Raw genomic sequence first — 102,337 nt, 5'->3', positions numbered from 1 at the left:
TCTCTGTCTGCTGACAAACAGCTCTACTGTAACTGACTGAGCAAAAAGCTCCACAAACAATGACGTGTAGCTCCTGATCTTAACAGAAGATGGCGCCAAACCCACTTAAAACCAAGCACTCCAAATACTTGACAGACGTCTTAAAGAACCAATCACCGTGCACTGCCGTAATCCCGACGAATCAGTTACTCGCTAAGGCGGGCTTCGCCATCCTAGTTACTTCCTGGTCGCTAACGTGTGGGTTGCTCTGTGTGAAACAAACAGCTCCGATCGCAGATTCATATACTAGCTTCATGTAATTTATAATAACAACGAAACGTAGCTGGAGTCAGTTGATTGGTAGTGCTGCTTGTCGCCATGGGTCTGCTGACGATTCTTAAGAAAATGAAGCATAAGGAGCGAGAGATGAGACTGTTGATGCTGTATCCTTTCTGCTGTGTGTCGTGTCCATTCATAAAGCTAGCAATGTTTACATGTATGATATCATGCTCAGATCATGAGATGGTATATTATTGTATTATTGATTCAACTGTGTTGCTGTGGCCTATAGTTTGGTGCCACGATGCCATTTGTACCTCGATGGGTATTATTATTATGTAATGACAAAAAGAAGGCAATTGTCTGGACACACCCAAAACTACACAGCTATCGTGTAAGCTCATGATGCTCACACGATAGCTCGTGTATCGTGTGTTGTATCGTGTATGCTCACTTCAATGCTGAGCACTTTAACTATAAACTATAAAATATATAGTTTTAAAAATAGTTCTAAGTCATGTGGATGGCAGAGTTTACTTTAGCCTTGGATCAAGACTATCGTGTATTTTATCTATTATAGATATGCAAATGTCAAAATCGATAAAATACATCTATGATATTCTTGATCCTAGGCTAAGTTCACACAAACTATAAAAACAGTTACAATGGTGAAAGTAAAAATCCTCCTACTGTAGATTATCCTACACTACTGTAAAGTAATGATTGATTGACTTAATTAACAGTGTTGGTGAGGGTTTGTTAAAGGACTGTATAAGGGGTACTGGTTCTATGGGGTTATGCTTCATTCGCCCCCGGGGCGTCGTTCAGGACACAATTGGACAAGAGATTGAAGAGGGTATAATATGGCAGCTTTACTGAGGTTCAAGGCACAGGCATATACAGGCATGGCATGGGTTGCAGAATGATGTGGATGGGTACAGGCACTGAGTGCGCGTGACAATGGGTCACTGTAGTATGTGTGGTTAGTAATCAAAGACGCACACTGGCACTGTAGTGCTGTACAAATGAAAAAGGCAGTTTGTAGCAGGTGAACTGGACTGGATTCACCACTCCCTCTGCTGCTGCTACTAGAATGAATGGAACGCCCCACAATGCATTGCGCACTTAAAGTGGCAGGTACATGTTACTCTGAACACAGTTCTTAAAGTGGTACACACTAGTCAAATAATAGTCAGCTTAATATTATGCTTGGGAGCCTTTCTAACAGCCGCCCCCGAATGTACCGGGTACATTCGCTCCAAAGAAAGGCGATAGTCTCTAGTGTCTTACGAGGGGATGGCGGTGACGGTAGCGCTGTCCTCCTGCTCGCCGGTCAGGACAGCTGGCAGGGGGACCAGCCTGGCTACTGGTCGGGTGTAGTCGCGATCTCTGAGCCTCACCTCTGCTGAGCGGACTTGGCCATCAGCGCTGGGGTGGACCTTGGTGACATGGCCACTGGGCCACAGAGCCTGTGGAAGCTGAGGGTCCATCAGCATCACAACAGAGCCCTCTGTGAGGTCGACTGGTGTAGAGTGCCACTTCTGGTGAGTCTGCTGGCTCGGCAGATAGTTCAACAGGAAACTGGACCAGAAACGATCTGGCAGAACTTGGGCGTGCCTCCAGTGACGTCGGCTCAGTAGTTTAGTCTCTGGATACACGATCTGCGGTACGGATCCATCCGGCCGCCCCGTCAACAAGACATTGGGTGTCACGGGATCGAGGTCGGTGAGGCTGGACGAGACGTACTCCAATGGCTTGGAGCTGAGTATCCCTTCCACTTCAAGCAGCACGGTCCATAGTACTGCCTCTGGGACTGGCTGGGTTCCAAATGTGGTGTACAAGGCCGTCTTGACGGAAAAGATTTCCCTTTCCCTCACTCCTCCTAAGTGGGGTGCTGCAGGGGGGTTGAAGTAGAAGCTGATCTTCTGCTTGGGAAGCTGCTCTTGCAGATCCGGTGGTCTGGGAAGTCTGGCCTTCCAGAGCCAGCATTCTGTGCAGGTGTGTTGGTAGCGGTGTGTTGCTTCACAGACCTGCCGGATCCAGAACGAGCACCGCATCTCCGCAAACACCCTGTCTGGACCGGGGTGGTGCAGACGACTGTCAAAGTCTTGAATGAGGAGTCGGCCAGGATCCCACACGATAAGATGCACTGCTGTCTGCTCGAGGTCTTCGGCACGACGGAGTCTGCCGCCGACCCGAATGAGTCCCTCCTCTTCATCCATCTCGGGTGACATGGTGAGCAGTCTGCTGCTGGATGAGACAGGCTTGCCTGCCTTTAGGAGCCGCAGCTTGTCTGGGAAGCTCTCACGCTGGGCTTGCTTGAGTATGAGGACCTCTGCATTGCGGTAATCTTCAGCAGTACAGCTGCTGCTCTGATCTGCCGCCCCATGCAGCATCTGCGCTGTAGCTTCTAGCAGCTCGTTACAGGTGTCACACTGCTTTGCCTCTGTGTCTAGTGAGCTGGGTGTGGTCGAGGTGACACCACAGAAGGTTGACTTCTGCAGCTCAGAGGCGTCGTTGTCGTGTTCGACATTGGGCTCGACAGTCCACCCATCTGGGGATTGAAGGAGGAACGGAGGCCCTTGACTCCACCTGTTGGGCTTCACAAGGTCTTGCAGGGTCTTGTCCCTTGTGACATCGTCAGCGGGGTTCCTCGCTGACTCCACGGATTGCCAGGCATGTGGGCTGATTAGTTGCTGTATTTCTGCCACTCTGGTGGCGACGAAGAACTTGAAGCGGCAGGACTCTGACTGCAGCCACGTCAGCACCATTGTGGAATCTGTCCACAGGATGGTCTGATTGATCTTCGGCGTGAGCTCATTCTCTATGAACTTAGCCAGTTGGGCTCCAGTGACAGCTCTACACAGCTCGAATCTGGGTATGGAGAGGAGTCGCTTGGGTGCAACTCTGGACTGGGGCAGGGGGAAGGGCAGAAGGACTTGGCCTTGACTGTCCTCAGGGTTTAGCTTGGTGACGGAGCCTGCATCCACCAGCTCCTGGATCTCGGTGATGTAGGCTTTGGCCCGCTCCGAATCTTCAGCCAGTTGTCGTTCTGTGCTCGACAGACTCGGCATGACGGCTTCTTTGGGGGCATGAAGGAGAGGCATGTCTCCCTTGTGCGGAAGGGACGTGGCATAACGCAGGACCCCTGCTACCTCCACGTGGAGGGTCTTCTCTTCCAGCAGGGCTACCGCTGCGTGGTCTTGACTTTGTGCAAACTCACGTGGGTCCCGGTGGCTGAAGTTGGATACGGTCGGGCGTGGGCCCCTGTAGTTCTGTTCCGCTGTGGCTGCTGTGTCACGGCGCAGTGGAAAAGGAATCTGCTGGCCCTGTCCCTGCATCCATGAGGCTGGTGTCATGGAGACTGGAAGGTGCTCAGGCTGTTGAGGTGTATAGGTTGCTGCATAGGACAGGGCTCTAGGGGGTAGAGATTGGGCGTACACTGGCTGGCGGTAGTTCAGAGGCTGCTGAGGTGCATAAGTGGCTGCGTAGGACGTAGCCCTGATGGGTAGAGGCTGGGCCGCAGGCTGGTACGGGAGCTGCTGCGGTGTTGACACTGCGATGTAGTACGTAGGCCTCAGAGGTGGAGGCTGCACAGCTGGCTGAAAGTGGTGTAGAGGCTGCTGAGGTGGATAGCCTGCTGTGTAGGTTGAAGCCCTGTGTAGTGGAGGCTGTGAGGTAGGATCCTCTTGATGGCGCTGAGGCGAGGTGATGGTGGAAGCCATGTGGTGAGGATAAGGCTCTCTGCTTAGCTGCCGGGGTTGGCGGTGCGGTGGTTGACTGCCGCCCTTCATCGGTGACTGTTTGCAGCAGCTAGCTGACATGGCTTGGCTCTTCATCAGCTGTAGCTCCACCATCAGCTGATCTACTCGGTCCTCGATCGGTTGAGCTGACGGCTCTTCGAGGTCCGCTGTCTCTGGCCATGGCGGGGGGTCTGGCCAGTCCTCTTCGTCCTCCATGCGGACAGGATGGGGGTCACAGTGGCTGACGGAGTGTGGCGTAGCTTGTTGAGGGCTGACTACTGTGTTGGTTAGCCTCCTCATCTCAGCTTGAACTTCATGACTGAGTCTAGCCACATCACCGTGCATGACCTGCTGTGTCTGTTGTAACATGACGTGCTCTTGCTGTACGTCCCTGAGGTCATCTCTCAAGGTGCGTTGCTGGGGTGCATGATGGAGTGAAGGTGGTTCTCGAATCTCCTCCCTGGGCTCACTCTCTGGATACCGTAGGTGGGCTAGCTGGGTTTCCGGACTGTACCTCTGCCGCTCTGGGTAGTACAGGTCCGCCTCTTGTAGGACAGCATCCCACCTGTGGTGATCGGTGTAGGGAGTGGGAGGGGAGTAGAAGGGGGTCATCTTGGCTGCTTCCTCCTCGTGAGATGGCCACTCTTCCTCGTACCCATGCCTGTTTTGCTGCCTGTGCCAAATTAAGTAGTTGACTTGGTAGTTATTGAAGCAGCTTGGTGGGCGTGTCTGACGCCATGCTCTGTGGTCTTCAAACTCCATATTGTCCAGGGGTAAATGAAACATCCGGCTCGAGGGACCAAATGTTGGTGAGGGTTTGTTAAAGGACTGTATAAGGGGTACTGGTTCTATGGGGTTATGCTTCATTCGCCCCCGGGGCGTAGTTCAGGACACAATTGGACAAGAGATTGAAGAGGGTATAATATGGCAGCTTTACTGAGGTTCAAGGCACAGGCATATACAGGCATGGCATGGGTTGCAGAATGATGTGGATGGGTACAGGCACTGAGTGCGCGTGACAATGGGTCACTGTAGTATGTGTGGTTAGTAATCAAAGACGCACACTGGCACTGTAGTGCTGTACAAATGAAAAAGGCAGTTTGTAGCAGGTGAACTGGACTGGATTCACCACTCCCTCTGCTGCTGCTACTAGAATGAATGGAACGCCCCACAATGCATTGCGCACTTAAAGTGGCAGGTACATGTTACTCTGAACACAGTTCTTAAAGTGGTACACACTAGTCAAATAATAGTCAGCTTAATATTATGCTTGGGAGCCTTTCTAACAAACAGTTTGCAAATAGTACAGAGTATAAGAGTAAGTATAACACAAAAAGCCCCATGGGGCTTGTTTCCATTGTGGTCCTGTAAACTATCCTGCTACTGTAGAGTAACTGATGTTACATCCTCATACTGTACAAGCCTATGCTGTGAGCTTGTGTGTAGATCAAGTGAAAGTGGTCACGTGTGTCTGTGGGTTTTATAAATATTGAACCAATGAAAAGTATTAAAGGACGACTTCACCCATTTTATCTTCATATAATTGGTCCTCACTAATGCTCATGATAAAATGGTACTATTTTTTTCTACTCACTCTGTGTCTCAGAGGAGGGCTGGGGACAGTTCAGAAACCCGTCTACCAGTGACATCATCGATGGGGAATCCAAGCTAATAGAAACAGCAGGCTTTCTATTCCTGGAAAGTTGCAATGCAATAATAGAAGCCATTGTTCTCGCATTAACAAAATCTAAATACAAAAATTGAAATCTTGTTGGGAAAAAATATCCTGCCTAACGATGATGTCACTGGTAGACAGGTTTCTGGACTGTCCACAGTCCTCCTATGAGACACAGACCGAGTAGAAGAAAATGATACCTATAATAATAACTATCCTACATCCTCCAAGACCTCCATAAATAACTATAAAACACACACGCATGCACACGCTCAAACAAACAAACTATAACATTTCCCCAGATGTATACATCTCCTGCACCAGTACCCCATTCCTTAACCACGTATAATATTGTAGGGGTCTTGACAATGCCGGAAAGACGACCATTTTGAAGAAGTTCAACGGGGAAGACATCAGCACCATCTCTCCAACGCTTGGTTTTAACATCAAAACACTGGAGCATAGAGGGTTAGACTACTACACAGTAACACACACAGTCTACACTCCAGTTTTTGTCTTTTGTATGCATCAGTTCTGCAGTCTTTGAAATAAAGACTCATTAAGTCTTCTGTGTTGTACAACACAGAAGATTATGATGCCCAAAATAGGAATGTGAGGTTGAAAGTGTTTAAATCAGGGGTTTTCAACTGATTGTGAACCAGGGACCACCACCCTGACTAATAATCAACCTGGGGACCACTGTTGTGTTGGGTGGGGATATGTGGGCTAAGATTAGTTAAAGGTGGGTTGGGGGTGGCCCTGAAGATTGCTTGAAATATGCTAGTGGTCCAGAGCTCAAAACAGGTTGAGAACCACCCACTGATCTATTCCTTACTTTATACAACCTTCCATATTAAACTCATGTTATACTGATGATACTATGTAACATTTATGAGTGAGCAGACACATGCCATTAAATGGTATTAATAAGTATGACACTTTCCCTTCTTGAGATTCTAACTCCCCTTTCTGTGGAATTTCTTGACCTCAGACTTCCAAGTAACTGACCTCATTGACTCATCATCTTGGGTCACCAGGTCATTTAGTGCATTGCTTCTCAAGTAGTGTTCCATGGACCATTAGGTATGATTTGATTACAGGTGGTCCATGTCTGTCTCTTCTTGGCTATAGTGGTGTTCAGGGACAACTTTGCCCTGTACATAATACTGTTAATAATACTAATATTCTTCAGGTATGCCAGTGTGGCAATACCACTCTCACAGAGATACATTGTTACGAAAGGTAAAATTACATTTAGCTTTTACTGTCTGAAAACTCATCCAGAACTCCACAAGGGACTGTTTCATTTTTGTTCTGTGGACAATGAGCTGATCCTGTTCTGTAGTAAAGCTTGAAGTACTTTTGGTATTGAAACACTAGCCTCCTCCAATGACCACTGCTAATGTTTTTAATTTCACTGTCCTCATATCACACAAATACCAAATTACTAAGTTTCTCCTAAATAAAACAAAACACAATGATGAACAAAAATAACAATCTTCACTTTATACATTACTGAATGGATGACCAGAGGACCACATGAAATACCTTCACGGACCACCAGTTGAAAACCTCTGATTTAAATGATTGTGTCCAGATGTCCCATGTCGTTTAAATATTACTGTGATGTCTTTTCATTTACCACGGTGTGTTTATGTCTTTGCCCAGGTTCAAGCTGAACATATGGGACGTGGGAGGCCAGAAGTCACTGCGCTCCTACTGGAGGAACTACTTTGAGAGTACAGATGGCCTGGTGTGGGTGGTGGACAGCGCTGACAAACTCCGACTGGATGACTGCAAGAAGGAGCTCTCCGCACTGCTTATAGAGGAGGTACATACATAATACAGTGCAGATCAGCTCTGCACACTTTTTCTAGAGGAGGTACATACATGACATTGTACAGACTGTAAGATTGTAAGACTTCAATTTAAGTGCCAAATCAGTTTTAGAGGTGTAATGGGTGAAATTCTTTGTCATACGAGCTCCCAACATTTGTGGTGGAAAGAATTGAGAAAGAAATAAGCAAGGGGAAACAGGTCAGATTATGTCAAATATTCCTAATATGATGAGCGTTGTCAAGTACATACATAGACATTGTACAGACATCTAGAACGGTGGTTCTCAACCTTCGGGTCGGGACCCCCACATGATTTTTGGGGGGTCCCCAGATGACAGTGAAGTGACAATTGAAGGACTTTTATGACCTTTTTAATACCTCAAAAAAGAAAGAAAAGAAAAAAGACCATTACTGCATCAAAAGTAATCAACAAACTATATTATAAACTGGTCAAACATTGGCCAAATTGTCAAACATCATAAGAAAGACGCCAAAATTGTGAAAATAGCCAATCTACAAGCTCACAACGCCTCACAGCGCGAATCCTTGTGAGCTTGTAGATCTGCTATTTTCACAAGATGTATCTGTGGAACCGAGTCAAACAAAATGTAATGCCTCGCCCTCAACTCCTACATTCCAAGTGCTTGTCAGGGTGGGCGGTCCGCAGTTCAAATATGATTCTTTTGGGGGGGGGTCACGGCCTGAAAAGGTTGAGAACCACTGATCTAGAATACAATGCAGATCTGCAGAGCACGTCGCACTACTTCACAGGTGTGCATCCAAATTAGAATGTTACTACGATTCAGCAGAATCTAGCATGTCTACGGAAGGGTATCATTAGGATTTTATCGATTCCGATTCTGCCTATCGATTCCAGGTCTTATACATTCCCCTTTTCGGATCCATGATGTAAAAAAAAAGGAAAAGTCAAATGTTTAAATAAAAATTATCTTCATTCTTTTAAGCATTAACTGAAGTAAATAGTGTTTACTAGTACAAGCTGTTGTATAATAGTAGTGCCTAAGATAGAGCCAATGCTGAAACCTTTTGTCCTGGAAATACTGGTCCCTGCAAACTAAGTGTTACAAACTAATTGTCAACTTTAAGAAATGTAATGAGTAGTAACCTCTCATATGTTTATTTATGACAACACATTGAAAAGCAGTAGCAGTTAAAGCTTGTTGTACGCTTACTACTACTGGACCCATAATGATTAGGATTTTATTGATTCCGATTCGAATCCCTTAATTTTTATGGTTACCCAGCAATTTAGATTCGGTTCCTACTTGCAACCGATTTTCAATACCCAACCTGTCCTTCTATTATGAATCTAATTCCTAGTAAAGTGTGAACACATTGGCAGTAACCTAGACTTGAATTCTCTTTTGTGGTCATTCATATTGGAGAAACCCAACAGCATTACATTACAGTGGAGGAAATAAGAACGATATGGCCATATACTGTATATTAGTATCAAGTCAGTGATTATTTACATGATGAATGGTATTACATCTCGCTCTCTCCGTCCCTCCAGAGGTTAGCAGGTGCTACGCTACTGGTTTTTGCCAACAAACAGGACATACCGGGGGCCCTGTCTAAAGAGGACATACGAGAGGTGAGACTCAATCTTCTCTCTCACACACACACACACACACACACACAGTAGTGTGTATGCAAGTTCCCCTTCACTCAAACCTGAATACACTCACAAGATGAAAGCCAAATAAATGGTAACACAAAAAAAAGTCGTTTGTGCTGAACTAACGCATTTGTTACTATATGGATCAAGCTCTTAAGAAGTTTTCCCACAGATTTGTTTGATAACTATAATTGTTTGGTTATTAGTAATTGGCTAATTCTTGCAATTAAATTCAGTGTGGGAAATGCCTTTCCTCCATTTCTTTTGTTTACTGATTATTAATGCTGCTATGTTTTAGGAACCAAAACAATTTTTAGGCTTATGTACTTGTAAGACGTAATGATAAAAATCTTGAAAAGCAAGGGATTCCGACAGCCTTGAATCTAGAATATCCCCTTTTGCCACAGTCGTTTGAGGCTGCATTTTACTTAACAAATGTGTATCAGATGAGGTTATGTTTGTGTGTGTTCCTCCAGGCGCTGGCCTTGGATGAGATAAAGAGCCATCACTGGTGTATCATGGGTTGCAGTGCAGTAACAGGAGAGAACCTTTTAGCTGGAGTGGACTGGCTACTGGATGACATCGGCGCAAGAGTCTTTACCGCTGACTAAGGTGGAAGATGAGGCAGGCGTGGGTGCATCCCCAACTTGAAGGAACCTTTTTTTGTGTGTGTTTTTTTTTTCTCCAAAGCTATTCAATTAAATAGCTTAAATAGGAAACACCGACAATACAGGCACTTGAGTATATGTGCCAGGCTTTTGATGTTCTGACTGAACAGCCAAAACTGTGTACAGGCTGTGGGAATGGTAGCTTCTTAGGCCTTACAAACAGCAAGGCTATCAGAAGAGAGATGTCATCAGTTGGCTTCTTAAGTTTAGTGACCACAGCAATATACTGATGAGACAAGTCCCAGATCATTATTTTTTGCATCTGTATCGTTGTCTCCACTAGCCCTGTGGCTAGCTTATGCATGCTACTGGGCAGTATTATAGGCTCTGCTCTGTGCATAACTAGTTCTTGTGGTACACAAAAGGTCTCCTAAGTGGGTGCGGCCACGCCACTTCTACATTGGAATTCAGACTCCCACAGGTCTCACCCACGTGACACAAAAACAATAAATCAAGTTGACTAGTCTTCGTTTACCATTTTCTTTACTACATTTATGCACAGAGCCCATTACTGGCTCTTCACTTCTGTATAAGCACAGGTGTGTGAAAATAACGTTTAATTGGTTAAAGGGCAATTCTATGATGTGTACAGTAAAGTTGGATGCTATTGAAACATGGACAAGGCTTTTTAGTGTGCATGCGAGCACTAGCACAAACCGTAGCAATGCCCTGTACAAATTCAAATTGATCAGTTGACAAGCCACGTCACTTTTGTATAATAAACCTTTTCAACCAAAGTAAGTTTCCCTGTGTTCATTGCCTATATGTTATCGACGGTAATGTTTATCAGTGTACACCGAATGCTATTTATGGTGCATGTAAAAGGTCTTGGATGAGCTCTTTTCTGGTTGTCATTTGCATGCAGGAGTTGGCACAACTATAATGATGTTAAAATAACTTGGCGCAGTTTATATAATTTTTCCCTGTCACATTTATATTTTTAATGTCATGTCTGAGTCCATTTGCTCACATAGGTAAAGTATTGAAATGTACAAAGAGCCTGATATGGTGCATCTAGGAATCCCTAAAGGTCAAGGTATCAGTACCAAGCTTCAGAATATTGTACTTTGAAACATTGCATATGCTCTAACACACCTTTACACGTTTCCAGTTCTAATTTGCTGCTGAGCATAACAAATTAAGCCATGTGAAAATATGTTACAGTAAAGTGGCATGCCACCTTCTGAAAACAGGGAACAAATGAAGCCCCTGGACAAATGCTCATGACATGATACATTAAGTAGAACCATTTGAGTTCTGCTATATTTGATTAATAAGCCACAAATGACCTATACATACCCAAATAAAGAATGAAGACACTGCAGAGAGCATGTTTAACAATTTAATTAAACGGTAAAATGTCCAAACAACATTTCAGAGCAAAACATCCCAATTCCTGTTGTGGACCAATAAATGAACAAAGCAGCTCTGTGCAGAACCTTGAAACAAAATAAAAATAACTTTAGTGAGGAACATACAGGTATGTCACAAGTCTTCATACTGGGGCAATAACCATCTCATCTCTACACCGTGAAACCCATTTTTAAACTAGCCCATAAACAGTTTTGTGATCAGAGAAGAAACTATACCAGTCAGTCATGAGTTATCAGACCGGGGCGATACAAAGATCTCATCACTTCCATTAGGAGCCAAGTTTTCCATGATGTGGAGTGGATACTTGCTACTGCTGTACATAAAGTGAACAATATCATTGATGAAATCCAACCTACAATGCAGGTCTCATTGCGCATGTACACAGGAGGCCCAGATCACGTCCCTAGTACTTTCCGTTTCAGGTGTAAATATTAATTTTGAGGACATGGAATATGTGACATGTGGAAATGCTTTGTGTTCTCAACACTATGACCTTCAGACACCACACCACATCAGTCTTTCAACCACACTGCAAACAATAGCACCAAATATAAATTACATTTAATCTCCACACTAAATACCAACCTTAAGTTGGTATTTAAGGTAAGACCTTAAGCAGTCTGTTCATGAGATTAAAGTACAGTAAAGATTACACATTGCGACCACTTCTGTAGTAAACACCTGATTCCCATATTCAACGTGTCACTATATCACATGTGACTTGAATTAATAAACCGCAGAGATTTGCGTTTGGACATTGACGTCATGTGCACAAGATCACACATCGGCAGACCAATTTAACCGTTACCATGCTGGATGATGGAGGACAGGAGGCAGATAGTTTAGAATTGGGATCTGGCTTACGTGTAGTTCCTGGGATGTGATCAGATCAGGGTCCCAATAGATCACCTTGCACCTGACACAAAGTCAGGGTTATCAGTGCCATACTGGGTCAACAGGAGTGCAGTGCCTAACCAGAACAGGCAGGATGACTGCTGTGCCTCATCATCTACAGCATCCCAGATAGTTGTTGGAAGACTTTTAGAGTTGTACCGACCTTGCATAGCTGGCCGGAAGGATTCTTTGCAGGACTTGGAACCACTCGGAACAAGACAACTAGAGTTTAAAATAAACACAAACATATGAGCCATATATAAAAACGTGTAGGAATTACATTAGAAGTAAAACATCTAGGAATTACATTAGAAGTAAAACATTTAGGAATTACATTAGAAGAGCAATCAAGCAGTTTCTTAAAATCAGACCCCTTTTACATGTGGAATGCACTTACGTTTGTGTCCAAACATAAGTGCATGATTTCAGACTGACAAAAACTAATTTGGGATCAGAAGAAAATATACCAGTCAGTTTTCAGACTGGGGCGGTACAAAGATCTCATCACTTCCATTAGGAGGCTTCAGTGTGTTAAGTAGTAGGTCAAATAAAATACAAATACAGATATTTCAAATGTCAAATAATGTCCATACACCAGCCATATAGTTTTCGTAACCACATCTACTTCATTGACCCCCACGTACCAAAATCTCCTTATTTGCCCATTACAACATGGCCAGAATAGGGATACTATGGTTAAAATGACCAGCGGTATGTCACTTCTAGGCTCTACAGACAACATGTAAATACTCTGGGTTCTTGGGATGTGATCAGATAAAATCCTCAAACAGTCAATTTCACAACCACCTGACAGGATTCAGGGTTGTCAGTGTCATACTGGGCCAACAGGAGCGCAGTGGAGGGGGGAGGGGGGCTGGCAGAGTTAAATGATCTATCAATATCAGCACATACCAACTTTAAAGACAGCAGGGGTCAAACACGTCACCATCTTCAGCCAGCAGCTCTATGAGAATGTGGTGTTGGGAACTGTTGAGGAGATGAAAGCAAGGTCTGCAATAAACTGTGGCATTACCATGGCCAACATCATGTGGTTTTGGGGATATGATCAGAAATAGTTTTCAGTCAATTTCACAACCAGTTGCCACTCTCCATCAGGGTCCCAATAGATCACCTTACACCTGAAAGGATTCAGGGTTGTCAGTGTCATACTGGGTCAACAGGAGAGCAACAGGGGGGGTGAACTGGCAGGGTGACTGTTTAACTTTTGATTCATCATTCAATATCCTTGAGATAGTTGCAGCAAGACATTCAGAGTTGTACTGACCTTGCATGGTTGGCTGGAATGGTCCTTTACAACACAGCACTGACGACAACTAGAGATGGGATGGAAACAAAAACTATGTTGGGCCATATATAAACATTAAATTCCATTTTTGAAAGCCGGAAGACGTCAAGCCGTGTATGCACCACTGTGTATGGTCACAAACGAGAACCAACCATGTGTGAATATGGCACAACAAGTCTGATCAGAGGGGATACCAACATTTTCAGACTGGGGCGGTATAAATTTACCTCACCACATCGAGACTCAATTACTATTTTGAGGTTTACTTTCATTGAGTATTTCCATGTCTCTACATCTCCGGGCAAACACTGTACTTTTTACTCTACTACAATGATTTTACAGCTTTAGTTACCAGTCATGTTGTAGATTTAGATTATGAATTCAAAACCTACATTAACTGATAAATAATGCAGTATAGGTGTTAAGCCTTAATTAAAATCAGTATATATTGCCAAGGCAACACCAGGGACCTTTTCAGGTTCTGGCGTTGCTAAGGCATAAGACATGTGCGGGTGCCATCACAAAAGGAACCTGATGGAAAGTTCAGCTACTAAAGAATCCAAATTCAATCACTGTATGATCAGCAAACATTGAGATGTACCTTAATTTGTTGCATCTTGAGCAGTATTGGATGGCCTCAGCGTCACTGCTGGGTCATCTAGAACAGAAGAAAGCCAAATTCAGTACAGTGTAAATGATGCAAGTTTAGTCAGCAATGGCATCACCTACAGCCTCCGCTGACATCAGCAATTGTTTCTCAACAGCAGTTCAGACGAACGAGATTCCAAATTCTATCATCATTGTCTGGAAGGCAAGATTATTTACACCGTCAAAAAAATATATTCCTACCTGAACATTCTTGGTGGTCCTCTGGCCAGAGTCCATTCACAGCAATCATCTGCAACAGAACATATCAAGTTGGTGTGTGTGGTCTGAGAATGGTTTTGACATTGAAATTGCATTAAGTGATGCAGTTTCTCAGTTGTTTGTGTCGTTTCACATCGGTTCAAAGTGAGCTAAGTTCATCATCACAGAAACTGCACTTGCGTACAAGCACAAGACGGCAGTAGTTAATATGACTTACCTTTGGACACGATTGGCTACATTGACACTCCACTGATAAGAGTTCCCAGGCAGCAAATGTTCTGGAAAGACATCAAGTAATTAGAAATAAAATTGCAGCACCATTTGGCTTAAATAAATTGACAAGTGTTATGATCAGGGCTTTGGTGACAGACTGCCATGTGACATCAGTCGTCCAGAAGGTTTATGGGGTTTACCCCATTTCATCCTCTCAAAACACTGGTCAGAGAAGCCTTGCCCTTTTAACCGACATTATGTTTGTGCCCAATAGCACATACAAAGTCTAGTCAAATCTATGCCAGTAGATCCATAAGGGGTCAAGGGCAAGCAAAATGTCATAGCAACTTGCTTAAAGGGGTAGTTCACCCCCAAAATAACTTTTTTTCTATTGATTACTCACCCCATGGAGCCTTGAATTCATGGATATTTTTGTTTTTGTCGCATTCCTTCCTTTATTATTTGATTATAATAAATTTTGCCCCATTGATTCCGGTAGGAGACACAAATGCATTTGTGTCTCCTACCGGAATCAATGGAGACAAATTTATTATAATCAAATTATTGGCTTAGGAATGTGACAAAAACAAAAAAATATCTATGAATTCAAGGCTCCATGGGGTGAGTAATCAATAGAAAAAAAGTTATTTTGGGGGTGAACTACCCCTTTAATCTATTGAATGGTCTGCTTGATTAAAATAAAAATAAATTGCAGCTTTCCATGCCTACACTCCCCCACTAGCTTGCCCTAGGTGAGATAAGTATTAATATTACTTTGGTTGAATTAAGTAGAGACTCTGGCACTACACATTGCGCTGGAATCCGTTTGAGTTATGCTGAACAGGGAAGGCAGGTCTGAGCACTTACAGCCAAGTCATGAGCATTTAGTAGGCTTACCAGATAGCAATCACCATCCTTGCTTTCCTTGTACAAGAACCAGCCACCTATTCAAAACAAGAAGTCATTCAATACAGTCTAGCATCAGCTTAGCTACACAATTGCTTTTAATGCAAAGTGTAATCAGATTCAAGAGTGACATCAATGAATTCAGGCATATGCTTGTCTATCAAATCATCATTTTAAACCCCAAGGCCCATTTATTTATTAAACTAAAGCAGCCTGAAACTCACCTAGGCCAGCATTCCAGTGCATCCAAGGCATTCAGGGAACAGCCAGAAGATATGACAGTAAGCTCATCTACAGGATAAGTTAAATGTTAGCCACAAACCATGTTGTAGGGAAAAGAGTACCATCTTCAATAGGGTTACAGTTAAATGCTGTCATCACCAATATCAGGCATATGCTTGTATTAGAAAATTGTTTAATCATTTAGAAGAACCCATGTGAAACTCTACAATTTCAACATGTGGTTACTTACCAATCAGGGACAGGTGGCTCCTTAATAGCATCTCATATATCTATAGAGTACATGAGGTTAAATATATATGCAATATTTGTACAATTGCTAAATTGAAATCTGCTTCAGTTTCTTTGTGCTGAACTAAGCATTTGTTGTTGGCTAACTATAAGGATCAAGCTCTTAAGTTTTTCCCACAGATTTGACGAAGTGTATAATTGTTTGGTTAATAGTAATTGGTTAATTCGTGCAAATACATTCAGTGTGTGAAATTCCTTTCTCCAATTTTGTTTACAGTTTATTATTGTTGCAAAAAATGTTTCAGGAACCAAAACTAATGATTTTTTTAGGCTTATGTACTTGTATGTAAGCCGTAATGATAAATCTTGAAAGGCAAGGGATTCCGACAGCCTTGAATATTCCCCTTCTCCAGTGTTTCAGGCTGCATTTCACTTAACAAATGTGAATATCAGATGAGGTTGTGTGTGTGTGTGTGTGTGTGTGTGTGTGTGTGTGTGTGTGTGTGTGTGTGTGTGTGTGTGTGTGTGTGTGTGTGTGTGTGTGTGTGTGTCTCTGTCTGTTTTTGTTTGTTTGTGTCCTGCTCTCATTGCGTGTCTGAACTCTGAACACAAACAGCCGGTAGCGAATAAGACTCAAAGAAGTTGACCGTTTATACTATTGTCTGTTTTCTCACCAAAGTACAATTTCGGAAAACTGAAATACAAACATCAGCAAAAGGAAATATCTAAATAGATGTACAGTAAAACACTAACTCAAAATAAAGTGCAGTCAGCATGTACTGAATCAAGTAGCCTATGTAGTATGTAAGAGTCTATGCAAATAGACTCAGACATTCCTTGAATTAGCATTACCCAACAAAACAGGTATAAACTAGGATAGCAAATGGCTAGCATTTTAACATTCTTAATACAAACATGTATTGGCCAAATGAACTTACAAGTGATGAAACTCTTTCAGGCAGGAAAAGTCAAGGCTGGGTTGTGCTGAACAAGCATTTGACTGACCACATGTCCTCGGGCTAGGCTTTCTTAAAGGGTAAGACCACTTTGGTAGAGGTTTGGGTTGTGTAGTTACCTTGCCATGATGTAACTCCAAAGGTGGGCAGGAAATCAAAAATAATTGCTCCATCGATTAGAAATTGATAATTCAAAATATGCTCCTCATTGACTTTCATTGTACGGTAAAACAGCTCTCAAAGTCACTCTTTTAGCACATAAATGAACCCAAACATAGCTGATTCAGGCAATATAGAGCATCACCAAACCCAGTACTGTTTGTTTTTTTAATACAAATGTCAACTTCCTGTTGATTTTACTATTTGAAGATCCGGATCCGGATCCGCGGATCCAGTCCAGGTTTTCTACTTATTAAAAATGGCAAAATCAACAGGAAGTTGACATTTTTATTTAAAAAAAAAACAGTACTGGGTTCGGTGATGTTCCATATTGTCTGAATCAACTTTGTTTGCGTTCGTTTATGTGCTAAAAGAGTGACTTTGAGAGCTGTTTTACCGTACAATGTAAGTCAATGAGGAGCATATTTTGAATTATCAATTTCTAATCAATGGAGCAATAATTTTTTATTTCTTGCCCACCTTTGGAGTTATATCATGGCAAGGTAAATACACAACACAAACCTCTACCAAAGTGGTCTTGCCCTTTAAAGACTACACATAATTGTTATGGCAAACAGCTGTGTAATTGACAAAAGGCCATGTGCTTGGCAATTAGTAGAACATAACTGTAATATCTCAATATATCTCAAACAACCACTATGTGCGTAGGTGGGTACAGACTAAGCTGAGACAGAACCAGATAGTGTGTGTGTGGCGCGCGCGCAGACGTGGGTGCAACCCTAACTACTATATGTCTATGCTGTGGGATGATGCCTTCTTAGGTCTTACATGCAGGATACTGATGAGACAAGTCTCAGATCATAATTTTTTGCACCTGTATCGTTTGTCTCTAATAGCCCTGTGCCTGTGGTTAGATTATGCATGCTGCTGGGCAGTATTAAAACTCTGTGCATAACTAGTTTCCAGAAGGCAGTTTTGAACCTATCATGACACCTTCAACTCACGTGTCCAGTTCAAATCTGCTGCTGAACAAAGCAAGCTAAAGGAAAATTAAGTGGAAGAGATGCATCATGCTACATTGTGGTACGCAAATGGTCTCTATATGGTCATACCACTTCCATGGGAACAGACTCCCACAGGTCTCACCCACATGACAAGTTGACTTGTCTTAGGTTTCCCCATTTTCTTTGCTACATTTATACACAGAGGCAGAGCCCATTATTGGCTCTTCACTTTGTATCCACAAGTTTCCTAGGGCGTTGTGGGCATCACTTCCTGTCGATTTGATCAGGTATTAGTCTCGCGTGGCCATACTGTTGCCTCCCACAATTTTCAAAATGTGGAATAGTTGTCTGGCTACACAGACTAATCAGGTATCAAATCGTCAAGTGATGCCCACAACCTCTAAGATGTATATAAAATGTAATTGGTTAAAGGGCAATTTAAGTGTACAATAAAGTTGGATGCACTATTGAAACATGCACAAGGCTTTTAATGTACATGCGAGCACTAGCACAATTGACAGTTTATAGAACTGACTGCTTTCAAAAAATGCTGTACAAATTGATCTGTCCCTTCACTATTTTATAAACCTTTTCAACCAAAGTAAGTTTCCCTGTGTCCATTGCCAATATGATAACAGTAATGGTTTATCAGGATACACCTAATGCTACCGGTGTATCTGGTTGTAGTCATTTGCAATCAGGCATCAGTACCAAGCTTCAGGATATTTTATTTAAAAACGTTGCATATGCTCCACACTTTCCAGTTCTTATGTGCTGCAGAAAGTGTCACATTGTACAGTAATTTGTTATACACAGGACCAATGTAAAGAGCAGTATACAAATTTGACCCCAATACAAACACCCATGACAATCATTTGAGTTCTGCTATATTTGGTAAATGAGGCAAACAATGGAACAGGAGCGCACACCTGTAATAAGGAGGTGATGACCACGGGAAATAACTGTTCCAAAGAAAAGAGGCTGCACAGCTCGTAGTCACGAGGCAATTATTTGTTTATTAGTTAAGTTGTTATATTTTGGTTAAGCCAAATGACCTAGACATACCCAATAAAGAAAGACACTGCAGAGAACATGTTTAACAATTGTAATAAACAGCAAAATGTTCAAAAAGAAAAAACATTTCAGAGCAGAACAGCCCAATGCTGTTGTGGACCAATAAATGAACAAGGTCTTCCAAGTTCAAGGCAGCTCTGTGCAGAACCTTTAAAAAGAAAGAGATAACTTTAGTGAGGAACACTTACACAGGTATATCACAAGTCTTCACAATGCAATAACCATCTCATGTCTACACCGTGAAACCCATTTTTAAAATGGTCCATAAAACAGTTTTGGGATCAGAAAAGAAAATATACCAGTCAGTCATGAATTTTCAGACTGGGGCGGTACAAACATCTCATCACTTCTATTAGGAGGCTTCCGCAAGTTTTCCATGATGTGGACACTTGCCACTGCTGTACATCAAGTGAACAATATAATTGATGAACGACTTAGTTGTACTGACCTTGCATGGCTGGAAGGATTCTTTTCAGGACATGGAACCACTCGGAACTAGAGTTTGAGATAAAAACAAAAAACGCGAGCCATATAAAAAACATTTAGGAATTACATTAGTAGAAGTGCAATCAAGCAGTTTCTTAAAGTCAGACTCCTTTTACATGTGGAATTGAGGGCCAAACATGAGTGCATGATGTCAAACTGACCCAAAGATTTACAATTTTGGGATCAGAAAAGAAAATACCAGTCAGTCATGAATTTTCAGACTGGGGCGGTACAAACATCTCATCACTTCCATTAGCCCCCTAACATCATTTGTTAAATTTATTATCAGTGCATACCAACCTTGCTGAAGGTTTAAAAGCATCATCTTGGCAGGTTCATTTCAGCCAGTCACACAACCTCTGGTGTTGGAAACTCTGGTTTGAGTGTCGCACCAGGGAGCTCCCCATCTGTGTATAGACAAAAGCAAGGTAAAAAACACCATATAGACATTTAGGAATTACATTAGAAGAGCAATCAATCTTTTTCTTTAAGTCCGACCCATTTCACATGTGGAAACAAGGGCCAAACTTAAGTGCATGATGTCAGACAATTTTGGGATCAGAAGAAATTATACCAGTCAGTCATGAATTTTCAGACTGGGGCGGTAAAAACCTCATCACTTCCATCAGGCTTCTAGTCTGGTTCCTTATGCTTAGATTTACAATGTTGTCGGATTTTTTTGAAGATTTGCAAAACTATACATTTTTGGAAAGGTTATTGTCTAAGGAATCAGAAAATCAATGTTTGCATTTGCCCAGATGTGTATATGGCGGCCATATTGGCAATTACAAAATGGCCACCCTAAAATGTACGTTTTTTAATATCTCGGCCTCTAAATAAGCTGGAACATTGATTTTAACTCCTAAACCTACATTTTCAGTGTCGAGGAATCCAATGGTGGTAATTATAAAGCTACAAAACTTTACAATATTAACCCTTAGATGCATGACTGAGTCCAAAATGACCAGATGTGGTTGTTTTCTTGCAATATCTTTGTAATTAAAAAACATTTATCAATTCATATTGAAGATTTGCAAAACTATAAATTTTTGGAAAGGTTATTGTCTAAGGAATCATAAAATCAATGTTTGCATTTGCCCAGACGTCTGTGGCCATATTGGAATTGACAAAATGGCCGCCGTAAAATGTATGTCTTGTAATATCTTGGCTTCTAAATAAGATGGAACATTGTTTTTAATGGCTAAACCTACATTTTCAGGGTCAAGGAATCCAATGGTGCAAGTTATCATTTCATTTTTTGTATCATCCCATTGACATAATCCATCATATGGGTAAAAACAGCACAGCCCAGGCAGTCAGTCAGATACTAACCCAGTGTTCTTTTTATTTCTTTTAACTGTGAACTTTGGATGTTTGTGTAACCATCTTAAACATCATGACATGTGTAATCTTAGACAGTCTCTATGCATCATCATAATCATCATCATCACTTTCGTGCGTCACAGCTTGGGAATCGACATCGTTCTGACACTGGCTGCTGCAATGACACATTTCAGTACAGGCTAAGTCCTTAGCTTTGCAGGAACATCTGCCAGAAGAACAGTCAGATTTACACTTGCATTGAACCATCTCAAGGATGGCCTTTTGGGCTGGGAGGACCTCTGTGGTCGTTGGTTTCATCATGCCATCCAAGTGTTTGAAGTACCCATTTTGCAGGGGATGCAGCTGTGGATCCTGCATATTAATGGCTGCTTGTGCCCATGCCCTTGTTTGGACATGGATTCTCAAGATGTGCTGCTTCAGAGCTCCAGGTGTTGGAGGGAGCTTGTCACTTTCTGCCCTGTGTTTGCAGAACAGATGCCATCGCAGTTCAGGGATTGTCTTGATGTTGATACCCTTGGGTGAGTAAGCTGTAAGGACTCCAGCGTTGACAGCATTCCTTCCATCACTTCTGCTTCATCCAAAAGCATCTGTAGAGCATTGATAACATCTTCATCCGTTTTGAGGTAGACCTGCAGCCAGGTTGCCTTGCCTACCATCAAACACATCCCGATGAGCAGGTTCCTCTCCCATGACAAGACGAAGGCTGATCTGACTGACTATCTTGATACCAAAACACTAGAGTACAACAGGGGATCCTCCAAGCTGATCATCACGTCTGCTTCTAGATACACTAGGAGCAACAAAGACCTGGTCTTTGAAGAAAATAACCACGAAGAAGCAGACACACTGCTGATCCACCAGGCTGTGCTGGCTTCACAGCGAAACCCACCTGATGCACAGTTGGTATTTTTCTCCCCAGATACGGACGTTTTAGTGCTAGTCACAGCAAACTACGACCTCCTGCTGATGAACACGTCTATTTCTATGGCCTCTGGTGTTGTGCAGATTGAAGATTGTGGCGAGCTCTAGGTAAAGAAAGAGCAAAGGCTTTGCCAGCCTTCCATGCATTCACTGGGGCCGACAACACAGGGAGGTTCTCCCGTATAAGCAAGGCAACCTGGCTGCAGGTCTACCTCAAAACGGATGGAGATATTATCAAAGCTCTGCAGATGCTTTTGGATGAAGCAGAAGTGATGGAAGGAATGCTGTCAACGCTGGAGTCCTTACAGCTTACTCACCCAAGGGTATCAACATCAAGACAATCCCTGAACTGCGATGGCATCTGTTCTGCAAGCACAGGGCAGAAAGTGACAAGCTCCCTCCAACACCTGGAGCTCTGAAACAGCACATTTTGAGAGTCCATGTCCAAACAAGGGCATGGGCACAAGCAGCCATTGCTCTGCAGGATCCACAGCTGGATCCCCTGCAAAATGGGTACTTCAAACACTCGGGTGGCATGCTGAAACCAACGACCACAGAGGTCCTCCCAGCTCCAAAGGCCATCCTTGAGATGGTTCAATGCAAGTGCAAATCAGACTGTTCTTCTGGCAGATGTTCCTGCAAAGCTAAGGACTTAGTCTTACTGAAATGTGTCAGTGCAGCAGCCAGTGCCAGAACGATGATGATTCCCAAGCTGTGATGCACGAAAGTGATGATGATGATGATGATGATGGATAGAGACTGTCTAAGATTACACATGTCATGATGTTTAAGATGGTTACACAAACATCCAAAGTTCAGTTAAAAGAAATAAAAAGAACACTGAGTTAGTATCTGACTGACTGCCTGGGCTGTGCTGTTTTTACCCATATGATGGATTATGTCTGTCAATGGGATGATACAAAAAAATGAAATGATAACTTGCACCATTGGATTCCTTGACCCTGAAAATGTAGGTTTAGCCATTAAAAACAATGTTCCATCTTATTTAGAAGCCAAGATATTACAAAACATACATTTTACGGTGGCCATTTTGTCAATTCCAATATGGCCACAGACATCTGGGCAAATGCAAACATTGATTTTATGATTCCTTAGACAATAACCTTTCCAAAAATGTATAGTTTTGCAAATCTTCAATATGAATTGATAAATGTTTTTTTAATTACAAAGCTATTGCAAGAAAACAACCACATCTGGTCATTTTGGACTCAGTCATGCATCTAAGGGTTAATATTGTAAGGTTTTGTAGGTTTATAATTACCACCATTGGATTCCTCGACACTGAAAATGTAGGTTTAAGAGTTAAAATCAATGTTCCAGCTTATTTAGAGGCAGAGATATTAAAAAACGTACATTTTAGGGTGGCCATTTTGTAATTGCCAATATGGCCGCCATATACACATCTGGGCAAATGCAAACATTGATTTTCTGATTCCTTAGACAATAACCTTTCCAAAAATGTATAGTTTTGCAAATCTTCAAAAAAATCCGACAAAATTACATAGTGAACCAGACTATTCAGTAGTAGGTAAAATGTCACTGTCCATAAACCAGCCACACATTTTTCTTCACCACATCTACTTCAATGACCGGGGTCCGCACGTACCAAAATCTCATTATAACTGGCCAGAATAGGGATACTACAGTTAAAAGGACCAGCGGTATGTCACTTCTAGGCTCTACAGACATGTAAAAACTCGGTTCTTGGGACTATTCAGTCAATTTCCCAACCAGTTGCCACTCTCCATAAGGGTCCCAATAGGTCACCTAACAGGATTCAGTATCAGCACATACCAACCTTAAAGACAGCATGGGCCAAACACGTTGCCATTGTCTGCCAGCTGCAATATGTGGATGAGTGTTCAGAACTGTTGATGAGATTAAAGCAAGGTTTGCAATTAACAGTGGCATTACCATGGCCAACATAATTTTGTTTTGGGGATATGATCAGAAATAGTTTCAGTCAATTTCACAACCAGTTTCCACTCCCCATCAGGGTCCCAATAGATCACCTTACACCTGAAAGGATTCAGGGTTGTCAGTGTCATACTGGGTCAACAGGAGAGCAGCATTAAGGTAGAACTGGCAGGGTGACTGTGTATAATGTATATTTCATCATGCTACATCCTCGAGTTTAAGTTGTAGAAAGGCAGTCCGAGTAGGGCTGGGCAATACAGTGAAAATGCAGCAAAACTGACAATTTAAAAAGAAGTCTGTTTTTTCCGCTAAATGATATATATAAATAGCCAACTACAGGCTCACAACACATTGTGAACTTGTATATCGACCTTTTCACAAAAATCAAGGAACGAGTTTGAAATTATAGTTCCTGATTTAAGCCGTATTGCCCAGCCACAATTCAGAGTTATACTGACCTAGCAGTGCTGGCTTGGCAGGATTCTCTGGAACGCTCAGGACACCTAAAAATTGGAAACAAACGGCGCAGTACATAAAATTACAGCCCAACACTAGTTGTAAAACATAAAGCTTCTCAGGGCAAATAGCAGCACTGAGTTGAAAAATAAAAAGCACAATGTCAAACTGAAGGCCAGCTTAGTCAGAGCACACATTTGACAAAATACAATTTCAGGATCAGTGAACATACCAGTCAGTCATGAATTTTCAGACTGGGGCGGTAACAAGATCTCATCACTTCCAGGAGTAATGCATAACAATATTACCCAAGCCTACTTGTTAGGATCATTTAAATATTTACTCAACTAAACTAAACCATGGGCAATAGATGTTAGGTTATTTATATAATATCACTTAAATGTATACAAACCCAACATGAATTATAAATATTATCTGAATTGTCCCTCAAGAGATTGAAAGATAAATATCAGCTCATACCAACCTTAAACACAGCAGGGGTCAAACGCATAGCGATCTTCAGCCAGCAGCTCTATGAGGATGAGGTGTTGAGACCTGTTGATGAAATGAAAGCAAGGTCTGCAATAAACTGTGGCATTACCATGGCCAACATTAAGTGGTTTTGGGGATATGATCAGACGTGGTTTCAGTCAATTTCACAACTAGTTGCCACTCTCCATCAGGGTCCCAATAGATCACCTTACACCTGTAGTTTGCAGGGTTGTCAGTCATATACCGGGTCAACAGGAGAGCAACGGGGGGGGGGGTGAACTGGCAGGGTGACTGTGTCTTCATGAAATTCATCATTCAATATCCTAGAGATTAAGTTGTGGCAAGACATTCAGAGTTGTACTGACCTTGCATGGTTTGCTGGAATGGTCCTTTAGAACACAGCACTGACGAACACTAGAGATGGGATTGAAATAAAACTATGTTGGGTCACATAAACATTTAAATTCAATTTTGTTGTGTTGTTGTGAAAGAGAAGACGTCAAGCCGTTGTATCTTAAAGCACCACTGTGTATGGTCACAAACGAGAACCCATCATGGGTGTGAATATGACACAAGTCCAATCAGAGGGGATATTAATCAGTCATGCATTTTCAGACTGGGGCGGCAACTTCACGTCACCAGACTTTCCACCTTGGAAGAAAGCCTGGTATTCATTCTAAAACTAGCCGTGTGAGACGGTTTACAAAAAAAAAAGGGGGGGGGTGTTCCGGTGTCGCATACTTGTTCCCCACATGTTAATCAATTAGTTTAGTCTCGCTATGAGTTAGACATCCCAAACTAAACAAATTTTAAACTAGGGGAATCATTTTGGAGATTCACGATGCCTGTGGTTCCAGCCACCTGGTGATTTCCGCTCCTACCATCGAGCCCAGGATACTGGGGTGGTATAAATTTACATCACATCTAAGACTCAATTACAATTTTGAGGTTTACATGAGTCTTACATCTCAGGGGCATTTTTTTACTCAACTACAATTATTTTACAGCTTTAGTTAACAGTCATGTTGGAGATTTAGAATTCAAAACATACTAACTGATAAATCATGCATTATAGGTGTTAAAAGCTTTAATTAAAATCAGTACCAACCTGAAAGTGATGGTTCACCCGAGCTTCAGACTCCTGCAAGACAAAAAAACATTTCAGTTCCACAAGATGTCAGCCATTTTGCACCTCAATTGTCAGCCATTTTGCATCACAGCCACAAGTTGCCTTTCAGACTGTTGGTAACCCCAACAGGCTATCCCCTTATTGCCAAGGCAACACCAGTGGGTCCACCTTTTCAGGTTCTGCCGTTGCCAAGGCGTAAGACATGTGCGGGTGTCATCACAAAAGGAACCTGGTGGACAGTTCAGCAATCTCTTCGAAAGAATCCTAATTCAATCACTGTATGCTCAGCAAACATTGAGATTTACCTTAATTTCACATATTTGAGGTCATCCAACACTGTTCAAGATGCACTCAGGTCATCTAGAACAGAAGAAAGCCAAAATCAGTACAGTGTAAATGATCCAAGTTTAGTCAGAATCACCTACAGCCTCCGCTGACATCAGCAATTGTTTCTCAACAGCAGTTCAGACGAACGAGATTCCAAATTCTATCATCATTGTCTGGAAGGCAAGAATATTTACACTGCCAAAACAAGTCATGCGTACCTTTTTGAAAAGCCTTGGTGGTTCCCTGGCCATATTACAGTTGTAGCAATATGCAACAGGAGAGTCCATCCTACACTGCTCAAGATGCACAGATTCACTGCTAGGTCATCTAAAACAGAAGAAAGACAAATTCAGTATGGTGTAAATGATCCAAGTTTAGTCAGCATCACCTACACAGCCTCCACTGACATCAGCAATTGTTACTCAACAGCAGTTCAGACGAACGAGATTCCAAATTCTATCATCATTGTCTGGAAGGCAAAAATATTTACATGCCAAAAAGACATTCCCACCTGAAACTCTATGGTGGTCCTCTAGCCAGAGTCCACAGCAATCATCTGCAACAGGAGAACATATCAAGTTGGTGTGTGGTCTGAGAATAGTTTTGACATTGAAATTGCATTGAATGCAGTTTCTCAGTTGTTCGTGTCGTTTCACATCGGTTCAAAGTGAGCTAAGTTCATCATCACAGAAACTGCACTAGCATACAAGCACAAGACGGCAGTAGTTAATGTGGCTTACCTTTGGACACGGGAGAGACAGGTACAGACTGCAAGACCTTAAAGTGGTCGGGGGGTCATCTGATCGTTAAGCATAACACACTGCAGGAGTTTATTTCTTGAAATCGGCTGTCATAATATCGTTGTGGTCTTCACAACAGGATTGATCCCCGACAAGGGCTGACACACTGTAGGATAGTTCACTAGGATCTGGATCTCCAGAGTCAGACCCAATACATACATTTGTGTTTATTCCAATTCATTTTAATCGACGTATCCCGTGATATGCCTCTCTCCCTCTCCCCCTCTCCCTCTCTCTCTCTGGCACGTCAAGTGCGCTGAAGTCAGTGACAGCGTTGCCATGTCCGCTTATTATAAGCGACTTTGGGATTGTTTTTCTGTAAAGTTGCTTTTTTGGCCTTGTTTCCTAATATTGTTTGAACCAGTTGTTCTCAAACATGTTCATGGCAAGGCCCCCCAAATTAATAATAATAATTAATTGTCCGCAGAGGCGCATACCTCCCCCTTCTGAAAATATATTGTGCCATAGACCCCCATACAAGATCTGTGTGGATTTGGAAAATATTCCACAAATCCCCCCCCCCCCCCCCCAATTTCTTCTTTAAAAATAGCCTATCTACAACGTGAGCTTGTAGATCGTCTATTTTCAAGTATCCAATGTATTTGTATATAGGCTTAAAGTGCTCATAGTTGTTGGGCTTGTTTTCACAAACCTGGTTGCTTATTTCTCTCGCAAAATCTGGCAACAATGACACACACACACACACACACACACACACACACCGCTCGCTCTCTGTGTCTTTCTCTCTCTCTCTATCTCTGTGCAATAGTCTCAAATAAACAGCCCCCTTCGAGCATGCTCACTCACTCTCATTCTGTTTTATAATAATGTTTAACTTAATACAGGACTGTCTGGACGGTAACTATGAGGGGGATCTGTTTGTTGTGGTCAGGTTCCATAGCCACGGTGGCTGTAATGTGCTCTCATTGGCTGTAGCATTCATCTCTTTACAAGGTGGTCGCAGCTCCTTTCATACTGTACGATATTGTCTGCTGTCCTGTCTGGGACAGAGCTGAATATCTAACATGGTAGTTATCTGAAAACGGTCGGAAAGCCGTCGCAGAGCGGATAATCGCGGCCGCATCGTCTCGCGGAACCTTTCACACAGAGCGAGCATTATCTCGCAGATCAAATGCCGATCTGCGTCAGATCGGGAGGTTTTGTCGGCGAGCGCCAAAAAATGTCGGCGACAGCAATATCGGACCAAATCTCCTGCAATGTGTACGAGCCCTTAGCTGCACTGATTAGAGTTCCCGGGCAGCAAATGTACTGGAAAGACAATAATAATTAGAAGGGGAAAAGTGCAGCACAATATGGCTTTTAAAACGACAAGTGTTATGATCAGGGCTTTGGTGACAAACTGCCATGTGACATCAGTCGTCCAGAAGGTTTATGGGTTTTACCCCATTTCATCCTCTCAAAACACTAGTCAGAGAAGCCTTGCCCTTTTAACTAACATTTTGTGTGTAGTCGTAAATCCACAAGGGGTCAATGGTAAGAAAAGTTCATAGCAACTTAAGTCAGTGGTGACCAGGCCTCAAGAAAGTTAAGTCTTCTGAAGCCAGACCACGATTGAGTGAAAAATGTGTCGGCTTGATGAAAAGGCTAAATTTGCAGCCTTCCATGCCTACACTCCTTCACTAGCTTGCCCTTGGTGAGATAAGTAATGCTACTTGGTTGAATTAAGTGGAGACTCTGGCACTACACATTGCACTGGAATCAGTTTGAGTTATGTTGAACAGGGAAGGCAGGTCTGAGCACTTACTTACAGCCAAGTCATGAGCATTTATTAGGCTTACCAGTTTAGCAACCACCATCCTTGCTCTCCTTTCTCAAGAGCCAGCTACCTATTCAAAACAAAAAGTCATTCAATACAGGCTAGCACCAGCTACTAAATGGCTTTAAATGCAGTGTGTAATCAGATTCAAGAGTGACATCAACGAATTCAGGCATATGCTTGTCTATCAAATTATCATCATTTTAAACACCAATGTATTAATTATACTAAAGCAGCCATGAAACTCACCTAGGCCAGCATTCCAGAGGCATTCAGGAAACAGCCAGAAGATACCAAGTCATCGCGACAGTAAGCTCATCTACAGGGTAAGTTAATAGTTAGCCACAAACCATGTTGTAGGGAAATACTCAAAAAGTACCATCTTCAATAGGGTTCAAGTCAGGTAAAGGTTGTCATCACCAATATCAGGCATATGCTTGTCTTAAAAAAATGTTTCATCATTTAGAACCCATGTGAAACTATACATTTTAGCTTTAACATGTGGTTACTTACCAATCAGGGTGGCTCCTTAGTCCTTAGCATCTCATAGATGTCATCTATTGAGAGAGTACATGAGGTTAAACATATGCAATATTTGTACAATTGCAACATTGAAATCTGCTTCACTAGCGAGCATCTAAGCTACTCAGAATCTGGTAAAGAAGGGGTTTCTTCAAAGGCTCATTCAGTAAGAGAGAGTTCAGTTATCATCAATGTAGCATTGAGCTCTAAGCACCAGTAAAGCCACATTGGGTCAAATTAAGCATTTATCATCTGAAAAACAATCTTCCAGGACAAGTCACCTTTAGAGATGGTTCTCTCCCCATTTTCCAAACCTAAAAAAGAAAAAAAAAAGAGCAGCCATTCGCATTATCCAAAGTCAAATTTTATATTTTATCAACACTACCTGGATTCTGGCAGTTCAGGCTACTCAGCATTTGATTTAACATTTTCCTCAAATGATTTCAGTGAGAGAGTTCAAAAGACATCATCGTAGCCAGTGGTGGAAAAAGTCCTTACTTAAGTAAAAGTATCAACACAACAGTCCAGAATTCAAAATGTACTTGAGTAAAACTACTCATAATGCAGAATGTCCCATCTCAAGTCTTCAAATGTATAAAATCATTTTGAAAACAAATGAGTGGCTATTTTACATTGGCCGAAATGTATATAGGGCTTTAAGTGGTTATTGTATGTTGTGTAGTAGAGATAAGTAAAAAGTATGGAAAATGCTCCAGTTAAGGAAAAAAGTATCTTAGCTACTTTTACACCACTGAATCTGATCGTAGCAGTGCACCATTGCCCCCACGTGCCATAATAGTGTATCATGTTAGCCATAGAACACACATTAAAAACCATCACTCCTGTAGACTCAAAAATCTAATTACCATCAAGAGCAGTTTCGCCACATATCAGTGCCATCCAGCCTAACGGAAACAGGAGTAGAAACATTTTAGCCGCGGTGCAGCCGCTTTTTCTGTAAAGCTTACGTTAAACCAGTTAAACATTTCCATGTCAAGGACGCCCAAATTAATGAATTTCTCTGCAGACCCCCAACAACCCCCACATCTGTTTAATATATTCCCTCCAAATCTTTTAGAAAAAAGCAGAGCTACAAGTTGTGAGCTTGTAGCTCGGCATTTTCAAATAGTCAATAAAGCGCTCGTGTGGCTCTTGTGGCTTATTTTCATAGACCTGGCTGCTTAATTCCTCTCAAAATATGGCAACACTAGACGTCTCACATCAGAGATATATTTAGTGCAATCACAGTCATTCAGTACAGGTCTGTGTTTCTCATCATTGAGAGACGCTGCTGCACTGCTGCTGAGTAGAGCCAGTGCCATCTAAATGTTAAGGTACATTAACTAACCAGGTGGTCACAAATGTTAACAATACCAGCAGAAGAGTGTGAAATACACGTGTTGGTAACATATACACCACCTAGTTGGCTATGAAAAGACTTAAATTCCATTAGATGGTTGTGGATTGGAAACCGACCGAGGCCTGTTCCAATCCACAACCATCCAATGGAAAACCAGTGAAGAGGAGAACATCAAAACTGTATTTTATACCAAGTGTGCTGCAATACGATAGTTCCTGGAGTTAGCATTTGTCAAAGGTAAAACTAAACAATTTCACAACCAGTTGCCACTCTCCATCAGGGTCCCAATAGATCACCTTACACCTGAAAGGATTCAGGGTTGTCAGTGTCATACTGGGTCAACAGGAGAGCAACAGGGGGGGTGAACTGGCAGGGTGACTGTTTAACTTTTGATTCATCATTCAATATCCTTGAGATAGTTGCAGCAAGACATTCAGAGTTGTACTGACCTTGCATGGTTGGCTGAAATAGTCCTTTACAACACAGCACTGACGACAACTAGAGATGGGATGGAAACAAAAACTATGTTGGGCCATATATAAACATTAAATTCCATTTTTGAAAGCCAGAAAACGTCAAGCCGTGTATGCACCACTGTGTATGGTCACAAACGAGAACCAACCATGTGTGAATATGGCACAACAAGTCTGATCAGAGGGGATACCAGTCCTTCATGCATTTTCAGACTGGGGCGGTATAAATTTACCTCACCACATCCGAGACTACTATTACTATTTTGAGGTTTACTTTCATTGAGTATTTCCATGTCTCTACATCTCCGGGCAAACACTGTACTTTTTACTCTACTACAATCATTTTACAGCTTTAGTTACCAGTCATGTTGTAGATTTAGATTATGAATTCAAAACCTACATTAACTGATAAATAATGTTGTATAGGTGTTAAAAGCCTTAATTAAAATCAGTATATATTGCCAAGGCAACACCAGGGGTCCACCTTTTCAGGTTCTGGCGTTGCTAAGGCATAAGACATGTGCGGGTGCCATCACAAAAGGAACCTGATGGAAAGTTCAGCTACTAAAGAATCCCAATTCAATCACTGTATGATCAGCAAACATTGAGATATACCTTAATTTGCTATATTTGTTGCATCTTGAGCAGTATTGGATGACCTCAGCGTCACTGCTGGGTCATCTAGAACAGAAGAAAGCCAAATTCAGTACAGTGTAAATGACACAAGTTTAGTCAGCAATGGCATCACCTACAGCCTCCGCTGACATCAGCAATTGTTTCTCAACAGCAGTTCAGACGAACGAGATTCCAAATTCTATCATCATTGTCTGGAAGGCAAGATTATTTACACCGTCAAAAAAATATATTCCTACCTGAAAATTCTTGGTGGTCCTCTGGCCAGAGTCCATTCACAGCAATCATCTGCAACAGAACATATCAAGTTGGTGTGTGGTCTGAGAATGGTTTTGACATTGAAATTGCATTAAGTGATGCAGTTTCTCAGTTGTTTGTGTTGTTTCACATCGGTTCAAAGTGAGCTAAGTTCATCATCACAGAAACTGCACTTGCGTACAAGCGCAAGACGGCAGTAGTTAATATGACTTACCTTTGGACACGATTGGCTACATTGACACTCCACTGATAAGAGTTCCCAGGCAGCAAATGTTCTGGAAAAACATCAAGTAATTAGAAATAAAATTGCAGCACCATTTGGCTTAAATAAATTGACAAGTGTTATGATCAGGGCTTTGGTGACAGACTGCCATGTGACATCAGTCGTCCAGAAGGTTTATGGGGTTTACCCCATTTCATCCTCTCAAAACACTGGTCAGAGAAGCCTTGCCCTTTTAACCGACATTATGTTTGCCCAATAGCACATACAAAGTTTAGTCAAATCTATGCCAGTAGATCCATAAGGGGTCAAGGGCAAGCAAAATGTCATAGCAACTTGCTTAATCTATTGAATGGTCTGCTTGATTAAAATAAAAATAAATGGCAGCTTTCCATGCCTACACTCCCCTACTAGCTTGCCCTAGGTGAGATAAGTATCAATATTACTTTGGTTGAATTAAGTAGAGACTCTGGCACTACACATTGCGCTGGAATCAGTTTGAGTTATGCTGAACAGGGAAGGCAGGTCTGAGCACTTACAGCCAAGTCATGAGCATTTAGTAGGCTTACACATAGCAATCAACATCCTTGCTTTCCTTGTACAAGAACCAGCCACCTATTCAAAACAAGAAGTCATTCAATACAGTCTAGCATCAGCTTAGCTACACAATTGCTTTTAATGCAAAGTGTAATCAGATTCAAGAGTGACATCAATGAATTCAGGCATATGCTTGTCTATCAAAATCATTTTAAACCCCAAGGCCCATTTATTTATTAAACTAAAGCAGCCTGAAACTCACCTAGGCCAGCATTCCAGTGCATCCAAGGCATTCAGGGAACAGCCAGAAGATATGACAGTAAGCTCATCTACAGGATAAGTTAATTGTTAGCCACAAACCATGTTGTAGGGAAAAGAGTACCATCTTCAATAGGGTTTAAGTCAGTTAAAGGCTGTCATCACCAATATCAGGCATATGCTTGTCTTAGAAAATGTTTTCATCATTTAGAAGAACCCATGTGAAACTCTACAATTTCAACTTTAACATGTGGTTACTTACCAATCAGGGACAGGTGGCTCCTTAATAGCATCTCATAGATCTATAGAGTACATGAGGTTAAATATGTGCATGCAATATTTGTACAATTGCTAAATTGAAATCTGCTTCACAGTTTCTTTGTGCTGAACTAAGCATTTGTTGTTGGCTAACTATATGGATCAAGCTCTTAAGTTTTTCCCACAGAAGTCTATGTCTAATGATTTTTTTAGGCTTATGTACTTGTATGTAAGCCGTAATGATAAATCTTGAAAGGCAAGGGATTCCGACAGCCTTGAATATTCCCATTTCCAGTGTTTCAGGCTGCATTTCACTTAACAAAATGTGTTAATGTTAATTTAATGTGTATATCAGATGAGGTTGTGTGTGTGTATCTGTGTGTGTGTGTGTGTATCTGTGTGTGTGTGTGTGTGTGTGTCTGTTTTTGTTTGTTTGTGTCCTGCTCTCATTGCGTGTCTGAACACAAACAGGTAGCGAACAAGACTCGAAGAAGTTGACCGTTTATATACTATAGTCTGTTTTCTCACCAAAGTACAATTTCAGAAAACTGAAATACAAACATCAGCTAAAGGAAATATCTAAATAGATGTACAGTAAAACACTAACTCAAAATAAAGTGCAGTCAGCATACTGAATCAAGTAGCCTATGTAAATATGTAAGAGTCTATGCAAATAGACTCAGACATTCCTTGAATTAGCATTACCCAACAAAACAGGTATAAACTAAGATAGCAAATGGCTAGCATTTTAACATTCTTAATACAAACATGTATTGGCCAAATGAACTTACAAGTGATGAAACTCTTTCAGGCAGGAAAGTCAAGGCTGGGTTGTGCTGAACAAGCATTTGACTGACCACATGTCCTTGGGCTAGGCTTTCTTAAAGACTACACATAATTGTTATGGCAAACAGCTGTGTAATTGACAAAAGGCCATGTGCTTGGCAATTAGCCTGGGCACCATTCCTTTTCGGGTATATGATCCGGTCGGGAGCTCTACGTCATCCGCGTCATCAGCGACCGGATCGCGACAAACCGGAAACACGTCTCACCCCAAAATAGGTCCGTCCTATAAAATCCTTGATGCGGCGTAGTTTAGCTTATTTTTTAAATATAAATGTGAGTGTACTTTCCGGAGACTATTTAGCGTCTGTATTATCCGTATTATCCCACGGGGAAATTCTATTCCATTTAAATAGGGATTGGGGAACCAAAACAAAGCGGCACCGCAAAACCGGATCGCGACAATCCGGAAACAGGATTCTTTTTTCTTTTTTCTTTTTCAGTAGGCGTGGCCTAGACCGGATCATATGGGTCTTTAGTAACAGACACCAGGCTTTCCTCCGAGGTGGAAAGACTGGTGATGCGAGGTTACTTGGCAATTAGTAGAACATAACTGTAATATCTCAAACAACCACTAGGTGGGTACAGACTAAGCTGAGACAGAACAAGATTGTGTGTGTGTGTGTGTGTGTGTGTGTGTGTGTCGCACGCAGACGTGGGTGCAACCCTAACTATGTCTAGGCTGTGGGATGATGCCTTCTTAGGTCTTACATGCAGGCTACTGATGAGACAAGTCTCAGATCATAATTTTTTGCACCTGTATCGTTTCTCTCTAATAGCCCTGTGCCTGTGGTTAGATTATGCATGCTGCTGGGCAGTATTAAAACTCTGTGCATAACTAGTTTCCAGAAGGCAGTTTTGAACCTATCATGACACCTTCAACTCACATCCAGTTCAAATCTGCTGCTGAACAAAGCAAGCTAAGGGAAAATTAAGTGGAAGAGATGCCTTAGGTACACAAAATGGTCTCTATACGGTCATACCACTTCCATGGGAACAGACTCCCACAGGTCTCACCCACATGACAAGTTGACTTGTCTTAGTTTCCCATTTTCATTGCTACATTTATGCACAGAGCCCATTACTGGCTCTTCACTTTGTATCCACAAGTTTCCTAGGGCGTTGTGGGCATCACTTCCTGTCAATTTGATCAGGTATTAGTCTCGCATGGCCAGACTGTTGCCTCCCACAATTTTCAAAATGTGGAATAGTTGTCTGGCTACACGAGACTAATCAGGTATCAAATCGACAAGTGATGCCCACAATCTGGTGTGAATATAAAATGTAATTGGTTAAAGGGCAATTTAAGTGTACAATAAAGTTGGATGCACTATTGAAACATGCACAAGGCTTTTAATGTGCATACGAGCACTAGACAGTTTATAGAACTGACTTATACTTTAAAAAAATTCTGTACAAATTGATCTTAGATGGCAAGAAAGCCACATCTGTCCCTTCACTATTTTATAAAACTTCAACCAAATTCAGATTCCCTGTGTCCATTGCCAATATGATAACAGTAATGGTTTATCAGGATACACCTAATGCTACCAGTGTATCTGGTTGCAGTCATTTGCATTCAGGCATCAGTACCAAGATTCAGGATATTTTATTTAAAAATGTTGCATATGCTCCACACTTTCCAGTTCTTATGTGCTGCAGAAAGTGTCACATTATAGTAACTTTGTTATACACAGGACCAATGTAAAGAGCAGTATACAAATTTGACCCCAATACAAACACCCATGACAATCATTTGAGTTCTTCTATATTTGGTAAATGAGGCAAACAATGGAACTGGAGCGCACACCAGTAATAAGGGGGTGATGACCACGGGAAATAACTGTTCCAAAGAAAAGAGGCTGCACAGCTCGTAGTCACGAGGCAATTATTTGTTTATTAGTCAAGATGTTATATTTTGGTTATGCCAAATGACCTAGACATACCCAATAAAGAAAGACACTGCAGAGAACATGTTTAACAATTGTAATAAACAGCAAAATGTTCAAAAAGAAAAAACATTTCAGAGCAGAACATCCCAATGCTGTTGTGGACCAATAAATGAACACGGTCTTCCAAGTTCAAGGCAGCTCTGTGCAGAACCTTTAAAAAGAAAGAGAACTTTAGTGAGGAACACTTACACAGGTATATCACAAGCCTTCACAATGCAATAACCATCTCATGTCTACACCGTGAAACCCATTTTTAAAATGGTCCATAAAACAGTTTTGGGATCAGAAAAGAAAATATACCAGTCAGTCATGAATTTTCAGACTGGGGCGGTACAAACATCTCATCACTTCCATTAGGAGGCTTCCGCAAGTTTTCCATGATGTGGACACTTGCCACTGCTGTACATCAAGTGAACAATATAATTGATGAACGACTTAGTTGTACTGACCTTGCATGGCTGGAAGGATTCTTTGCAGGACATGGAACCACTCGGAACATCTAGAGTTTGAGAAAAAAAACACGAGCCATATAAAAAACATTTAGGAATTCCATTGGTAGAAGTGCAATCAAGCAGTTTCTTAAAGTCAAGACTCCTTTCTCATGTGGAATTGAGGGCCAAACATGAGTGCATGATGTCAAATTGAATCAGAAAATAAAATACCAGTCAGTCATGAATTTTCAGACTGGGGCGGTACAAACATCTCATCACTTCCATTAGGAGGAGTCTGTAGTTTCTCCCCCCCAAAAAAAATTGCCCCCTAACATCATTTGTTAAATTTATTATCAGTGCATACCAACCTTGCTGCAGGTTTAAAAGCATCATCTTGGCAGGTTCATTTCAGCCAGTCACATGACCTCTGGTGTTGGAAACTCTGGTTTGAGTGTCGCACCAGGGGGCTCCCCATCTGTGTATAGACAAAAGCAAGGTAAAAACACCATATAGACATTTAGGAATTACATTAGAAGAGCAATCAATCTTTTTCTTTAAGTCCGACCCATTTCACATGTGGAATCAAGGGCCAAACATAAGTGCATGATGTCAGACAATTTTGGGATCAGAAGAAATTATACCAGTCAGTCATGAATTTTCAGACTGGGGCGGTAAAAACCTCATCACTTCCATCAGGCTTCAGTAGTAGGTAAAATTGCATGTCCATAAACCAGCCATACATTTTTCTTCACCACATCTACTTCAATGACCGGGGTCCGCACGTACCAAAATCTCATTATAACTGGCCAGAATAGGGATACTACAGTTAAAAGGACCAGCGGTATGTCACTTCTAGGCTCTACAGACATGTAAAAACTCGGTTCTTGGGACGTGCAAATATTCAGTCAATTTCCCAACCAGTTGCCACTCTCCATAAGGGTCCCAATAAGTCACCTAACAGGATTCAGTATCAGCACATACCAACCTTAAAGACAGCATGGGCCAAACACGTTGCCATTGTCTGCCAGCTGCAATATGTGGATGAGTGTTCAGAACTGTTGATGAGATTAAAGCAAGGTTTGCAATTAACAGTGGCATTACCATGGCCAACATCATTTTGTTTTGGGGATATGATCAGAAATAGTTTCAGTCAATTTCACAACCAGTTGCCACTCCCCATCAGGGTCCCAATAGATCACCTTACACCTGAAAGGATTCAGGGTTGTCAGTGTCATACTGGGTCAACAGGAGAGCAGCATTAAGGTAGAACTGGCAGGGTGACTGTGTATAACTTGCTTCATCATGCAACATCCTAGAGTTAAGTTGTAAAAAGGCAGTCCGAGTAGGGCTGGGCAATAGTGAAAACGCAGGAAAACTGACAATTTAAAAATAAATCTGTTTTTTCCGCTAAATGATATAAATAAATAAATAGTCCAACTACAGGCTCACAACACGTTGTGAACTTGTATATCGACTTTTCCGCAAAAATCAAGGCACGAGTTTGAAACAATAGTTCCTGATTTAAGCCGTATTGCCCAGCCACAATTCAGAGTTATACTGACCTAGCAGTGCTGGCTTGACAGGATTCTCTGCAATGCTCAGGACACCTAAAAATTGGAAACAAGCGGCGCAGTACATAAAATTACAGCCCAACACTAGTTGTAAAACATAAAGCTTCTCAGGGCAAATAGCAGCACTGAGTTGAAAAATAAAAAGCACAATGTCAAACAATGGCCAGCTTAGTCAGAGCACACATTTAAAAAAATACAATTTCAGGATCAGTGAACATACCAGTCAGTCATGAATTTTCAGACTGGGGCGGTAACAAGATCTCATCACTTCCAGGAGTAATGCATAAAAATATTACCCAAGCCTACTTGTTAGGATCATTTAAATATTTACTAAACTAAACCGTGGGCAATAAATGTTTATATAATATCACTTAAATGTATACAAACCCAACATGAATTATAAATATTATCCCTCAAGAGATTGAAATATAAATATCAGCTCATACCAACCTTAAACACAGCAGGGGTCAAACGCATAGCCATCTTCAGCCAGCAGCTCTATGAGGACGAGGTGTTGAGACCTGTTGATGAAATGAAAGCAAGGTCTGCAATAAACTGTGGCATTACCATGGCCAACTATGTGGTTTTGGGGATATGATCAGACGTTGTTTCAGTCAATTTCACAACCAGTTGCCACTCTCCATCAGGGTCCCAATAGATCACCTTACACCTGTAGTTTGCAGGGTTGTCAGTGTCATACTGGGTCAACAGGAGAGCAACGGGGGGGGTGAACTGGCAGGATGACTGTGTTATCATGAAGTTCATCATTCAATATCCTAGAGATTAAGTTGTTGCAAGACATTCAGAGTTGTACTGACCTTGCATGGTTGGCTGGAATGGTCCTTCAGAACACAGCACTGACGAACACTAGAGATGGGATTGAAATAAAACTATGTTGGGCCATATATAAAAATTTAAATTGCATTTTTTAAAGCCAGTTGTGAAAGAGAAAACGTCAAGCCGTTGTATCTTAAAGCACCACTGTGTATGGTCACAAACGAGAACCCACCATAGGTGTGAATATGACACAAGTCCAATCAGAGGGGATATTAATCCGTCATGCATTTTCAGACTGGGGCGGCAACTTCACGTCATCAGACTTTCCACTTTGGAAGAAAGCCTGGTATTCATTCTAAAACTAGCCGTGTGAGACTGTTTACAAAAAAAGGGGGGGGGGGTCCGGTGTCGCATACTTGTTCCCCACATGTTAATCAATTAGTTTAGTCTCGCTATGTGTTAGACATCCCAAACTAAACAAGTTTTAAACTAGGGGAATCATTTTGGAGATGCACGACGCCTGTGGTTCCAGCCACCTGGTGATTTCCGCTCCTACCATCGAGCCCAGGATACTGGGGTGGTATAAATTTACCTCACATCTAAGACTCTACAATTTTGAGGTTTACATGAGTATTTCCATGTCTTACATCTCAGGGGCATTATTTTACTCTACAATTATTTTACAGCTTTAGTTAACAGTCATGTTGTAGATTTAGAATTCCAAACATACATTAACTGATAAATCATGCATTATAGGTGTTAAAAGCTTTAATTAAAATCAGTACCAACCTGAAAGTGATGGTTCACCCGAGCTTCAGACTCCTGCAAGACAAAAAAAAAACATTTCAGTTCCACAAGAATAAGTCTTCACATGTCAGCCATTTTGCACCTCAATTGTCAGCCATTTTGCATCACAGCCACAAGTTGCCTTTCAGACTGTTGGTAACCCCAACAGGCTATCCCCTTATTGCCAAGGCAACACCAGTGGGTCCACCTTTTCAGGTTCTGCCGTTGCCAAGGCGTAAGACATGTGCGGGTGTCATCACAAAAGGAACCTGGTGGACAGTTCAGCAATCTCTTCTAAAGAATCCTAACTTCAATCACTATGCTCAGCAAACATTGAGATTTACCTTAATTTCACATATTTGAGGTCATCCAACACTGTTGTAACAGTCAGGTCATCTAGAACAGAAGAAAGCCAAAATCAGTACGGTGTAAATGATCCAAGTTTAGTCAGAATCACCTACAGCCTCCGCTGACATCAGCAATTGTTTCTCAACAGTAGTTCAGACGAACGAGATTCCAAATTCTATCATCATTGTCTGGAAGGCAAGATTATTTACACCATCAAAAGAATATATTCCTACCTGAAAATTATTGGTGGTCCTCTGGCCAGAGTCCATTCACAGCAATCATCTGCAACAGAACATCAAGTTGGTGTGGGGTCTGAGAATGGTTTTGACATTGAAATTGCATTAAGTGATGCAGTTTCTCAGTTGTTTGTGTCGTTTCACATCGGTTCAAAGTGAGCTAAGTTCATCATCACAGAAACTGCACTTGCGTACAAGCACAAGACATGCCTACCTTTTTGAAAAGCCTTGGTGGTTCCCTGGCCATATTACAGTCACAGCAATATGCAACAGGAGAGTCCATCCTACACTGCTCAAGATGCACAGATTCATTGCTAGGTCATCTAAAACAGAAGAAAGCCAAATTCAGTATGGTGAAAATGATCCAAGTTTAGTCAACAGCACCTACAGCCTCCACTGACATCAGCAATTGTTACTCAACAGGAGTTCAGACGAACGAGATTCCAAATTCTATCATCATTGTCTGGAAGGCAAAAATATTTACACGCCAAGAAGACATTCCTACCTGAAAACTATGGTGGTCCTCTAGCCAGAGTCCATTCACAGCAATCATCTGCAACAGGAGAACATATCAAGTTGGTGTGTGGTCTGAGAATAGTTTTGACAGTGAAATTGCATTGAATGATGCAGTTTCTCAGTTGTTCGTTGTCGTTTCACATCGGTTCAAAGTGAGCTAAGTTCATCATCACAGAAACTGCACTAGCATACAAGCACAAGACGGCAGTAGTTAATGTGGCTTACCTTTGGACACGGTTAGCTGCACTGACTAGAGTTCCCGGGCAGCAAATGTTCTGGAAAGACAAAGTAATTAGAAGGGGAAAAGTGCAGCACAATATGGCTTTTAAAACTACAAGTGTTATGATCAGGGCTTTGGTGACAAACTGCCATGTGACATCAGTCGTCCAGAAGGTTTATGGGTTTTACCCCATTTCATCCACTCAAAACACTAGTCAGAGAAGCCTTGCCCTTTTAACCAACATTTTGTGTGAGCACAATAACATAAAAGCCTAGTCAAAGCTATGCCAGTAAATCCACAAGGGGTCAAGGGCAAGAAAAGTTCATAGCAACTTAAGTCAGTGGTGACCAGGCCTCAAGAAAAGTTAGTCTTCTGAAGCCAGACCACGATTGAGTGAAAAATCTATTTGTCGGCTTGATGAAAATGCTAAATTTGCAGCCTTCCATACCTACACACCCCCACTAGCTTGCCCTTGGTGAGATAAGTATCAATATTACTTGGTTGAATTAAGTAGAGACTCTGGCACTACACATTGCACTGGAATCAGTTTGAGTTATGTTGAACAGGAAAAGGCAGGTCTGAGCACTTACTTACAGACAAGTCATGAGCATTTAGTAGGCTTACCAGTGTAGCAACCACCATCCTTGCTCTCCCTTCTCAAGAGCCAGCTACCTATTCAAAACAAAAAGAATCATTCAATACAGGCTAGCATCAGCTACTAAATGGCTTTAAATGCAGTGTGTAATCAGATTCAAGAGTGACATCAACGAATTCAGGCATATGCTTGTCTATAAAATTATCATCATTTTAAACACCAATGTATTCATTAGACTAAAGCAGCCATGAAACTCACCTAGGCCAGCATTCCAGTGGCTCAAAGGCATTCCGGAAACAGCCGGAAGATACCAAGTCATCACGACAGTAAGCTCATCTACAGGGTAAGTTAATAGTTAGCCACAAACCATGTTGTAGGGAAATACTCAAATAGTACCATGTTCAAAAGGGTTCAAGTCAGGTAAAGGTTGTCATCACCAATATCAGGCATATGCTTGTCTTAAAAAAATGTTTCATCATTAAGAACCCATGTGAAACTATACATTTTAGCTTTAACATGTGGTTACTTACCAATCAGGGTGGCTCCTTAGCATCTCATAGATGTCATCTATTGAGAGAGTACATGAGGTTAAACATATGCAATATTTGTACAATCGCAACATTGAAATCTGCTTCACTAGCGAGCATCTAAGCTACTCAGAATCTGGTAAAGAAGGGGTTTCTTCAAAGGCTCATTCAGTAAGAGAGAGTTCCGTTATCATCAATGTAGCATTGAGCTCTAAGCACCAGTAAAGCCACATTGGGTCAAATTAAGCATTTATCATCTGAAAAACAATCTTCCAGGACAAGTCACCTTTAGAGATGGTTCTCTCCCCATTTTCCAAACCTAAAAAAGAAAAAAAATAGCAGTCATTAGCATTATCCAAAGTCAAATTTTATATTTTATCAACACTACCTGGATTCTGGCAGTTCAGGCTACTCAGCATTTGATATAACATTTTCCTCAAATGATTTCAGTGAGAGAGTTCAAAAGACATCATCGTAGCCAGTGGTGGAAAGTCCTTACTAAAGTAAAAGTATCAACAGTCCAGAAGTCAAAATGTACTTGAATAAAAGTACTCATTATGCAGACTGTCCCATCTCACAAGTTTTCAAATGTATAAAATCATTTTGAAAACAAATGTGTGGCTATTTTACATTGGCCGAAATGTATAGGGCTTGAAGTAGTTATTGTATGTTTTGTAATAATCAAAATCTACAAACGTATAAGTTCTCATATAGAGTAAAGTGTAGTATAGATAAGTAAAAAAGTATTGAAAATGCTCCAGTTAAGTAAAAAATATCTTAGTTACTTTTACACCACTGCATCTGATCGTAGCAGTGCACCATTGCCCCACGTGCCATAATGGTTTATCATCTTAGCCATAGAACACACATTAAAAACTATCACTCCTGTAGATTCAAAAATCTAATTACCTGCAAGAGCAGTTTCGCCGCATTTCGGTGCCATCCAGCCTAACGGAAACAGGAGTAGAAACATTTTAGCCGCGGTGCAGAAAAAGAGCATGGAATGCAACACGTGACCACTGGGGAATCAGGGGTGGGGTGGCATAAACCAGTGTTGCCATGTCGGCTTATTATAAGCAACGTTGGGCTTCTTTTCTGTAAAGCTTACGTTAAACCAGTTAAACATTTCCACGTCAAGGACGCCCAAATTAATGAATTTCTCTTCAGACCCCCAACAACCCCCACATCCGTTTAATATATTCCCTCCAAATCTTAAAAAAAAAGCAGAGCTACAAGTTGTGAGCTTGTAGCTCGGCCATTTTCAAATAGCCAATAAAGCGCTCGTGTGGCTTGTTTTCATAGACCTGGCTGCTTAATTCCTCTCAAAACCTGGCAACACTGGAATAAGCGTGTCTATGATAAGACTAAGTTCGCAGCAATAGTGCTTATATTAAACAGACGTCTCACATCAGAGATATATTTAGTGCAATCACAGTCATTCAGTACAGGTCTGTGTATTCTCATCATTGAGAGACGCTGCTGCAGAGTAGAGCCAGTGCCATCTAAATGTTAAGCTACATTAACTAACCAGGTGGTCACAAATGTTAACAATACCAGCAGAAGAGTGTGAAATACACGTGTTGGTAACATATACACCACCTAGTTGGCTATGAAAAGACTTCAATTCCATTAGATGGTTGTGGATTGGAAACCGACCGAGGCCTGTTCCAATCCACAGCCATCCAATGGAAAACCAGTGAAGAGGAGAACATCAACACTGTATTTTATACCAAGTGTGCTGCAATACGATAGTTCCCTGGAGTTAGCATTTGTCAAAGGTAAAACTAAACAATATATCCAAATGGTACAACAAATAAGACACATGTTTCTCCGACAACGAGCAGCTGCACAGCGCTTACCTCCAGACATGCCTGCGACACCACCAACAGACGAAGACGGAAGAGATCGAGGAGGTGGGTCCCACCGCCTTTTATGTCCCCGGATCTCTGGAGCACCGCCTCCTTCCGGCTCCTCACTGGTCTGGTTCCTGTGGTGTAAAGTAACTAAGTACATGTACTCAAATACAATTTTTGAGGTACTTTTACTACTGGAGTATTTCCAATTTCAGTACTTTTACTTCTACTCCAGAGGCAAATATTATACTTTTACTCTACTACAATTACTTGAAAACTTTAGTTACTAGTTACTTTGTAGATTTGGATTATTATTACAAAACATACAGTACCCACTTCAGCCATATGACACAATGTGAGCTTGTAGATCGGCTATTTTCAAAAGATTTTTTATACATTTTATAAATTTGAAAACTTGTGAAATGGGACATTCTACATAATGAGTACTTTCTACTTTGGTTCTTTAAGTACACTTTGATACCAATACTTGTGTACTTTTACTCAAAAAGTTTTTAATTCCGGACTTTTACTTGTAACAGAGTATTTCTACATTGCAGTGTTGATACTTTTACTTGAGTAAAATGTTTTAGTACTTTTCCCACCACTGCTTTGCAGGTTGCTGATCCGTGCTGAATGTAGAGCGGATACGGAAACGGTGAGTGCGTGAAAAAAAAAGAAACGGTGAGTGTGCGCGTGCGCGTTTATATGTGCGCGTGCGTGCGTGTAAGTGTGTGTGTGTGTGTGTGTGTGTGTGTGTGTGTGTGTGTGTGTGTGTGTGTGTGTGTGTGTGTGTGTGTGTGTGTGTGTGTGTGTGTGTGTGTGTGTGTGAGGCACGTCTGTAAAAAAAAAAAAAAAAAAAAAAAAAAACGTTACAAGTGTTCAACAGTTTGAGTAGAAGTACAAATAGTCTAGGACCTGGCTAAGATATGTTAGCCTGGTAAACCCTCCCTCCGGAAATCTCATTTCTATTTGATTCCTGGAGGAAATGAGATTTCCGGAGGGAGGGTTTACCAGGCTAAAGATATGTATGCATGCACTTCATTTAGGAGAGAATATCTCAACTGTTCTTGACTAATATGACCCCAAGGAACAACTTAGGAACGTTGACTAATTCTCTATCCGGGACGAAATACCCGAAAATGACCACGCCCTTTTAAAAGTGACCACACTCTGTGTGCGACCTCCAACATAGCTGTATTTTCTAAACCGTTTGAGCTACAGATTACCTGAGGTGCTCAAAATGTTCAGAAAACCCATGTCTAGAGGGGCATAGAAAACGGCCAAAAATTGCTAAAAATGTCCACTAATTACATAAAACTATCAACTGTCATAAGTGAGCATTTGATTAATATACATTTTATCAATTATCAATTGAGCATTTGATTAATATACATGTTATCATAAACAATTGAATGTTTGTTAACTTGAAATGCAAAATATAAAGCAAAAGTTGTTACTTTAGTTGACAGAAGTATCAAGGCAGCCTACATAATTGATTTCCAATTTCCAACAGCCAAAAATACACCACCACATTAATAGTATTTATGTCACATCTCTTTATTTATAGGGTTTTTACAATAATCACCTCCTTTGCATTTGCAGTACATGCTACAGCTACCCGACATGGACACCCATTCTTACGTGCACACTTGCCACATGTGCAGGGATCTGGCAGGTCTTCGGGTTTTGAGGTCTCTATATCAGGGACTAATACACTCGCCCTTCTCACAAACCCGTAAGACTCTGCATTAAGAATACTAGTGGCATCTCTAAATGGGGCTTGGACCCACAGCTGTTGCTGGTAAAATGCCCGCTTGATGTGTTTCTTTGCATTATTTGAGGTGCAAGGGGTTCTCTCAAAGTCAATCTTGAGGGCACTGCTAGAAAATGTGTCAAAGCGCAAGTCATCAAATGTCTCCAAGTCAGTTCTTTTGAGACACTTAACCAAAAAACGTTCTGCCATCCCTATAGAACTTTCTGCTAATTGTGGGCAGTCAAAGTTTTCGATCAAAGTTGAATAGTCTGCTTTGCGGACAGTGTTGAGGGCTGCGAGTTTGGTCGAAATCTTGCTCGTGGTATCACACCCGGTCAGCGCATGGAGTGCTGGGAGACATTTTGTGAGCTTATCTCCCAGGGCTTTGCATACATCATGCAGTGGCAATACTGACCTTTTCACCCCTGAGTTGCGGATCAGCCAGAGCTCTTGGAGGCCAAGATTTCTCCAGTTCACTGTGAAGTGGTACAACAGGCAAACAAAGACATCTGTGTCACCTGATGACAGCGTCAGTGATGTAGGTCCTGTCCGGTGACTAACAATGTCCTGCACATGGAACATCATCCTGTCATCAGCTTCCTCATGTGTGCAGTTGAGCCGAGGGAAGGGAGAAGCACACCCCTCTGACACAATCCATGCCTGTGGTGATATACCAAGGTATAGAGGTTTGGTGTTTTGATATTTGGTGGTCAGCCACTCAACATAGAATGCCTGGAAAGCAATTTTGCTGATGGAAGACGACCAAAAGTTCTCCAATACCACTGGCACATTTTGGTTTGGTGAAATCACATCAAGGTGTTTTTAGCTATTTTTGGCCATTTCTCATACAATATCAAATTATACATTTTACGCCTTTCTATGTCCCTCTAGACATGGATATTCTGAACATTTTGAGCACCTCAGGTAATCTGTAGCTCAAACGGTTTAGAAAATACAGCTATGTTGGAGGTAGCAAACAGAGTGTGGTCATTTTTAAAAGGGCGTGGTCATTTTCGGGTATTTCGTCCCGGATAGAGAATTAGTCAACGTTCCTAAGTTGTTCCTTGGGGTCATATTAGCCAAGAACAGTTGAGATATTCTCTCCTAAATGAAGTGCATACATATCTTAGCCAGGTCCTCTACTAAAAAGTACTGGCATCAAACTGTAATGTGATTGTTGTCAAATTTGATACAATTTCATTAATAGTTCTACCCAACCTCAGGAATTGATTTTTATTTATTTTTTAAATAGATTAATAGAAATCTACTGCATTCCAATGAATGATTATTAATGACATCATGTTAGGAAATACTGCATTACCAACATTTTGGTCCAGTGTTCTCTGCCATAAAATGTTAATGCAATTTTTCTTTGGGTTAATCAAAATCAAAATCAAAAATTAATTAAAGTTAAACTGCATTGCCATTATATGAAAAAACATGCATAGGCTACACAGTAAAATCCTCAGTGTTCATTTATCCATTTGTAAATCTGAAGGGCTGTTTGGTAATAATTCAGATGTATATGAACATTACTGTACCATAACAAAATTGTAATATTGATCTCTCCTTAACCACTTGCCCACTCCTTTTTCTGTCTACTCCAAATCTATTCGCCACAAATAGCCAATCTACAAACTCACAACTTTCTCATAAAAGTTCATCTGGAACAGCCTTTACATTGAACATAGCAAATCTGCTTTAGAACAATGGGAAACCAGCCTCCTATGGGTCTGTTTCCTACCTGTATATTAACATGAATCGTAACATCCCCATTCTGGGGTGAACATTCAGCGAAAATAGTCGATCTACAAAACCACAACGTGTAGCACCGTGACTGTGAGCTTGTAGATTGGCTATTTTCCCGCAAAGAGATTTGTTGAGGGGAAAAGGAGGGGGCCCATCGAAGTATTAGCTTTTAGAGGTTAATAACCTATTTTCCCATGATAATTACCTGCCGTCATCAGAGATATCAAATGTGTGCAAAAACGATACCAGATGATGTAATAGGCCTATGGTTAAAAAGAGTACAATCAATGAAAACAAAATCCATCAGCTGTAACAATGGTCAATAACCCATAATTCATAACGGTTTTATCACAGCACCATTCACGTCACTAGCAGGCACATTTTTGAAGCATTATGAGCAGAATGTCCCAGCTACTCATCTTCGTATCCTGAGACCGACCGCCCGCCAGCCAGCCAGCCAGCCAGCCAGCCAGCCAGCCAGCCAGCCAGCCAGCCAGCCAGCCAGCCAGCCAGCCAGCCAGCCAGCCAGACACACACACACACACACACACACACACACACACACACACACACACACACACACACACACACACACACACACACACACACACACACACACACACAGAGCACATGTCTACGGTGTAGCCTACATGTAATTTACAACTAATGTGCTTTTCTTATAAGCCACAAGATCTGTCCCTTCCTCAGTCCCCTGGTCTCTTTGACATACTCTTGTTTCTTAGGATGGGGTCTGCAGGCCGGGCATTGCAGTCTTGCACCTTGCATCCACAGGGTTGGGTTAAGTTAGTGGATGCAGTTACACCGTATAAAAAAAACTACAGAAAGATATGCCTGTCAATTGTTTTGACAATGAGCTGATAGTGAGATCATCCATAGTCATTTTGCCATGCTGGTTTTGGGTAAATAATATCGCCCCCTCTACACGTCTTCAGGATAGCGTGTGTCCCTGTTGCAAGCATAACAGCACTTATCAACCTTTTCCCCTTGATTTCACAATCTTAATTTTCGTGACTTTTTCAGGCAGGCAGGCTGCTGTGTCACATTGCGTGTCGCAGGAATTAGTAGCAACGGTTGTTAAGCACCGATTGGTGGATCACTATATGACGTCACCATGGCTAGAGAAAATTCTATTTTAGGTGGTATAAAGACTATATAATCATTTTATACATGAGTAGACCATGAGTGCATTAGAATCGTGAAGATTCAAGATTGCCTGATTAAGTTTAGAATAGTTTTTTCCCTTGGACATTACATTTCTCCCTGATACTAACAGAAGGCCATGCCACATTTGAGAAAGTTTAATTATGCTCAACCAATGTGGAAGACATTGGACATAAAGGCAAATAAATCTGGTCTACGAAGCACAGTGTACTCCTCCAATGGAAAACATGAATACAAAGGTGAATGGTTAGATAACAGGAAGCATGGAAAAGGACTTCAACTGTATAAGAAGGATGGGGCCATATGGGCCATATACGAGGGCCAATGGAAATATGGCAAACGTGATGGTTTTGGCACTTACAGCAAACTACTCCCAGAGCCGTCGATCACCGAAGAGTATGCAATAAAATACTCAGGTGACTGGAAAAATGACAAGAAACATGGTTTTGGGAAATTCTACTACAATGACTCAGCTTTCTATGAAGGAGATTGGTCTGAAGACAAAAGGAGTGGATGGGGGAAAATACAACATGACAATGGAGACATATATGAGGGAGAGTGGATGGATGACAAGTACCATGGACAGGGTACGTTACTACTTGCAGATGACACTAGTTATGAAGGAACCTGGGAAGATGGAAGGAAACATGGGTATGGGATATTCTTCTACAATGACTCGGCTTTCTATGAAGGAGATTGGTCTGAAGACAAAAGGAATGGATGGGGGAAAATGAAATATGACAATGGAGACATATATGACGGAGATTGGATGGATAACAAGTGCCATGGACAGGGCACGTTACTACTTGCAAATGGAAACCGTTATGAAGGTACCTGGAAAGATGGGAAGAAGAATGAGAATGGAAAGTTCTACTTTGTGAAGAAAGGTCAGCTTTATGAGGGCTTTTGGGTGGATGGATTTTCTAAAAGTGGAACTTTGACTGATTTTGGAAGAGATGAAGCATCAATGCCAACAATGTATCCAATTCCAAAGCTTCAGCCACAGCTTCATTCCACAGCATTATCTGTTAGCAAGCCTGTCAGCGAGCCTGCGAGTGAGCCTGTCAGCGAGCCTGTCAGCGAGCCCTTGGGCGAGCCTCTGGGCGAGCCTCTCAGCGAGCCCTCGGGCGAGCCTGTCAGCGAGCCCTCAGTCGAATGAGATGTTTTGAGTTGAGCAGTCAGGTTTTTATTTACTTATTGACCTATTTATTTATTGTAGAAGAGCGTGCAGAAGGCTGATGTTCTCAAGGAACCAAGGAACCGGGAAAGCAGACAGCAGTAAACCCTATACATGGAAGCTCTTCTGGAGCATTTTTTTTACAGCGTTTTTACTGCTGTCTAGACCAGCATTTGTCTATCTATCTTTCTCAATATGGGTTTTTTCCCAAATATGGAGATGACAGACATTATCAATACCACAGGCTCCACACTGGCCTGACTGCACTAGGGAAATTACATCGTTATTAGAACCTGTTGCGTTTTTACAGTGCAGCTCTAGGGGCGGCAGTATAGGGTAGAGGGGCTGCCTGGAAATCGGAAGGTCATCACCAGTTTTCTACTATGTTCCGCCCAGTCTCATGTGTTGTTGTGTGTGTGTACCCGGTCTCCTCAGCATGCGACCATCTGAGCCATCAGCTGGGTGAAACTGAAACTGAAATCATCCCAAGTGATCAGTAACGGTCTATCCTTACGGTCTATCCTCACCCCCTGTAGGAGGTGGAGAGTCATCTAGATCCTAGAACATGATCGGTCAGTGTGTCTGTGTTTGTTTGTTTGGCTTATCTCGGAAACCGCTGAACCGATCTGCGGCTAATTTCTTGTCCAGTGTGCACAAGAAACTTGGTGCTGCCAATGGGCCAAGCCAAGGAAGTACCGCCACACATTTCTTTTCACATTTTGAATTTTCTGAAATTTAACTTTAAATTAAATGTTTTGAAATAACTTTAATCTGATTATTTCATGTGTTATTAGACCCCTCTTGTTTTTAATAATAACTAATGGGTGTTTTAACATTGATTCTCTGGAAACCTTATACTACCTTTTTGTCACTTGAAATTACATTAAAAGGGGTTGTGACTCCTTTGGCTATTTGTGTTTTGTGTTAACCTACACGTGCCCACCAAGTGTTGTTGGAGCATTGGTTATTGTGACACCTAGGCCCATGTTTCCTGGGATATAAAGTTTTTCCATGAAGACAGAGACAGAGAGTGTGGGAACTGCTTCTTTGCGCCATGCTCCCCATCTTTGTTTGTTGTTTTGTTTTTCTACCATACAACACTGTTTACAATTTTATCATGCATGCATCTATGTACTGTACGTTAACACTACTAACTGCCACACCTCATATCTCTGTCTTCCCATGCATGAAAATAAACATAACTTTGCACAGGTCCAGTCCTATGCCAAACTTCCTCAACTGGCATGGTGGGCTAATAGTCCTAATGGTGGCAACTACAGCAACAAAACAGCGATTACCAACCTGTATATATAACTAATAATTAAGATAATATAATACTAATTTGAAAAAAAAGTATTCAGACCTTGAAAATAAGTATTCATTTTGATACACAAACAGCAACTTATGTTAGTTCCATTGATCCAAGTTGGAACACAATCGATTGATTGATCATTAATATAAACATGCTCTGAAAATGCACACGGCCGGCTGCGAAAAGGTTCAAGGTTTTCAAGTGGACCCTGATCCAGAAAAGGTTGGGGACCACTGACCTAAAGTTTAATACTGAACATGTTTAACACATCAGAGCTACAGTATGTGCTACCACTTTGTAACTTTCGAGAAAATGTAGGCCCACGTGAGCAGAAATGTTCAAATGCTTTGTCAGAAATTATGAAGTCAATCAATCAGTTATTCTGATTGACTGACGAAATAAATCTCTTCCGGAGCACCCACTGGCCTAGCGGTCCAGGCGCATACCACATATGCTGGTAATCCAGCACGACAGCATGTCGAGGATTTGGCTCTCGATCCCGACGACCTTTGCTGTGTGTCTCCCCCCATCTCTCTCCCCATTTCCCGTCAGCCTACTGTCCTATCAATAAAGGCATAAAAAAAGCCCAAAAATATATTTAAAAATAAATAAATCTCTTCCAACAGTTATTGTTCAATTGACACCAAACTGGCTACACAAATGATCCAGCAAGAATTTTGAATTATCAAAAGATTGAGCCCACAGGGCATCAAATGTTTTATTGTAAACAGTACTGAAAACATTTACTGCAAATGAACAACTCCAATGTTCATGAAATTAAATTAAAACATTTGGTCATGGATGTAGCCTGGTCAATTTCAGAATTGTATTTCAAAAACAGAATTTTCGCCAATATTTAGAATGTTATATCCTCATGCCAGTCAAAGCAAATAGAGCATCTTTAAGCTTGACTGCCAAGATGACTTGGGCTGGTTAATTTAGATGTTCTATTTATTTATTATGGAGAACAATTCAAAATAGTGAATGTGAAAATATCACTCTTGGTGTGTATTGTAGCCTAATATTTTATTTTCTGGTTTGTGTTTTATTTCTTACACAGACAAGGATCAATCTTAATGTGTTTTACTATTATGTGCTAACAAGAAAGAGGTCTTCACAGGAACCCCAACAAAAAGTTGAAGTAGTTCACCGCTCCGGGTCTGTTTATGTGTAATACTCTAGTGGATCCGAAAAGACCTGTGCTGTGTAACTTGCGTGATGATTAGGCTGAAAACAATAACAATACATAACATTGATGAATTTAATACACTTGACCCCAATCGAAACAAGCCATAGTGCTTTCTTGGGTTTATGCTTTTAGCATCCTTTTGTATGAAACTATACCTCTGTGCTTTTTTGCAAACTGTTAATAAAGTATTCAATCAATCAAAAAACAAGATACTGGGTATAGGGTTTAAGACAAAACAAGTACAACTTTTCATCCATACTTCAAATATTTAAATTGATGACAGTAACAATTCAAAGAACCACAGCCGCAACAGCAGCAGAAGCGTCCTGGTCCGTAGTTAGTTAGTGACGTAAGCGCAACGTAACAATATGTCATAGGTTTTGGGGCGATAACATATAAAGGCTATAGTTTATCATTCGGTATGTATCCCAGAGTGTCTTGGGCAACACAAGAATGGCTGAGAGTGTAGAGCTAGACACATTGTCTGAGAACAAGAAGGGGGTGAAGACAAAAAAAGACAAAGACCCCAAGCATGTATCCGTGGAGAGTATATACCAAAAGAAGACTCAGATTGAGCACATTCTGCTCAGACCCGACTCCTACATTGGTTCTGTGGAGCCTGTCACACAGCGAATGTGGGTGTATGATGAAGAGGTGGGACTGAACTGCCGTGATGTAACATTTGTACCAGGGCTCTACAAGATCTTCGATGAGATCCTTGTGAATGCTGCCGACAATAAGCAAAGGGATGTGAAAATGTCCTGCATCAAGATCAACATTGACACTGAGAACAACATTATCAGCGTGTGGAACAATGGGAATGGTATCCCTGTGGTGGAGCACAAGGAGGAGAAGGTCTATGTGCCAGCTCTCATTTTTGGACAGCTGCTCACCTCAAGTAACTTTAATGATGATGAGAAGAAAGTCACAGGTGGACGTAATGGATATGGTGCTAAGTTATGCAACATCTTTAGTACCAAATTTACCGTAGAGACTTCCTGCAAGCAATCCAAGAGGACTTTCAAGCAGACCTGGTACGACAACATGGGTCGTGCTGGGGAGTCTAAGATAAAACCTTTTGATGGGGAGGAGTACACCTGCATCACCTTCCAGCCTGATCTGCCCAAGTTCAAAATGTGTGTCCTGGAAAGTGACACAGTGGCCCTCATGACCAGGAGAGCCTATGACATTGCTGGCACCTGCAAAGGGGTGAGTATGTTCTTTAATGGCAAGCAACTGCCTGTGACAGGTTTCCGTAACTACGTAGACTTGTACGTAAAGGAGAAGGTGGATGAGCTCGGCGGGCCTCTCACCGTGATCCATGAGGTGGTCAATGCACGCTGGGAGGTGTGCCTCACCATGAGTGAGAAGGGCTTCCAGCAAGTCAGCTTTGTCAACAGTATCGCCACCACAAAGGGAGGGAGGCATATAGACTACTTGGCTGACCAGTTGGTGTCCATGCTCATGGAGGAGGTGACGAAGAAGAACAAAGCCGGTGTAGCCATCAAGCCTTTCCAAGTGAAGAACCACATGTGGCTGTTTGTCAACTGCCTGATTGATAACCCCACCTTTGACTCACAGACTAAGGAAAACATGACCCTTCAGCAGAAGAACTTTGGATCGACCTGTATATTGAGTGACAAGTTCGGAAAACAGGTTACATCCTCCGGGATTGTGGAGAGAATCATGAACTGGGTGAATTTCAAGGCTCGGTCACAACTCAATAAGAAATGCTCAACTGTCAAACACAACAAAATCAAGGGCGTGCCCAAGTTGGATGACGCCAACGATGCAGGGGGGAGAAACTCCATTGGCTGCACTCTGATCCTCACAGAGGGAGACTCGGCCAAGACACTGGCTGTGGCCGGGCTGGGCGTGGTGGGCAGGGACCACTACGGAGTCTTCCCTCTCAGGGGCAAAATGTTAAATGTTCGGGAGGCTACTCAAAAACAGATTTTGGAGAATGCAGAGGTCAACAACATCATCAAGATCCTGGGCCTCCAACACGAGAAGAATTACAGTGACCCGGAGTCTTTGAAGACCCTGCGCTATGGCAAGCTTATGATCATGACAGACCAGGATCAGGATGGATCCCACATCAAGGGTCTGGTCATCAACTTCTTCCATCATTACTGGCCTTCCCTGCTACGCCACAACTTCTTGGAAGAGTTCATCACCCCCATCATCAAGGCCTCTACCAAGAAATCACAACTACCTTTCTACAGTATCCCTGAATTCAATGAGTGGAAAGAGAAGCAGCCCAACATTAAATCTTGGAAAATCAAGTACTACAAAGGTTTGGGTACCAGCACAGCCAAAGAAGCGAAAGAGTATTTCTGTGACATGCAGAGGCATCGTATTCCATTCAAATATTCTGGGCTTGCAGACGACAAGGCAATCGCCCTGGCTTTTAGTAAGAAGATGGTGGAAGAGCGTAAAGAGTGGCTGACCCGCTTCATGAACAACAGGCGCAAGCTTAGGGAACAGAATCTGCCTGAGAACTACCTGTACGGTCATGTCACCAAGTCCCTCTCCTATAATGACTTTGTCAACAAGGAGCTTGTGCTCTTTTCTAACTCTGACAATGAGAGGTCAATCCCCTGCCTGGTTGATGGTTTGAAGCCAGGCCAGAGGAAGGTGCTATATTGCTGTTTCAAGAGGAATGACAAGCATGAGGTGAAGGTGGCGCAGTTGGCTGGTTCTATAGCTGAGAAATCAGCCTACCACCATGGCGAGGCCTCTCTGATGATGACCATTGTTGGCTTGGCTCAGAACTTTGTGGGAAGCAACAACCTGAACCTGTTGCAGCCCCTGGGTCAGTTTGGAACAAGGCTACATGGTGGTAAGGACTGTGCCAGCCCACGATACATATTTACCAAGCTCAGCACACTGGCCCGTCTCGCCTTCCCCGCTGTGGACGACAACTTGCTCAAGTACAACTATGACGACAATCAGCGCGTGGAGCCAGAATGGTATATTCCCATTATCCCCACCGTGCTGGTGAACGGAAGTGATGGCATTGGCACTGGCTGGGCCAGCCATATCCCCAATTATGACATCAGGGAGATCATCAACAACCTTCACCGCATGCTCAATGGAGATGAGCCACTGCCAATGCTTCCCAACTACAAGGGTTTCAAGGGGTCCATTCAACATTTGGATGCCAACCAGTACATGAACAGTGGAGAAGTGGCCATCATTGACTCCACCACCATTGAAATCTCTGAATTGCCAGTCAAAACATGGACACAGACCTATAAGGAGAACGTGTTGGAGGCCATGTTGAATGGCACAGAGAAGGTCCCGGCCCAGATCACAAACTACAAGGAGTACCACACCGACACCACGGTGCGCTTCGTGGTCAAGATGACGGAGGAGGAACTGAAGGAGGCGGTGCATGCTGGCCTCCACAAGGTCTTCAAGCTGCAAAGCACGTTCACCTGCAACTCCATGGTGCTGTTCGATCATGCTGGCAGCCTGAAAAAGTATGAGTCAGTGCAGGACATCATGAAGTCCTTCTTTGAATTGAGGATGAAGTATTATGTGCTGAGGAAGGAATGGCTGGTCGGCCTGTTGGGGGCAGAAAGTGCTCATCTCACCAACCAGGCACGCTTCATCCTGGAGAAGATCAAAGGCACCCTGGTCATCGAGAACAAGCCAAAGAAGGAGCTCATTTGCATGCTGCAGGAGATGGGCTATGACTCAGACCCGGTCAAGGCATGGAAAGTGAGCGAAGAAAAGAATCAGGAGGAAATGGAGGATGGTGAAGAAGACGAGAAGCCGGAAGACAAGAATGCCCCAGACTACAACTACCTGCTGAGCATGCCCATGTGGTGCCTGACCAAAGAAAAGAAACAGGAGCTGTGCAAACAGAGGGATGCCAAGATGACTGAGCTCAACGTCATAAAGAATAAGACTCCTCCTGCCTTGTGGAAGGAGGACCTTGATGCTTTCACTAAGGAACTGGAGCGTGTTGAGGAGCAGGAGAAGGAGAACGCTGCTATGCCCGCTGCAAAGAGTAAGGGTGGCAAGGGCAAAGCGGCAGAAGTGAAGAAGGAGTACCTGCCCGCACAACAGGGTCAACGCATAATCCCTCGCATTACCAGCGCCATGAAGGCAGACGCCAATCGAAAGGCCACCCTCCAGAAATCAGAAGGCAGCAGAAAGTCTTTAGTGCCAAAGACAGAGAGTAAGCTTTGGTCTGATGAGTCTGGATCAGACGGCGAGATGGAGGTAGCCATGGAGACTGATGACATGGTGGTGCCCAAGGCTAAGCTCAAACACAAAACCAAAAGCGCGGCCAATAAGTACAATATCTCAAGCAGCGAGGATGACGTTGACAACTTCAAGGCTAAAGCTCCAAAAAGGAAAGCCGCCATCAGTAATGAAGGCAGCAGCTTCACAGACAACAGCGACATGTCTGATAGCGAAGTTGACTCATATAAAGCCCCCAAAGCCACGAACAAAGTGATGACCAACAAAACTGGAAAATCCAGGAAAAACGGGAACAGGTCAAAACCTGTTGCCAAGAACTCTACCAAGAGCATCACTCCTTCAATGGATCATTCGATGCAGTCAAACGACTGCATCGAATGGAGCAGAAAATGGCAGAAGATTTTTGACGATAGTGACAGCAGCTCAGAGAACCTTATGGCCTCCATGGAGAACCAAGAGGTGGGATGAGAATGACAACTTTGAGGTTTACGAGCATAAAGCTGAGGGTCCTGTAGCATTGCACCGAGGCAAAAGGTGTCCTGTGCCAAGAAACCTGTCACATATACGGTATATACCCTGCACTCTGACTCCAGTAATTTCTAACTACTGACCAATCAGGTCAGTTTCGTTTTTTCTTACCACTCAAATTCCATTTAGTTATGACCTATAACACATAAAGCATGTAGCTCTTAGACTTAAATTGTCTTGATTGAGTAACTTGACATTGCTGTTTTATTACTGTTGGATTTTCTTCTGACGAATCAATTGTCAGAAAATAAATACTGAAAGAAAAAGACAAGTAAGGTCAAACCTTTTAGCAGTAATGGGGAGTATACAGAATATGAAGGGAGAATAATTTATATATAGAATATGCAGTGAAAAGTACATACTGTATATACATTGCACATTATGTGCAATGCACAATATGTGTAGGAGGTTTTGTTCCACAAAAGGCGAATAAAGACAGTATATGATCTGCTGTACAGATACAGCTTTTAATTTATTTATTTATTTTTTGTCTGTCTAGGAGGTTCAGGATAGCCTCAGGGAAAAACTATTGTTGAGTCTCTGGAGCCCTTGTGACATCTCAGGTGCTTGTTGTCCGCATCGGCACAGAGTCCATTGCTGGGACGATACTTGCAAAGTCCTATGGCTCTGTTCAAATACCTGATATTTTAAGAGCCCTGCAGGGGCGTGAGCTCTGTGTCTGTATATTGTTTATTGAGAATTACATACAATGTAGAAAATAGTGCATTATTCAACAAAGCTTTAAAGTCATTAAGAAACGTGTTAAAAGTTTTACCTTTAAGAATGATTATGGTCAATTTTTCTCCCTTTTCTCTCTGTGACCTTTCCGCTATTCCGGGTGAGGAAGGCTCCACCTGCTTCCTGGGACATGTGATGTTGTCACATTCTGGTCATCCATAAAGGCCGTAATGGGTGGTTGTCGGATACCGTACTTGGTGAGGGGCCCTGGCACTGAACTTCAGCAGACTTCACCAGCATGTTCATGTCGAGTGTGAAAAGGCTCACCGAAATGGTATCTCTAGTGATGATTCCCATCTCAAGCCTGTGCCACTTTCAGGTTGTAGAACCTGTCGTTTTTAAATGTTTAAATGTAATCGTCACAACCCAAAATGAATAGTAACAAACAATAGGTTGTTACTAGTTAACATATGGTGGCCAGTTACATGTACTTAGGATGGCTTCTTCCCCAGAACTGTCCAACTTCCAGCTATCTAACATGGCTATACCACCACTATTGCAAACAGCATTCCTTTCTAGCAAGATTTTTGTCATCAATAATCAATTCAACAATTTGTATAACACATTTAAATATAATACATTTTATATTAATTTGTCAACTAAATCTCTCTCCAGGTCGTAGTCTGACGAGCCCTCCAGCAGTGTCACCAGACATCTCGATCGTCCATACACATGTACATGTGGCTAGCTCGCCAGCCCTTTCTGTAGTATGTCCACGTAGGTAGGTGTGGACGCCCTCGTGATCGGTGCCCGTGTGTTGGTTCACAGCACAAGTTTGCTGGCTGGGAGCTCCTGGTGTCTATGGCAGTGACCAGCCAGTCTCATCCTCCTGGCTGCTTTCTTCTCACTCAACCGTGGTAGACCCCATACGGATGCTTGTTGGTAACATGCTCATCCTGGTTGATGTTTAGTACTGCACAGGACTTCTGTAGGGCAGGCTTCGTGGTCCAGCATTGACAGCCATAGAGGAAAACAAATTCTATAATCGCAGAGAAGCTGAAATTAATGTCAGGGGAGGTCGGACTTCCACACATTGGCCCTACCATTCAGAGCCCTCCATGTGAGTGCTTTCCTTACTTAGTTAAAGGTCTTGCTCTGTCAGGTCTTAAGTCTTTAATTATGTGAAAAAGAAAATATTAAAGAAAACATTTACATCCTGCCTCCATTAGAGGAAGTCTCAAACATTAGATTTTACTGCAGTTTGCTGCTGCAAGCTGAGCACCTTCCAGACAGGTTTGAATTTAAAGTATACATTATGTGCATGTATTGCCTTTATTACACTGCATTTATTATGTGAATTTAATTCTTAATATTAGATTAGCAAACTTGAAACCCATAAAAACATTGATTGCAGATGATCAATGTGCAATGAACCCCAAACCAACAGTGACGCTTGTGCAGCTGTTGAAAGCCGGGATGACACTCATCCGAAGGAAACCGAAGAACAAATACAATTAAATTCAGGCACAGACATGATTAAAACACCTCTTTATCGAAAAGAAAAAGTACAATATTTCTAAAAACAAAAAACAGCCCAGAGCGGGCAACACCAGTGCCTTTAATCCATCTTCAACCGCTTATCCGGAGTCGGGTCGCGGGGGCAACAGTTCCAGCAGAGAGCTCCAGACCTTCCTCTCCTGAGCAACATTAGCAACTTCCTCCTGGGGGATCCCGAGGCGTTCCCAGGCCAGTGTGGAGATGTAATCCGCCCATCTGGTCCTTGGTCTGCCCCGGGGTCTCCTCCCAGTGGGACGTGCAGCGAGGACCTCCCTAGGGAGACGCTCGGGAGGCATCCGTACTAGATGCCCGAACCACCTAAGCTGGCTCCTTTCCAAGCGAAGGAGCAGCGACTCTACTCCGAGTCTCTCCCGGGTGACCGAACTTCTCACCCTATCTCTAAGGGAGATGCCAGCCACCCGTCTGAGAAAACTCATTTCGGCCGCTTGTACCCGCGACCTTATTCTTTCGGTCATGACCCACACTTCATGACCATAGGTGAGAGTAGGAACGAAGATTGCTCGGAAGACCGAGAGCTTTGCCTTCTGGCTCAGCTCTCTTTTCGTCGCCACAGTGCGGTACAGCGACTGCAATACCGCTCCTGCTGCTCCGATTCTCCGGCTGATCTCCTGCTCCGTCCTCCCCTCACTCGTGAACAAGACCCCGAGATACTTAAACTCCTTCACCTGGGGCAAAGCCTCATTCCCTACCCGGACTGCACAATCCACCGGTGTCCTGTGTGTGTTTCCAGTGCCTTTAAGGTAAGGATATTTGAAATATGTATGGGAAGTAGGGTTGTTATAAATGGAGCTCTCAGTGGTTACGCGAATGAGATGAAAGATTGATATACAAATGTCAGAATCAGAAGAGATGAACAATCAATATGGATTTCCGTGACTTTCCAGCTAGGACCTCTCTCCAGCTCGATGATGTCACCGTGTCGCAGGAAGTAGAAGCAACCATTGCTTAGCACAGATTGGTGGATCGAGTCAAGTGAGTGACGTCAGCATGACATAAGAGAATACTAATGCTGGCGCTATACAAGTAGCGGACAGACATTCATTTTCAGTCATAGGCTACAGATAGATTGTACTCACTTTTGAGTTGACTTCTTAATACTCAAAGAAGCAATGCCACATTTGAAAAAGTTTGTGGTCTCACCACCGTGGAAAGTATGGGACATAAAGGCACAGAAATCTGGACTGCGAAGCAAAGTGTATTCCGTCAATGGAGATGAATACAAAGGAGAATGGTTGGATAACAAGAAGCACGGAAAAGGAATTCAAATTTATAGCAAGGATTCAGCCATTTATGAGGGAGAATGGAAATATGGCAAACGGGATGGATATGGTATTTACAGCAAACTACTCCCAGAAACCAAAGAGTATGTAAAGAAATACGTAGGTGACTGGAAAAATGGCAAGAAACACGGGTATGGGAAATTAACCTACAGTGACACAGCTTTCTATGAAGGGAATTTGATTGGAGACAAAAGGAGTGGATGGGGGAAAATGCAATATGACAGTGGAGACATATTTGAGGGAGATTGGCTGGATGACAAGTGCCATGGACAGGGTACGTTACTACTTGCAAATGAAAACTGTTACGACGGAACCTGGAAAGAGGGGAAGAAGCACGGATATGGAAAGTTCTACTATGTGAACAAAGGTGTTCTTTATGAGGGCTGTTGGTTGGATGGAGTTGCTAAAAGTGGCACTCTGTCTGATTTTGGAAGAGATGAAGCACCAATGCCTCCAGCATATCCAATTCCAAAGCTGCACCTGCTGGATAAAACTTCGGTTTCAATAGAAGTAGCCTAGGGCTGCCCTCTGAAAGGCGACAATTCGACTCATCTGTCATAAAGAGACCCCACAGTCGACTGAGTCTTTGTCGTGTTTTTATTTGAATTTTCTAAAGTTTGTGGAGAAGAGTCTTCTGGAGGAAACAGGAGAGGAGACGGCAGTAGACCCTTCCTACCTGGAAGAATTGCTGTCACATTCTTATCTCCGCCGGGCCAAAGGCCGGGCCCAGAGATTATGTTTTGTGTGTGTCTGTGTGTCCAGAGCTAATCTCGCAAAACAACACCGGTCAGCATCAAACCTTTTCCACCCTGCCAAGTAGGTCAAGGAACTACAGCCCTGAATAATTTTTGTATTCATAATTTCAGACTCACCATCCCTCCAGGCTATGGGATACGTATAGAGTACAGAGTGGAACTAGCCTGGGTGCAAGCTGTCCATCCGGTGTACGGAATCTTCTACGAGCAAAAGACAAAGAGTACAAAGAGTGTGTACCGTGCACCGTTTTACAATTCACAGAGACAGACAAGACAAGCAGGCAAAGACAGACAAACAGCGCACAGAACAGGCACCACACGGACGAAGACAAGACACACACAGAGAGGGACTGCAGGCACCTATGGCGCGGACACGTGCACGTGGCAACGCATAGAGACACAGAGAGACCGCCATACCTATGACTAACACATGCACGTGCACCCCACACAGACAGCAACGGACTGACAGAGACTGCCACACCTACTTCTATGCCATGTGCACATTGCACACGTCCCGCAACACAAGACAGACACAGAACCTAGTTTCACGTTACAGCATCAGATAATGAGTATTATTATTGTTTGTTTTTTAAGAAGAAAAAGAAAAGAAGAATGCGAGAAGACTGGTCTTCTGCAGCATTTTTTGTTTGTTTTTGTTCTTGTTTTTTGAAGAAAACGTGTTTTGTGGAGAAGACCGTTCTGGAGGAAATGGGAAAGCACACAGCAGTAGACCTCTGGAGCGTTTTTTTTACAGCGCGGCACTCTGGGAGCTGTCTAGAAGAGGGTCATCTCTGTCCAGAGCTAATCTACCATACCGCTGGTCTGATCAGCACAACAGAAATAACGACCCAAATCTTTTTCACGTTTTTAGATTTTTTTAAATATATACTTTTAAAAAGTATATATAAAATATGCTGGTAGGATCAGACTGAAAACTTGGAGTCATACATTATAGATAATGTATGTCATAGATGACTGATGTCATCATAGACTGGCCACATGAAGTCTGACATCTGCATGGCAGCCATGGCATGGCAGAAAACCCCTCGTTGAATTTTTACACTGTGACTTCTAGGGTGCAAGCTGTCTAGAAGAGGGGTCCTACAGAGAGGTCTGTCTGTCAGACGCACAGACGTCTGTCTGTGTAATCTCACAAACCGATCAGCGCCGATGTGCATGCTGCCAGTATTATCATTAATATTTTTCACAATTTGCGAATATATTTTTTGTGTGAATATTTTTCTCCTTTTGTGAATTCATAACCTCAGATCTACTGCCCTGCCATACATCATTATTTGGGCAATAGTAATGTCATTAACATGACCTCATCAATATGTCAGAGATCCACAGGGAAGCCACCCCGTTATTAATAGACGTGTAGTTTTATACAGAGCGGCCAAGCCATGTAGAAAAGGGTCTATGAGTCTGTGTGCATGTGTCAGGGTTTTTTCAGTCAAAACCGTTTGACTGACTCACTTTGCACACAAGGAATGAACTTCTGCGCATTTCATGAATATTTTACATTTTAGAAGTTGGATTTTATAGGCTACTGGAAATCAAATTTTTCCCAATGGTATAGATGAGTATATATATTAGACCCTGTCTTGTTATGATCTAACCATGTATTAGAGTGTCTATTTGTGTGTCTGTAGCCAAATTCCAATTCTAAAATGTGTCCTCTGTCCTCCAGCGTGGAAATTTGCTTTTGGAGGAGCCGAGAATGAGGAAAGAGGAGAGTCCCCCAACTGCACTTCGAGCAAAGATCAACGAAGATACATCAAGTGCATCGTCTGTTTCGTCCGAATGCGTGACGTACGTTTTCCTTTTTTTCTCCCATGAGAAAACTATGCGAAACCATGGCCAGGGAATCCCATTCATATACACAAGTGTTTGCAATTCCACCGAGGAGCTTTATTCACTGTGGTCTATACTTTTTGAAATATTGAACTTTAATTAATGGAAGTCAAATGGGCTTGGATTGTCCAAATTTGTGACACATCATGGATCACATACTGTTTCACTTATGATGTCATTGATACCTTAACTTATTTGACTGTCTACCATAACTTCAGTATCTAGTAAGTGTTAAGTGGAGTAATGCCTAATGTCTTCTGCTGGTCTCTTTCAGAACCAATTAAGCCATCTATAAGAGGGCCACCCCCATTATTAGCTAATCAATAATGGCTCAATCTCTACCCAGTCATACTGTATATGGAACCCTTTTGACCTAGACCTAGTATCTTTCCAGTGCTCTTGACAGACCCAGCATGTGCTGTTAACATCGATACATTTTGTAACAGTTGTAACTACATCAAAAGTGTACATTAATTGCTTTGCCTTATCGTTTCATTTATATAATAAAACAGACCCATGTCAACTACCCAAGCACATTATTTTGATGATGTTAATCTGACATCTGCGTTTACTCTTACCCAGTAATCTCAAGACAGTAACTAATTTATACCTTGAGAGTGATTGTTTTGACTACAACTTTGTGACTTTAATATGTATGTAATATAATGTCCTTAGAAGACACTTATCCTATATAATCTGTTTTCTTGGCCCCCTCCTTTTTCCCTCTACACCAAATCTCTGCTTATGGGCAATCCACAAGCCCACAGCGTGTTGCGACACATTGTGAGCTTGTAGATTGGTTATATTCGCCAAGTGTTCATGACCAGAATAGAGACGCTAGGATTCATGTGATTATGGCATATTTCAACTCAAAATTATTATTCCCAAGAATGATAATTTACGCATGTACGTAGTCGTTTCTGGAGACTATCGTCATGCTACCAGTGATGTTAGGGTGCCAGTCTTATGTTTTTGTGCTGTGTTGAATCTTATCTCTTTGTCCGTTTTTGAGTGGGCTTCGGTCAGGGCTGCTTTCTGCCACTTCAGTCGAGGTCTGTTTCCTCTTGGTGGGAGGAGCTGTGACCCTCTGTGTCCGGCAGACCCTCATCCTCTCAAAACACGCTGAAAAGCAATGAATCAATGAATTAATTTGTGACTTAATTAATCAACCACATAATCTATTTCACATCCAGTAGTCACTTCAGTACAGGCCAAAAAAACACAACTATTAACATACACTTACAGGGTGCTGTGGTGCCAGCTGTCCACCATGTGGCTCATGCTCACAAAAGGATGAAATACAACCTGGCTGGGTTTGATACTAGCATCCATTTGCAGCATTTGCAACAGCGATCCCTGAATTCGGCTGTCGTATCTTCATCCTTCAGACACTTGGACAGGTGGAAGTAGAACAATGAACAACATCTTAAATCGCTGTCCTGCTCCATATACTGTAGCGCTACAACCCTGTGAACAGATGTAACCAAAGTGTACACTTTCAGCTAAAAAATGAGACTTCATGGCAATTGCTTTGACTCCAAGACAACCTTGAGAAATATCCTCACATTCAAGTTCTAAGCCAGTATTTTAAGGCTATAGCACCATGAGAGCAGAAGTGTGTGTTTGTAGGCGCTGACTGTTTCTGCTGAAATATAAGCGTGTCTTAGCTTCAGCACCGAGTAAATAGTCTAGTGCTTGTCCCTGGGTCTCCACAATAAATCTCATCTTGAAATAACACAATATCAAATCATTCATAATGTTTATTCCATTCACTTTCACGTTACATTTTGACAGAGAGGCTCACAAATGACTAATAACGGCATGGCTCCCATATGGATCATATGTCTAGTGGACATCTGTCATCTATGATGTATCTGACGTATGATTCCATATTTGAGCAAGGTTTTGAGCAAGATAATTGTCAATCTTCGTCATTTTGTGTCTTCACGCCCACTCATCAATCATCATCTCATTCAATTCCAACCAATCAAGAGTGGACTGTCTATAACAGTGGTTCTCAATTTCAAGGACCCCCAATTTGATATGTACTAGGCCACAGACCCCCATTTGATACAATTTTCTATCTCTGGGACTGCAATCTATCCTATAAAATCCTAACTCTGCGTTACAGTCCCGTAACTCCTATTTAAGCTCTATTTATATATATATACCCGATATATATATATATATATATATATATATATATATATATATATATATATATATATATATATATATATATATATATATATATCGGGGGATCGATCATAGGGGGGATCAGGGGATCGATCATACTGGAGATAAATATTCTGTGACTACTTCAAAAGGTAAGAAAATCGCTGGCAGTGGGTGCACACAGCCAGAAATAAGTCTGGCAGTGAAAGAGTTAAGTGAACCAATAATTCTTGTGTAGCCTAAATTGATAGTGCACCAAACCTTTTCACACCAAGCATATTTGTTTATTATGGTAATAATGTGGCACATGCAGTTATACTATTTCATGTTTTCATATTTGGTGAATACATGAGTGGGACACTTTCTGATTTACCTTTTGCATTGGCCAAGTGGCCTTGCCCTAAAATGAGGAATTTGTATGATACATTATTGTAGCATATGTTTCATGTGTGACACACACAGTGATACATTTTCAGTAGTTGAATAAAGTGTTGTCCATGTATTGATTGATTTACTGAATACTTTATTAGTCAGAAATGTAAACAGCATGTGGTACAGTCAGACATTAAGGCTAAAAGGATAACACAAAAAAAGTCCTGGGGACTTGTTTCCATTGTGGTCCTATGTATTCAATTAATCAACAAAGCATAAAAAAATAACACAATAATACATGTCCTGAACAAATTAGATCACACGAATATATACAATATATACAACAAGCAATAATAAAATACAAAAATCACTGGGTGTCTCCGTGTTCTCTGAAGTTGAACTTTGGCTACTGTCTCACTTTTCAGACTGGTCTGCACCAACATGCACCAGCTCCAGTTTATAGGGCAGAGCCAACACCTTGATATCGGTGGCTACTAGGGTAGTCCCTTGTATTCTTGGACAATTCAGTCACTAAATCCTCAAAGTATTGAGGATAAGGCTGTTTGAAGTGAAGTTGGCTAAGCATGCCGGTCCGTCCTGTTGTTGTCACGGCTCTGACAGTGATGTCAGGGTGGCAGTCAGTCTTGTGCTCCTGTCCTGTGTTCACTTCCTCCTCTTTCGGTCCGGGCTGCTTTCTGCTGCTTCAGATGAGGTCCGTTTCCTCTCTGTGGGAGCTGTGACCCTCTGTGTCTGGCAGACGCTCATCTTGTCATAACAAGACCTCACACTGAAAAGAAACAATGAATTAATTAGTTAATGACTTGATTAATCACATGGAATAATGCGAAAATAAAATCTCGCGACTGAAAATGTAATGATTATGTTTAGGTATCATCATTCTAAACCGTATGTTGCTGCTGTTCTACATACTGCCAATTAGTTGAAAAAAATACAGATTGAGGCTTTAAACTTTGCTTTTATGACATTTCTGAGACCATTCATGTTTATGGAAGATGCTTCTAAACTTTAATTCTATTGCTAGTTTGACCACTTCAAAAACTCATTCATCTTAGTACAACTAATGACTGAAAATAGCCGATCTACAAGCTCACAACACGTCACGCTGTGACGTGTTGTGAGCTTGAAGATCTGCTATTTTCGGTGCGCGACATGCTTTCATAGAAGACATGCTGGCTGGAATCCAAATAACAGAAATCAGTGGTGTGGCGACTGAGCACTTTGATCCATGTAATCAACCACGAAACCAATTTCATATCCAGACACTTCAGCACATAGGCCAAAAACAACAACTAATCACACACTTACAAGGAGCTGTGGTGCAGGCTGTCCACCAGGTGGCTCATGGTCACAAATGGATGCTGCAGTACCTGGTCGGGTTCAAACCGTTTGCCTGCATCCATTTGGAGCATTTGCTTCAACAGGTCCACAAAGTGACGGCGATCTTTCGCTCTCAGGTATTTACCCTTCAGCTCCGTGGACAGATGGATCTGTAAATGAAAAAAAAGAAAACATTTCATGGACTACTTGGACCCATAAAGGTAGATACATTTATTTTTACTTTTAATTAAGTCCGTTTCAAGAAAACCTTGAGAAAGGTCCTCACATTCAAGTGCTAAATGATTAATATGAATGTAAAATGAAAGACTGCTTACATCTTTGATTGCATCTAGGGAGCATACATTGTACATCCTGGTCCCTACAGACCGGACCCTTGCCTCCACCGGTGTCTAAAAAGCAAAAAAAAAATTACAATTATGTTTTACATCACATATACAGTAGCCTGTATTGTAAGAATATACTGTAGTACCATGAGGGCAGAAGTGTGTTTGTACCTTGAGCCTCCTGATACCCGTCTGGTCTCTTGTAAAATACAAGTCAGTCTTGGATGAAGCATGGAGTAGACGTGCTGGTAGCGGTCCCTGAGTCTCTGTGATGAATCGCATCTAGAAACAACACAACATCAAGTCATTCATAATGTTTAATCCATGAAATTTCACATTGCATTTGCATACGAAAGCTTACTGAAATGAGTTCTACGCAGTAGAATATATTAACCACTTACACCCTATATAATTTAGTTTGTTGTACATCGAATAATAAAAATAGCCGATCTACAAGCTTGACTATTTTCGCCGAATGTTAAACCATTTCTGTTGAATGTTCACCTAATTGCAGCGCAATTAGGCAAAAATGTTCGCCTATTATGACATTCACAGAATAGGGACGCTAGGGTTCATGAGGTTAACTCCAGTAACATGTGAGCAGTGAGCTTATGTATGTTTTCTATACTTACCATATCGTATTCACTCCCTCCAGGATACAGTGCAGCGCCAAGGAAAAGTTCTGCTGCCACACATCCCAGAGACCACATGTCAATGGCCTCTGTGAAGGAGAGTCCCAACAGGATCTCTGGAGACCTGAGAGAAGAGAAACATCACGCATGAAAAGTCTAATCTCAAGCCTGTCAATGATCCTAATGTTACTAACCACTTACATCCTATATACTTCATTGACTATAGTCCCCCAGGGGTCTATGCATATTACATGCCCCCCTTTTTTCCCTTCTACACCAAATCCCTTTTCCTAAAAATAGCACATCTACAATCTCACAATGTGTTGCGACACGTTGTGAGATTGAAGATCTGCTACTTTCGCTGAATGTTTGGCAATTATTACATGCCCAGAATAGGGATGCAAGATGCATGTGGGAAGTAATAATAATAACAACAATAACAATAATAATACAAAATTATAAACATGTATGTATGCTGTATTTTTCCTAAACAAGAGTTTACAAAGTGCTGAATGGGAAAATATTATACAATGGAGCGATAAAATGAAACATTCACTCACCTGTACCAGCGTGTCTGAACATAGGTGCCACACTTGACTTCAGACGTGCTACACGCACATCCAAAGTCAATGACCTTTACCCTGAGGGGCTGATGATGGTGGTCCACCAACATAATGTTGTCAGGCTTCAGGTCAGTGTGGACGATTCCAGCTCTCTTCAGCATCTTTAACGCTGTGGCCACCTGCAACATAGGGGACAGCAACACAAATGTGTTGGGGACAGAGAGGTTCCAAAACCTTTCCATGCAAACAACCCCAAAATAGCCTCTGGCTGCACCCCCATTGAAAAACGGCTTTAGAAAAAGAAAACAAAATAGCAGATCTGCAAGCTCACAATGCGTCGCAATGTGTCACTTATTTTTGATGAAGTCAGTATTAAGTTCCATCAACATTACGATTCAAACTTTCAACAGATTACAAATAGTAGAACATACCTGCTGTACTATTGGCCGTATCACTCCCAGAGACAGCGGCTGGAAGCGGGACACAAATTCACTGAGACTCATGTGTAGCCTTTCAAATACCAGACAGTAAAATCCACTGAAGTTGAAGAAGTGGAAGCAACGTACAAAGTTGTGTTCGTCTGGATCGAAACACAGCTTCTGCAGCCTCTTGAAGATCTCAAACTGCGGAGAGAGAAAGAGAGTTTAGATGATTTGAGAAAAGATTATATCACATTGGTTTACATAGCACACAAATAATTCAAATATTATATAATTAAAGACATAATTATGCCATTGTCTATAATAATAATCATCATCACGTTGACAAAATTATAAATGTAAACATTCCACAGCAACTATTTGTACACATAGGTAGATGAAACTGATTAACTTGATGGCACTCTTTAAAAATGTAAACATTACATTGTAACCACCTTGTTTATGCAACTTTTTCTTAGTTGTTTATAGTTGGGGGGAGGGGGGTCTTTGTTTTGAATTTTATTCATTTCATTGTTTTAAATGTTGTATATCTTTGCTCGATTATTATTATTATTATTATTATTATTATTATTATTATTATTATTATTATTATTATTATTATTGTGTAATAGAGGTCTTGCACAGAATGTTTGGACCTGTTTTCCAGAAGGCTGCCTGTAACCGTTGGTAACCACTTTTAAAAAAAAAAGCCTGATGTCTGTGCAGGTAAAAGTTTGGAAATTAAATTACTGTTCAAAAATGTGAAAAAATAAAGAATACATGTAAGCCTTGGAAAATGGTAAGAAATAATGTAAAGCATACATTATTTTAACATGCACGGTACACCATTATCAGATCAAATTTACACTTCAACTTCTTGTTTAACCCCAAAATGACTGGCTATCACAGGTTTTGTAGCAATTTGTAGCATTTGTAATATTGGGCCTTAAATTTAATACAAAACATATATTATAAGTATTTGTCTCCTTAAATAAATGTAGATATAAAATGAAATATAAATAATAAAATATATATTTAAAAAAATTGTGCCAGGTGTTCTCACTGTTCCGGTTACACTTGAAAAGGCCTGGTGAACTTGAAGATAAACTATAAACGTAAATTGCCATAGCAACCGCCTTGTTTAGCCTACTGTCTGGTAGATTCTCGTTTCCATATTTGGTATTGGTAAACAGTTTATAAAAACAACAGGCCATGGTATATATGACATAATCATATTGCAGCTATAAACATTTTTTTAATTTAAGCTACTACTCCATCATGAAGAGTCCCATTAATAATGATACCAAACACTATAATATAAAACTGAAAATTGAAATATGTCCTCCTGAACATGAGCCAATACCAAAATATGCACCTGCGTCTAAAATGCCAATTTCAATGGGGGAGGGTAACTTTAGCAGCTGATAACACTAATTTAGCTGTGACTCAGGAAGGGTTATCATACCATACCACAATGGTCGCGATGCCACCATTGTGAGCTTGTAGATCTGCTATTTTCCCAAAAAAAATTATACATTTTATACATTTGAAAACGTGTGAAACGGGACTTTTTGCATAACGAATGCTTTTACGTTTGGAACTTTAAGTGGGTAGGCCTACATTTATACCAATACTTTTGTACTTTTTCCGGACTTTTACTTGTAACACAGTATTTCTAGATTGCAGTATAAAAATTTAGTACTTTTTCCACCACTGGGTGTCAGACTGTGTCAGATGTTGATGTATGTGTAGGGTACCTTACCTCACGTTTGGCTCCTGGGATGCTGCTCTTCACCATCTTAATGGCCACGGTCCGTTTGGTGTCCGTGTTCTTACAACTGACCACCTTGCCAAACGATCCTTGACCCAGGACGGACATCACCTCGTAGGAGCCTTTGGTGGAAGTCAGAACCAACGGCGGACGGCGTCCCAGTCCTGTGGAGTCCATCACTGACCTCTTACCTTGACGTTGACGTTGAAAAGCCATGCTGAAATGTAGACAGAAAAACATCCATGTTTCATTGAACTGGTTGCTGGAAAACTAACGTTAAAAGTTTCAACGTTTTTAAATCAAACCTTGGCTTAACTTTAACTAGACATACGGTGAGAACGTCATTTTGCTGTAAATAATGTAGACAGAAACATCAACATTAAAACTGGTTGATGGAAATCCAATAACGTTTAAAGTTTTAACGTTTTAAATTAAAACCTTATAAGCTTAACTAGACGATAACGTCATTGCTGTAATGTAGACAGAAACAGGATGTTAAAACTGGTTGATGGAAATCCAACTAAACTTTAAAAGTCAAGTCAAGTCAATTTTATTTATAAAGCACGTTTAAAAACAACCAGGTTGACCAACGTGCTGTAGTACAACATCATAAAACCTCAAGTGTAAACAAACAAATAAACAGTTTAAAAGGTTTTTACGTTTTAAATTAAACATTTTAAAAGTTTAACTAAACATGGCCTACTGTGAGGTCTTCATTGCTGTCATCAATGCTACAATTTTAAGTTTAAGAAGATAACGTCTGTTCTAACATGAGCTTCTTACCTGTTCGCTGTTCAAAGATGAAATGATGGTGAATTCAAATCAAATCACTGCTTACATACGTCGGTATTTTATTTAAAATACGCACGTTCCATAGAGACACACGGGGACTACAAATTTCACGCCCACTTTTGAGACAGCGCCGCTACTCGAGGTCCGTTAGAACGATGAACTGCAGCTGCCAATGCAATCCCTATGAGAGGATATGAGAATTAGCCTACTTTTGAAATATTCGTACATTAACTGGAGACGATATTGATTTAAATAAAAATATGTTTCCAAATGTATGGAGTGTCTTTGTCAACATATCTTCTTGTTTTCTTAATAGTTGATGTGTTTCACATTTAATTTGCCACTTTAACGAGTTACCCATAATGCTAACACAGCAGAGGGTAGACAGCAGACGGGCATTTCAGTGACATCACTGTCTTTACGAGCGCCGAGCGCCGACCGACAGCGTACCCACTGTAGAGGCAGGAGAGGCGGTCGCCTGCCCAACTAAGATCTCGCCTCCCCTAAAAAAAAAAATAACCCGAAAATGTGTCATTGTGTGCTTAATGTCCTCAAAGTCACGCATCCAACAAGCTTTGAACTGAGCAGATTGGACCTTCTGTTCCAGAGATAATGACCAAAACCTATTGAAAACGTCCACTTTCGCCAGTTTTCTGGGTATTGAAAACCTCAAGGGATGCGTCCGTGATGCGACCACTTAAAGTCTGGATCTCCGATGCTAGCGGTTTTGACATACTGATGGAGTATATTATAGTATATTGTGGGTAGTATATCGAGATGAAAGATATGGGACATTAAAAAGGACAAATTAAACAAATGGGACAGATTATTAGAACACAAAAAAAATCGCTACAGCCTCAGTAGTTAACCAGTGAAATGACGGTATTTTACAATGCCTCTCATAGAGATTGCATTGAGAGCTGCAGTTCATCGTTCTAACGGACCCCGAGTGTCAAAAGTGGGCGTGGATTTGTAGGCCTTCCGCTTCCGGCCGTGTGTCTCTATTGATTGGTTAAGAGGAAATGGCGTCAAGGTCAATGCTCACATTCCATTGGTTCTCACAGGACGTGACGTAGCAAGCTAGGAGTTCTGCGTTAACGGCTCTTTAAACAGGTGCCTGGTGGCCGCACGCGTGACAATAAACACTAGGCTAGGCTGTACGTGTGTGTTATATTGTAGGCTACGTACTTTACTCAAGTACGTACAATTTTTAGGTAGGCCTACTTTTATTTTCTGGAGTATTTCCAGTTTTTACTTCTTACTCCACTACATCTCAGAGACAAATATTGTATTTTTTACTCCTCTACTACAATTATTTGAAAACTTTAGTTACTATACCTACTTAATTCCTTTCCTTGCCAAAAAGAACAGATATAGCCTACAAGCTGACACAGACCTGGCCTTCTTTCTGCATTCTCGAGAATCATGAAAAATATCGTTATAATGTTCTAGTGTTCAACGCTAGAACATTATAACACTAAGTGTTGTCAAGACAAATTGCCATATGCAAATATTTCCAAACATGATACTGATTATAATGTTCGTGTTCCATTGGTTATTATAGAAAATGACGTGTGCACCTGCCTCGTGCTCAAGTCAACAGAACAAAATCATAGAGTTAAAAATAATAGAGAGGGCACCGGATATCGCCTCCCATCCACTTGCATTGGGTTGCTCACCCAGCGCATGTGCCTATTTGAAGTTTTGAACCCTTCTTCCGGGTTGGAAACGTATTGGAAAATGTGATGGGCGAGGCCTATTTGGGGCCTCGAACGCGTCACTGAAGATTCTCGAAGCCCCATGGCCTCGTTCACATACATTGGCCACACCTGCAATACCTCAAATGGCCAGCATGTTCAATTGGCTTCAATGAAACCACTGGGTTCTGGGGGCTTTGAACAAAATACATTTCGTTTGCCGTCCATCGGTTGTCAAGGTACTGTACACTGCGACGTTGTGACGTAACGTAGCTTCCAATATTGTAGGTAAGCTCACGTGATTAGCTGAGCCGTAGCCTACGTCACGCCTTGGCGGACAGGCGACGGGTATTTAAACCGTAACATTCTCAACATAACACTATCACTTCTGAACAAACTACTGAATTGAAAGCATCAGCAGTTTTTTTTTGCCAGCTTATCTTACATTATGGCCAAACAAAGACGATGCCATCCATCTGGTAGGCGTGTGTCCTACATCAAGAATATTCCTTGTAATTATGAGACGCAGACAGCCTGTCCGCGGCGATCTTGCCCATTCCGTCATCGGAAAGAGTTGGACGGTGTCCAACTGCGTTGCCGCAGCAATCGTGGTAAAAAGGATCAAGACTGCCAGCAGCAGCAGCCTAAGCAGCATGTTCTTCTCCCCATAGCTGTGGTGAGGCTGAAGAGGCTGAACCTGGACCAGATCTCCCTGGGCTCTGGGAGGACCTCACTGGTCTCCTTGGGCTCTGGGAGGACCTCACCGGTTTCCCTTGACTCTGGGAGGACCTCAGCATCATCAACTCCAGAGGAGTCAGCCTGCCCTGCAGGTCCAGATCTTAGGAACCCCATAGCTCAATAAAGAACCTCTCACTCCGCTATACAGCTCCGAGATGAGGTTCTATGTGGTTACCTTCCAGAATCGGGTGAACGTCCGCCAAGGCTCCGCTGTTTACCCTTTTGTATATGTTGTATCCCAAAACTAAATGGTAGTTTCCAAGCCGCACGGATGTTTAAAGTTTGGAACGGAGCATAATATTTTAGGTCCGAAGCGAAACTACCCGTTTAAATCGCTTATTTAGTCAGCCTGTGGCCATGTTTCCCATTGTAGCCAAACCGGGAGCAGTACTGGCAGCGGACGTAGGGGGGTTTTCCGGGTTGAATGGGAAACATGGCCACAGGCTGACTAAATAAGCGATTTAAACGGGTAGTTTCGCTTCGGACCTAAAATATTATGCTCCGTTCCAAACTTTAAACATCCGTGCGGCTTGGAATCTACCATTAGTTTTGGGATACAACATATACAAAAGGGTAAACAGCGGAGCCTTGGCGGACGTTCACCCGATTCTGGAAGGTAACCACATAGAACCTCATCTCGGAGCTGTATAGCGGAGTGAGAGGTTCTTTATTGAGCTAGGAACCCCACTGTTTTTGAAGCGCTCTTGAGTGACTTCCTTAAAGCAGAATTTGGAGTGTTCCTTAGCAACTGCCAGGATGAGGAAGAGGATGGTGATGGATTGGACATCATGGAAGTGATCTCGAAGCTGTTGGAAGATCTGACCGAACATTAAGGACAAAAAACGTCATCATCTAACACCATCTTACCATGAAATGGACCGAGGTCAAGAAGCAGCTTGTTGAAGCTTTCTGAACATTTAAAAGACAAAACAATCATATCATCTTGATATGACAGATGCTAGGCTCTTGGTTTTCCTGTGATCCTAGTTTCCTGACATTCTCTGTATATGTGATTGACTTGCTTGCAAGTCGCTCTGGATGATTGTCTGCTTAAATGCCAAAATTTTGAAATTGTAATAAAATGTAATAATTGTAATAAATAAACAGCACTTTAATATAAACCTAACAGCAAAGTTATGTCTTTCTTTTTTAGTGGTGTCTAGTTGAACTTAAGACGATGTACTGTATAATGAATCGCATCACATTGATGGCACAACACATGGAAGCTGTAGTCCACACAAATCATAAACAAAATGTACAACTTCTATCATAAAATTGATTCGGATCATATCAGTTTGTAAAGTATTACATAGATGGACAGGTAGTATCGACTACACATACAATCTGTCATAAAATATATCCATATGCATCTTACGTTTGTAGATATTACATAAATCGACTACAAACACTTAACTACATTGACCATAAGGTGTATATGGCAGCAATCCTGTCATAGAAAATGATTGTAAACTTGAAGCACATCACAATTGTTGGAATTATTCAGCAGTTATGGCCACAGAGTCATAGATTACTGGTACTTATTACAGGTACACAACAAAACACCTTATGACAGCTTCATCTGTTTAACCACTTTCAACCTCTGGCCTCCCTATTGTGGGTTTGTTTAAGTATAAAATAAGGCTTAAGAGAGTTGAAACAATAACTGAAGACGTACTCAACTCCACTCAACTCCAGCCATACATTGACAACATGAAATCAAATCACCAATACAGTACCATATATGTGACAGATGACCATCATCTCATTATAAAATGCCTCTCATTACACAATCACTTAGCAAAATCAGTAATTGGACATGACACACTGACATGAAAAATATTTTATTAGATTACAAGCTTTTGCTTACATAACATTAACAGAGGCAGACACCAATGTGCCTCATACGAACTCACCCATCACTGTACATAGCTCAGTACTTGGTCACATAGTTTTGCAATCCACCACTTGAGGGGTGTGCTGGGGCAAATAGAGGCATTTTTTTGCGTAAGACTTAGATCATAGCTTAGATCAAAGTATAGTTGGCAAGGTTGGACTTGTCAACAATACAATTTGACATTTTTATCTGTAAACATACAAAAGAAACATTTGGTTGAATGTTTAAGAGTTGAAAATAAACTATACCTCGGTACACTTTAATACAGAGAAAGTAGCCTGACATCATGGTGAAGAAAAGTCATTCAATCAGGATGCCTTGGTTCAATATTTTGAACAAACTGGTAGTATGAATCTGTCCTTCATACAGAAAAACTAAATGCAAAAACAGGCAAACAAAATATTAAATATATGCACTTTGTCAGAACACTGCATATTCACTGCTATATTTTAACTGATTGAAAAGCATCAATTTGAAGAGCAACATAAACTAATGTCATCTCGTCATTGCATGTTTCTAGAAGGGATAACAATAGATAGTCAGCTGCAAAATAAAAATACATTGTTTAAAAAATAAAATAAATACATCAGATCTATAAGAAATTAATTGTGCCTTTCACATGAACCAAACACTCCAGGCACCACTTCAGTCAATGTCAGCCAGGCGTCTGTCCACCAGAGGTAAGTGGACCAGCTCTCCATTCTCATCATACAGCAGAACTGTCAGTTCTGGCTCTCTGGCCTGGAAAGTTGTACGGGAGGAAAGAAAGGACAAAAACAGCCATTAACTAGCTAAGTATTTAACATACTCAGAACATATTTACAGATGTTCTGAGTAGGGATACATACAAGACCGACTGTGATTGAACATGGTGTGACAATGAGCGACAGAAACCAATGGAAGCAGCATGTCTCAGATCTTGATCGCACTCGAAGGATGATGATTATCATCATACAGTATCATCAAGAATCAAGGGGTTTAATTTATCACATACACAGGTACAAGCGACAAATTGTTGGTGTGGCAGTAAACTGGTAAATGTATTTGGTAAAGCGTTGAGTTTCTAAATTTAGTCTCGGCTCAGCAAAGATTTAGTGTAGAGAGAATACGGGAGGGGGCCTAGTATAGATCCCTGGGAAACCACGGTCAATGAAGTATATAGGCTTTATGTGGTTGAAATGCCTAATCACCACAGACCTTTCAACAAGAAGCAGACAAAAGTCAGCTTGAGCCCTTTAGTGATGTTTGCACATGTTGCACCTAGTGTGTGCATCAATGAAACATTGAGTGTGTGCCCACCACGACTGAAGCAGTGATCTTTCCGTGCAGCAGCTCGATCATGACCTGTGCGGCCTTGACGCTCCACTCAGGTCTGTAGGGCAGCATCTCCATCTCCCGGTTGACCCTTGGAGGCTTGAACCCACACAAACGCACCTTCAGAGCACTGGCAGGAAACTTCAGCAGCTCAGCAGGCATCTGACGCAGCCTTGGGAAGAAGGTACAGACGGACACGCACAAGACAACAGTCATAGTAAATGAGTAGTAAACTGTACAAACAAAAAAATATACCTTAAAGAGGAACTAAACAAAGCCATGCTAGTGGTTTATGGACATCCATCTGCTTGCTGTCAGTGTTTGTTCACAGGAGGTTCTTACTGGCTGGTGAGCATGATGTCGTCCGATCCAAAGTCTACATGTTGCACCAACAATGCTGGTGGATTCATGCCGACAAACTCCATCATCGTAGCCCGGTAATACCTCCCATCACGGTACTCTGCCAGACACACACCTCCTGGATGCACACACACACATTAAACAACTTGTCAATTACCTGAATGGTATGCGCGCGTGCACACACACACACATGAATTGAACCTGAATTAGATTTTTTTTAAACTTCAAGAATTAGAAATAACAATTTATGTAGTGGGCCAACAGGACATAGCAGAGGGGGCATCCAGACAATAGTCAACACAACAGAGGTGAATTGTAAACAAGGTGTTTTACCCAAGGGGTAGTTGGAGAGGCGTGGCAGACTGTCTATATCTGCATTAACTCTGTTTATTGCTTCCTCCAGAGTCTCTTCATTCACCAACACAGGACCAGCGTCTTCCACAGGCACCAGGAACACCTGCATCATGATACAGTACATTTGTTGTTTTACTGCCCTTTTCTCCTTTTGTCGTGACAGACTATGCTGAATTCACATCAGTAGTAGTCTCACGAGCATATGGAAGCTCGGAAAATGATCAAGCGATAAAGCGGATGTGACGCCTCCTCCCCACTTCCGTTTCATCTTTACAGTCGCACAAATGTATCAGAATATGAATCAAAATCATCTAAGCATACATAGCTTGCTGCTTAGCAGAAATGGAAATTAAAGATACAATGTAAAGATATTTTAAGATATATTTTTGTGAACGGAAATGACGAACAGCTTCCTGTCTCGGATTTCAGGAGGTGTAGTTCCACACTCTATATAGCATTCGGAGATGGTGGAATAGTTGTCTGGCTACTCGAGACGACATCAGTAGAGGTATTTTTGCTGCAGCGTTCAGAGAAAGCAGTAAGGTTCAATGGATTGTCTATGGTGAAGAGTGACTGCCACTTTCCCCACCGAGGTAGGAGGTGAGGCCAGCAAAAGGTGAAGCGTCAAAGAAAAAGAAAAGTTCAACTTTGACGGCGCTGCTCTGTGGCAAGACAGAGTGGCAGAACAACAAGAAGCGTGCTGTGCTCTGAAGTAGCTCTGAAGTCTAGGTGTACACACTCAACACCACAGAAACTGACTACTGTATGGAAGTAGTGAATATTGATAACATTTTAAACAGCTGTAGGTGTGCAATTATTAAGCAACTATGGACATTCACTCACAGCTGTTAAGTGTGAATTCAGCGTATGGTTCTCCTTGAAGTAAATGTATAATGTCACGTCATAATAACAGTGTTGTCTGGTACGGTACCTCATTGGGGGTGTAGAGGTGTTTGACTCTGACCCTGAAGTGCTCTCCCTCCTCTGGCAGGCTGGGGTAGGAGAAGGGACCCAGCACTGGTTCATTTGCCACCTCCAGACCCTGTATGTTCAACAGCATCACTATCCCTTCTCTTTTCACCACAAGCAGTGTGTTCAATATCTTGTTCTCTTTTCAAATGAAAGGTTTCTCTGATGACTGCAGTGCAGCAGACTTTAAAGGGTTAGTTCAGATTTTTTGAGTATTTTCAGTAGGAAATACTTACCATTAATGTAGTGGTTGCAAAGGTATTAATTGATTGCCCGAGTCCCGTGGTCAGAGTTTTTTTTTTTTTTTGTGATCAAGTTTTTATTTTATTTTTTGTTCACACAGCTGGAGGATTGAACAAGCATGTCCTGCACAGTACAACTGTGCAGCTGATTCCAATATACATTTGAACTGCCCAACAAGGGGTTCTTATTTGTCCCTCCAGTTAAGAATTTCCCCTAGTCCCCACCCCCACCCTACCTGGCCCACAGGTTGAACAGACATAGACAGGGCAGATGTATTAATATATAAAATAAATACAGCAAAAGAAACAAAAAAAACGAGAAAAATAACATAAGCAAAGCAAATACAGATGCACGACTGCATAAAAAGGGGAAAATAAAGGAAAAAGATAATAATCAATAGTTATGTATGGTGTTAATAGCATGATTTAAGTTTCTCCAGTGCTATGGCTAAGGTAACAAGCATGTTTTCTTTTGCCCCATTGGTTCGAGCTATAGAGAGTTCCAGGGAGATCATGTCCATTAGTGCGAGTATCCATTGTGAAGCTTCTATTTTATGGGGAGGTTTCCATCTTAGGACCAGCAGCTTTTTCGCAGCTGTCAGCCCCAAGAGTAGAAGTCTTCTTTGTGGCATTGTCAACCCGATCGTTGAATCATCATTCAACATTAAAATATTAGGTAAGAGGGGGATAGGAATTCCCATTACCTCAGATAATACTTGTGAAACTCTGAACCAAAAATAATTCACATCTGGGCACTCCCACATCATGTGCATATATGTTCCTAATTTGTTGTTGTTACATAGTATGCAAATGTGTGTTGTACAGAGCTGGAGTTGAAAACGTTTCCTTGGAGTCAAATAGAATCTATGGATAAATTTGAAATTCAACATTTGATAGTTATAATTTCGTGATGAGAGAGAGACATTTTCCCAAACTCTTTTCCAATTGACCGACTGCTGCCAATTTTTTAAGTCAACATTCCAGACGGTAGACACACCCATTGGTGGGCATGTGGATTCTCTCAATTTCTTATACAAATAGGACACAATACCCTCACATTTAGGAACATTAGTTAAGTGGTTAAGGAGTGTATGTACAGGTAGAGCATTTTTCCACGGGATCCCCTGTGCTTGAATGACTGCCCTTAATTGTAAATAAAAAAAGAAGGAAAATGATGGTAAGCCATAGCTGTTCTTGAGATCTTCAAATGATCTTAAACCCTCATTATTAAATATATCAGAAATTTTTTCGGCTTGCTGCCATATGTGAATAGAGTGAGATATGATAGGACCAAATTTTAACTGGCAGTATTTGTTGGACAAACCACTGAACAGAACTTCATTTAATTTATAAGGGGTAATTATACTTCGTTCCATCATAAGCCATGGGATATTCTCTTCTTGGGAAAACCATCTCTCAAGTGAGCGAATGGCAAAGGATATGTGATATAACTCAAAGTTTGGTAATTCGAATCCACCTTTTTGTTTACTCTGGTAAAGAATTGTGTTTTTTAACCTTGGTCGTTCCCCCTTCCAAATAAATTTTGTAACAAGGCCCTGTATCTGACTCCAATAACGGGGAGGGGTAGGTAATGGGAGCATACTGGAAATAAAATTAACTCTTGGTAATATGTTCATATTTATGATGGATATTCGACTGCTTAATGACAATTTTTGATTGAACCATCTGTCCAGGTCGTTGCAAACAGAGTGACGTAATGTTTTGTAATTGGCAGTGGCAATTCTGTCAATAGATGAAAAAATATTTATTCCTAGGTATTTAAATGTAGAGACCTGAGGTATTTCTGTTTGCAGTCCTGGACAGATAGATGCCTTACCTAGGGGTAAAAGAGCGCATTTCTTCAAATTAATTTTATAACCTGAAAAGTTACTGTATGAAGAAAAGATTTCCATAATCTGTGGTAAGTCGCATGGTGCATTCCCTAGGTATAGTAAAATATCATCTGCATACATAGATATATGATTGCAAATATTCGCCACCATTATCGGGGTTATTGTTTGTAACTGACGTATTTTCTGTGCTAATGGTTCGAGTGAAATCGCGAATAGGAGCGATGAGACCGGACAACCTTGGGGAGAACCTCTGCTAACTGAAAATAGGGATGATAAGTGGTTACCAGTCAGTACCTGAGCAAGTGGGTTTTTGTATAACGTTTTTAACATACTTAAAAATTGATTGCCAAAACCCATGCGCTTTAATGTAAACCACAGAAAGTTCCATTCCAAGCGGTCAAAAGCCTTGTCTCCATCAATCGATGCAACTGCCGGGGATAGAGGGGAATTAGCTGCGGAGGATATTATATGTAACAATCTTCTGACATTGTCAGTCGCTAGTCTGCTTTTTACAAAACCTGTTTGGTCAGGGTGCACTAATTTAGGAATGATGTCATCTAATCTGAGAGCTAAAGTTTTTGCGAATAATTTCTTGTCTGAGTTTAATAAGGATATTGGTCTATAACTTGCACAAAGTGTGGGGTCTTTACCAGATTTACATAGAAGTGATATGATGGCTGTCTTAACATCTCTGTTAAAAGAACCTTCCTGAAGAGCTTTATGGAACATATCAAGTATTAGAGGACCAAGTTCATCCCAAAATGTGAGATAGAATTCTGGCGGGATGCCGTCCAGTCCAGGTGATTTGCCCTTTTTCATTCGTTTTAATGAAAGGAGTATTTCCTCTGTTGTAATTTGAGTGTCGAGATTGTTTTTCTCCTCAGCTGACAGGGTTGGTAGCTCTAAATCCCTAAAAAATGAATTCATTCTTTCTGAAGAGTCATTAATTTCACTTTCATATAAAGTTTGATAATATTTTTCAAATTGTTTGTTAATTAATAAGGGGTCATGTAAAAGGGAGCCATCTTCTGCCTGTATTGAAGGTATATCTGCCAAACGGTCGTTATTGCGCAATTTACTAGCTAATAAAAAACTTGGTTTACTTCCATCGAGATAATGAGATTGTCTTGATCTGTGAATTAAAAACTCTGTCCTCTTTGCAATGATTCCATTTAACTGGACTTTAACCATTAATATTTCCCTATTTCTTTCGGCTGAGAATCTAGCATGTTGCTGGTGAATTAATAAAGCATAGGTTTGTTCCAGATTAGTGATTTCTTTTAGTCGTGCTCAATTTTGTGCTGATGCGAACGATATTGAATTATTCCTTATAAATCCCTTCGTGGCATCCCACAAAATCCGGACATCAGAAACAGAGTCTTTGTTAAAACGTAGGAATTCTTTCAGGGAGTTTCTAAACTGATCGCAAAATAAGGAATTCTGCAGAAGAGTGGTGTTAAACCTCCATCGGGTTGCACGATTGGGGTTTTTATCGAGCATTATAGTGCATAAATTAGCATGGTGGTCAGATAATGACATATATACTATTTCTGCCTTGGAGGTCATGTGTGTTATTTTAGAAGAAACAAGCACAAAGTCAATTCTAGAGAAAGAACGGTGTCTTCCGGAGTAGTAGGTATAGTCCTTTTTATGAGGATTATACTTGCGCCATATATCTACAAGAGCATAATGGTGCATCAAATTTTTCACCGCACGGGTGCTTGGTGAATTAACATTGGTAGATGTTCTATCTATGCCTTCCATGGCTGCATTAAAGTCGGCTCCCAAAATTATTTGAAATTCATTCATTTCGTTAATGATAGAACACAGAGATGAAAAAAATAAGCCATCATATGTATTGGGCGTGTACACTGAAATAAATGCAATTTTTTCTCCATTAATAACTGTTTTTACATAAGCAATTCTTCCCTCTTGGTCTTTTCCCTTTTTAATAATGCTGATCTTAAGGTTTGACCGAAGTAGAATAATAACTCCTTTTGTTCTGTTTTTAGCTGCAGAAAAGGCTGCTACCTTAAAGTCAGCATAGTTAAATTTACAGATATCTTGGTATAGCAGATGTGTTTCCTGCAATAGTGCAATATCTACAGCCTTTTCTCTTAAAATGTCCAAGCATCCACGGCGTTTTTTACCATCGTTGATGCCCTGAACATTCCACGAGAATACATTCAATCTAACCATAATTCGTATTTATGATAGTATTTAAACAGGTAATATTCAAAGTAGGTAAGAGCACAACAATAGTCATGATAGAAAAAAGAACAAAACGAGGTGAATATAAGAACATTTTTAAATTGCTAAACAAAAACCAGCTCAAAGTAAAAAAACAATGAAAAAATAAATCCCCAATCCATTCACTGTTCAACCTGCCCTCCCCGTTTCCCTCCCTCCCTCCTAACCCCGAATAGGACAAATAAGCTGCTATTTTAAGAGCAGAAAATATATTGCAAAGATAAATTATTGTCCTGCATTGACTCTTATAACTCCGCCTCATCTATGCGGAGGTGCAACACGTCAGTAGTGAGAACGGGAAGCGCTTTTCCGCACCGCTTCATTAATTAATTGAATGATTCCCCACATTAACCATATTACATTTAAGTATATATAAAAATATTCGTTTACTGAGTAGTTATGGCGTAATGGCCTGCTAAATGCAGTTTCAAGGGGGAACATCATTACAAAAAGAAAAAGAAAGAAATTTAAACATTATAATTTAGGTGTGTCTGTCATACCCAGTTAGCTGTGTGGATTCATTTATTTAGGTCCCTGGCCGGATTGTTCAGTTGGGTTGTTTAGCGAGGGTTTCACCTGCTGCTCATAGAACTCCATCGCCTCCGTTGCTGTAGCAAAGGAGTGTGTTTTGTCGTTGAAGGTTACCAGTAGTTTAACGGCAGGGAAGGCGACGCCATTTCTCAGGTTGGCTGATGCTAGAAGAGCCCTTACGTCCTTGAACTTGGCCTGTAGTTTCCTCTGTTCTGCTGGGACGTCTGGGTAGATTCGTATGTCTTGTCCATGGTATTGTAGTTTGCCCTTCATGGCTCCCACCAGGCGCTGAATGGTACGTTTCGCCTCGAAGCTGTATAGCCGGGCGATCATGCAGCGGCTCCCGTCTGGAGCGGCCGGTCCTGTGCGGTGGGCTATGCTCACCAGCGGGTGTGGTCCCAGCTCCTCTTCTCCGAACAGCTCATACAAAAGTTTGGTGACAAAGGCGGTTGGTTTACCTGCCTCTGTTGCTCGTTGTAGGCCAAGGATGCGCAGGTTGTATTTTCTGCTGTTAAATTCGAGCGCTAGTGTTTTCTCTTTTAACCCTTCGTTCTCCGCCGACAAGGTCTTGTAGTCATTTTCCAGAGAAGTTAAGCGCTCGTCCGTGAAATTTGCTGCGGTCTCCAGCTCTTTCACTGTTGAGTTGCACTCTTTCTGTGAAAGGCTTAGTTTAGATAGCTCTTCTTGCATCGGCTTCAGCTTCATATCGAAAGCACTTGAGATTTCCTCCCGTACAATGTCTCTGATCATTTTCCCAAGCGCTTCAGAGTCCATTGACTCCATTCCACTACGGAGTTTGTACGGCATAGATAGTAATCTTATGTATGACTTGAATTGGGTGTTTGGAACACACAGATTGTAAATTTAATTACATATAGAAGCGGCGTGGTTTGGCGTTTGGCGTGCTCACAACATGCCACCGGAAGTCACGTAACCCTGGTCCGTTTCTGATAAATATGAAGTAGTTCCGGTAGATTAGTAGATTTGGTGGGGGCCGCTCATGAAAAATAAATTAATTTAAAAAACTAGCGTCATTTGTATTGTTGACCTATTTCTACCAAATAGAGCAGGTTTCGTGCAATTTCGACCCCTCTGTCACATGGTACTAATGTTTGTGTCCAGAATCACTGCGCCGCGGCAGCCTACTCACGCACAAAATATATGACACAAAACATAGTACCATGTGACAGAGGGGTCGAAATTGAACGAAACCTGCTCTATATGGTAGAAATAGGTCAACAATAGAAATGACGCTAGTTTTTTTAATTAATTTATTTTTAATGAGCGGCCCCCACCAAATCTACTAATCTACCGGAACTACTTCATATGTATCAAAAACGGACCATAACTCTGACCACGGGACTCGGGCAATCAATTAATACCTTTGCAACCACTACATTAATGGTAAGTATTTCCTACAGAAAATACTCAAAATCTGAACTAACCCTTTAATATAAAAAGACTTACAAAGTGCAAGGCAAGAATAAGTGCCATGAACATTTGTCAAACAACAGGGTAAGCGGTCAAGGAATTAGAGTAAGAGAGCAAGTCTGTGAAACAAAGTAACTTGATTAAGAAGCAAACACAGAACAAATAAGAGTTTGGTGTTAATATTAGTACCAGTACAGTACCTTAGTGTCTATATCCCACTTATCCAGGCAGATGTCAGACTCAGTGGATGTGTTGACATGTTCCTATACAGACACACATAATCCTCTGTCAACTATTGGATGCACTTGGTCAACTTTGCATTGTCAAGTTAAAGGACAATATCCAATCATTGTGTATTGTATTCATAGCTTTGGCCATATATTGTACATAAACAGACAATATTTCGGAATAACTGAGTACATCTTGGTTAAACACCACTGCACGGTTAAGAAGTTATGGAAGTTTAAATTTCCTTCGTAAATCAATCTTTTCACAAAACAACGCGCAATGAAATTAAGTGTGTTGGATTATTGAACCTATCAAGCATTACTAATGCCAAGTCTTTGCAACTTGACTTTCAAACTGTACTGTAATGAATGGAATCAAATAATCAAATCATTTCCTTGAAAATCAGATTGAACTATGTTATGCTTTGGTAAATAGTCAGCTGTAATATCAAGTATACCATGAGTCATAGTCAATGGACTTTTGTTAAAATAATGTTAAGTGGAGAAGGGCTGGAGAGACGGGGAAACCCCTGTTACAGAACAAACACTCTATAGCAAAGGTTATTATCAGAATATAAAGCTTCAACCTTTTCACATTATTATTTTTTTAAACCACACACTGGCCCTCATTTATCAACGCGGTGCAGACCAAATAATGGCATTGTCTGACTGTCTGACAGGCATCTGGACAAATAATCCACTCCAAAATGTATCTACACTAATAAATAATCCCTGTAATAATATAACATTTTATAAACTAATTTAAACAAACTGCTTTAACAGTCATTCGGTTAAGCTTGCAGATCTGGCTGCATTGGCTATTTGAAAATAGCAGATCTACAAGCTCACAACGGGTCGCATCGCGACGCGTTGTGAGCTTGTAGATCTGCTATTTTCAAAATATACGAGTGCTTCTGCGAGAGCATTGTCGGGACTCCTGACCATCTTTTCATGGACAGTGAGGTCTACAAACTTACAGTAGCTTGTCCTATGGTATGGAGTTATGTCATAGAGAGTTATGAAGACTACAACCTGGCTGGGTAAAGGATATAAACCCGACGCTCCAATCTCTTATTAACGTGGCAGCACGGGATCACTGCAGCCCGCCCGAGTCTCATGGGGAATAACCTACATGACTGCTTTATTTTAGTGTAACTCGAACGCGCACTGCTCGGTATGGGTTAAATAAATTAATATACAAACGTATTCCATTCATGGCGATGTGATTGGTATCATAATATGTCATTCATGTAGGCTACAAGCCTGCCTACGTGACAAAGATTGTACCGCTATGCTACGGAGTTGGGCGGGCGGGCGTGTGTGTGTGTGAGAGAGAGAGAGAGGCGTGTGCGTGTGTGGCGAGGCGAGCGGGGGAAACTCTTTCTTATTGGCTTTTCATGATGTGTTTGGTCGTATTCTGGTTCTTCATTTCGTAAAATCAGGGCGTTTTGAGAATATTTAAGGCCGTTTTATTTAAATGACGCTCGTTTTCAGACGTGAGATTTATCAAAGCTCCAACCTAATGTACGCTAGGATTGGCTGTATAGGATCCTTTGATAAATGTGACTTCGACGTTGGTGTACGGCCGAATATATGGAAAAATATAAGCCGTTTTTTACGCTCCATTGATAAATGAGGGCCAATATCACTTACACTACCTTAAAGTTATTAATATTATCATCATCATCATCATCATCATCTTATGGGCGATGTGAGGTTAGCAAGCATCATTTTCTTTTTTTAACCACATAATATCACTTACACTACCTTAACGTTATCAATATTATCATCATCCTTATCTTATGGGCAAGCATCATTTGAATGTTCTGTACTGTAAACATACAGTAGCAAGCTGGTAAAGCAGTAGATTATGATCACATGCAAGCACTAACACACACCTCCTGTAATGCAACAGTCGTGTCCACAGAGGCATGTTGATGGTGGCACATGATCCGGCTCAGATTCAGTCCATCCAGGAAGATCTGGACTGTCACACAGCCACGTGATTCCAAAGGCAGCTCCTAGAGAGCACACACACACACACACACACACACACACACACACACACACACTCTCTCACACACACACACACACACAATAGAATCATTCCAAGAAGTGTTAGTCTTTCTCTGCTGATCCGTCTGTGAAACTGCTCCATTTGAGTGTTGTGGGGCTGGTAGGACCTTACCATGACCTGCATGTCTCTGTACTGTGTGTTTGACTATTGTGGGGTTGGTAGGATCTTACCATGACTTGCATGTCTCTGTACTGTGTGTTTGAGTATTGTGGGGTTGGTAGGATCTTACCATGACTTGCATGTCTCTGTACTGTGTGTTTGAGTATTGTGGGGTTGGTAGGATCTTACCATGACCTGCATGTCTCTGTACTGTGTGTTTGAGTGTTGTGGGGTTGGTAGGATCTTACCATGACTTGCATGTCCAGAGAACGACCCACCAACAGGTTCCTGAGCAGAGCAACTGCATCAACCTGCCACTTACTGCCCACCTAGAGAGAGAGAAACCCACACCCACACACACAGCGCTCAATGGTGCAGTCACACACATGTACAGTATGTCTGTGATGACATGCAAATGGTGCTGTGTGTGCATGCAGAATCAGCTTTATCGTCACATCACAGGTTTACAGAAGTAAAGAAGTGGGTGAAATTTGTTTTCGTGCATAGTTCCCATCGTATCGTTATTCCCATAGAAGAAAGAAAGGGAAGAAGAAGAGGTGTAGGGGGGGGGGGGCAAGGGGGGAAAGGAGATCAACAAGAAAAAGCAAAAAACAAATGACACATTATCTACATATTTACACATGGTACCTGAGATAAGATATAAAGGTGCGTGAGCATAGCAGCAGATGTATGCTGTATACTGCCACACACACACACACACACACACACACACACACACACACACACACACACACACACACACACACACACACACACACACACACACTTACAGGGAGGAGTCCATAGAGCTGGCAGGGGATACAGAGCTGAGGGACTTCCTCACACAGCAACATAGGATACACATGAACCACTGGAATGTTCTCTACCTGACCACTGTCCACATAACACACCTGACAACACACACACAAACATATCTGAATCACAATCCTTTGTGTTGCCTGGTATGTTTGCATGTACAAGGAATTTGTCTCTGTGTGGTTGGTGCATTACACTGAACCAAAAGTATAGGACAAAATTACTCAAGGTATAAATATAAGTAGAAATAGCTACAAACTACAGTATATGGTATACAATAAACAATATAGGATGTAGAAGCTGGTGTGGCAGAGAGTGAGAGTGTGAGAGTGTGAGAGAGAGTGAGTGAGTGAGTGAGTGAGTGAGTGAGTGAGTGAGAAAGAATGTACTGTATGCAAGCCTGACCCTGACATGTTCGCTGATGACCTCCAGCACCTGTCCTCGGTGCCAGTGCATGTCTGGTCCCATGACAGAGCAGCCCTGCACGCATTTCCAGGTGTAAGGTTTGTGTCTGGGCAGTGTCTTTATATGCTGCTGGATCCCGTGTTTCAGGTGCTCCAGCTGGTGCGCTGACAAACACACACACACGGTACCACCATCACAGTACATTCACTACAAAAGAGTTTTCAGAATTGCCATTTAATTAGAGCACAATTTGTATTTGATGCTCACGTCATACAGTATTGTGTTCTTGCACCTGTGGTGATTGCAACTATGACCACCCTGGTTCTTTATGTCACTACACCAACCTCAGTGGCCTTGGGCTTAGAGTGTCCTGAATGTTTATTTTGCGCTCGCGCATTCACATGTGGTGTTTTCATCTGCTTGCTGAGAGCTGAAATATTTTCAAATCAGCCACATTTGCAAGCATTTTTTGGTGAGCACCTTGGCGGGGGGGAAAAAACCTTTTGGACACAGACCCTTAATTGACAGGCCTTTACATAATTAAAAGCTGTTATGTTTGATTCCCTTAATTACTTTATTTCTCACTGCACTCTATATTTTACACATTGTGTAGAGGCTAGCCCTCTATTAGAGGGTCTGTTTGTGTCGGAAGTTAATCTCGCAAACTGCTGGACCCTTCGTGCTCTGTGTGTTTTGACTCAACGCCTCAGGTGTGACTGTGCTCTCAGCAGAACGTGTAAAACAGAAGTGATGTGTACCAGCGTGATTCGTCCTGGCATAGATGACACCGTCGTCCCCCACAGCAGAGATGCTCATCCTGATGTGACCGTGTCGCGGAAGCTCAGGGGGCTGGTACAATGTTGTCTTCACCTGCTCAAGGTGCGAAAACACACACACACACACACACACACACACACACACACACACACACACACGCTGAAGAACAGATCTCAAATCTGCATGGGACAGAGAGACGAAAGAGATTTGCTCCCTCAACCGTTATGGAGCCCTTGAGCAAGACGTTTAAATTGTCTCCAGTGGACCTGCTGACCAAGAGATTGTGGTTGTACTGTGACCGTTAAAATGTGACGCAGGGTTTTGGTGACCCCACCTCAAAATGCAACCACAACTATTCATCATCATCATTGAGTGTTGTGTGTGCGTGTGCGTGTGTGTTGCTCACCTTCTCAGGAGGACTCAAAGAAGTGCAGGGGACAAGCTTAGGAATAACAACAGGCAAGGTGGAGCTGGAAGGCACCGGAGACCTTTGTTTCCTCACCTTCTCCTTGAGTGCGAGGCCCTCGCTGACCAGGAAGTCTGCAACGCAGACGTATTTTCCTGCCTGGTTGGCGCAGAGCAGAGAGACAGGGACGGGACCCTGCTCCGTCAGCTCCTACACAACAATACATGAAATGAAACATCACAAGAGTTGCCACAATACACACCATTTCACATGCCATTCATCACTTTCTAATTTGGTTCAAGGTCTTATGGTATCAAAATGATACACCTAAAGCTGAATGGGTAGAGAGGCCGTCTGGGAAACGGAAGGTCCCCGGTTCGCAACCCGGCCCCGGTCTGTGAGTCAAAGTGCCCCTGAGCAAGATACTTAACCCCTAACTGCTCCCCAGGAACTGCCCCCACTGCTCCTAAATAGCTAGGATGGGTTAAATACAGAGGACAAATTAGACGTATGTGCAAATGTGCAGTGACAAAAAAAATCCCCAAAGGAGAGGAGGGTCCATATTATTTTAATGAATTAGTGGTATCATAGTAAAACCATCTTCAAAATAAAGACTAGAGGATGGGGGTATGGTTCTATGGGGTGCATATTGGCATTTCCTGGGTCTTAAAAGAACCCACTGATAAACCTTACAGTGTTCAATAGAATGAGGAGAGATGAAGAGATGTAGGGAGAGAGACAGACCTTTATGGTCATGGTGGCCATGGCTCCCGTCACATAATAGATGATTAAATCACAGGCGGTGGCGGTCCAGGTGGAGCGACCTCCAGCGGGCCTGCGGGACGGAGAGACAGAAATTGCATTGTGACAATTAAAGCTTCGATGGAGAGAGGCTTAACCCATTAAGACCTGGACAGCATCTGTGTCATTTTAGATTTTAGTCATATTTCATACTTTGGCTGTTCAAAAATAGCAGATCTACAAGCTCATAGCGCGGCACCGAGTGCCGTGCTACGAGCTTGTAAATCTTCTATTTTTGGAAAAAATTGAAATCTTTGAATATATATATCTTTAAAGCAAACATTTGTAACTCAAATCTCTGCTTCTGGGGGTCCCTGGAACAAAATATTTTGAGATGGGAGGTAAAATACATATCAGTTTGGGGGTCCTTGACATGAAAAAGTTTGAGAACCACTGATATAGCAACATAATATAACAAAAAACTGTTAGGATTTAGAACACAGATTTGTAGAATCGGCCTCAGGTCTTTTAAAGGTATCTGCCTTTTCATCTGAAATATTTGTGACACTTTGGTTAGACCAATTCCCGTTTCCATATTTGTTGAAATAACCCTTCACCCCTTATGGCAACACCAATGTATACAACTGGGTTTTTACCCAGTGCTTAATTTGTAAATAATTAGATGCCGGAGCTCATGAATCCGTTGTGGCGTTGTGGAGATTTACAAACGTAACTCTGTCTCATTTCATCCACGGTCCTTTTCCATTGCAGGAAGGGACATTGAGGGGAAAATGTGAAAGTTTAATTAATAATAAATAGTCTAAAATAAAAACGTATTGTATGTACAAATCAGTTGACGGAGCACCTTCTAGATTTGTTATAGCCCAGCAGGCAGGTATCGGAGCTTGGCTCAGGCCAGATCCGGCACAAATCAAGCCCTGGTTTTACCTCAACTCCACCCCTTGACATTTTACCCCAACCTGGATTTACAGGTACATCGCAACCCTGCTAATCACCTCTGACCCCTTACAGACCCCTTGCAGTGACATTATCAAAACACATGGGCACGACTCACACATTTCCTTTTGGCAGAGGTTGTAAATAGGTAAAGCTACTTAATTCATTTACTTTTAATTATAAGTATTAATTGCCTCTACTTTCATTTACTTTTTATAGGATCTATTTACACCCCATGCCCCCTCCAAGTACTGTTTACAGAAATGGCAATACATTTATTTATGTAATTTTTTATGTGACTCCTATAAAGCACATTGAGTTCATGATAGTACACATGTAAAGTTTGTCTCCACTGACCTGATGTCACTCAGAGAACACTCTAATGCCAGGGAACCAACGAGGGAATCCTGTAGGGGCCTCAGTTTGCTGAAGTGCACAGAGACTCTGTTGCCAAAGTCACATCGTCTCACCTAAAAACAACCACCAGAGGGAGACAGTTTTACAAACACAGGATATGGTGTTATTATCCAAAGTGCACCAAGTGAGATATGCAATCTCACAGAACTGTAAAAGTATCTAACTCAGACTCGCGTGCACACGACAAGGTTGACAATTGTTTTACACACATGATACAGTGAAAGATCAAGGGCAAGTGGTAGAACTATTCATACGTAACAAGATCAGACGTCTCTCTTTGCTTTTGTCAAATGAACAAAACCTGACACAAGAACCTTTGGTCATCTAATTTATTTACTATCATATAATACATACAGTGCTTTAATCAAGGTCATTTATTCATCCGTATTAAATACATATATGGCTTCTATCCATTCAGTGGAGGCTTTTATCAAGGGCCAGGAATCAAACAGCTAATGCTGACATTGTTTTAAAAAACGGTTCAACTATTTGACAAGAACCTTAGGATGTGTAATAATGACGGAACCAACTATCCCTTTACATTTTGAAATGTAATTCTATGACAAGGCTTATATGAAATGGTTCCAGTGGGAATGGAAGCTCTATCGCTGACAGTGTTCTACACGGAGAAGAGACAGCACGTGACCAGAAGATGAGGGATACCTCAGCCATGTTGGTGGATGCAACAGTGTTGCAGATCTGTCCTCTCTCCCAGAGCCCCTTGATCAGGACAGCACAGTACATGTCTGCCTCCCACTGGACATCCTGGGGCTCCATAGAACCATACTCCTGCTTCAACAGCTCCTGCAATCTGCACAGAGTAGAACACACAACAACCATGGCAGATCATGTTCTTTGTTTACTGGTTGGCACTGGACATTTTATTCAGCTGCCGGGCAGAGCAGCTGGCTGCTTTACAAGTTTTATTAGGCTGTACTGGCAGAACGCTGTGAAACTCAGAAAAGACTGGCGAGTATGACTACGAATGTTGTGTACATGAACACTTACTGCTGTGAAGATGAAAATTATGGTGAATTGTCCATGAGAGCCCTTATGCCTTTAAGAAATGTTTCACTGGGGATTGGTCTACATTTTTTAAGTTTAAAGGTTTTTGTCAACTTAAGACTAAAATGTCCAAAGTTGTTGATTATAACTAGACAAAAAAACGTCCATAATGAGTCTACTGTAAATATAAAATCGCTGCCAAAATTAACAATTGATATAAAAGCCTCTAACATCTAATCATATTAAAATAAATTGACATTTGATTTTGTCAGTATGGCCCAGTCCTATTGGAGACTTTCCATACCACTCACCTTTTGAGCTGGAAATTGTTCTGGGTGAGCTGGACGTAGAAGCTCCCAGGAGAGTTGACATGGGTGACCCTGACTTTCAGCTTGTTGAGGCAGGCAGGGAGCTCTAGATTGGGCTGGAAATCCACAGTATCCAGAGGCTGGTCACTGAGGCTTCCTTGATCTGAGGCGCTATCGCTATCAAGTAAAGACTCCAGCTCAGAGGCTATGAGCCACACCGGCGTATCCTCAGCACAAGGCTCTGTGTCTTTGGCTCCAACACTGTAGGTAGGACAGGGAGAGTGTGGAAAGAGAGTAAAGGCAGAGGAGAAAAGGTGGTGGGTGGGATAGAAATATCGCAACACGGTTGTATGTCTCCCCCAACCAGTTGCAGTTTACATCCATGCCTGTACAGACTCTAATAATTTATATGTAGTGAAGACTTTGAAAGGAAGTGACATGTATGATTCTAGTGAAACGTTTCTCCACAGAGCTGGGAACTTTACCCAGCACCATCCGGAGACCCCTATCAATTCAACATTTCACCCGATAGACATTTGTGTGAAATGTTGTCATTATTAGCATATGCATTCTTGAATTATGACCAAAAACATTAACCTGATGAAGGTCTGTGTACCGAAACATTGTTTATGTTCCAAATAAATATTTTTTAATTGCAAGTGAAAAGGACAGTGTATAGGAGTGCTTTCTTCTACATTATTCGGCCCATGGTCTTCTCAGACACATCGATCTGTAGGTGTGCTCTGTTATACAAACGAATATACAGCAAATGCACCAAGGCTGGTGGTGCACATAATTAAAACACCACACTGCTAGTGATAAATTAAATAGCTTAAAATTTGACTCACAGCAGCGAGTCTGTGTTTAACCACTTGAACTCTAGCGTCCCTATTCAGAATATGTAATAATAGGTTAACTTTCGCCAAAAATAGCCGATCTACAAGCTCACAGCGCCTTGCATTGCGATGAGTTGTACTATATTGGAGACCTTCCATACCACTCACCATCTGAGATGGAAATTGTTGTGTGTTAGCTGAACATGGAAGCTCCCAGGAGAGTTGACATGGGTGACCCTGACTTTTAGCTTGTCGAGGCAGGCAGGGAGCTCTAGGTTGGGCTGGAAATCCACAGTGTCCAGAGGCTGGTCACTGAGGCTTCCTTGGTCTGAGGCACTATCGCTGCCAAGCAAAGACTCCTGCTCAGAGGCTATGAGGCCCTCCAGTGGAGGGTCCCACACTGGTGGAGCCTCAACACAAGGCTCTGTGTCTTCGGCTCCGACACTGTACAGTATGTTGGACAGGGAGAGTGTGGAGCAGGCAGGAAAGAGAGGAAAGGCAGAGGAGAAAAGGTGGGAGGATGGGATGGAGAGATGTAGTCAAATAAAATGAGAAATACCGCAACACGGCTGCATGCCTCCACCAACCAGTTGCAGTTTGCATCCATGTCTGTCCAGACTCATAATAATTTATATGTATTGAAGACTTTGAAGGAATATTTTGGGTGAAATGAAGTTATCACTATATACTGACACAATTCTAGTGAAGACTTTCTCCACAGAGGTGTGCCGGAACTTTACCACAGACCCCTATCAATTCAACATTTCATCCGTTATATTATGTCCAAAAACATTAACCTGGTGAAATGTTTCGGGTCTGGGTCCCGAAACATTTCTGTTCTGAATAAATGTTTTTTTAATTGCAAGTGAAAAGGACAGTGTATAGGAGTGCTTTCTTCTACATTAATCGGCCCATGGTCTTCTCAGACACATCGATCTGTAGGTGTGCAAACGTCCTCTGTTATACCAACAAATATACAGCAAATGCACCACGGCTGGTGGTGCACACAATTAAAACACCACACTGATAGTGGTAAATTAAATAGCTTAAAATTCGACTCACAGCTGCAGCAAGTCTGTGTTTAACCACTTGAACTCTAGTGTCCCTATTCTGAATATGTAATAATAGGTGAACATTCGGCGAAAATAGACGATCTACAAGCTCACAGTGCCTTGCGTTGCGATGAGTCGTGCTATATTGGAGACCTTCCATACCACTCACCTTTTGAGCTGGAAATTGTTGTGCGTGAGCTGAACATGGAAGCTCCCAGGAGAGTTGATGCGAGTGACCCCGACATTCAGCTTGTCGAGGCAGGCAGGGAGATCTAGATTGGGCTGGAAATCCACAGTATCCAGAGCCTGGTCACTGAGGCTTCCTTGGTCTGAGGCGCTATCGCTGCTAAGCAAAGACTCCTGCTCAGAGGCTATGAGGCCCTCCAGTGGAGGGTCCCACACTGGTGGCTCCTCAGCACAAGGCTCTGTGTCTTTGGCTCCAACACTGTACAGCAGGTTGGACAGGGAGTGTGTGGAGCAGGCAGGAAAGAGAGGAAAGGCAGAGGAGAAAAGGTGGTGGGTGGGATGGAGAGATGTAGTCAAATAAAACTAGAAATACCACAACACGGTTGCATGCCTCCACCAACCAGTTGCAGTTTACATCCATGTCTGTCCAGACTCTAATAATTTATATGTAGTGAAGACTTTGAAGGAAGTGTAAAAGGTGTATTTTTTGGTGAAATGAAGTTATCACTATATACTGACATATATAATTCTAGTGAAGACTTTCTCCACAGAGGTGGGCAGGAACTTTACCACAGACCCCTATCAACTCAACATTTCATCCGATCATAATACCACTACCACTCACCTTTTGAGCTGGAAATCGTTGTGCGTGAGCTGAACATGGAAGCTCCCAGGAGAGTTGACGTGGGTGACCCCGACTTTCAGCTTGTCGCAGCAGGCAGGGTGCTCTAGATTGGGCTGGAAATCCACAGTATCCAGAGGCATGTCACTGAGGCTTCCTTGGTCTGAGGCACTATCGCTGCCAAGCAAAGACTCCTGCTCAGAGGCTATGAGGCCCTCCAGTGGAGGGTCCCACACTGTCGTGTCCTCAGCACAAGGCTCGGCATCTTTGGCTCCAACACTGTAGGTTGGACAGGGAAAAGAAATACTGCAACACGGTTGCATGCCTCCACCAACCAGTTGCAGTTTACATCCATGTCTGTCCAGACTCATAATAATTTGTAGTGAAGACTTTGAAGGAAGTGACATGTATAATTCTAGTGAAACGTTCCTCCACAGAGGTGGGAACTTTACCCAGCACGAATAACACTCAACCCAGCACGAATTACACTCAACAATGACAGTGTATTCATTAAAATGGTAAATGGTGCATTTATATAGTGCTTTTATCCAAAGCGCTTTACATTGATTGTGCCATTAACCCATTCACACACACATTCATACACCGATGGCGGAAACCATGCAAGGCACCAACCTGCTCATCGGGAGCAATTAGGGGTTCAGCGTCTTGCTCAAGGACACTTCGACACTAACTCTAGGGGAGCGCCCCAGCCTGGGATCGAACTGGGAACCTTGCGGTTTTCCAGTTCACTCTACCCGGGCACTCTACCCCTGAGCCACTGCCACCCCCATGTCTGTCCAGACTCATAATAATTTGTAGTGAAGACTTTGAAGGAAGTGACATGTATAATTCTAGTGAAACGTTTCTCCACAGAGGTGGGAACTTTACCCAGCACCATTCGAAGACATTTGTGTGAAATGTTGTCACTTGAATTATGGTCCAAAAGAGTGAAAAGGACAGTGTATAGGAGTGATTTATTCTACATTAGTTGGCCCATGGTTTTCTCAGACGCATCGATTTGTAGGTGTGCAAAAGTTCTGCGATATTATACAAACAAATAATAATAATAAGTGAACATTCAGCAAAAAATAGCCGATCTACAAGCTCACAGCGCGTCGCATTGTAGTGAGTTGTGAGCTTGTGGGCTTTGGCCCCGGTCAACAACGTGCAAGTGGTTAAACTCCTCGGTATATCTATGCACTTGCAGATTTTCTCTTCAGCTGCACTTAATTGGGCCCTTTTGTCCACCTTGTCCTCCATTATAAATGACTACAAATGTGAGAGTTGACAGGAAGTTCACCTTTCCAGGAGCTGACCACTTGGTGGGCTGAAGGCAACGTGGTGAGACGCGTTGTTACCAAGGCTGGCACCCCAGAAGTTTGAAATGGCAGTTGACTGCAAGGGGAAATATTATTATTATTAGTGGGTTCTCAATCAGGCAAGTATGACATTCTAATCTCTCTGAATGAGTTTATTCTGAGCCAGCAACTCGATATTCCCCTTAGCTATCAGAACCACATGAACACTATTCTGAGGTGAACATTCTGGAAACACCGCAGATCTACAAGTTCACAACAGCTTACATTGCGACGTGTTGTGTGCTTGTAGAGCTCAGCTATTTTCAGCAAAGAGTAAGTAAACCAGCCTGGCAGAGACAAAAAAAATTCCACAGATGCTAAAACAGTGTACGGTGAATAGAATTATTTCCAAATACAACACCCTTAGTTTTTAGTCTTGTCGTGGGTATGTCCAGAGGACCTGAGAGATTTCACATTGGGCTTTGGGTGCAGTAAGTCAGTGATATAATCGATAGATTTGCTGTTCAAGCACCTGCTCCAAGTACTTAAAGGTAGGGTAAGTGTTTTTGGGGGTATTTTTTTTTTGTTTTTTGCTAAAAAGGTTAAAGTACTATATTCTGATAGTAATCATTGCTACAGAGTGTTTGTTCGATCACAGTGGTCTCTCCAGCTCTTCAGTAAACAGAATATAGTACATTTTCAGGTAGGTGACAACATTTAAGCCAATCAGGAGAGAGCACTGAAATGCATTTTCAGTTTAAAAAAAGAGCTGGAGAGACATGGGACACTCCTTTTACTGGACTCTATAGCAATGAGTACTATCAGAATATATAGCTATTTAACACTTATTTTAACAAAAGTAAATCACTTACCCTACCTTTAAGATGGGTTAAATGTAGAGGACAAATTCAAGGTATGTGCATCGTGCAAATGCACTTGGCCATTATAATCATCATCATCATGGTCAAGAAAGATTCAGGTTACTGACTCATTATAATTTTCTCCATCAGCTTTATTACACACCTCAAAAGTTACATAGATATAATTCTGGGATATCAGATTTATGTTTTAGGTGTAGCACAGAAGAAGGCTCCTTTTTGCATTGTACATGGCAATGTATAAAAGTTAAAACATTCTGGTATGATTTCTGTGACACACTGGCTAAAATTATAGAGGCTCCCTTCCTGTTAGACCCTGAAGTCTGCCTTTTAGGCAATTTCACTGCTATCAGTGCAAAACTAAGAAGACACAAAATTAAATTTATAGAGGTGGCACTTGGAGTGGCTAGGAAGTGCATTGCAATAACATGGAAGTCTGACTCCCCCCTCGGCATTGCGAGATGGTTCTCAGAAATGAACAGTTGTGTCCCTCTTGAGAAGATTACTTATAGCTTAAGAAATGGGTTTGACACTTTTTTGAAGATTTGGCAGCCTTATTTGGACTATGTGGAAACGTTGTCCCTACCTCAACCTGTATCAGAGATGGAATAGGTTGTTATCTACAGCTATCTCGGTCTAGATCTATTATTTCTCGAAGCTACTTAATGTTTTTACAACAGATTTGTCTCTTCTTAATGTTCCTTTTCTTTCTTTTTTGTACCTTATTTTTTTTATTATGTTTTGATTATTTTTATCTGTGCTGTCCTTTATGTATGTGGGTTTGTATGTGGGGAGGAGGGAGGGTTGTGGGGGGGTTGTATGTATGTATGTATACTTTGTGAAAATTTAAAATGAAAAATAAAATATTAAAAAAAAAAAAAAAAAAAAAGAAAGATTCAGGTTGTGTAGGTCAGTGCTGGTCATTTACCTCATAACGGCGAAAACCAGATGGGACAAACTCAGGAGCGCTGGCTGACAGGTTAGATGACCTTACCAGGGCATCCACATCCACATTACATCCTTTGGGTGAAGCGTTGCTTCTATTGTATGTGCTGTGTTTGGGTTTCATCCATCTTCTAGTATCTAAAAGCAGGGGGGGGGGACAGTGTATTCATTAAAATGCAATAAGTGCACTGTTAATGCAATGTCTGACAGAGACAGTTCATCACTCAAGTCACTTGGACAAGTTAGAGTATATTCATCACAGATATGAATCAGTGTCAAAGATTAGCCTAATTATTTACAGTGGCAGATCAACAGGTGTACTGTATGATTTCACCACAGTGTCATGCTAACGTTAACATTAGTTGCTAGCTAAGGCTGGTCAGTGGTAACCTCACTCCGTCAAATGGAAGAAGCTTGCGACACACATTTTGTTTCAGAAACCAAATGCAATGCAATGCATGAGATTTCCGGAGGGAGGGGGTGTTTACCAGGCTAGGTCAGTGGTCGGACAGTCCATGACGTCAGTCATGGACTATGACGTCTGGTACGTCAGTCCACTCCATATTTGGGTAGGGTTTCAGCCGAGTGAGCCGACCGACCGAAATTGACTTCATTATAAAACATTAAACATGAGGATGAGACGATCCCCAGGCATACATATAGACCTTTCTAATTAGAGAGCCATGCTGTAAAATTTGCCTTGGACCAAGACTATCATAGTACATAGATTCTTCATTTACACATCTGTTTGATCCAAATGGCTACTGTAAAATACTTACACATGATCCAGTGAACTGTGAATCCAATCTTAAACTAGAATATAACTAGGTGGTAAGTCGGTGACGCGAGGTTAGAATATCACTCAAGACATCCGTGAAGTTTGCACCCCATGTGATGAAAACGGGGGAGGGGGAAGGGTGTCACTTTGTGCTGGAGGTTAAACTCAAGTGGTTCACTGTGAAGCCCGATCACCGATCACTCCTTATCGAACGATGTAAATGGCAAATCTATTCAGCTAACAAACGTGTCAAATGATCCATGTGTTGAGCTTAATCGTAGATTGTCCGTTTTCGACAGGCGGCCATAGCACGTGACACCGTCACAATGATGGAGCATAGGATTACTTTGTCGCTCAACAAAAACATGACTTATTTTCAACGAGGGGGGCGTCGACCAATAAACAACTATTTAACTTCAAAAAGTGTGAAGAGACGTATTTTTGTCGAGCGACCAGGTGTGCCGTGGTTGACATCACCGTTACCCAATGTGTGAATTCCGTCGCAGCCATTACTTATCACCTCAAGGACAATAGCTTCACACATGATAAGCCATCAACTCAGAGTTAGCCCACACATTCTTGCTGCCCCCCAGCCTTGGGCAGTTAGCGTATCAGAGCGTATCAGCGTCGCAGATACGCTGTTTTGAACAGTTTTTGAAGGTGTACGGTGGCGACGAAAAAAAATCTCAAGGTGTACGACGTACACAGCATCTAGAACCCACCACTGGTACCGTGTAAATTAACTACTACTTTGAGATTTCTTGCAAATGTAAAGTGCGTTGTAAATAAAACCCATTATTATCAAGTACATTTACTATTGTACAATTTGAGGTAGTAGTACTACCTCAAATCAAGTACTTGACCATTTCCTTCTCCACTCCACTACATCTGAGACACAATGCGATGCAACGCATTGTGAGCTTGCACATCTGCCATTTTCAAAAAGACTTAAAGGAGGAGTTCACCCAAAAAATGACTTATTTTCTATCAATTGCACACCCTATGAAGCCTTGAATCCATGGATTCTTTTTAGTTCTTGTCGCATTCCTAAGCTAATAATTTGATTCCCGTCTCCTACCGGCTAATGCATCCGGTAGGAGACACAAAGTAGATTATTTGTGTCTCCTACCGGAAATACACACGGTCATCAAATTATTGTCTTAGGAATGCCACAAAAACAAAAATAAATCCATGAAATCAAGGCTTCATGGGGTGTGTAATTGATAGAAAATAAGTAATTTTTTGGGTGAACTCCTCCTTTAATACATTTTGAACGTGTGAAATGGGACATTGCTTTATCAGTACTTTCTACTTTTGGTACTTAAGCACATTTTGATACTGATTTAGTAGCCTACTTTAACTCAAGTCAATTCTGGATACCAGACAACTTGTAAGAGTAAATCTACATTGCAGCATTGATACTTTTATTTAGGTAAAACATGCCAGTACTTCTTCCACCACTGTCGTTACCTCTCCACAGAGGCGCTGTGGTCCTCGGCCTCCTCAGCGGCGCTCCAATGGAGTCAGGGTTGAATAAGGCCTGTTCCTCCATCTTCTTCATCACTGCTTGCTTGTTTTTACCCAACTTTGTATACAAACAAAATTAAACAAATTGTCGTTTAAACTGTAGTTACTAAATCAGTTTATTTTAGTTGACACTCATTTTTTCCCTTTCCTTTTGTCCGTGTCCAGATTCTCCGGAATGATTAGAGCCCACTTTGACCAGCGTTGCCAGGTTTTCCAGAGAGAAACAAGCAACCAGGTCTATGAAAACAAGCCCAAAAGAAGCGAGCCCGGCCTTCGCCATTTTAACATAGATTCGCTATTAGAAAACAGCCGATCTACAAGCTCGGCTTGTAGATCCTTTTTATCTTGAAAACGATGACATTTTAACACCACAAGTCTTGTCCCTGGGGGGTCCCCGACATAAAATGTTTTCAGGTGGGGGTTCGCAGACAAATACATACTCATTTGGGGGTTCTTAACTTCTTGACATGAATACATTTGAGAAACACTGGTTTAAACATTAGGAAACAAGCCCAAAAAACAACTGCACTTTAGAAACATGTCCCAAAAAACGCAATATTTACAAGCAACTTTGAAGAAAAACAAGCCCAACGTCGCTTATAATAAGCGGACATGGCAACACTGCACTTGACACGAGCAGCAGGCAGCAGCTCTAAAATAAGCAGCTCCAATTGCAGCCACTAGAGGGAGCCCAGGAGATACCCATTTTGCCTATGCTACAGGTCTTGAACATGAACTATAATGGAAAGATTTACCAGTGAAGGAAGTACTCAAATTTTTTACTTTAGTAAAAGTGTCAATACTGCTATGTAGAAACACTACCAATACAAAAGTATTGGCA

General features: G+C 41.8%; 3 protein-coding genes and 2 long non-coding RNA genes across 10 annotated transcripts; 3 read left to right on the top strand and 2 right to left on the bottom strand.

Annotated features, from left to right (window-relative positions):
- The first annotated feature begins 222 nt into the window (after positions 1-222).
- On the top strand, positions 223-10,365 carry arl2 (ADP-ribosylation factor-like 2). The gene is made up of 5 exons (XM_080451628.1): positions 223-422; positions 6,034-6,144; positions 7,345-7,507; positions 9,049-9,129; positions 9,630-10,365. The coding sequence occupies exons 1-5, from the start codon at positions 358-360 to the stop codon at positions 9,762-9,764; spliced, it is 555 nt and encodes a 184-aa protein (XP_080307754.1). The 5' UTR covers positions 223-357; the 3' UTR covers positions 9,765-10,365.
- An 8,569-nt stretch (positions 10,366-18,934) lies between these two features.
- LOC308102305 lies at positions 18,935-43,891 on the bottom strand. 6 transcript variants are annotated; one of them, XR_013934632.1, is made up of 19 exons: positions 43,857-43,891; positions 42,907-42,945; positions 42,284-42,316; positions 42,001-42,037; positions 41,729-41,806; positions 41,500-41,547; positions 40,881-40,930; positions 40,645-40,692; positions 40,354-40,462; positions 40,137-40,185; positions 39,900-39,951; positions 39,559-39,591; positions 38,811-38,859; positions 38,443-38,513; positions 37,984-38,028; positions 37,407-37,476; positions 36,790-36,896; positions 36,440-36,489; positions 18,935-19,154 (listed from the first exon to the last, which is right to left on the bottom strand). It is a non-coding gene; the product is annotated as an uncharacterized lncRNA (long non-coding RNA). The 6 variants fall into 6 exon arrangements; XR_013934635.1 differs by lacking the exon at positions 18,935-19,154 and adding an exon at positions 35,916-36,141 and having other exon boundaries at positions 40,137-40,215; XR_013934636.1 differs by lacking the exon at positions 18,935-19,154 and adding an exon at positions 35,916-36,141.
- LOC308102306 lies at positions 28,131-29,744 on the bottom strand. The gene is made up of 5 exons (XR_013934638.1): positions 29,480-29,744; positions 29,190-29,233; positions 28,926-28,995; positions 28,699-28,746; positions 28,131-28,168 (listed from the first exon to the last, which is right to left on the bottom strand). It is a non-coding gene; the product is annotated as an uncharacterized lncRNA (long non-coding RNA).
- An 8,774-nt stretch (positions 43,892-52,665) lies between the features above and the next one.
- Positions 52,666-56,895, top strand: LOC308101430 (DNA topoisomerase 2-alpha-like; the record flags this gene model as incomplete). The annotated part of the gene is made up of 1 exon (XM_080450850.1): positions 52,666-56,895. The coding sequence occupies one exon, from the start codon at positions 52,666-52,668 to the stop codon at positions 56,893-56,895; it is 4,230 nt and encodes a 1,409-aa protein (XP_080306976.1).
- Positions 56,896-60,320: 3,425 nt separating this feature from the next.
- On the top strand, positions 60,321-64,226 carry LOC308101429 (MORN repeat-containing protein 3-like; the record flags this gene model as incomplete). Its single annotated transcript, XM_080450849.1, has 5 exons — positions 60,321-60,989; positions 61,108-61,181; positions 61,358-61,467; positions 62,937-63,058; positions 64,113-64,226. The coding sequence occupies 5 exons, from the start codon at positions 60,321-60,323 to the stop codon at positions 64,224-64,226; spliced, it is 1,089 nt and encodes a 362-aa protein (XP_080306975.1).
- Positions 64,227-102,337: the final 38,111 nt, after the last annotated feature.

This window comes from Gymnoscopelus braueri, assembly GCF_963280865.1.
Source record: "Gymnoscopelus braueri genome assembly, chromosome: 15".
Classification (NCBI taxonomy): Eukaryota; Metazoa; Chordata; class Actinopteri; order Myctophiformes; family Myctophidae; genus Gymnoscopelus; species Gymnoscopelus braueri.
The sequence above is the reverse complement of the archived record's forward strand: the minus strand, read 5'-3'. Positions and strand labels throughout refer to the sequence as shown.

Bases quoted from the DNA above. Each gene is read 5' to 3' on its own strand.
- arl2 (XM_080451628.1), top strand. From the start codon at position 358: ATGGGTCTGCTGACGATTCTTAAGAAAATGAAGCATAAGGAGCGAGAG. The intron at 6,145-7,344 runs GTTAGACTACTA...GTCTTTGCCCAG, and splicing joins AAAACACTGGAGCATAGAGG to GTTCAAGCTGAACATATGGG. The intron at 7,508-9,048 runs GTACATACATAA...CCGTCCCTCCAG, and splicing joins CCGCACTGCTTATAGAGGAG to AGGTTAGCAGGTGCTACGCT.